At 43.2% G+C, this 144179-nt stretch overlaps 1 protein-coding gene across 1 annotated transcript; it reads left to right on the top strand.

Moving 5' to 3' along the window:
* Positions 1-30942: 30942 nt before the first annotated feature.
* On the top strand, positions 30943-117970 carry SLC15A4 (solute carrier family 15 member 4). Its single transcript, XM_082253616.1, has 8 exons — positions 30943-31544; positions 59818-60113; positions 71693-71858; positions 75605-75676; positions 86639-86807; positions 88565-88723; positions 103812-103970; positions 117392-117970. Exons 1-8 carry the CDS (start codon positions 30978-30980, stop codon positions 117523-117525), a joined length of 1722 nt encoding a protein of 573 aa, XP_082109742.1. The 5' UTR covers positions 30943-30977; the 3' UTR covers positions 117526-117970.
* The last annotated feature ends 26209 nt before the right edge of the window (positions 117971-144179 follow it).

The raw sequence follows: 144179 nt of genomic DNA, 5'->3' as shown, positions 1-144179 counted from the left end.
ATATATATATATATATATATATATATATATATATATATATATATATATATATATATACATACATATATTTACATAAAAAGTACAGTAAAACTGCAGGAAAGGGCACTGGGGGCAATGTAATGTGATTTTTTTTTATTTTGAATGATATCAGTGTGTTTGGTGTGTTTTACATTTGAATTTGCCGCCGGTTCCACCCCCCGGAGGACGTCACGTCGCCGGAGACGGAAGCTGGGGCACGGAGACGATCGGGAGGAAGAACCGCCGCCGCATACCGCCCGCATACTTCGCTGGATCCCGGGGAAAAGGTAAGTAAAACCTCTACCAGGATCCAGCGATCTTCCTAGCGCTACCCCGAGTGTGGCTTGGGGTTACCGCTTTTGGCTCTAAAATCTAACCCCGAGTCACGCTCGGGAATACCGCTAGGAAGGTTAGATTTACCAAAACCAGATAATATGAGGTCAAACCTAAACACTTTCAATTTGTATGCAATCTGGCATGCCCTTGCACTTCATAAAAAAGGTAAATCTGAAGGAAATCTGGATAGTGTGTATCCAGCTTAAAGCTGTATTCATACCTCTGTGTTTTGAATCACAGACAGATTTGGTGCGATTCTGAGCACATTTTAAAATTTCCCAGGTGTGAATGATAAATAACAGAACGTACATTTGAGATGTCATTCATTTGAATGGCACCTAAAATTGCGGTGCGATTCTGGCGTGATTGTCACGCAATAAATTTCACTGCAATCGCAGAAAACCACATCACGTGACGCATGTCACCCAAAGAACCTCCTGAACTTTTTGTTGGGCGACAAGCTTCACGCAATGAAGTTTTCCGTGACTGCACCGCGATTTATCGCCCAACAATCGCGACAGAACCGCACCATGATTTTAAATGCCATTCAAATGAATAACATCTCAAAAGTGAACTCTGCAATTTGTCATTATTCACACCTGGGCACTTTAAAAATGTGGGCAGAATCTCGCCAAATCTGCCTGCGATTCAAAACCCAGAGGTGTGAAAGCAGCCTAAGCAGCGCTGTGTTTCGGCAGCAGTACGAACAGCTTCTGGTCTGCTGCTGGAATTAAAAAGTCAGAAAAAGGAGAATTGTATTTATATTTTATCAATGAATGCAAGGCTTTCTCTGATTGGTTGAGGTGGAAAGGCGGGTTGGATGAGGTCACGACTTTCATCTTGGCCAATCAGTGGAAACCTTGTATTTACTAATAAATATGCAAGGCTTCTCCTGAATTGCTAAGAAGCACTTAGTCCAAAAAAAAATGTAATTCTGGCAGCAGCCAGAAAGCCACCTGCCGAAACACACAAGCTGCCTACTAATGCTACTACAGTCTGTAACGGCACATAGAGGCCATATTATTACGTAATGGAAATAGTGCGTTTGGGACAGCTTGGCCTAAACGAATATTGAAAGTGATAGGAAAGCTTCAATTCTACTTTAACCTAAAAAATAACCTAAGGCAACCTATGTCATGAAAATCTGGTTCTAGGTTGGCTTGATCTGATCATTTATATGACTCATAGCGGGATGAAAATGGTTGAAATGTCTGCAAACCTGACAAATATATGGCTAGCAAAAAAACGCTGACAGTTCTTCCACTTGTTAGTGGTATATTGACGTTAGCAGGTATTAATGTCATTGATTTGCACTTTTAGTTTCCTGAAAAGAGTAGCTTCTCCCCTGCTATAAACCTGTCTGTCACTTGATTATCAATGTCACGGTCAGAGCAGGAGGGTGGCTAATAGCCACAGTACACGATAAAATAAATGATGCTGCTGTAACCATCAGACTTAAGCCTTTGCCACCTGCTGGTTGATACTTAATAGTACAGCTCAAGTCACATTGCAGTGCAAATCTGCCCCAACCTGGAGTGCTTAAAGGGTAACTCCACTTTCGTGGGGAAAAAAATAGCAAATAAAGAAAAAACTATATAGCGTATACAATTGTGACACAAATCATATTTTAATTGAATGTTATTAAAAATTTACTTTCCTTTTCAATCTGCAGCTGTTGTAATTTTCTGCCAATGCAATGCAATATGGCTACCTGTAGCTGTTCTGTACACAGAATGTATACTGACCACACCCCAGAAACATTTCCTACTTGCGTGATTGGCTCACCGATTTTCCCAGAAGTCTGCACTGAGATACAGGTCAGATTTCTGGCATCCCCTGCAACAAAAATGTCATTTTTGGTGAAATACTCCCAATAGGAACACGTCTAAAGGGATGCAGGCCCAGTAGCTTTACTCATTAGATCCCTGCAACTGCCACAGCTGGTTGATAATTATGAAACCACTCCCATTAGACCCTCTCAGCACAGGGGAACAGAGGAACAAACATGGATTTCTTCAGAATAACAGAGGTAGGAATCTGCAAGTTTGTTAAAATCTGTGTAATGTAAATAGATCACGCAGAGGGAAATGTTTTTTCTCAATAAAAGTTGAGAAAAGGCTAAATTCACGTTTTTTCCCCCTGAATTTTAGCACGCTTTAAAGGCTAAATTCATGTTTTTTTTCCCTAAATTTTAGCATGCTTTAAAGGCTAAATTCACGTTTTTTCCCTAAATTTTAGCACCCCTATGTACCAATATACACTTTATGTACTTATTTTGCAGAAAAGAAAAAGCTTCCCATTTATCCTACACAGCCTTTATCTCAGTGTCCATCTTGTTGCATAAAAAACTTCTCCATTACATCCTGGACAGACCTTGGGATGTGAAAACTGTTAGGACACAGGAAGGAGTTTACCAGCTGACCGGATTAGCACACCGTGCCAGAAGACCCCCCTCCCACCCACTTCCTCAGGTGTATGGTTTTCCTGTGCTATCAATCAGTGATCGCTGTTCTCAATATGGTAAATCTAAAGGATTTCGTACAGAGATTGTACAATCAGATTGTATAGTGAACGGCCATCTTAAGACATATGAGGACAGAGTGGACAGAGACACTCAGCTATCAGGCCCGGTTCACATCTCTGTGTAGCTAGTTGCTCTTTCGGTACCATTAATTATGAATGGCACACCAAACACTCATTATGCTACGTGAAAAATGCATCGATAAGCACAGTAAAAAGGTGCAAACTATCTATGGGATACTTTGCACTAAAATATTTTAAGCGTAACTCCACTTTTGTTGAGAAAAAAACATTCCCCTCTGGGTGATCTATGTACATTACAAGAATTTTAACAAACTTTGTTGCAGATTCCTACCTTTTGTTTTTCCCGAAGAAATCATTGTTTTTTTCCTGTGCTGAGTGGGTCTAATGGGAGTGGTTTCATAATTATCTATCAGCTGTGGTAGCTGCAGGGCTCTAATGAGGATATCTGCTGGACCTGCATCCCTTTAGACATGTTCCTATTGGGAGTATCTCACCAAAAATGAAATTTTTGTTGCAGGGGATGCCAAAAATCTGACTTGTATCTTAGTGCAGACTTCTGGGAAAATTGGTGAGCCAATCACACAAGCAGGAAATTATGTTTCTGGGGTGTGGTCAGTACACATTCTGTGTACACAACAGCTCCAGGTCACCATATTACATTGCATTTTCAGAAAATGACAACAGCTGGAGATTGAAAATGAAAGGAAGTTTTTAATAACTTTCAATTACAATATGATTTGTGTCGCAATTGCATACGCTATATTGTTTTTTCTTTTTCTTTTCCACGAAAGTGGAGTTCCCTTTTAAGCTACAATGATGCCATAGTACTGAGCCTTTCATTTAATTTTAAATGCTCATTATTAGTTGTTAATATTTGTTTCATATAGCCTATATTAATGACCCCTGCTGAGGCACCTTTCTGCTGTCTAGGCCTTTTGTCTTGTTTTATTGATGCCTTCTAAATTGTTTTATGTTCTTTTATGGTGTACTAAGATTGTGAACTGTTTGACTCAAGTACAGTGCATGTATCTTTTTACATTTTCTTTATATAACTGAAAAAAACGCAAAAAAAATTATTATAAAAAAAAAAAGTTGCAAACCGCAACATGCCAAAATGTCTCATGAGCTACTTTGCCACATGTAGGACAGCCCATTCAAATCAACGGGCTACCCTATGCATATCACAGGATAAACGAGCCAAAAAACATGCACTCACACAAAGTGAAATTGGTGTGTTTACACAAGAACAAAGAGGCTCCATGCACTTCTGTGCATTTCTGAACATATGGCAAACTGCACAGAAAACAGACGCTTTGCCATGCATTTCAGAAACGCACTGCAAATGCACATTGTGCTTACGTTGTCATTACATGTTAAAGGCATCCCAAGTGCAGGTAGCAGGCATGCATTTGCCATGCAACAAACACACGGCAAATGCACCAAAAAGTGTGGTAAAATCGCAACATGCTCCGCTCCAAAAAAAGTTCTGGAGCTTCTTTGGGGCAATATCGCACCTAGGGCATCCCATTCAAGTGAATGAGCCACCCTATGTGTAATGAGTGAAAATGCTTCAAAGACGCCCCCCAAAAAAAACCTCATGTGAATGGAGTAATCACTCATGAGACCATTCCTCCGCAGTTAAGTGTCGAGCCTGGATACCAAGAGTTAATATTTTTAAAACTGATTTCTTCTCCTCAATTTCCTGTTATCTTAAGAATTCCATGGCTATCAATTCACAATCCCACTATTGACGGGCATGCTAGAAACCTGGCCTCTCTCTTTGAACATTGTGAGTTACATTGTCAAAAAAAGACATCTCACCTACTATTATCGGAGTGACATTGGCTAACCTGGAAAAATTGCCCCCTCAATATCAAGGCTTTAAAGACATTTGTGATAAGAAAAATGCTGACCACTTACCACCCCACCGGGCATACGATTGCCCAATAGACCTTGTATCAGGAGCCCCAGTTCCTTTTGGTTGCCTCTACAATCTTTCTGAACCAGAACTGAATGTGTTAAGGGACTTTCTACAAGAGAATCAGGCAAAGGGGTTTATCCATCCTTCAACCTCTCCTGCTGGAGCCCCGCTATTCTTTGTTGAAAAAAAAAAGATGGAAACCTGCGCCCATGCATTGATTACAGAGAAATAAATAAAATGCCAGTCAATAATCATTACCCACTTCCATTCATTCCAGAACTATTAGAGAAACTAAAAACAGCAAAGATTTTCATCAAGCTTGATCTGCGGGGTGCATATAATCTTGTTCATATTCGACCCATATGCTACAGGAGAGGAACGAGAGAGCAGTGTTCTGTGTGTGAGCTGCCAGCTCACTGTGATCAGGACACGTGCGCCCTCTCCCCTCTGCCTGTGCCGGCTCTGCCTACTGGCGAGCAGTGCTGAGGAACAACCTGGAGGCACCCGGATCTGGGAGGTTGTGGGAGCCTATGCGAGGCAGACCCACAGGTGTATTGTGCTTCAGAAACCTACGATCCCCAGTGCAGAAGCGCCCGGTCCACCCCCTGATCCTGGCCCAGAGCCCGCACTCTGCACATCTGGCAGAGTTTTGAAGAGGGGGCGGTGGAGCTGGAAGCCCTGTGTCTCAGGAGAGAGCGCCACAGCCCATAACAAGCAGTCCAGTCCTGGCAAACGCCTTGTAAGAGATATGCCCCTGTACAAGGGGCTTATATATGAGCAGCTGTGGGGCAGCCTCAGCCACTTATAAATTGGTGTGAAGTTACAGCTTCCTGGCAGGATGGCTGAGGTGGGTTCATACTAGGATCCCTGGTGAGGAGCATGTGAGGCACAATGATTAGATTGATATGTGAGGGAAAAGTCTAGTCTGTGCTGAAAAAGGCTGAGGGTCTTTGCCACGGGTCTCCAAAGTCTGACTTGTGGGCCAAAAAATGTAGGAGGAGACTTTAATAGAGACTCTGTTGTAAGGAAGGTCTAGGGACTGTAAGGCTACTCTGATGTAAGGGGGAAACTTTGGTGGGGACACTGATATAAGCGGACTCTGATGGGGCCCTAATGTAATAGGGGACTCTGTTGGCCGAAGTTTATTTGGAATTTCTTTGCTTTATTATACTGAAGGGATTTTTTTTTCAATAACGATTTTTATTTTATTTTTTGCATTTATAAAAAAAAAAAAAAAAGGTAAGGAGGACACATGCACTGTGCTCGAGTTAAACATTTCACAATCTTAGCACACCAAAAAAAAAAAGAAAAACAAAAAAAAAAAGGAAAATAATCTTAAGGGTATCAACAAGACAAAAGAAAGGGCCTGAACACCAAAAATAAAATGGAGAAAGCCAGAACAGACTAGAAAGAAAGGAAGAAAAAAAAGGGAGGGAGTAAAGAGAGGAATACCACATTGTCCAAATTCTTCAGTAGCAACCCAACAGCCAAGAGGGGAGTAAAGACAGGGGGAGTCCATTGAAGGCAGATCTTCCTTAATGCGGAACTCCACCCAAAAGGGGAAGTTCTGATTTAAAGACTCGTCCCCCGCTCCTCTTGCACAATTAGCACTTTTGAGGAGCGGGCGGAAGCAGGTACCTGATTTTTTGACAGGTACCTGCTTCCCACTTCCGTTCAGAAGTTCCCTTTCCTCTCTCCCCCTGCAGTCTTCTGGGACACTAAGCATTCACAATGCACAGTGCGACTCGCGCATGCGCAGTGGGCACTCGACTGTGAAGCCGCAACCTGTCACAGCTGAGTGCGCATAGTGAAGAAGATGCCGGCTCCGCCGAGGGAGGACAGATGATGAAGACGGCTGGGCTGAGTTTATCGCTGGACTGACCATGGGACAGGTGAGTAGCTGTTTTTTTTTAAAGTCAGCAGATACACCTTTTGTAGCTGCTGACTTATTTTTTTGACAGGTGGCTGGAACCCCTCTTTAAGATGCCATAGTTCTCAGATAAGATTATGGGCCTCCAAATTAACATGAATCCCAGCTGTCAGTTTCTCTCTTAATTCTACATCTTTGATTCTAGCATACAAAATCAGCTGCAGAGGTGGGGGGGGGGGGGGGGGAGTGTTTTTTTTCAAATTAAGTGCTACAAGGCACCTGGCAGCCGTAAGCACACGGCATAGCAACTTTTTGTAGGGTTTAGCAAGATTCCGACAAAACAAGTCCAACAGAAAACAATTTGGGGTTAAATGGAATATGCACCTCAAAAGGGCAGCCTAGAAGACTTTGTACTGATTTCCAAAAAGGGGTGATTGCAGGTAGGGATGGGCAAACACCTGAATTGCAGGGCGTTTGCCGGGTGTTCGCCCTGATGAGCGCTGCAGTGGAGCGGGACCTGGAAGTCAGCTGCGGCATCCTTAACAATTGATGGGTCATCAGCTGCCAATGGGTTTCCCCGCTGACAGCTGAATAAAAAAAACGTGCCAGTAAAAAAAAAAAAAAGAAAAAAAACGGCATGGGATCGCCCGACAATCCATACCAGACCCTTATCCCAGCAGGCAACCCGGCAGGTCAGGAAAGGGGAGTGACGAGTAAGCACCCCTCCCTCCCTGAACCATACCAGGGCACATGCCCTTAACAGGGGGGGGGGGGGTGGGTGCTTTAGAGATGAGGGGCTATTCCCCCATCCCAAAGCATCTTGTCCCCATGCTAATAGGGACAAGGGCCTCTTCCCGACAATCCTGGGCTGTGGTTGTTGGGGTCTATAAGCAGGGGGCTTAGCAGAATCTGGAAGTCCCCTTTAGCAAGGGGGCCCCCAGATCCCGCCCCCCCCATTATGAATGGGTATCGGGTACATCGTAGTTTAACCCATTCACTAAAAAGTGTCACATGACGTCAGAAGGGGGCAGTGCCACCGGGTGACATAGCTGGGTGGCCCCGCCTCGGACAGCAGGGGGAATCTGCACCGCATAGGGTAATAAGGGTGCACACCCCCTGCGCACGCCTATGAATATAGTATAGATTTTTATGATGTTCTAAATCAAAATCCTATTTAAAAAATATGTAAACCCAACATTTCATATTCCTAATATGTGCATTCTGTACCATGTACTTATATGAAAAAGTATTCTGTTCTCTTTGTATTGCTTCCTTTGTGCGAAATATCTGGTGTTCCTGCCAGTCCTTCTGTTTTCCTACTAAAAACTGACCACACTAAGCAGAACACACAGTGGTCAGTTCTCTAGCTATGCTGGGAACTTGGTGTGCTCTCCTCCAATGATCAGACTTGTCCTGACACACCCCCACTGCATAGTCATATACTGGGAAGTTTACTTATGTAGCTAAGAACAGAGGGAGAAAAGTGTTTATAATATATATCGGAATCGGCCCCTGAGGTTACCAATATTGCTGATATTTCGGGAAAGTGCTTGTACTGGAGTAATGCCTGCAGCTAGAGCCATCACCCCAGTACCGGCATCCACAGCCGACGGTCGGCTGTCTTGTAATGAGAAGCTGCTCGGCTGTCATTACAAGGAGCGGGAGTCCCCCCCCCCCCTCCCGCCGCCTTCCACGGCTTGCCCGGGTCTCCCGTCCCACGGAGAGACCCGGGCAACCAGCCTGCATGGTCACCGAAAACTCGATCAAAGCCGCCTTCGGCTCTGATCGGGTTTCCATATAAAAACCTGGAAGTGATGTCATGATACCACTTCAGGGTACTCGGTGCCAAATTAAAAAAAAAAAGGACAGCATTCAAAACAGCCAAACTTGGCGTTTTGAATACTTTTAAGTGTAGAGGAGGGGTTTGGGGCCCCAGATCTCTCCACAACAGTACCTAAGTGCTAAAAATATAAAATATATATTTTTTTAAATGTTTAAAATTTTCCAAAATATCGGTATCAGCTATGCAAACCAAATAGCCAAGACACTAAACATAATTTATATCTGTTGAAACCACCCCTATGAAGGAAGCATCTATGTTAAAGGATAAGTTGCCCTTTCATAACAAGTTACTGTACATGTTACACCCATATTTAGGGTATAACATGTAATATGTTATGAAAGGACCCCCCCCCCCACTCCGACAGCTAGCGGGGGATTTTCTCCCCCTGCTAGCTGTCAAAATAAAAAAAATTAAAAAAAACGCTGCCGCCCAGCCATTTCACTCAGTCATAGTGTTCTCTGCTCTGTAAATAGAAAACTACAAATCCCTGAAGCCTAAAGCCCCGTACACACGTACTGATCGTCGGCCGAACGATCGGCCGTCTTTTGTCCAGGGCTGTCGTGTCGGTTGAAAACTGCAAAAGACTGCACAGGAATTTTGTCGGCCAACAACAGCCGACTGCAGAAGTGATGTCATGTGATGGTTAAAGCGGAGTTCCGGGCACAGAAGTCAATTTTTTTTTTCTTTCTTTTTTTTTTTTTTTTTTTTTTTTTTTTAGTTTAATAAAAAAAAAAAAAATAATAATAAAAGGAGAAATAAAAAAGAGAAAAAAAAAAAAAAGGGGAAAAAGAAAAAAGAAAATATTGATATAATATGTTGATTATAGTGCATTATGACATTATATGTAGCAAGAACAGGAGACAAAGAAGTCCAATACTGTATACACTCAAGACCTAGGAGACTACCTAGGGAGTATATAGGAAATACATAGGAGATACCTAAAAAAAATGCCAAGAAAGATACCAGGGGAAGCACCACCATGCTCTGAGTCACGCCATCCACCGGCCTCAATTTTTCCGTTAGACACTGTGAAAGTAGGGGCTTTGTTGCCAGAGAAGCCAAGCTGTATGGAATTTATTACTGCGAAACACTGAGTAGGCATATGCCTTTTCCAAAGAATAGTGTTGGTTAACTAAACCTATTACCTCTATGTGGGAAGGGGCTATAGGTTGTTTCCAACATCTAGCGATTACCGTTTTGGCTGCTATCAATATGTGTATAAATACTGTTCTGATATCAAATGGTATATTTTCACTACCCAAAAATAGTAGCGCTATTGCGGGTTCAGGTTTGATCAGTATGCCCGAAACTTCAGAAAGTACTTCAAAGATTTTCCTCCAGAAACTAATAAGGCCTTTACAGGACCAGAATATATGAAAAATTGTGCCAGTTTGATCGCACTTACGCCAGCACAATGAATCATATTTAGGGTATATTAAAGACAGACGGTAGGGGGTCAGGTACCATCTAGTAACTATTTTCTGGAATTGTTCCCAGTGTGTTACGCATTGTGTTGCTTTATAAGACATTCGTATCGCCCATCTCCATTGCTCGTTGGAGAAGGACAAACCGAGGTCTCTTTCCCATTTCATCATGTAGGATGATTTAAAAAAGGTGAGATTCTGCTGTAGTTGATTATAAAACACCGATATCCCTTTGAGCTTGGAATTTGGGTCTGTAAGATATTTCCAAAGTGGTTGAGGAATTTCAAGTTTAGGGAGTGGGTGTTTAGATATGAAGCTCACTATACTAATGTAAGCAAAAACAGCCTGGGGGGTAAGTGAAAATTCTCGTTGGAGGGCTGCAAAAGACTTAATAATATTATTTTGGTATAATTGTGTTACTGTGTCAATACCTGCTGCCACCAATTTGTTAATATGGACACTAGGGAGCAGGATGCACATTGTCGATAGGGGTATGGGAACTGATATGTTATTTGGCTATGGTTGTAACTGTAGTTGAGCAATTAGATGACGCCAGGACTGTAAAGAAGCTCTTATTGTTAACGGGAGGGTCTGAATTGTTATAGGTTTCCACATGTCTGCCAAAAGTAATGTATATAAATCCTGTGAATTAGATAGTGCGGCTTCGATCGAAAGCCACGGAAGGGATGTTTTATGGGTTCTATGGGTAAACCAATACTGTAGAGGAGCCAGACGAGATGCATGGTAATAGTCCTCAAGGCTTGGTAGTCCCAATCCACCAACTGATTTGTGTCGTATCGTATGTAAATATGCACACCTTGCATGTTTCCCCTGCCAAACGAAGGTGCGCAAGAGTTTGTTGAGCGAGTTAATATAGTGTTTAGGAATATGGGTCGGAAGGGCGCGAAAGATGTACAATATCTTGGGGAGGCACGTCATTTTAAATGCAGCTATTCTTCCAACCCATGATAGTTCCGTCTTCTTTAATTTATTAATATCATTGGAAATAGAAGTTATTAGTGATCGCAGGTTAAGTGTCTGTAGCCCTGAGGTCGGAAATGTCAAGGTTATACCCAAATATTGCAAAACTTGGGGGGTCCATGTGTAAGGTAGATTTTGCTTAAGATGGCTAAGTGCGTGGCCCTGTATACCCATATTTAGGATGACTGATTTATCAAAATTAACCTTATAGTAGGAAATATTACTAAATGTCTGCAAAATATCATGGACAGCAGGTAAGGACACGATGGGGTTCGTCAGGCTCAAAATTATGTCATCCGCAAAAAGCGTGATGGTATGTTGTAGGTGCTGAATTTTAAAGCCAGAGACCCTAGAATTTTGTCTTAACGTTTCCGCCAAGGGCTCGATCAATAAATTAAATATCAGAGGGGAAAGTGGGCAGCCCTGGCGTGTACCATTTAATATTGGAAAAGTTTTAGATAGGTTGCCCGCAGAGAGCACTTTAGTGGTTGGAGATGTATATAAGCTCATAATAGCCGAAAAGATCGGTCCAACGAAACCAAACTTTTCCAATACTGCCCTCATATACCCCCAATGTACGCGATCAAACGCCTTCTCTGCATCTATAGATAAGAGCAGAGAAGGCGTTTTGGTGCGCTCTGCCTGATGGAGCAGGTTAATAACTCGCCTTGTAGCGTCAGGGGCCTGTCTCCCCTTGACGAACCCCATCTGGTCCTCCTTTATCAAAGTGGGCAGAATTAATGCGATCCTATTAGCTATAAGTTTAGCGTATAACTTAATATCACTGTTCAGAAGAGATATCGGCCTATAGCCAGCAGGATCAGTAGGAGATTTACCAACTTTAGGGATTGTAATTATATTAGCTTGTAACATTTCAGTGGGTAATATACCCAACTTAACCGTACTTGAGAAAAGATTCAACAGGTGGGGTGCTAGTTGATCTTGCATGGACCTGAGATATTCATTTGTGAATCCGTCAGGGCCTGGAGACTTATTTAAGGGCATAGTTGCAAGTGTATCAGTCACTTCTTTAATAGTGAATGGTCTGTTCAGTTGTGTTAATGTGTCGGTCGACAAGGTCGGAAAATGAAGGTTGTGTAAGAAATCGCGGATGGATGCGTCCGTCGGTTGAGGGGTATCTTTGTCTAGCTTAAGACTATATAGAGTGCTGTAGTAATCAGCGAACGCATCCGCTATCTCTTGTGGGTGTAGGTGTTTGTTGCCCATATGTGGATGCACAATGCCTTCAATCCTGGTTTTAACTCTCTTCGTCTTAATCCTAGATGACAGAAATTTGCCTGCTTTATTATGTGCAGAGTAATACTGCATGTGAAGATGTGCTAGCATGTTTTCATGACGTTCCAACAAGAGTCTTCTAAGGTCAGCACGGAGGGAACCCAGTCTGGAAGCATTGGATAAGGAAGGGGTCTTTTTATTCGCAGTGTCCAAAACTTGGATATCGCGAATGAGATCTTCCATTTTGCGATTGAACCTCCTCCTCAGCTTAGCCCCTAGCTGAATGAGGAGTCCACTCGCAAAGGCCTTATGTGTAATCCACAGCATAGCCGGGTTTATATCTGGTGTATTGTTAATAGAAAATAATTCTTCCATCTGGGCTTTCAAAAATTTAAGAGACTCAGGGTCTGATAAAATGTAATTGTTACATCGCCATAGAAATGTAGTAGGGGAGACAGGACGGTGGGACAACGACATGTGAATTGCGGCGTGGTCTGACCATGTTATGGGAGAAATAGATGTGTGAGTGACATACGATAATGTTTGTATGTCAACTAAAAACATGTCAATTCTACTATAGGAGTTATGGCTCACAGAAAAGTAGGAATAATCCCTCTCCTCTGCGTGCTGATAACGCCACACATCATGGAGCCCCTCAGCGTGGATGAATGTAGCCAAAGAAGGAACCGAGGATCTTCTTTTAGATGAAGCATCCATACCGTGGTTTGCCACCATGTTAAAATCTCCGCAAACAATTAGTCTTCCTGATTTAAGTTTATTAATTTTTACCCATAGTTTACGGAAAAACCTCAATTGGTGCGTGTTGGGAGCATACACATTTACTATGGTGTATAAACAATTATCAATAGTGCAGTTAAGTATAATATAGCGACCTTCTGTGTCCAATTCCACCCTATTGGAGGTGAAGGACACTGAATCTCTAATTGCCACCAAGACTCCTCTTTTTTTTTCCCCTGCTGAAGATTGAAAAATGTGCGGGTAATCCTTGTGGGAGCATCTCGGGCTGTGGTCAAGTTGAAAATGTGTCTCTTGAATAGCGAGAATATCTGCCCTATGGGAGCATGCTTCCTTCCACATGGAGTACCTCTTAACAGGGTGGTTCAACCCTCTGACATTCAAAGATAATAATTGTAGAGGCATGATAGTACATTCCGTTTTGGAACATGGGTTGTAGATATATATTGGAAGAATAGTACCTTAGATGTGTATTAGATTTGATAGCATCTGGGCAGTGCCAAGTTGCAATTGAGGTGGTTCGGTCCACATAGGACAAGAGGTAAGGAAAAAAATACTGTTCGTCCGGTCTTGAGTGCCGGTCCGAAGGGTAGACCAGAGCATGATGGTGCTTCATATCGATCGTGGCATATAGCTTCGTATAATCATCGTAAACCTGTTCTGCAAGAGAAAGCAAAAGCAAAAGGGAATAAGAGAAAAAGAAAAAAAGAGAAAGAAAAAAAAAACAACATGTAAACATACAAGCTATCGTACAGACAAACACTACATATATAAAAAAAAACGAGGCCCAAACAGACCAAGTGCGCAGCTGTAGCTGCATCTTCAATGGGAGAAAAAATAAGCACGATGTAGGGTGCTAATCAAAAAGGAAAAAGAAAAAAGCACGATGTAAGGTGCTATTCAAAGACAGGGGGTCTCCCTCCGTCCAGCTCAAAAGAAAAAAAAAAAGAATGGTAGTCCTCATTTATGACGTTGAGTAGATCTGGAAGAACGATTGGCTACTTGCCAATCAGGTTGTAAGTGTTGTGGTTTCTGATCGTTGCTGTCTTCCGGCAAGTCGATCGTATCTGGGAGGATGTTCCATTGGCGAAGGCTTCTTAGCCCTTGTTCCTTAGTAGTAATCTGAAAAGTTGATCCTAAATGGGTCACACATAGCTTAGCCGGGTATTTCCACTTGTACAATATTTTATTATCACGAAGAGCTTTAGTGATTATATTGAGATTGCGCCTCAGTTGGAGGGTGTGCTGGGAGTAATCCGGAAGGATCTGTAGTGACGCAACTTGATCAGGAAGATGATCCTTTTTCCTAAAGGTATCCATGATTTTTTCTTTCACTTGGAAAAAGTGAATTCTCACCAATACATCCCTGGGGGTCTCTTGAGATAAAAAAGAGGGTTTCGGGATGCGATGTACCCTATCTATGGTAAGATCAGAGTTCGTGAGATCAGGCATGACTTTGGAGAAGAGATCGTGTACAAACCCTGATAGTTGAGACGTTTGTATAGATTCAGGGATTCCCCTTATCTTGAGGTTATTTCGCCTCGATCTATCCTCCAAGTCAGCTATTTTAGTTTGCAGGCGCAGTATGTCTTCTTGTTGTGAGAGGTGAGAGTCAATTAAAGCGTTGTGAGACTCGACAAACTCTCCCATTTTGGTCTCAACTACATCCACTCTATCACCCATCTGGTGCAGTTCTTTTTGACAGCACTGAATTGATGTTAAAATGTTATTTTGCATAGATGTGTGAAATATTGATAACATTTACTTCAGTGTCGTATCTGATACTGGTTGGCCCGTAGTTGGGAGATGTATAAAGGGATCTGGTTGTGGTGTAAAAGCCCAATCACCCTGTGGTTTTATGACATTGCTGCGCATCTCCATAGATGAGTTGCTATACTGCTGGGTACCTTTAGTATGAAGCTGGGTATCTTCTTGTTGCGCTTCCTCTTCCCTCCTTGGCTTAGATTTTGCAGGGCTCTGCATTGAGGGTGATGTAGGGGAAGAATCTGTTGAGCGTGCTACTCTCATCGGTGAACTGTCTGCCGGCTGCTGGGCTGTTGTATGTCCTGCCTCTGGTGTCATCTCTAGAGGGCGAGATGGTTGTGAGCCGGGGACGCCCCTACCGCCATTTTGGCGGAGTCCCGCCGCTGTTTGCGGTGCCTGCGGGTAAAACTCCGATAATTTGCGTAGTTTCACGGCGGTTATTTTCCGTCTAGGCATGACAAACAAGCCCAGGAGGCCACCTCCGTTATGTAACCTCTGTTTATGGTAGGCTGTTGGCTACAAAGGGGTAGGTAGGTAGGTAGGTAGGTAGGTCAATTCCCTCAATGTTCAGCCACTCTGTGCAGACCGGTGTGTAGCAAAAACAAATGTGTGACCAAAGCGGATCTCCCACGGCGGGGCAGTGTGTGGAGAAGACCAAGCTCCCCATGTGTCTTCTGATGACCCCCTGATATCCGTGAGTAATTTGCGGCCATCGGCAGTGTAGCCGTGTAATGTTCCGGTACCTTTGGTACCCTAAATTACACTTTCCACAAGTGTATGCGCCCTACCATTTACTTTTGGAAAGGTGCGCATACACCTTTAAGACTGGAGCTGTCATCACTCAGCGCCGGACTAGATGGCTATTTAAGGCGTCGGCTCTCACTCACATGTGTTCGTTCAAACACCCTTATCTGGATGCTAACCTTGCTTGAAGCTTCCATGCTTGCAAGCTTACTTCGCTGACGGAACCTCGCTGCGCTGATCCCTGTATCCCGCTACTGGATCATCCGCCTCTCCTGAACCACCCTTCGGCTGTATCGCTAATAGTGCTAAGTACCCCGCAGGGGAATTCTCTATAAACTTATACTAAGCTTACACTATCTAGCTCTGCATAGTAGAGACTGTTTATCACATCTGCATAAACTAGATTGCTAGCTCTTGAGACTACTGCTACTTTTCTGCACTGGGTTGATCTCTTTTATATGTCCACCTGCTATTCTATCATCTGCTATCATACAACATTGTTAAACCTTCCTGCATCCATCTGCTACTGTCTCACCTTCAAGTGTCTATCACCTACCACCTCCACTCAACCTATCCCTCAAACCTTCATCATTGTGTTACCACATATATAAAGTCACTCTAGGAACCAGCTTGCTAATTGTGTGTATTTACTGGCTGAAATAAGACCTTCCACACATGATGAGTCATTGAGGTTGGGAATGGTATCTCAGCATATCTCTTACATGACAACTGACGTGGAACTATTTCTGCAGCTGAAAATCCACACCATATAAGAAACGCAGGAGCGTTACGGATTGAACAAACCTAAAAAATGGATTCAGCAGAAATAGCCACTCAGGTGACACAATTAAAACAGCAAGTATCTGCGTTAATACACGCACTTGCTGAATTAAAAGAAGACAATCAGGCTCTGTGGCAGCAGGTAATTAGACTGACACAACTTACCTCTGCTCAGTCCCCTGAACCCAAGATAAATCCCCCTTTGGTATTTACAGGCGATCGCAAAAAATTTCGCGAATTTAAAAACGCATGTGAGTTACTTTTTTTGCTAAAACCTCGTACCTACCTTACTGATCACATTAAGGTTTGTACTATTATTTCTTACCTATCAAGCGATCCTCGAGCCTGGGCAGATTCTCTTTTTGAGAAAAACGACCAGCTTCTCAACTCCTATGCCTTGTTCCTGGCAGAGCTCACTAGCCTATATGATGACCCCAATAGGCAGAGTACTGCTGATCTTCAGTTAAGATCCTTGAAACAAGGAAGGAGGCCTGTGGAAGACTTTGTCGCAGAGTTCAAGAGATGGGCCCTTGATTCAGAATGGAATGATGCATCTCTGAAAACCCAATTTAGGCTTGGCCTATCAGAAGCCGTTAAGGACGAGCTCGCCCGAGCGGATCTGCCAAAAACCCTGGATGCATTAATACAACTCAGTATTACCATAGATAGAAGAGTACGAGAAAGAAAGGCTGAAAAAGATGGGAATGCCATTATCCGTTTCCTCTCGGAGTCTGGCCGTTGACCCCGTTCCTATGGAGATAGGAACCATACGCCCACTGCTATCAACTATGGAAAAAGCCAAAAGACAAAATGAAAATCTCTGCTTGTACTGTGCATCCCCGGATCACAAGATAAACGTCTGTCCCCTAGTCAACAAAAAGAAGGGTGAGTGTTCACACGTCTCTCTAGGAGGATTGACAACTTCATTCACTAACCCCTACATTTCTGTTTTTTTGACATTACAGTGGGACCAGAACAGGATTACTACTAAGGCCATGATTGACACAGGATCTTGTGGAAATTATATGGATATATGTTTTGCTGCTTTAAATAAAATTCCTATTATTTCTAAACTCAAACCTGTCTCAGTAAGTCTTATTACCGGTGTTCCGTTATCCTCTGGTCCGATCACCGATCAGACACAAGCACTTCTAGTCACTATTAACGAGTCTCATAGGGAGACTTCTACCTTCGATTTAATACCATCACCCCACTTTCCCATTGTGTTGGGACTTCCCTGGTTGCACACACACCAACCAACCATAGATTGGAAGAAACGGTCCTTGACCTTCCCTTCTTGTTATTGCGAGGAAACGTGTAACCTCCCGTTTTCCGGGAAGATTCTGTCTGTGGTGACAGATGAGATTGCACCACTATGTTATCAGGATCTTTCTGAGGTTTTTCTTGAGAAAAATGCTCAAGCATTACCTCCTCATCGAGACTATGATTGTAGCATTGATCTACTCCCAAATAGCAAATTGCCGTTCGGTCATGTTTATCCTCTTTCACAGGATGAACTTGCCCATCTCAAAACCTATTTGGATGAGAACTTGGAAAAAGGTTTTATTAGACCTTCCACTTCTTCCACAGCAGCAGGACTCTTTTTTGTTTGCAATAAAGATTCATGTCTCAGACCTATCATCGACTACAGGAAATTGAATGCTATCACAATAAAAGATCGCTATCCTCTACCACTTATCCCTGAGCTCATTGAGCAGGTGCGTGGAGCTACCTATTTTTCAAAATTAGACCTGAAAGGAGCATACAATCTCATTCGAATCCGTGATGGACACGAGTGGAAGACTGCGTTCAGAACTAGATACGGATTGTTCGAGTATCTTGTGATGCCATTCGGCCTATGCAATGCCCCTGCAGTTTTCCAACGATTTATAAACGATATTTTTAAAGACTTACTAGATGTCTGTGTTGTGGTATATCTGGACGATATACTTATATATTCACGGACCCTGTCTGAACACATAAGACATGTAAGACTTGTATTATCGAGATTGCTTGCACATAATCTTTATGTGAAGCTGAAGAAATGCTTGTTCCATAAAGACGAGGTACTCTTTCTAGGCTACATCATATCCAAAACAGGAATCGAGATGGACATGAGTAAAATATCCTGCATTCAGGATTGGCCTACACCAACTACACGCAAGGCGCTACAGCGATTCCTGGGATTTTCAAATTTCTACAGGAAGTTCATAAAAAACTTTTCTGCTATTGTGAGACCCCTCACACAGCTCACTAGCATAAAAATACCATTTAAATGGTCAGAAGAAGCAAATAAGGCTTTCCACTTGTTAAAGACAAGGTTTACTTCCGCTCCCATATTACGCCATCCAGACCCATCCCTCCAATACATTCTGGAGGTAGATGCGTCAAACCTGGCAGTAGGAGCAATACTCTCCCAACGACCTACCCCCACTTCACCACTTCATCCAGTCGCCTTTTTTTCTAAATCCCTGAGCAGTCCCGAGATAAATTACCCCGTGGGTGAGAAGGAACTGCTTGCTATAAAATTGGCTCTGGAGAATTGGCGACATTTACTCGAAGGCACCCAATTACCAATAATTATATACACGGACCATAAAAACCTCCAATATCTTCAGACTAGCAAAACTCTCTCGCATCGACAGGTACGATGATCACTATTCTTTCTAAGGTTTAACTTCCTAGTGACCTACACACCTGCAGATAAGAACAAAAAGGCGGATGCACTATCACGACTAACTGAAGAAAATTACTTTGAAATTCCTTCCGTTCCTATAATACCTCACAAACGCATTATTGGAGTTGTCCGTTCCTTGAAGGAAGAGGTTCTGCATGGTATAAGGTTGGATTCACCCCCACCACAACTAAATACCGATGCAGAAGGCTTCCTCTACTACAACGACAAACTTTACATACCACCTACCCTACGCACCAAGATCTTGGAATTATCGCATGATGTGCCTATGGCAGGACATATGGGTATGACAAAGACTTTCAATTTGATTTCTCGGCAATTCTGGTGGCCTGACATGAAAACATCTATACAAAAATTCGTCTCTTCATGCAATGTCTGTGCCAGGTCCAAAATTGACACTACGAGACCATCCGGCCTACTATGCAGTCTACCAATACCCCAAACTCCATGGGAGGTTCTGTCATTGGACTTCATCGTAGAATTGCCTCCTTCCAAAGGATTTAATACCATCTTGGTGTCAGTGGACCATCTGACAAAGATGGCACATTTCATTGCTATTCGCAGACTACCTTCGTCCAAACAAACGGCAGAACTCCTGATGAAACATGTCTTCAGATTACATGGTATCCCAAAAACTCTTTTGTCTGACCGTGGATCCCAATTTATTTCTAAATTCTGGCAAGAACTATGTCACATACTACGGATTGAGCGGAAGCTCACTTCTCCTTACCATCCGCAGACCAACGGACAGACTGAAAGAGTCAACCAATGCATCGAGCAGTATTTACGTTGTTAGACTTCTTACCAACAGGATGATTGGTTGGATCTTCTCCCCCTGGCAGAATTTGCCTACAACAACGCAACTCACAGTACAACCAAGCAGAGTCCGTTCTACTTGAACTATGGGTTCCATCCCTCTATTCTCCCTCCACGCATCCTTCCTTCAAATAACCCAGTAGCCTCAGACTATCTTTCCCAAATAAAGGATTCTCTGGGTTTACTAAATACTACCATTGCACACGCTCACAGTCAACAAAAGAAGTACTATGATCTTCGTAGAAGACCTTCTCCACAGTATACTATCGGGGACCTCGTTTGGCTCTCAACAAAAAACTTGAGACTGAAGATCCCTAGCAAAAAGCTTGGACCTCTGTTCTTGGGACTTTTCCCAATCAAGAAACTTATTGGAAAAGCTGCAGTGCAGCTTACATTGCCAATGGACCTAAAAATCCATCCCATTTTCCATGTGTTGCTACTAAAACCCCATGTTCCGGACCAAGGAATAAGGCCTAATATTCCACCTCCCCCTCCTGTACAAGTTGAAGGTGGAGAAGAATACGAGATAAAAGAGATTCTGGATTCTCGTATCTACAGAAGAAGACTTCAGTACTTGGTTAGATGGAAGAACTATGGGCCCCAAGACGACACCTGGCTAAACACCTCTGACATACATGCCCCTAGATTAATCCGCAATTTTCATGCGAGATACCCAGACAAACCAGCTCCAGAGGCCTTCAGGAGCAGGCCTTAAAGGGGGGGGGTATTGTAATGTTCCGGTACCTTTGGTACCCTAAATTACACTTTCCACAAGTGTATGCGCCCTACCATTTACTTTTGGAAAGGTGCGCATACACCTTTAAGACTGGAGATGTCACCACTCAGCGCCGGACTAGATGGCTATTTAAGGCGTCGGCTCTCACTCACATGTGTTCGTTCAAACACCCTTATCTGGATGCTAACCTTGCTTGAAGCTTCCATGCTTGCAAGCTTACTTCGCTGACGGAACCTCGCTGCGCTGATCCCTGTATCCCGCTACTGGATCATCTGCCTCTCCTGAACCACCCTTCGGCTGTATCGCTAATAGTGCTAAGTACCCCGCAGGAGAATTCTCTATAAACTTATACTAAGCTTACACTATCTAGCTCTGCATAGTAGAGACTGTTTATCACATCTGCATAAACTAGATTGCTAGCTCTTGAGACTACTGCTACTTTTCTGCACTGGGTTGATCTCTTTTGTATGTCCACCTGCTATTCTATCATCTGCTATCATACAACATTGTTAAACCTTCCTGCATCCATCTGCTACTGTCTCACCTTCAAGTGTCTATCACCTACCACCTCCACTCAACCTATCCCTCAAACCTTCATCATTGTGTTACCACATATATAAAGTCACTCTAGGAACCAGCTTGCTAATTGTGTGTATTTACTGGCTGAAATAAGACCTTCCACACATGATGAGTCATTGAGGTTGGGAATGGTATCTCAGCATATCTCTTACATGACAACTGACGTGGAACTATTTCTGCAGCTGAAAATCCACACCATATAAGAAACGCAGGAGCGTTACAAGCCGTAGCCTTAGTGTAACTGTTGCTGTAAAGCAGGCTCGGTATGTGCCCTTTATACGAGGCTGCCGCTGGCTGCGAAGGAGTGAGATAAGTCAAGACTGCCGCTGCGTGTCTGTCTCCGTCTCCGGGATGTCCCCGTGATGTCTCCCAATGGCAGCCGCTCTGCGCTCCGCACTCTGCTCGGTAAGCTCGGCAGACAGGCTGGAGTATAGCTGGGACGAGGCTGGAGCGAGGCTGGAACGAGGCTCCTGTGGCGGGCTCGTACGAGGCGGTAATTAAGGTACCCGATCCACCCGATCCACCCTCCAATGCTCGAGGTGTCCGGGAGCAGCGGGAGTAGCGACGGGGGTGGCGTGCGGCAGTCGGCGGCAATCAGCGGTAAGGCAGTCGGTAATGCGGTCGGCGGCAGACAGCGGTTAGGCAGTCGGCGGTAAGGCAGGTGAGACTAAGCACTTAGGCTGGGCTCTATCTCGCCATGTCGGGCTGTAGCTATGGAAGAGCCGACGGAGTGAAGAGCTCCCTGTTCACGCGGCCATCTTGGACCGCCCCCTCCCTGATCCAATTTTTAACAAACATACCCCCGGGACAGTCAGAGCTAGCACATTCCACAATGGCTAGCCTCTGATCTGTTCCGGTTCGCACTTACCTTTTAGAAGAAATACTTACTTATAAAATTTCTTCCACAGCGTTTCCATCTCTCTTGTGGGCAGCTGAAGCCGGTGCGGTCCTCTTCTGTGTCTTCTTCCGCGTCTTCTTGTCCCAGAATGCGCCTGCACCGGCCCCGCTCGTCACTTCCGGTGCGTCGCCCGGAAATGACGAGCGGGGCCGGTGCCGTCGCATTGATTCCTGGGAGCGATGACGTTCAGCTCCCAGGAATCATAGCGAGACAGGAAGTGACGGGGTGAGCCGCGGCTCCGAGGGAGGAAGTACTCTGAGGTGAGTATTTACGATCTTCAATTAAAAGGTAAGTAAACAAAAAAAAATAACTATCCAATTCCTTTTCAGGTAATGTTGAACTAGCGGAGGGGCACAAAAAAAAAATATCGTTTTTGTGCCCGGAACTCCGCTTTAACTTTCCTTGTCTTTTTTCTTTTCTGAGCATGACCAGTCTTGCTAATCTGCTGTTTGTCGGCCGAATTCTGTACTGACTGGCGAACAATCGGCCGTTCTGGTGACGGCCAACAAATATTTTAAAGTCTGCACGACAGATTCTGTTCGGCCAAAAATGCGCTGTCGGCTGTCGGAAGCATCATACTAACAAGCCTACAATCAGCCGATCGTTCGGCGGCCGAATATTTACGGCCGACAATCAGTACGTGTGTACGGGGCTTTAGCGGCTGTCGGCTTGTAGTTCTGATTGAACTAGCACAGCGATGTGGTAGTTCGTTCTCTCTTCCCATCAGAGTGTATCGGCTTGCCTGTACAAGGATGCAGATACACTCACAAGTCTGCAAGAGTCCTGAATGGCATCAGCAATCTGCTGATCGTGGGTGCAATGCTTTACAGGCTCCTGCAACACAAAATAATAAATGCATTTTTTTTTACCTCCAAAAAAATTTTTATGTATTATTTTTTGCAAAAATGTGAACTTTTCCGTTAATTGGTTTGTTAATAAATAGGAGTGGACAAGAGCCCACTTTTCAGAGTTCACTGAATCAGTCAAAACTCTCCATTTGGAGCTAAATCTAAGTGTCCAAAGCCAACAAATATTATATTGCAAGTAATATTTTAGCTTACGGGGGAGCAGTTTAGGGGACTGCTCAACCATGTGTTTTTATTGCCCGTCCCAACCGCAAGTGTAAACAAGGCCTTAAAGTGTTACTAAGCCCAGGTTCACGCGACTTCCGATCAGACTTTGCTCTGCAACTTCAGTCCAATTTTGATCCCCTGCTTTGATTTTTTTTCCCCTGCTGTAGCAAAGTGGATCTAATTTAATGTGACTTTTTACACTCTTTGGCATTGAAGTCATATCAAATTTAAACCAAAGTAGTGCAGGAACCTTTTTAAAGTCAGAGCGACTTGTGACGGATCAGTTGGGATGGCTCTCACAGGAAAACATCAGATCCCATGTTGCACCAGTGTGAACCGGGCCAAAACCCACAACAGTAAAATCAGCCTGTATATGCCGTAAAGCATGCTTGTTATACTCACTATGGAACCTAAGGGGTTAATCCTGCACATTGTGTAAAAAGGCTGTTTGGTCATATCTTCTCTGATCCTCCCCTTCTTCCACTGTCCCCAAACCATCTCCTGATATAACAGAGCCTTTGGAGTCACTCTATACATCAGGGATGTCAAACTCAACTTCATTGAGGGCCGCATCAGCATTATGATTGCCCTCAAAGGGCTGGTTGCATCTGTAATACTAGATGTCCAGAGTATCACAAGCCCCTTACATCAGATGTTAAGAGTCCACCCCCCCTTACATTAAAGTGCACCCCCTTACCTTGTGTTGCTGCTGGGAAGAAGCTGGTGGCAGAGCTGGGAAGCAGAAAGTGCAGGGTCTGCAGGAAGCCCAAAGGAGGGCTGGAGCTCTACTGCAGCTCCAGGAGAGGTGTGAGGGCAACATGAAATGGACTGGAGGGCAAGATTTGGCCCGCAGGCCTTGTGTTTGACACATGTGCTGTACATGTTCAGTTCAGTGTGTATTGGTAGAGAGTTTTTTTTTGGGTGGGTGCATGTGATCAGCACAAGGCCAATCAGCACTGTCCAAACAGTAGTCTATTAGGACAACCAGAGTAGAATAAAAACTCCTCCTACAAGCTTTACCCAGACACTGATGGAAGTCATAAGACTGCTATATACTGCTAATGAGAAAAGGTATTTAGCAGTTTATATTTACTAAAATGATTGCATTTCCATGTTCTGTGTACTGTGGGAGACCAGATACTAAACCCAGGACCCTGCATTCACTATAATACTTTAGTTGGGTTGCACACTATAAGAAAATTGGCCGGTTTTCCTCAATGATTCACAGCAAGTCGGAAATGAGGATAGAAATTGTAACGGAACCGCGACCCATACTGTGCTTGTGGACTTCTGTCAGTAAACTGCTTCCTCCCAGTCTTGACTCTTGAACACAGATATCAAATATCCTAGCCGCCCGCATACAAAGCTAGCCAACACCTTAGCTTGTACAAGTTCTGGAACCTTCTCCTTTATTGAACAACTCACACAAAATATATACAGCATGGACATCCCCCTCCTGATCAGATTACCTCATCAGGTCAGGGGTTGCCTGATTACATTATCACATGCAGATGAAATTGTATACAGAAATATAATTAACCTGAACTAATTATCTAGCCATCTGGACAGAAACAATATGTGAGTTCATTAAAAATTAACAATGGGAAATACAGGCTTGACAGAATGAACATCACACCTAAATACACAGACAATAGGAAGAGACCACCAGTGACAGACTGTCCGTCTCTGACATTGAAATATAATACACATTATCACAAGTGTAAACACAGAACCCATTGTAGATAACAGGTGAGTATATCAGCATATTCAACGATGTGTGGAAGACAGGTGGTTGAGCTAATATTATTAGCATCTGCTATGAGTCTGACTGTCTTGGGGAGACATAGACTTGAATCCACAGTCACATTACTCCAAAGGCCCCACATACAGTGTCTGTCTTTCATTCCCAGTGACGGTGAGTACAGTCACAGAAATAATATATGAAAATTCTTGTAGGACAAAGGCTTTTCTGTTATTTGTTGTTTCTGATCATGCGCAGTCTTTTGTATCAAATATTACAAAAACGGTACACATTAAACGAAAATTGTTCGTTCTGTTCACGTAAGAGGAAACCTTTATGGCTTGCCCCTTCAGAAATTTTAGTTTGCAAAGTCAAAATCGGATTTCAAAAGTTGTGTACATACTATATGAAAATCTAACGATTGTGCCTCGTACAGAGTTTTTCTTTCGATTTTTCTCATAGTGTGTACGGGGCTTTAGCCCCTGAACTCCTATAGGTCTTTTTTCCAAAAGGTGGGAACCCTGTCCTTAATTCTTGATTCTGCTCCTATTTACTGTTGACTATTGGGTGTCCCCACCGATCTTTATGTATTCCTGCTCCTTTTTATAATTTTTTACATTCTCCCTAGCATAAAAAAAAAAAAAAATACAATGAACCCCTAAAGTCCGTACACACGTTTCGAAAATCGGACGAAAAATACCACTTTCCAATCGATCATACGATAATCAGATCGTTGGTACAGAGCTTTCATGAGTGGATCATGACAGTTTATCCAATGTTATTTGAGCGGAGAAGCGCAAAAATGTTTCTTGTACGATACCAGATCATATGATTTGGTAAATACAATACAAATACATGACATCACTTCTGATTTTTTTCGTAATTTTAGTAAACTTTTCATGTTCGATAGCATTCAAAAAAAGAAACAGACGATCCGTCGTCCGATTTTCAGATCGTTTGTATGGGGCATAAGAGTCGGAACCGCTCATACTGGCTTCAACAGGTGTGTAAACCCTGGCCTTGGTGCAAATCTTTTACCAATAGAGTCATTAAAAATATAACAAACTATCAGGCCGGGATTCCCCTCATCCAATTCGCATTGACAGATGAGTGTGACCGTCTCTTAATAGAGCCCGTTCACACACCTGCAGGGCAGCCGCAGTCTGCGCTGGAAAAGTGCATCTTCTGGTATGTTTCAAGTCCAAATTCAGGCAAAAATTGGGACCTGATTTGCACCTGAAACGGTGAACAGGGACGCACCGGACCCCCTGCTGTGACCCGCGGCCGCAGCTAGTGTGAACCCAGCCGTTTAGGCCCCGTTCACACTGGGGCGACGCTACTTGCCGGGGCGACCTCAGAGTGGCCGGCAAGGACTTCATAACATTGAAGTCTATGCAATCTAAGAAAAGGATTCCCCTAGAGGTGGGACTTTATAGGCACTTTATAGTGCCTATAAAGTCCCACCTCTAGGGGAATCCTTTTCTTAGATTCTATTGTCTTTGGGATGTGGCACACTATTGTGGATTCCACATGAGCATACTATATGTTGAAGTCTATGCAGGTCGCTCCGGGTCGCCCCAAAGAAGCTCCGGACCCTTTTTCTAAGTCGGAGCGACTTGTGTCGCTCCTATTAGAACGGGTCCGCAGCTTCTCTATGGAAGGCGACCTACGGCGACCTGTCAGGCGACCAGGTCGCCTGACAGGTCACCCCAGTGTGAACGGGGACTTAATGTCTGACATAGTATTCATTGTGGGTGGATTTATCTTTTAAATATCAGAACTGGCTAGTCTTGGCTTGAAAAGTAATAATGAAAATAAAAACTTGCTGGTTCCCACATTTCACCTTTAATTGAACCTGTCTGTTGTGGTCTGTTTGCTTCCCTCTTCACATTCTTGTGCTTCTCTTCTGTCGTGCCCTCGAGACGTAAGAGCACTTGCTCACCTTTGTTCTTGGAATGGATTTTCCCATTGAATTTCAGCTTTCTCAAAACAGGTTTCTGTTTACAAAAAATGAAACGTCATCAGCACTAGCAGGTGATTTCTACATGTTCCTGTTCCAATCATTTCCAGTGCCAATATACTGTATGCAAATGACATTTCTAATTTCACAACAGCATGTTACTTTGTGGTTTATATATGTCCTAAGAAAAAGAAATGACTAAGTATTAATAGCGTAAATGAAATCTGAACACTGATGGCACTGATTTCCAGGAAACCTATTGAAAGAAATATGACAATTATTCCACAAAGTACATCAATAAAAAAAAAAAACACAATATCAATAAATTATAGGCCAGTGCACGTAAAGAGAGGTGTCCAAATACTTTTGGTAATAGTGTGTGTACTGTATATATATATATATATACATATATATATACATACATACAGTATCTCACAAAAGTGAGTACACCCCTCACATTTTTGTAAATATTTTATTATATCTTTTCATGTGATAACACTGAAGAAATGACACTTTGCTACAATGTAAAGTAGTGAGTGTACAGCTTGTATAACGGTGTATATTTGCTGTCCCCTCAAAATAACTCAACATACAGCCATTAATGTCTAAGGCTACTTTCACATCTTGGCGTTGCTGTTACAGGCGTTTTTATGGGCGTTTTTGCAGGCGCTTTACAGGCATTTTTAGATTGACTAGAGACCAATGGAAAACACCTGTAATCTGCCCAAAAAGAAGCTCATGTACTTTTTTGAGCGTTGGGCGTTTTGCTCACGGCGTCAAAATGCTAAGATGTGAACAGGGGCCATTGAAATGAATAGGATTTGTCTTGTTGGGCGTTTTGAGAGCTGATCCTAGAGCAGAAAAACGCCCCCAAAATGCCTACATGTGAGCGTAGCCTAAACCTCTGGCAACAAAAGTGAGTACACCCCTAAGTGAAAATGTTCAAATTGGGCCCAATTAGCCATTTTCCCTCCCCGTTGTCATGTGACTCGCTAGTCTTACAAGGTCTCAGGTGTGAATGGGAAGCAGGTGTGTTACATTTGGTGTTATCGCTCTCACTCTCTCATACTGGTCACTAAAAGTTCAACATGGCACCCCGTGGCAAAGAACTCTCTGAGGATCTAAAAAAAAGAATTGTTGCTCTACATAAAGATGGCCTAGGCCAGTGATGGCGAACCTTGGCACCCCAGATGTTTTGAAACTCCATTTCCTATGATGCCCAACTACACTGCAGCGTGCATGAGCATTATGGCAAAATGTAGTTCATTCATTAATAGCAAATGTAGTTCCAAAACATCTGGGGTGCTAAGGCTCATCATCACTGGCCTAGGCTATAAGATTGCCAAGACCCTGAAACTGAGCTGCAGCACGGTGGCCAAGACCATACAGCAGTTTAACAGGACAGTTTCCACTCAGAACAGGCCTCGCCATGGGAAATAGACGTATGAGTGCTGCCAGCATTGCTGCAGTGGGAAAGGGGTGGGGGATCAGCCTGTCAGTGCCCAGACCATACTCTGCACACTGCACCAAATTGGTTTGCATGGCTGTCATCCCAGAAGGAAGCCTCTTCTACAGATGATGCACAAGAAAGTCCGCAAACAGTTTGCTGAAGAGAAGCAGACTAAGGACAGGATTACTGGAACCATGACCTGTGGTCTGATGAGATCATGATAAACGTATTTGGTTCAGATGGTGTCAAGCGTGTGTGGCGGTAATCAGGTGAGGAGTACAAAGGCAAGTGTGTCTTGCCTACAGTCAAGCATTGTGGGGGGAGTGTCATGGTCTGGGGCTGCATGAGTGCTGCCGACACTGGGGAACTACAGTCCATTGGGGGAACCATGAATGCCAACATGTGCTGTGACATACTGAAGCAGAACATGATTCCCTCCCTTCAGAGACTGGGCCGCAGGACAGGATTCCAACATGATAACGACCCCAAACACACCTCCAAGATGACCACTGCCTTGCTAAAGAAGCTGAGGGTGAAGGTGATGGCCTGGCCAAGCATGTCTCCAGACCTAAACCCTATTGAGCATCTGTGGGGCATTCTCAAATGGAAGGTGGAAGAGCGCAAGGTCTCTAACATCCACCAGCTGTGTGATGTCATCATGGAGGAGTGGAAGAGGACTCCAGTGGCAACCTGTGAAGCTCTGGTGAACTCCATGCCCAAAAGGGTTAAGGCAGTGCTGGAAATCCCGGATCTCTCTGTGCCTGTCACAGAGCCCCCCACAGTGAGTAAGCACAGTTAGGCACACATTAACCCCTTTGATCACCCCCAGTGTTAACCCCTTCCCTGCCAGTGTCATTCATACAGTAACAGTGCATATTATTTAGCACTGATTACTTTTTTTTAATGTCACTGGTCCCCAAAAAGTTTAAAAAATATCAGTTATGGGTCCAATCTGTGCGCTGCAAAGTCGCAGTCCCGATAAAAGTCGCAGATTGCTGCCATTACTAATTTTAAAAAAATGTCCAAAAATCTATTCCGTAGTTTGTAAACGCTATAACTATTGCACAAACCAATTAAAATACGCTTTTTGGGATTTTTTTTTACCAAAAATATGTAGCAGAATACAAATTGGCCTAAAATAAAAAAATACATATTTTTTAAATTTATTGGGAAAAATTATAGCAGAAGGTATAAAATATTGTGTTTTTTTTAAAATTGTCGCTCTTGTTTTGTTTATAGCGCAAAATCTAAAAACCACAGAGGTGATCAAATACCACCAAAAGAAAGCTCTTTGTGGGAAAAAAAGGACATCAGTTTTATTTGGGTACAACGCCGCACGACTGCGCAATTATTAAAGTAACGCAGTGGCGAATCGCAAAGAATGGCCTGGTCATTAACCACTTGCCGACTGCCTAACGCCGACCTACGTCGGCAGTCAGCCCCTCACAGGCAAAGTGACGTAGGGCTACGTCACTAGCTTGTGAGGGTCTAGGGAGCGAGCGCGCGCCCCCGGAGGCGCGCTCCCGCTCCCGCGTGGTCACGGACCCCCCCCCGCGCGTGTGACTGGCAGACCCGATGTCCGCCGGTCACTCGGCGATCGGCGGGGGGAGAGGGAGAATGTCAGGCAGCTTGTGTAAACAAGCCACCTGTCATTCTCCTTGCTGTTAGGATACTGATCACTCGGATCTAGTATGTAGATCCGTTGATCAGTGTCCATACAGCTCAAGCCCCAGCCAATCACAGTAGAAAGCACGCCCCTAGGGACACACACAGCCCCTCCCTCCCAAATAAAGTTAACCCCTTCACTACCAGTGTATTTTTACAGTAACAGTGCATATATATAGCACTGATTACTGTAGAAATGTCACTGGTAACCCCAAAAGTGTCAAAAATGTCAGTCAAGGGTCCGATCTGTCCGCCCCAATGTCGCAGTACCGCAAAAAAAATCGCAGATCGCCGCCATTACACGTTAAAAAAAAAAACAACAAAAATGACAGAAATCTTTCCCTTTGTTAGTAAACGCGATAACTTTTGCGCAAACCAATCAAAATACGCTTTTTGCGATTTTTTTTACCAAACATAGGTAGCATAAAACAAATTGGCCGAAAAAGTAAAAAAAATTTTGATTTTTACATTTTTTTTTTGGGGAATTTCATATAAAAAAATGTGAAAAATATTGCTATTTTTGCAAAATTGACGCTCTTTTTTTGTTTATAGCGCGTGATCAAAAAATCGCACAGGTGATCAAATACCACCAAAAGAAAGCTCTGTTTGTGGGAAAAAAAGGACGCCAAATTCGTTTAGGTACAGCGTCGCACGGCCGCGCAATTGTCAGTTAAAGTCACGCAGTGCCGAATCGCAAAATACCCCCTGGTCGGAATGGGGGTAAAATCTTCCGGGGCTTAAGTGGTTAAGGGGGTTACACCTTCCGGAGCTGAAGTGGTTAATGCTTGTTTGTATCACCAGCATGACACAATCCTGACCTCCCCGGAAATCAGGACGCCCCCCCCCTCCCCTACAAGCACGTGAAGCTTGTGTACTTTCAGTCAGCCTGATCCCGGTCACATGACGGCCACCTCAGCAGCCCGACAGAGCTCATAGCCCCGATTGGTGAGTAGCTAACAACCGTGACCAGTGGGCGTGGTGTGAGGGCGGTACCGCAGAGACATGTGGAGGATTGTGGCGCTTGTGATTGGAGCGGGGGAGGTGAGATGGGTGTGGCTGGGCGGTGAGTGCGGACACTTCCTGTGTTGTGGGCGGAGTCCAGCCTGGTTGGAGAAGTGTGTATGGGCCGGGGAGGGTGATCGCAGCCATGGAAGAGTCCGGAGAGCGGAGTCCGCTTCTGGGTGGCCGCTTAGAGTCGTCTCCTCCGTCCGTGTTCTCAGGCCGCCGATTGGCCTGTGCCGCCGTGCTGCTGTCTGAGCTTCTGGAGAGAGTGGCCTTCTATGGCATCACTTCCAACCTGCTGCTCTTCCTCAATGGACCCATCTACAACTGGGAGGGGACCGAGGCCAGCCAGGCGCTGCTGCTCTTCATGGGGATCACCTACCTAGTGTCCCCGTTCGGGGGGTGGCTGGCAGACGCGCTCATTGGCCGCTTCAGGACCATCCTGATTAGTATGGTGCTCTACCTACTGGGCATGCTGATCTTCCCCCTCATCACCTACAACACCACCCGATCCGCCTTCTGCGGGGACTTACCTCTGGTCAGTGTGGAGAACTGCACCACCTCCAACACCTCCGCCATCAATGGAACTTACATACCGTGCCCGACCCAGGGCCTCCGCTACTGTGCCATCCCCGTCTTCCTAGGACTGGTCGTCGTAGCGCTGGGAGTCGGTTCTGTCAAAGCCAACATCACTCCGTTCGGAGCGGATCAGGTACACCCCTCTGGGGGCACAGGGGGAGGCCAGGACCGTGCATTACTGTATATATAGTGATCGTACCCACAGGGGAAGAAAATCACCCCAATCTCCTGCTGGCCCTTTAACCACTTTACCACCGGAGGATTTTCCTGCTAAAAGACCAGGGGTTATTTTGCGATTTTTTACTGCGTGACTTTAACGGACAATCGCGCGGTCGTGCGACGCTGTACCTAAACGAATTTCACGTCCTTTTTTTCCCACAAACAGAGCTTTCTTTTGGTGGTATTTGATCACCTGTGCGATTTTTTGATCACGCGCTATAAACAAAAAAAGAGCGTAATTTTTGCAAAAACAACAATATTTTTCACTTTTTTTTATATGAAATTCCCCCAAAAAAAAATGTAAAAATCAAAATTTTTTAAAATTTTCGGCCAATTTGTTTTACGCTACCTATGTTTGGTAAAAAAAAATCGCAAAAAGCGTATTTTGATTGGTTTGCGCAAAAGTTATCGCGTTTACTAACAAAGGGAAAGATTTTTGTCATTTTTGGTGTTTTTTTTTTTAACGAGTAATGGCGGCGATCTGCGATTTTTTTGCGGTACTGCGACATTGCGGCGGACAGATCGGACCCTTGACTGACATTTTTGACACTTTTGGGGGTACCAGTGACATTACTGCAGTAATCAGTGCTATATATATGCACTGTTACTGCAAAAATGACACTGGCAGGGAAGGGGTTAACAGTATTGGACAGGGAGGGGTTAAGTGTGTCCTAGGGGCGTGATTCTAACTGTGCAGGGACAGGTCTACTAGTGTAAAAACAAAGATCAACAGTTCTACATAGTAGAACTGTTTGATCTTCACTTTTACACAGGGAGAACTGACAGGTGGCTTGTTTACACAAGCCGCTCTGTCTTTCTCCCGCTGTACCGGCGATCGTAGTGTGACCGGCGGACATCGGGTCCACCAGTCACACTCCCGCACTCCTCCGTGAACGAGCCGAGGCGGGCGCGCGCCTCAGCGGGCGCGCGCCCGCCCGCTATTGGCTCTGGAAGGAGTGACAGGCGAGCGACGTAGACCTACGTCACTCTGCCTGGCCGGGGCCGACTGCCGCAGTAAATATACTGTGCGCAGTCGGCAAGCGGTTAAATGTCTTGTGATGATCGGGACTACTAGGCGGGGCTCATTATTATGTGCTCTTTGTGATTGGCATAGAGTGATTACAAGAGCCCCGCCTACAAGTTTCCAGTCATCTGTATATGACTGCTCATTACTTGTCTGGGGCACCAAATCACCCCTCCCACAGGGCAGCATAGGGGTGCACAGCCTATGGCATTATGGTGTGCACCCCAAAGCTCAAACACACATACAAGGGTGTGTATAAATAGAAACAAACTTTTTAAAGTGTATTTAAACATTAAAGGTGTCAATAGGATGGCGTGATTGGTGTGATTAGGGCAGTGGATGGCATGATTGGCGTGATTAGGGCAGTGGATGGCATGATTGGTGTGATTAGGGCAATCTATGGTGTTGACACGTAGAGCAATGGTTCTATATAATTATATGTATGTGTATGTATGTGTATATATATATATATATATATATATATATATATATATATATGTATGTGTGTGTGTGTGTGTGTGTGTGTGTGTATATATATATATATATATATATATATATATATATATATATATATATATATATATATAAAAAAAAAATTATATAATTCTTTAAGGCGTTGGGGGGGGGGGGGGGGGGGCTTTGGTTGAAATATGAAGTGTCTAGACCCCTGGTGCCTCACTTTTTTTTTAGATGAAAAAAAGAGGCTGATGCCATAAGATTCCCCGGTCCCTTTCTTTGCAGCCTGTACAGTGAATGAAGGGGATAGTGCTTTTGTGCTGAGGCTTTTCTGTTCATTTACAAACTGAAGTGTAGTAAACAGTTTAATATGCTTCAGTTATCAATGAACACAGTGAGTGATACAGTGTAGCAGGGGTATCTGTGCCACACAAGGTGATTAGGATGTGCTTGTGTCAGTGCTTCCCCCTTTTTTTTTTTTTTTATCTGCCTCCCCTTAGAAGTGAAGCAAAATCTCTCCTAAACTAGTGTCCCCATTGGAAGATTTCCCTTCTGTTCCGGTTTTGGTGACAACCCAAAATTTTGGGTTTGAATTCACTCAGTGATTCTGGTAATCGGGACAAATAGAGAGGGTGAACGGGGGCACAGACAATAATAAAACCTGACATGGGGTCTAATCCATCTCCCTTATCTAAAACTAAAAAATGATTTGTGCCTTCAGTTATCCTTTAAAGAGGAAGTAAAGTTGCATACTGCTCATACGCTGCACCTGTCACCCCAGTGGAGACAATATGGCTGCATTGTGCACTGTATGAACATTTGGGCTGTGGCATGAAGCCAGTTTACTTGTCCTCACCTTAGTTTAGGAGAGTTCATAGAATTCTGTGTCACCACGGACACAATAGATACTATGTCCTATAAATGCAGCTCTGTGATTGGCAGTATGAATGAGACCTTACTCCACAGTGATGACCACCGGGCCTGCCTTCTTGTCAGTCTCTGACCAGTCATGTCTCTTATGTCATAATGTACAATACAGGACCAGTCATGTCTCTGTCCCTTTCCCTTATGTCATGATGTACAATACAGGACCTGTGGTCACTGCTGCTCCTCTATTGTGGGTGACATTGGAGCACCCACCTATGTTCTGGGCCGGGAGAGAGAAGCATCGGGGTGCTGACCACTGCAGGGCCATGGAGTAATGGGATCAATACTCCCCCTGACAAGGAGCATTCTATTCTGCAGATCTTGGGGGGGGGAGAGAAATAATTAATTTGCAAGGAACTTAGAGTTCTTCTTTAGCTGGCATCTTTGTTTATTTTGCACTAAACATTTCCTAGTTCTTCAGGCGATTGCCCTGATTATATTTAAGCAATAATTTAACGGAACGATCAATGAAAAAAATCCCCAGTGGGTTAAAGTGCTTCTTTAAAGTTGATCTTATTTTTTTTTTAAATTACAGATGTTCTACTTGCCTGCTCTGTGCAATGGTTTTGCACAGAGCAGCCCTGATTTCTCTTCTTTTTGGGTCCCCTGGCAGCAGTCCTGCCCCCCCCCCCCCTGCCAAGTATCCATAATAGCAAACATCTTGCTATGGGGGCACTTGAGCAGGCTCACTCCTGAGCTGCGATCCTGTGAATAGACATTGTCCATTCACACACTTAGCCCAGCTCGGACTCACCCCCTACTCTCCCCTTATTAGCTCACTGGCTGTGATTGACAGCAGCAGGAGCCAATGATTGACTCACACAGCATCAAGGATCAGGAGAGAGACCCAGAAGAGCCGCTGCTCTCATGCACATCGCTAGATTGAGATGGGGCTCAGGTAAGTATTAGGGGGGCTGGGGGTGAGCTGCACCCAGAAGGCTTTTTACCCTAATGCATTAAGGTAAAAAAAAACCTTCTGCCTTTTATAAACCACTTTAGGGTAATCATCCTTGTCTCAGAAGGTTGGGAAAACAAGGAAACCTGTGGAGAACTACAATGCTTGGCATCCTGTTAATGATCGTTGGCTATCAATGACCTGGAAACGTTATGTACATTGGACAGTTGGGGCTCGTTCACACCAGCCCGCATGTATTATGCACAATATATCTCAAGTGTGCCTGTGCACATTGTGGAGGTTCTTCTGAAATGTCAAAATTTCACACTTGTTCAACTCTATGCACTGCAGCACGGTGCAATGCATTGCAGTGACATATGGTGATGCACTGTGGAAAAATGCGGGCATGCAGCATTATGTGAGCAGGGCACATAGAAAAGAATAGTGTTTGATGTACTATTGTGTTGTAGCAGGACTTGCCGTAACTGTATCTGAGCATTACAAACTGAAGATGCAATTTCATTCATTTTTAACATTTACAACAAACTCCCCTTCCATCCATGTCTCCTTGCTTTATTTTGTGAAGACATTTTAATTGAACCCCCCAGCATTTTTTGTTGCAGCCACTTTTGAGTAAGGGAAAATAATTCATGTTGCATTTACTTCCTGGAATCCACCTATCCTTGGCTCAGGCGAGTTCAGCGAGCTGCTGAGTGCCTGAGCTGGCCACTCCCACAGCCCAGCGCTGCAGTAAACAGAGCAGTGAGAACCTAGCGATTTGCCGTGTTCAATTGCCCGGTTCTCAGTGTTAGAGTCAGTTGGGGACAGATGCAGCATCAGACCAATGCTGCATCCAGCTAGGCAAGTAGGATTAAAGAAAAAAAAAAATTAAACTGATTCTCATACTTCTTTTAACGTCCTGTTCTGGATACACAACAGGAAGTGACAGGAAATCTCTATGAAGTGACAGTTGTCACCATTGGAAGACAGGTAGCGTTATAAATTTCCCATCATTCTCATGGCAAAGTTATGGGGCTACCATTCCTGGACTCCTAAAAATGCAAGTTGCCTGGCTGTGTCTGGCTTCAGTACTTTGCATCAGAGACCCACAACAAACGTGCTGTTATAGGATGCCAGAAAAGTGTAAAATTTCTTTACCTTTTTACTTGTTCCTGGTCACACTCAGACCGCATTGAAAGCAAAGCATGTGCATGACAACCAGGAAACTAGCATGACCTCCTTTGTTCATGACAGATTCCCCATAAAGAGGTTGTAAACCTCAGAAAATCCTTTTAAAACACATGAAAGACAAACGCATAATGAGCTAGTATGCATCGCATACTAGCGCATTATGAAATACTTACCTTAGAACGAAGACCCCCGCAGTGCCGCCCGCTCACCTCTCTCACCGGTGACATGTTTGGTCGCCCTTCTTCTGGGTTTGCGGCATCCAGCCATCTGATTGGCTGGAGCTGCGATGACGTCACTGCGCGGAAGCCGACGTTCAATTTCAAAATTACTGTATTTTTTTTTTTCTTAAAATGGTACATTTCTCAGTTTATAAACCTTTTGATATGTCTTCTATTGTGAATAAAAATATGGGTTTATGAGATTTGCAAAGCATTGCATTCTGTTTTTAAGTAGATCTTCTACAGCGTTTCGACTCTTTTGGAATTGGGGTTGTGTATGTACATCTATTAGCATTATATGCCCCAAATAAAATGTCACATGACCATTTATTTGTTGCCTGATGGTGGTGTGCTGTCCATCCATACACACCCCTCTCCTCTCCCTCCTCGCTATGGTATTTATACCACTGCTGTAATGGTGTACATTTTGGAACAATGTTTTACTTTGAACATTGGCGCAAGTGCTAGATTAGGCGCATGCTATCGGAAATAATAGAAACTGTCACTTAACTTTAAAGTGATTTGGTGTGGCTGGTAAAATAACGCATACTGTAAATCTTGTGATATGGCTGCTTTACAGATTATGTATTTTCTCTTTGTTAACCCACCTAAGCTTTTTAAACCTGGATTAATTTTATTACATATTTTTAAGATCTGCATCCACCTTTTCACCCTAGCAGTAGCCTGTTATAATACCCCGGCTTTGTCATACATGCAGTCTCCTCTTTTTTCCATGATCAGATGCTTCATACAGTAGTCATTTACTGCTGCTAACTCATGCTTGATATTAAAAAGGGTCTTTCCCATCCTGCGGGTGGGGGATGTATTGGGCACCTTTCAGTTCCTCTGTAGGAAGCACCATGTCAAATTTCCCCAATCTGCATAATGTATGGACTCTAGATTTGGGGTATTTACAAACCCATTGAACCGGCTCCTGGGAACCACTAATTGAGGTTGCAATGCTTTGTGGGTTCCTATGCAAAATACATAAATAAATACTTTTTTTTTTTTTCTGCAAATATGGGTGTATATATTAGGGATGCACCGAAATTTCGGCCGCCGATATTTTCGGCCGAAAATGCTACTATTTCATTTCGGCCGATAGGGGGTTAAAAAAGCCGAAAATGTATGGCCGCTGATCTGTGAAAGAAGTGAGTCATTGACTTCCCTGTCCGCCGCGATCCGATGCGGTGCCTCCTTCATTGTGATTTACAGCTTGTCGTCCCGGGGGAGAGGAACCCAGAATGCACAGTGACGGTGTAGGAGGATCTCATTCTCCTCCGCGCCGATTGCTGCATCGCTCCACCGCTCCACCCACCTCCTCCCTTCAGTGCCTTCACGTGGTGTTTGTTGTGGAGGAAAGTAATGTTATGTGCTGTGCTGTAAAAAAAAAAAAACTGTTTCTCCCCTGCATGTCAGTAGTAGAATGGATTCACAGCCTAGTGCAGTGCTCACCCCCTTCTGATTGCAGTGCGGGAGTTAATAAAGTTAACCCCTTAGATCAAAAAACTAAGAGAATCTGCGCTTAGGATAACAAATAAAGAAATTAAGAAATATATATGTATAAAGAGATAATAGAGAGATTGGCTGCAGCCCACTTCAAGATATAACCCTGGGAGGGGTTATATAATAGATATATAAAGAGAAGAGGAAGTGATTGGCGCTGCCGGTGAATATGTAGGATTCAATGTGAATATTCTGTATCAGCGTAGTGTGTAAACTGAGAAGGGAAAAAAAATACAGATGTGTGTGTGTGTGTGTATATATATATATATATATATATATATATATATATATATATATATATATATATATATATATATATATATATATATATATATATATATATATAGGGAAATAAATTATCAATATAGAAATATATAAATAACCTCAATAATCTACATAATAAAAGTGTCAAACACGCCTATAATAAATAACCCATAAATTAATATCAGCAATAAATAAGCAATATATTCAATATCCTATAAAAGCTCTCACTAATGTGGATAAAAAAAAGAATGTGTGCCTTATACAGTACATAAATATGAACTTAGCAAATATAGAATAAATATAAATGAGCAATAACAAGTGCAGTAAAACGTATATCCTCGTGCATGAGTATATACGTTTTACTGCACTTGTTATTGCTCATTTATATTTATTTAAATGATTTGCTAAGTTCATATTTATGTACTGTATAAGCCACCCATTCTTTTTTTATCCACATTAGTGAGAGCTTTTATAGGATATTGAATATATTGCTTATTTATTGCTGATATTAATTTATGGGTTATTTATTATAGGTGTGTTTGACACTTTTATTATGTAGATTATTTAGGTTAAAAAAGTCAGTCATTTTCGGTTTCAGTTTCGGTTTTCGGTCAAGGGCATCCTGAATTTTCGGTTTCGGTTTCGGCCCAAAATTTTCATTTCGGTGCATCTCTAGTATATATATATATATATATATATATATATATATATATATATATATATATATATATATATATATTTTATTTTTTTTGGGTCAAAAGGTGGACATTATTTTTAAGGTTTAACCTGGCAAATGAATTGACCAGGAAATGTGCATTCACCTATGTTGGTTAATAAGACCAGTCATCCTCCCTGGTTTAGTATTACTGCTTCTTGGGACAATTTCACTTCGCCTAGGTCCACTCCTTGATAATAGTGCTGAATCTCTGTGAATTGAGGAGATTTGAGAGAAAAAGGTGGAAGAGAGGCAGAATTATTGAATCAGGAAAATGAATTGCTTAACCACTTAAGCCCCGGAAGATTTTACCCCCTTCCTGACCAGGGCCTATTTTGCGATTCGGCACTGCGTGACTTTAACGGACAATTGCGCGGTCGTGCGACGCTGTACCTAAACAAACCAATTTGATGTCCTTTTTTTTTTTTTTTTTTTTTCCCCAAGAATATAGCTTTCTTTTGGTGGTGTTTGATCACCTGTGCTTCTTTTTTTTTTTTTTTTTTTTTTTTTATATATGAAATTCACCCAAAAAAAATGTAAAAATCAAAATTTTTTAACGTTTTCGGCCAATTTGTTTTATGCTACATATGTTTGGTAAAAAAAATTGCAAAAAGCGTATTTTGATTGGTTTGCGCAAAAGTTATCGCATGTACTAACATAGGGAAAGATTTTTGTGTTTTTTTTTTTTTTTAACGAGTAATGGCGGCGATCTGCAATTTTTTTTTTTTGCGGGACTACGACATTGCGGCAGACAGATCAGACCTTTTGACTGACATTTTCGACACTTTCGGGGTTACCGGTGACATTACTGCAGTAATCAGTGCTATACATATGCACTGTTGCTGTAAAAATGACACTGGCAGTGAAGGGGTTAAGTGTGTCCCTAGGGGCGTGTTTCTAACTGTGATTGGCTGTGGCTACTAGTGTAAGAACAGAGATCAACAGTCCTAAATAGTAGAACCGTCTGATCTCCATTCTTACACAGGGAAGAATGACAGGCGGCTTTGTTTACATTAGCCGCCTGCCTTTCTTCCGGTGTAACGGACGATCGCGAGTGATGTCCGCCGGGCACGCGCGCGGGGGGGTCCGTGACCGCGCCTCCGGCGGCGCTCGCTCGCTCCCTAGAGCCTCACAGGCTAGCGACGTAGCCCTATGTCGCTTTGCCTGTGAGGGGCTGACTGCCGCAGTAAATAGTCATGCGGCGGTCGGCAAGCAGTTAATGTAGACATTTCCTTTTGACTTTAATTTGTTTGGGCCAAGCTGGCCCAAATTACCTGTTTCCATTACTATAGTATTGTGTTCTGCAGAAATACGGGCGACTTCCTGTATTGTGCTGGAAGTAAATCCAGGCAGGCAAAATGGTTCTCTGCCATTCAGAAGAAGCCTTCCTCGCATTGGCCGCGGTAGAGCAGCAGGTGGATTACCTCACAATTTTTCATCTAGGCCAATCAGAGGAAGTTTGTATTCATTAATAAAATACAAGGCTTCTACTGAATGACTGAGAAGCTGATTCCATTTATTTTCAGCAGCAGATAGGAAGTCACCCGCAGTGCTGAGGGACACCGCTCCGCAGACTGATGCTTCTAGGGTAGTACAGAACACACAAATTGCATCAGTAAGTAATTGAAATAGTTAATTTTTGGCCAAGCTGGCAAAGTAAACCTGGACTTTTAGGGCCCTTTCACACGGGCGCTCCGTATGTCCGCAAATCATCCTATTTTTTTTTTGCGGACATAATGTAAGTGAATGGCATTGCGGATGTCAGCGGAATACCATCCGCTGACATCCGATTTTCCTCCTGTCAGTTCTGTTCCGTTTTTTGGAACAGAAAAAATCCTATTTTTGTTCCGTTCAAAAAACGGAAAGGAAGGAAAATCGGATGTCAGCAGTGTCATCCGCTGACATCTGCAATCCCCCATAGACTTACATTAGGTCCGCATATCATCCGCAAACGGGATGATATGCGGACCTACGGAGCGGATGACAGAAATGTCATCCGCTCCGTGAAAAAAAATAAATAAATAAGTCCCGCAGCGGACCTTTCACACGGAAAGCCCGTGTGAAAGAGCCCTTACTTTATAAATATAACTAAACCCTCAGTATTATTAGTAGTATACATAGTAGGCATTGGCTGGCACTGTGCCTCTTTTCTGGCTTCAATGAGCGCAATAAAAATTTTTAGGCTTTATGTACCCTAGCCTGCTCTGGCAGCTCTGGAACGTGAGTTTAAGAGCCGGTCCACACTAATCCGACTCAAAGTCGCCCGTGCAGCATGACTTCATCGCGGCTTGCAAACGACTTCTCATAATAGAAGTCAATGCAAGTCGCTCCAACTTCGCCTAAAAATAGTGCAGGAACCTTTTTCGAAGTCAGAGCGACTTGAGTGACTCAGAACGGTTCCATTGCACAGCATTGGGAGCTACTTGTCAGGCGACCAAGTCGCCTGACAAGTCGGAGTAGTGTGAACCGGCTCTTAGGCCCCGTTTACACTGGGGCGATCGGACTTCCCGGGGCGACCTTCGAGGTCGCGGTGCGAGCAGTGCGCCGCGACCTCGGAGCGGCCGGCACGGACTTCATAACATTGAAGTCTATGGCGGTCGCTCCGGGTCGCCCCAAAGAAGCTCCGGACCCTTTTTCTAAGTCGGAGCGACTTGTGTCGCTCCTATTAGAACGGGTCCCAGCTTCCCTATGGAAGGCGACCTGTGAGGCGACCAGGTCGCCTCACAGGTCGCCCCAGTGTGAACGGGGACTTAGTGTGTGTGTGTTTGTTTTTTTTTTTTTTTTTTTTTTTTTTTGCCAAAGCAACTAAACCCAACTCCATAAAAGCCTATTTATCAATGTACACATAAGGTTTTAGCAGAGTTTAGAAGCTGCAGTGTTTAGGCGAGCTTCAACACTTCTGAATGCGGAAAGCTTGTGTTCAGGATAGAAATGTTTTTACCACTAGCCGTGGGAAAACGCAAAACCAAGCAGCATTTTTTTGCCCCGTTTTGCATTTTCCTGTGACCATAGTAAATGTAGGCCAGTGTACGTGAAGCCTTAAAGAGGTTGTAAACCCATTAAGAAATGTTTTTTTTTTTTTCCCAACCTGAAAGAGAAACCCATAATGAGCTAGTATGCATCGCATACTAGCTCATTATGAAATACTTACCTTAGAACGAGCCCCCGCCGTGCCGCCCGCCTAACTTGCATGTTAAGTTGCCCATCTTCCGGGATCGCGGCATCCGGCCATCTGATTGGCCGGAGCCGCGGTGATGTTACTCCCACGCGCGGGAGTCGACGGTCACGGCACGGGGCTCTGAAGGAACGGCACGAGCGGCCGTTCCTTCAGAGCGCATGCGCCAGTGATGTCACTGGCTGCATGTAAGGTAAATATCTCCTAAACGGTACATGTTTAGGAGATATTTACATGACCTATAGGTAAGCCTTAATATAGGCTTACCTATAGGTAAAAGTGTCAGAGGAGGGTTTACTTCCTCTTTAAGATGGCTGTCCCTTCACTTTCACCTTTCGGGTGACAACACTGCACTTTTTTATGGACTCTGGAATTGTAGCCTTGTCGTTCTTATTGGTGTGCTTCTGATTAAAATTGGATGTGTCCATCAGACCACAGCTGATTACACCTGGCCATACCAACCACAGAAATATGCTTATCTGGGTGGTATGTGTGAATGAGGCCTAAGGCTCCTTTCACACTATCCGTCCGTCGGACGGATTCCGTTTTTCTCAGCGGGGGGGATCGAGCTGCCGATCCCCCGCTGAGCAGGAGGATGACAGCTGTGTCTCCGCGCTGTGTGCGGAGACACAGCTGTCAGTTCCCCATGCATCTCTATGGGGGAAATCGGATGGGAACGGTCCGTTCTCATCCGATCCGATCCACTGGACGGATGGAAAATAGGGTTTCCATCCGTCCAGATTTGACGGATCGGATGTCAGTGGACATGTCTCCGCTGACATCCGCTCCCCATAGGAATGCATGGGGGGACCGTTCAGATCCGCCAAAAAAAACGACAGGTGGATCTGAACAGTCCGCCTGTGTGAAAGGGGCCTAAAGCTGCGCTCTAGGGGGGTTAGAAAAAAAAAACCCACCATTTTCCTTAACCACTTGCGGAGCAACAGCCGTAATTCGCCACGTGACAAGCTGATCAGTGGGTTTGGCGGCCAAGATTGCTGCTGGGCACCCACGATTGCTCCCTGTGGAGACAGAACGTCGGTCTTCCGTTGTAAACACGGCAGACAGCTGTTCTGTCAGTTATGAACACAGGGATTCTGTGTTCCTCCTATGTAGGAACACAGGTCTCTGTGTTCATGCAGCCCCCCTCCCCAGTTAGAAAGCATCCCCTAGGGACACATGTAACCCTTTGATCGCACCTGGTGTTAACCCCTTCCCTGCCAGTGTCATTAGTACAATAACAGTGCATATTTTTTGCCCCCCCCCCCCCCAAAGTGTCAATGTCAGGTGTCCGATCTGACCGCTGCAATGTCAAAATCCTGCGAAAAATTGCTGTTCGCCACCATTACTAGTAAAAAAAAAAAAATAATAATTAAAATGACAAATCTTTCCTCTAGTGTGTAGACGCGATAACTTTTGCGCAAACCAATCAATATACACCTATTAGGGTTTTTTTACCAAAAATAATTAGCAGAATACAAATTGGCCTAAGGCCTCTTTCACACGGCCATTCAGTTTTTTTGTTCTGCTCCGGTGCTTTTTTTTTTTTTTTTTGCACGGACACGGATGACACTTGTGTCATCCGGTCTGTATGTCTGCATATCATCCCATCCGTTTGCGGATGATATACGGACATAATGTATGTCTATGGGGATTGCGGCTGACACCGGTGATATCCGATTTTGCATCCGTTCCATTTTTTAAATGGAACAAAATAAGGGCTCTGTTCCGTTCCAAAAAACGGAACAGAACTGAAAGGAAGAAAATCGGATGTCAACATCCGCAATGCCATTGACATACTAATTGACAGTGTCAGTCTAACACTGCAAGCTTACTGGCAGGACAGTTGATGACCTATAATGGTTATATTTTTTGGCCACCAGAGTGAGAAAAAGATCTTCCCTTTAGGATTCCTATGGTTGGAGGTGCACACCTCCTGGTTTCAGGCACAGGTGGCCATACCCTCCACAGAAACATGCTGATCTGGGTAGTATGTGCTCCTGGACAGCTGTGTAAATGAGGTCTAAAGCTGAATTCCAGGTAGATGAGGTTAGAGAAAATAAAAACCTGAACTCCTTCAGTCTGAGGGAATTAACTGCAGTAAGAGGCACTGTTTCACTTCACTAGTCCTATTTCCTCTTGAAGTGTAACAGTGCTTCACATGCAGGAAGCGTGCTCAGGTTTTGTCAGACAATATGATTGTGGGAAGCAAGGTCATACATGCAGAGGCGTAACTACAACCTTAAGGGCCCCAGTGCAGGAAACCATCCCGGGGTCCTTTCTCATGTTTTGCAGCGGGCCCCCTCCTGCTGTCTTGAGGCCCCCACATGGTGGTGGAATGTCAGGGCCCAGTCACATGTGCGACCTTTAAGACCCTGGTAGTTCTGCCACTGACCTTACTGTTACTAGCGGCATTTTGGAGGATGTAAGGGAGCACTCAGGAAGATATAGGGGCACTCTGAAGGTACTAGAACAGTACCTGCAGAGTACCCCCTTGGGATCAGTGGCAGTAGTGGTTGTGGGTGATGGTGGGAGGGATGGGATCAGTGGCAGGAGAAGGGAATTAGTGGCAGAGGGATGGTGGTGGAGGAATGGGATCAGGGGCAGAGGGGTGGAATGGTGGTATAGGATGGGATCAAGGGCAGAGGGATGGGGGGGGGGTTGGTGGGATGGAGGGATGTGATCGGTGGGGAGGATGGGATGGGATCAGGGGCAGAGGGATGGAGGGATATGATCAGTGGCAGAAGGATAGTGGGGAAAATGGGTTGGGCTCAGGGGCAGACGGATGGTGGTGGATGGAGGGATGGGATCAGGGGCAGAAGGATGGTGGTGATTGGAGGGATGGGATCAGTGGCAGAGGGATGGTGGGGGGGGTGGGATCAAAGGATGGGATCAGTGGCAGAGGGATGGTGAGGGGTGGTATAGTGACACTGGCACTCACCTGTTCTCACTGTGAGTCGATTCTCCCCTCCTTGCTCAGCCCTCCCAGCCTGGATTCACAGTGCCTCCAGTAGCAGCTCTCCCGACATGAGAACTCTGTCTTCACATTGGCTCACGCAGGGGAGATCTCCTCCCCCTTCACTCTACTGCCCCTTAGCTGACTTTCTCCTCCACCCCATATTGATCTGCTTGGAGAAATGAGCAGAGTGCTGTGCCAGTAGCAGTGAATGCTCACTCAGGCACAGTGAGTGTATAATGTCCCGACTGACATAATGCCTGCAATTAGCGGCAACGGCGGGTGGTGCCTACAGTGTAGAACTGTGTGGGAGCCATAAAGTCATCTTTCATATGCCGATCATTGCCTAGAAGCGGCGGGCCCCTACACAGTTGCGGCATTCCAGGGCCCAGTCGCAAGTACGACTGCTGCAACCCTGGTAGTTCCGCCACTGCATACATGCTTGGAAATTACCTCACCTGTCCATTTAAAAGGGGCAATTAATCACATTGGTCATGTTTCATAATCATTGTAGAAATGTAAACCTGTCATGTACTTGGGCAGTTCAAACTGATCATAATACATGCACAAAGAAAGATAATGTACAAAACCTACATGTTAAAAACACACTAAGAGGTGTTGAGTTGGCCTTCATATTTTCAAGACCTCAATTCATTTGAGCATCTGTGGGGTGTGCTGGAAAAAGAAGTCCAATCCATGGAGGCCCCACCTCGCAACCTACAGGGTTAAGGCTCCGTTCACATTTGGAATTTTAAGATCTAGGGCAGAATCACTGCAATCCCAACACATATTCAGGTGCCATTCCTTTTCATTGCCACCTAAAAGGCGCTGCAGTTTTTCTGCAACGTGCAAAGCTTGTTGCCCAAAAAGAAGCGCCTGCTCCTTTTTGGGGCGAAAAGCTTCGAGTTGTGGTTTGCTGCACGATAATCGTGGCAAAACCACACCACATGCTAGGGGCCTCTGAAAATGAATGGCACCCGAGCTTGCGTTTTGTGACTGCAGTGCAATTGCACAGGCAAAATAAATTGTGTGTGTGTGTGTGTGTGTGTGTGTATGTATATATTTATATATATATATATATATATATATATATATATATATATATATATATATATATATATGTGTGTATATTCAACCTCAGGTGAGGCAAACAGCACAGCAGTTTTTGTTCTAATTCAGTGCATTCAGGCTGTCCCACTGGCCATATATAGAACAAGTCCACAGGGATTATTGCCCATAAGATTTATTGGAAAAATCCATAAAATCCATATTGGTAAGAAGTATTTCACATGACGCTTTCAGGCTAACACGATAACACCCTTCTTCAAACAAAAATACATTTCTATTTAAAGAAGGGCGTTATGTTAGCCCTAGTCATGTGAAATACTTCTGATCAATATGTATTTTATGGATTTTTTCCATTCAATCTTATGCGCAGCAATCCCTGTGGAATATATAATATATATTATCTCACAAAAGTGAGTACACCCCCCACATTTTTGTAAATATTTTATTCTATCTTTCCATGTGACAACGCTGAAGAAATGACACTTTGCTACAATGTAAAGTAGTGAGTGTACAGCTTGTATAACAGTGTACATTTGCTGTCGCCTCCAAAATAACTCAACACAGCCATTAATGTCTAAACCGCTGGCAACAAAAGTGAGTACACCCCTAAGTGAAGATGTCCAAATTGGGCCCAAAGTGTCAATATTTTGTGTGGCCACCATTATTTTCCAGCACTGCCTTAACCCTCTTGGGCATGGAGTTCACCAGAGCTTCACAGGTTGCCACTGGAGTCCTCTTCCACTCCTCCATGACGACATCACTGAGCTGGTGGATGTTAGAAACCTTGCGCTCCTCCACCTTCCATTTCAGGATGCCCCACAGATGCTAATTAGGGTTTAGGTCTGGAGACATGCTTGGCCAGTCCATCACCTTTACCCTCAGCTTCTTTAACAAGGCAGTGGTCGTCTTGGAGGTGGGTTTGGGGTCGTTCTGTTGTAAAACTTGGCCAGTCACATGGAAAGCTACAATAAAATATTTACAAGGGGGTATTAACTTTTGTAAGAGACTATGTATGTATGTCTGTTGTCAAAAGTGTTGGGATGCCTGCCTTTACACACATGAATTTTAATGGCATCCCAGTGTTGGTCCATGAGGTTCAATATTCAGTCGGCCCACCCTTTGCACTTATAGCAGCTTCAACTCTCCTGAGAGAGCTGTCCACAAGGTTTAAAAGTGTGTCTGTGGGAATGTTTGTCCATTCTTCCAGAAGTGCATTTGTGAGATCAGACACTGATGTTGGACGAGAAGGCCTGATTTACAGTCTCCACTCTAATTCATCCCAATGATTAGGGATGCACCGAAATGAAATTCTTGGCGAAGCCGAATAATAATGAAATGCTTGGCCGAAGGCCGAATACCGAACGCGGTGTTTCGCATTTTTTAACATAAAATATGCCCATTAGCGTGCCCCTTAACATAAAATATGCCCATCAGAGTGCCCCTTAACATAAAATATGCTCATCAGCATGTCCCTTAGCATAAAATAAGGGGCACGCTGATGGGCACATTTTATGTTAGGGGGCACTCTGATGGGCAAAACAAAACATTTAAATCAGCATTGCTCTTAACATAAAATATGCCCATTAGCGTGCCCCTTAAAATGAAATATGCCCATCAGAGTGCCCCTTAACATAAAATATGCTCATCAGCATGTCCCTTAGCATAAAATAAGGGGCACGCTGATGGGCACATTTTATGTCAAGGGGCACTTTATAGGGCACTCTAATATAATTAGCATGGCAAGTGGCAACAACATATGGCAGTCTGCACACTAATGCTTGTGCAGCTGCCAGCTACCGTATTCTTCTCCCCCAAATGTGCTCAGCTCCACATCACATACCTCAACTGCAGCCAGAGCCAAAAGCCGCGAACAGGGGGGCGGGGCGTGGACCTAGTGTGAAGGAGCCGCCAATCAGGAGCAGGGGGCGGGACGCGCGCGTGACGTCACACCCCCTACTCGCGGCCGGACAGGACACCGGCGGCGTGTAAGAAGGGAGCCACGAGCCGCAATGAGGAAGGTGAGCGGTCAGGGCGGAATCTACAGAGGATCATTGCATACATTATCAGAGGGTTACTTACTGCAGAGGACATTTTTTACATAGATCATAATAGAGGACTGCGAGCCGCAATGAGGAAGGTGAGACATTGTTCGGCTCAAAATTATTCGGCCTTTTGATTTATTCGGCCGAACACCGAAAGTGCCATTTTCTCTATTTTCGGCCGAATAATGTTTGGCCGCCGAATATTCGGTGCATCCCTACCAATGATGTTCCATCGGGTTGAGGTTTAGGACTCTGTGCAGGCCAGTCACGTTCCTCCACCCCAAACTCGCTCATCCATGTCTTTATGGACCTTGCTTTGTGCACTGGTGAGCAGTCATATTGGAACAGGAAGGGGCCATCCCCAAACTGTTCCCACAAAGTTGGGAGCATGAAATTGTCCAAAAATGTCTTTGTATGATGACATCTTAAATGTTCCTTTCACTGGAACGAAGTGGCCAAGCCCAACCCCTGAAAAACAACCCCACAACATAATCCCCCTCCACCAAATGATTTGGACCAGTGCACAAAGCAAGGTCCATAAAGACAAGGATGAGTGAGTTTGGGGCGGAGGAACTTGACTGGCCTGCACAGAGTTCTGACCTAAACCCGATAGAACACCTTTGAGATGAATTAGAGCAGAGACTGTGAGCCAGACCTTCTTGTCCAACATTAATGCCTGACCAAACAAATGGGCTTCTGGAAGAATGGTCAAACCTTCCCATAGATATACAGTTGTGCTCATAAGTTTACACACCCTGGCAAAATTTATGATTTCTTGGCCATTTGTTCCGAGAATATGAATAACACAAAAACTTTTCTTTCACTCATGGTTAGTGTTTAGCTGAAGCCATTTATTATCAATCAACTGTTTACTTTTTTTAAATCCTGACAACAGAAACTACCCTAATAAAAAAAGTTTACATACCCCAATTCTTAATACCGTGCATTGCCTCCTTTAACATCAATGACAGCTTGAAGTATTTTGTGTATGAGACTTTTTATCTTCTCAGATGGTAAAGCTGCCCATTCTTTCTGTCAAAAATCCTCCAGTTCCTTTATACTGGGGGTGATCAGGGGGTGTGCTCCTAAATTGTGCTTTCTAACTGTGGGGGCGGGGGGGTCTGTGACAGGCACACAGAGATCGGTGATTCAGCTTAGCTGAGACACACAATCTCACTGTGCCTGTCTGACAGGAGAGCCGCCTGCTTTGTTTACATAGGCAGGCGGCTCTCCTTTCAGCTTTCCATGAAGATCGCGGGAGGAGGGTGTCTAAACACAGCGGGAGCGTGGCTCCAGCAACATGCACAAGACTAACGCTCCATTCACACCTAAGCGTATCATTTTCAGGCTTTTTCATGTGTTTTTTGCAGGTGTTTGGAGGCAGGCATTGACCTCTAACAAAAACGCTTGTAATCTGCCAAAAAAGAAGCTTGTGTACTTTTTTTGAGCTTCGGGGGTTTTGCTTCAGGTGACAAAACGCTCATATGTGAACAGGGGCCATTGAAATGAATGGGGTTTTGTTTGTTGGGCGTTTTGAGACTTCAGAGATGAGCGCTTTACGAGCTGAAAACCGGTCAGGTGTGAACAGGGCCTAACGGCCAGTGTACATCTGGCCTTACCTGAAAGTACAGTTGAGCGCTATACATGTAACGTTGTATAGAATAACCAATACCAGTGCAGCAGTTACTGTAAAGTCAGCCCTGTCTGTCTTCCCTTGGAGGCACTATTATTATTATTTATTATTATTATTATTATTATTATTATTACACAGCTCTTTACAATATAACAGGGAGACAATACAGTTACAATTCAATAAAATACAAGAGGATTAAGAGGGCCCTGCTCAGAAGAGCTTACAATCTAATGGGGTAGGGCAGGTGTTACAAGAGGTTGTAACAGCAGTGAATGAGCTGATGGAAGATTAGTGATAGGCTTTCCCGAAGAGATGAGTTTTCAGGGATCGCCTGAAAGCGGTTAGAGTAGAAGATAGCCGTACAGGGTGAGGTAGAGCGTTCCGGAGTATGGGAGAGGCCCTGGAGAAATCCTGGAGACGAGCATGAGGAGGAGACAAGGGAGCTTGAGAGTAGGAGGTCTTGAGAGGAGCGGACGGTTTGCGTGATATTTGGAGACAAGTTTGGTAATGTAGCTCGGGGCAGAGTTGTGAATGGCTTTGTATGTTGTGGTTAGTATTTTGAATTTAACCAATCCGGACTGCTCACTGCAGCAAGGTGGCAGCCCTGGGTCTGGCGACGTAGGTCTACGTCACCAGATTCCTCCCTCTCTCGGCAGCACACACACACCGCCAGAGGCTCGCTCTTGCTGTGTCAGGCCAGGGGAGGAGATGCGGTGATCGCCGCTCTTCCCCGATCGTCGGGGAAAGACTGAGAAAATCCACCCGCTTGTGTAAACATAGCTGAACCTGCGATCTGTGTCTGTGTCACACAACCCCCTCTCCCCACACACGTCAGTAAGTATGAGGCACGCATTTAACTCCTTGATCACCAACAGTGTTAACCCCTTCCCTGCCAGTGTCATTATTACAGTAACAGTACATATTTTTTAGCACTGATTACTGTAGTAATGTCACTGGTCCCCCCAAGAGTGTAAAAAATGTCAGGGGTCCGATCTGTCCGCCGCAATGTCTCAGTCCTGCAAAAATATCGCAGATGGCCATTAATAGTAAAAAAAAATAAACAATAAAAATGACAAATCTTTCCCATAGTTAATAAATGGGATAACTTTGCGCAAACCAATCAAAATATGCTTATTGTGATTTTTTTTTTTTTTTTTTTCCAAAAATATGTAGCAGAAAACAAATTGGCCTAAAATGTTAACTTTTGATTTGTAAATTTTTTTGGGGGGGAATGTCATATATCAGAATGTGAAAAATACTTTTTTTTTCAAAATTGTCGATCTTTTTTAAAAAAAAAAATAAAAATCGCACAGGTGATCAAATACCACCAAAAGAAAGCTCTATTTGTGGGGAAAAAAAGGACATAAATTTTAATTTGGGTACAGCGTCGCACAATGGCGCAATTGTCCATTAAAGTAACGCAGTGCCGAATCGCAAAATATGGCCTGGTCATGAATGGGGTAAAATCTTCCGGTCTTAACCACTTTACCACCGGAGGATTTTGCTGTCTTACGTCCAGGCCACTTTTTGCGATTCGGCGCTGTGCGACTTTAACTGAAAATTGCGCGGTCGTGCGACGCCGTACCCAAACGAAATGTACGTCCTTTTTTCCTTTCTTTTGGTGGTATTTGATCACCTGTGCGATTTTTTTACTTTTTGCACTATAAACAAAAAAAGAGCGTTTATTTTGAAAAAATAACAATATTTTTAACTTTTTTTTTTTATATGAAATTCCCCCCCAAAAAATGTAAAAATCTATTTTTTTTTAATTTTTGGCCAATTTGTTTTCTGCTACCTATGTTTGGTAAAAAAAATCACGATAAGCATATTTTGATTGGTTTGCGCAAAAGTTATTGCGTTTACTAACTACGGGAAAGATTTCTGTCATTTTTGGTGTTTTTTTTTTAACGCGTAACGGCGGCGATCTGCGATTTTTTTTTTTTGGCGGGACTGCGACATTGCTGCGGACAGATCGGACCCTTGACTGACATTTTTGACACTTTTGGGGGTACCAGTGACATTACTGCAGTAATCCGTGCTAGGGCTGGGCGATAAAACGATACCGATAGGTATCGTGATAGTCTCGTGCTCGATAGCAATAAAGGACTTTCAACGATAAAACGAAAAGTCCGCTCCGACGGGTTTAAGATTTAAAAATGGCGCCGCCCGGCACCAACACGTCATTGCGCACGCGCCGCCGCCGCTCGGGAGAGGCCGGGAACAGCCAAAATTATACGAGCGGCGGCGGCGAGTGCGCAATGACGTGTGGGCGCCGGGCGGCGCCATTTTTAAAATGAAGGCGTCTCTGGAACAGGTAAGTGAAACAGCTTCACTACCTGCCATTATGCAGGGCTGCGGTCATACTACAAGGGATGCAGTGCTGCGGGCATGGTCTACCTGTACCATGCCCACAGCACTGCATCTCCTGTAGTATGCCCACAACCCCGGATCCTCTTGCACCATGCCAGTACCCTGCATTCTCCTGCACCATGCCAGTGCCCTGCATTCTCCTGCACCATGCCTTGCCAGTACCCTGCATTCTCCTGCATCATGCCTTGCCAGTACCCTGCATTCTTCTGTACCATGCCCGCCGCCCTGCATTCTCACCCTAGGGTCCTTATTTTAAATGGGTGATAAAAAATATCAATAATTATCGATATCGACCGATATGAAACACTGATATCGTGATACAGTTTTCAGCCATATCGCCCAGCCCTAGGCTGAAAGGACAGGTCAGAGTCTAGGATTACACCTAGTACCCTGGCACGAGGGGAGGGATTGATGGTTGCAGAACTAATTTTGATGGAAAAGTCAGCGAGGGGGGAATATTACCAGCTGTATTTTAGAAAGATTTAGTTTGAGGAAGTGGTGCGACATCCATGTTGATATGTCAGTAATGGCACTTTTCCACTGCAAGTACCGGCTCGGCTCTACTCGGCCCTGCTTGGCCTGGCTTGCTTCCCACTGCTGGTACCGCATGGGACGGTGTTGGAACGGTTCGGTACGGTACGGTATGGTTTGCTTTTCCACTAAAGTAGTACTAAAGTTAAGTGGGTGGGATAACAACGATTCTCTGACCAATCAGTGGCTAGTAGTGACTGCATGCAAAGGATTGTGGGATATGGTACCGGGTATGGTACCTCTTGGAACCACAATTGAGGTGGTACTGTTTTTGAGAGCCGTACCATTCGGTTCCATGCAGTGGAAAAGCGCCACCGTACCAAACCGTTCCTACACCGTACCATGCAGTACCAGCAGTGGAAAAGCACAAAAGCGAGCCGAACCGTTCGGTTCCATGCAGTGGAAAAGCGCCATAAGTAAGTTAGCAATGCGAGAGGAGACTGAAGGAGTGAGGTGAGGAGTAGACAGATAGATTTGAGTGTCATCAGCGTATAGATGGTATTGGAAGCCGTGGGCGGATATCAAGTGAATTTAGAGTCTTTTCGGTTGAGCAAAAAAAAAAAGAAAAATGTAAATTTATGAGTTGTGCAATAGGATTGTAGCAAGGGATGAATGATCAGTCTCAGAATAGTTCTAAGCACATGATGCTGACTCAGGCATAATAAAAGGAAGCATCACAATCATGAGATGTCTTTCCCACTTGTCGGTTTAGCAAAGCTTCCTATTCTAGGTAGTTATGGAGTGACAGAACCATTGCAAAGCAAATGCAGATCTTGAAAAAAATGACGGCCCTCTGCAGTTCTGCGTCTGAATTTGCTATATCTTCGGTCCTCCATTCCCTATTATTTAGAACAAACCATGATTCCTTGAGGCTGTTTTCAACAGTGAGCTATCGGTGCAGAAAGGTCGGCTTTTATTGGCAATTCTGTTGGCGTTCCAGACAGATCTAAATTCTAATCTGGATTAAACTTCCATATATTGGAAGAAAATGTGGTGTCTATTAGACTCTAAATCTCTCCTCTGCCCTTAAAGTATCTGACCACACCAAGATCTGTGTGATAGAATTCTTTCCCAATGGCACGGTTTAAATCAGGCGAAACAGAAGTTATGGAATGCTCTTAGTTTCTGGTTTCTTAGGCCATAGACATGATTGGAGCGGTTCTGGTCTCTGGTCATTATTGGCACGACAGCATGACATGTCGTAAAAAAAAAATGTAATTTTATTCAAAAAAATATTTTAAAAGCTCATCTTAGAAACAAATATACAAAAAGCATTGTTATAAAAATGTAATGCAACAAAAGTGATTCAGATAGTCATGGGTGAATCCCGCCATACCACACATTACAAGATACTGAATAGAACAAGATTCAATGTGATGAAATGGGTTTGATGGTATGTTTCCAATGGTATGTTTTGAATAAAATTACAATTTTTTTTTTACGACAATGTGTCATGCTGTTGTGCCAATAAAGTCCATTTTGAAAAATGCAGTTTTAAACCTCCTATATGTGTTAGGACGAGGCACGGATTTATTCTAGTGTTCATAGCGTCATTCTATGGTGACACAAAAAATTCTCAATTCCAGGTCAGCTGGCAGAACCACCAGCTGTGTTCTCAGGTTCCCTGGTGGCCTGCATCCACCCACTTCTAATAATGGACATGCATGCACTGGGCTGAAAGAAAACAAAAGAACCTAACCGATTCCTCCATTCACATCGATTCGATCAATTTGGATGAAGAAATCCCTGCCAAGAAAAGTGAATAAAAAAAAAAAAAAGTGTATGTGTGTGTATATATATAGAACCCTGTAAAAAAAAAAAAACTAATCAGTGCTACAGCTGAATGCTGTACATACAAAGCAAACTATGGTGAACAATAAAACACAGTATCAATAAAACAACTTCTTCTTTTTTTTTTTTTTAATTGCAATCTGTGCCAAAAAGAGCGAAAAATATATGGCGACGCACAGGGGCGATCCGCCCCTATGTCCACCCCAGCCCCATATGCTTCACCATGCATGCTCTCCTTCCTTTTTTTTTTCTTTGGTGAAGAAATCCCCTCCTACAGCGCTGGAGTTGCTGATTTTATGTATTGTGAGAGCAAACCCTGTTGCTGTCAAAATCCGTGCTGAATGGCATACCTGCAAAATAAAACACCGTAACAGTACAGTATAACAGTAGAGTGACATACCTGCAAAGCAGACAATGGTTAAAAATAAAACACCTTAACCAGGGCTCGACAATCCCCGGGCGCCAGGTCGCATTTGCGACTAGAATTAGCGACCTGGCGCCTGGGGGTGCCCTGCAGAAGGTGTCCTGTCATTTTTGCCCGGACTTCCGCGCACGGAGTGCACGGACTTCCGGGCCGTCCGAAAATTGAGGCCCCGGCTTTTCGGCCTACTTGAGATGACAGGCTTCCAATGGGAACTGGCGCCCTCTTGTGGAGGCCGGGAGTAATGACTGTTGTAATGACTGTTTCCACTGCCTTTTTGTTCTCTATTCATTACCATCTCCCTGTCCAGTTAGTTACCTTTGACAGGGAGTGTGGTTATTATTATTTATTTAATTTTTTAAATGTAAAAAAATAAATATTTTTTTCTTTTTTTTTTTTTAATTATTAAAAAAAATTATTTTTTTTCCAATTATTAAAAAAAAAAAAAAAAAAAAAAAAAAAAATATATATATATATATATATATATATATATATATATATATATATATATATATATATATATATATATATATTATAATATAATTATACACATTTTTTTTTTTTTTTTTTCCTCATCGCCATGCCACAGCCAAAGGCCCCTTTCACACGGGCTGTCTGATCAGGTCCGCCTGTCAGTTTTTCAGTTTTTCAGGCAGACCTGATCGGACCCTTGATTCTCCTCTATGAAGTAGTAATCTGCCGCCATCTGATCCTGTCCGCCAAAAGCAGACGGATGGTGGTTCTATTTTCTATCCATCCCGTGGATCGGATCAGGTGGCATCGGATGGAAAGAGAAAGACAGTCTGTTTTCATCCAATTGTGCTATAGAGGAGAGTGGGGTTCTAGTCGTATTTATGTGTAAATTTAGTATCCGTTTTATTAAATAAAGCTTGGTTGTTAGTTTAAAAAAAAAAAAAAAAAAACTGGCTAATGGGGTGGGGCAGGTGTTACAAGAGGTTGTAACAGCAGGGAATGAGCTGGCTCCTAGATTTCAGGAAAATTTGTCAAGCCCTGACCTTAACAATAAAACATTACAGTATAGGATAAAATACAGTTAAACAGTACGAACAATAAAACTACAACTATTTTTGGCTTTTTTTTATTTATTTATTTATTTTTCACTTTTATTGTAACTACAAACGTTCCAGGTTGGGGTCTCTCAAAATGTGATAGCCATCTAACCTCTTTCGAGACCCTGTGTGAAAGTGTGCCCTAGACTGTGCTGTACTCTACTAATACTTCACTAGTGTGTGGTAGCGATGGCAACAGTCACTGATGCAGAGACCAGGTTCACCAGGACAGGAGGGGCAAAAATAGCGGTTATAACGCCTATATCCGCACTTGCTACAGACATGGCATCTTTTTAGGGTACCCTTTGGGTAGGGGTAAAAGGGAGGAAAATGCCTTTCATGCAGCCGGCTCACTGCATCTTGATTGGGAAATTAGGCCACAGCACCTCCTGGATACAGAAGGGTCGTGGCTATCTCTTTCTGGAATTTTTGGAAGGATCCACTTCTTCCTGATGCTTTGTATAGTACATAAGCGTTGAAACGAGCCAAGTAAAATAAGTATACAGACCTTTTTTTTTTTTTTTTTTTTTTTTTTTTGTACCAGCATCTGGCCTTACAGGCAACTAAGTATGGCCCCATCATTTGGTCGTTGGAAGTCCACCCCTCCCATTTTATGGCTCTAGTCGTGAGGGGCTTCTCGACAATAACAGTCACCGTATCTGCATGAATGGAAGACAGAACTAAAACAATTTGGTTTATCCTTCCACCTCACTGCAAGCAATTCATTGCACCTCAAGCTGGCTCTCTCACCCTGACTAAGTGGGGCATTTACAAGTCGCTGGTGGAAGCCCTGGCAATTAGATCGCATGGTGCCACATGCGCCAATTCCTAATTGAAAGAGGTGTCTAAAAAGTGGCACGCTTGTGTAGAAATAGTCCACTTATAAATGGTACCCCTTTCCGAATAAGGGTGACTCCAAGTCCCAAACAATCTTGCCGCTGCTCCTTTATGTAGTCTGGGCAGTTGGGGGGGCTCCACGCTGCTATCTTTTCTGTCTTAACCACTTGCCGACTGCCTAACGTCGGCAGTCAGCCCCTCACAGGCCTGTGAGGGTCTAGGGAGCGAGCGCGCGCCGCCGCACCCCCCCCCCCCCGCGTGTGACCGGCGGACCCGATGTCTGCCGGTCACTCTGCGATCATCGGGGGAGAGGTAGTAAACGCGATAACTTTTGCGCAAACCAATCAAAATACGCTTTTTTGCAATTTTTACCAAACATAGGTAGCATAAAACAAATTGGCCCGAAAATGTTAAAAAAATTTTGATTTTTAAATTTTTTGGGGGGGGAATTTCATATAAAAAAAAATGTGAAAAATATTGCTATTTTTGCAAAATTTACGCTCTTTTTTTTTTTTTTTTTTTTTTGTTTATAGCGCATGATCAAAAAATCGCACAGGTGATCAAATACCACCAAAAGAAAGCTCTGTTTGTGGGAAAAAAAGGACGCCAAATTCGTTTAGATACAGCGTCTCAGAGCTTGTACATCTTGACCCCATATCTGGCAGGCTTGCTGGGGAGAAACTGTTCAAAAGCAAAAGGTGGCCAGAAAATGTAATTGGGGACTCCTCAATGCACACCCCTTGTTGGGGAATAAACAAGGCTGCAAATTTTGGTTGAAGTGGTTTATACAAGGGGTTGAGTTTTGTGGAGCTGGTCATATCCAGGGTCACCCCCGAGGACGACAGAGTTCCTTGTCGTTGAAGTGCTTGAACTGCAATATGTAGCCCTGGCCATGGCATATGATGAATTTGGGTCAGTGGACCAATATGACCGCAACTCACTCTTTTTAGTAATGCACATGTTGAGGGATGGTCCCTCAATTTTAGGTCTTAAATTCAGGAAATTTTATAGCTTTCCAGCCAAATTGGCAAAAGTCAAATATGGGTTTGCTGCGATAAATTGATTAGCATACAAATTTTCTTTGGTCCAAAATAGATCTGTACAGATCTTCCGCGAAAAACAGCTAAAAAATAAATAAATCAAGGGGAGCAAAATCGGCTGTTTCCACTTGAGTTTCATGTTGGTCAGTGAATGGGGGGGGTACGGGCACTGCAGCATTTGTGGCCTGCCTATCAGGATTTGCAAGCGAATCGGGAGGGGCTCGATGGACCTGCATTGGAATTATTGGTGGCTGCGGGCCACTACTTGTGTTAGCCACCGCACCAGCTTGAACTGCACTTATGGGACTCGCCACGTCACCAAGTGATACTGCAGTGCTGGTTTGTCTATGAACACGGTGTACTAGGCCGCTGGTGCTCGACAGTTCACCAGAAGGTTGAGTGGCACTAGTATGGTTGTTGCACCTCAGCAACAGAAGAACGGGGTCAGGTATGCCTGACTTTAGCAGGGACCTCTACTCCGTCATCAGAGGTATCTGTCAGGGTGCCACTGCTTTCTACAGGTTTGTATACTGAGCCTGATTCTGACACTAACTGGTGTCATGAGTGACACCAATACAGTGATTAGTAATTTGTCTTTATACTGTATATAGTGACACACTGACAGAGTGAAAGGGTTAACTGGGGGGTGATCAGGGATTATAAATGTGCTTTTGTACTCCACTGGAACCGAAAAGGGCTCCAGGAAGCGAGATTGCAGGATTTCTTGTGCCTATGTGTTTACATAACACAGGCACAGGAAGTTCTTCCATTGGTCAGAACCGATCAGCTGGTCCAGACCATAAATCGTTGGCCTGGACCTGATGACCCCCTATCAATGGGTGCGAAACACATGTGCGTGATTTTCCGCAGCTGGCCCACCCACCCTACTGAAGTAAATGTACGTGGGGTGGTCTAGAACTGTTTTTTTTTTGTTTTATCCTGTCCCTTTCAGCACTGAGCAATGTTGTTGATAAACATTGCTGGCTGCCTTTTTTTTTTTTTTACCGTTGTGAGCCGGGGAATTGCTCTGCACTTTTTACATGAATTGTGTAAATGCTGGATTAAGATCCTGTGGGGGGATGGGGACGGGGGGGTCGAATCGAGATCACGATCTTTTTAAAGAGGTGGTAAGCCTTACCTATAGGTACAACTTGCAGAGGAGGGTTTACTTCCTCTTTAAGGATTATTCGTGCAGCTCTACATTGTTCTTGAGCTTTTCTTCTGCTAAATGTGCTCATAATGCCATTTAAATCCATAATAGTAATGAAAAAGTCAAATATATGTGTGTGTATGTATTAGTAATTTTTGGTTTCTGCCAAGTGCAGCACCAAAATTTTTATTCGGTGCACCTCTAGTGATTTACTGAAACTGTTAAGCCCTGTACACACACAACGATTATTGGCCGACCGATCGTCCGTCTTTTGTCCAGAGTGGTGTTTTGTTGGTTGGAATGTGCCTAGACTGCACACAAATTTTCTCGCCCAACAAAAATCTACTTCAGAAGTGATGTCATGTGTTGGTTTGCTTTCTTTGTGTTCTTTCTTCACTGAGCATGCCCAGACTTGCTCATAAGATTTTTTCCTGTTGAAATCTGTACTGACTGCATGAAAATTGGCCGTGTTTTGCCAACAAAAATTTTATAGTGCACACCAGATTTTTTTCGGCCGAAAAGTCGGAGTCGGTTGTCGGAAGCATCATACTAACAAGCCGCAGATCGGACGTTGGACGAAAATTCCCTGCCAATTTTCGATGCGTGTGTACGGGGCTTTAAACACAGAATCTGGTGCAACTGTGCATATTAACCAATCAGGTTTTATTGTTGAAGCCCAATGGAACAAGCTATAGTTAGACGTTGATAAGACTACTATGCACAGTTGCACCAGATTCTTTGTGTAACAGTTTTAGTAAATCTCTCCTGTGTCTTTTTGTAAAGGTGCTCTCCACCCTCTGATGCTCGCCTGTCCTACGTTTCCCTGCTGTACTGAAATCTGCTTTTAAAATAGGAATGAACTGAATACCCTTTTACTAATGAATTCTTGTTTTTTTTCTATTTTGTTTAGGTCAAAGACCGTGGTCCAGAGGCAACACGTAGATTTTTTAACTGGTTCTACTGGAGCATTAACTTGGGTGCAATCTTGTCTCTGTGTGGGATAGCTTATGTTCAACAGAATGTGAGCTTTCTCATAGGATATATTATCCCTGCAGTTTGTATCGGTGTTTCTTTTCTTGTGTTTTTGTGTGGACATGCCGTCTTTGTTACAAAACCAGCTGATGGAAGTGCCTTTACGGACATGTTCAGAATATTGGGATACTCCTGCTGTAGGCGGAAACAGTCCACGGAAAGCCCAAGGCAAATGTATGTATAGTGTGATGACTGTATAGAAATATATGTACATTAAAAATGTATACAGTATCTCACAAAAGTGTGTACACCCCTCACATTTTTGTAAATATTTTATTATCTTTCATGTGACAACACTGAAGAAATGACACTTTGCTACAATGTAAAGTAGTGAGTGTACAGCTTGTATAACAGTGTAGATTTGCTCTCAAAATAACTCAACACACAGCCATTAATGTCTAAACCGCTGGCAATAAAAGTGAGTACACCCCTAAGTGAAAATGTCCAAATTGGGCCCAATTAGCAATTTTCCCTCTCCGGTGTCATGTGACTCGTTAGTGTTACAAAGTCTCAGGTGTGAATAGGGAGCAGGTGTGTTAAATTTGATGTTATTGCTCACTCGCTCTCATACTGGTCACTGGAAGTTGAACATGGCACCTCATGGCAAAGGACTCTCTGAGGGTCTGAAAAATAGAATTGTTGCTCTACATAAAGATGGCCTAGGCTATAAGCAGATTGCCAAGACCCTGAAACTGAGCTGCAGCACGGTGGCCAAGACCATACAGCAGTTTAACAGGACAGGTTCCACTCAGAACAGACCCCCCCCCCCCCCCCCCCCCCATGGTAGACCAAAGCAGTTGAGTGAAAATAGCAGAGAAAGATATGGCCACACTCTACAGCTGAGAAAAGATTATGAAAATCTTTTATTCATCGACAGTCCAGACAGGTAGACAGGTTAACGTTTTACACAACACACCGTGCTTGTTCACAACATCGATATAGCAAAAACAAATGTATTTTACGGCATGGGCTCGAGGAAAAATCACACCTCAAACCACATGGGTTTTCAACTGCCAACTAATTGCGTGACCATTCCATGCTCCCATTAAAAACATTTGTATAAAGAATATTTACACAATATCCAAAAATAGTATACAAAGTAAGTATCATACATGAACAAGAGACAAGAAAATTATCGACACATACAAATAAAATATGCAAATAAAAGGCATATAAGAAAAAAACACAGAAAATAAATATATATGTAGACTATCTGCAACTTAGTAGCACAAATTAAAGATTTTATGATACACAAAATTCATGTTAAAGCCACAATACCTTTTACATTAATGATGCATGATGTATATACATCACATGGACCACCTTATGTACACAAGGAGGGGTATGAGAACAAATATTCAAACAAAAGGAACAACGGGCGACCATAACCATTCCGCTGTCCAGATATCATAATCGTCAAAAGCCACAAATCCCAATGTGTACAGAAGGAGGGGCTACACCGTAATAGGGCATTAATCGATCCATTATATGTAAATGAAAACCATAATAAATATAGATATGTATGTATGTTTGTTGGACTTAGCCCGGCTAAGGTGTATGTATGTATGTATGTATGTATGTATATATATATATATATATATATATATATATATATATATATATATTCTAGCACACTGTCTGAATATGTAACTCTGTAGAGGTTTCCCAGAGGTTTACGTATAAAGATATTCCTCACCTTTGAATTATATGATGATGCTTTAAAGAAAAAATGGACTGATACATTGTCTGCATGTTCCATCACTCTTATGAACATCATCATCATGTCCAAAGCGAAGGAGACTGAAAAGCTTCAAAATTAGATCTCCACTACAAAATACGGCTGATTTTTCTTACTTTTGAATGAAAGATTAAATCGATTGGAGAGAGACATTCTAGAAACCAAGAAGGAGAAAATGCTAAGAGAAGATTGGACTATGATACATGATGTGTGGAGACGCAGGCGCATGTGGGGCCATTCATCTGGTAAACATGTCAGTTTCTCTGATACTGAGGCAGAGTATGTGGAAGAGTCTATGGTTACATCTGATTCGGATCACTCGTCTGCTTTGCCCTCAGGATCTAGATGTCATTATAATGGTGCTGGCACATAAACGGGGGAGGAGGGGTGGCAATCGTTATCCACTCTACGCGCAGGATGTAGTAGGTAACAATGTTTTGAACCTTTCCAATAGAGTTTTGACCCCTGCAGAGACTTCTTACTTTCTAGGGGACTCAAATTTTGTCCATTAGTAATTAAACTTCCCAGTTATCTCAGGGATACCAACAATCTTTTAAACATCGCGGATGATACCACGTGGGATGATCATTCCATGTGGATCACCTGTTATGTTTCCAGCCTTTACTCCTCCATTCCGTACCTTTTAGTCATTGAAGCTGTCAATTTCTATTTGGAACACCATAAGAGTTTCAAAATTGAGATTTGTTTATTTTGGATGCTCTACAATATATGTTCAATGGAGAATGGTTTCTTCAAACGTGTGGGGTAGCGATGGGCACAAAATTTTCGCCTTCCCTCACTAATCTCTACATGGGATGGTGGGAGCGCCAGCACATTTATGGAGCTGACAATTTTGTTTAGATAACATATTAGGATGTACCATTGCTACATTGATGACTTGATCTTCATTGTAGACGCACAGGTGGGCACCCTGGATGGTTTTCTTGAATATCTCAATAACAATAAAAATCTGAGGCTCACAGAACAATGTAATGGTAAGGAGACTTGCTTTTTGGATGTGAACCTGCATAGTGAGGGTTCTCACATCCACACTGGGTTATATCGGAAATCATTTTCGGGTAATACTCTCTTGATGGCTGGGTCGGGGCATCCGCAGCATACCATCAAGTGGAATTCCTGTACGACAATTTGTAACGGTTTGTAGGATATGTAGGGATCAGCAGGTTTATGAAACTGAGATTAAAGCGCTATATTTCCTCCAGAGAGGATATCCCAGGTGGATGCTCTCTATTGCCATTTCTAGAAGCGGAGATCTACTAAGGGGAAAATAAATCCAGGGAGAGTGGTAACAATAGAAGGAGGTTTAGGAAGGATGGACTCACGCTTAGTACACCTTTTCAGTGAGGAGTTTGAAGACATTTAAAAAGATTGTGTACAGATGCCCCTCTATTCTCTTTGAGGATCAGACTTGTGCTGACCTTCTCAGAGATGGTATTCAGTTTGTCCCGAGAAGGTCACCCACACTAGGTAATTCTGTCACCCAGTTTTTTTAATCTGGGTGCATTTAAATCTGTTACATGGTTACATTATGGGTGTGGTTTTAGAGGTTGTCCCTGTTGCAAGCATATTATCAAAGGTGACGTGGTGTGTTCCTATTCTACTGACAGAAAACATAGGATTAATTTTGTTTTTTAGCTGCACTACCCAATACGTAGGGGATGTTATTACATGCAGACAATATAATGTACAGTATGTAGGACGCACCACGAGATGACTTGGGGATAGATTTTTTTGAGCATTTAAATAGTATTGCTAGAAATTGATCCACCAATGTTACCCGCCACTTTAATCACCACCACAATGGCGATACTTCATTGGTGGGAGTACACATCATTGAGAAGATTAGTGTACCCAAGAGAGGAGGCAATGTATTTAGACTTCTCTGCAAAATGAGTATTTTGGATTTTTTAGTTTAAGACACGCATACCGTATGGGTTAAACTTTAAATAGAACAGAACACGTTTTTCATGACTAAAACCCTTTATTATGGTACAGATCCCCTTGCTGGTATGAATAGAAACATATCTCATGTGTCCCTTTTTCTATTGTTTAACTCTATGTATGCAGTTATTTTGGGCATGCACTTCCACTGGTTATGTTGCGGTTATCGTGTATATGTGTGTATAGAATATATCATTTTTTTTTTTTCTTACCGATTTGGGATACATCACACTTGTATATACGGCTCTGTAAAAGTTCTCATCTAGTATTCTCCGGCATAAAAAAAAAAGTAGTAGTTACCCCTCTAGTGACTTTTGATTCCCATATGAGTGTTTGTTACTAGCACTGGTTCCATTTAGGGCAGGGGTGGGGAACCTTTTTTCTGCCAAGGGCCATTTGGGTATTTATAAAATCATTCGGGGGCCGTACAAAATTATCAACTTAAAATGTGCCTGTTATATTTGGTCAAACATTTAACTCACCCCTAATGTGATGGCTGCAACTGCTTCTCTTTGGTGAGGTGTGTGATGTTAGCTGGTATTGATGTTGCTACTCGCAACTGGTTTTCCAGGTTTGCTTCGGTCAGTCTGGAGCGCAGTTGACTTTGTGGTGGTAAGTTTTGAAAAGAACTGCTGGCGAGTAATGCTGGTGGGCATAGCTGGCTGGTACTGCTGGCGGGTACTGCTGTGGGTACTGCTGGCTCAGGCTGGTACTGCTGTGGGTATTGCTGATTCAGGCTGGTACTGTGCTGTAGGTACTGCTGGCTGGTACTGCCTTGGGTACTGCTGGCTCAGGCTGGTACTGTGCTGTGGGTACTGCTGGCTCAGGCTGTTACTACTGGCTAGTACTGCTGGATCAGGCTGGTACTGTGCTGTGGGTACTGCTGACTCCTGCTGGTACTGCTGTGGGTACTACTGGCTCTGGCTGGTACTGCTGTTGGTACTGTTGCTTCTGCTGTGGGTACTGCGGACTCTGGCTGGTACTGCTGGTTCTGAGTGGTACTGCTGGTTCTGAGTGGTACTGCTGGCTCTGGCTTGTACTGCTGGCTCTGGCTGGTACTGCTGTGAGTACTGCTGGCTCTGGCAGGTACTGCTGGCTCTGGCTGGTGCTGCTGGCAGGAAATGCTAGCTAGCAGCGGCGCCGTGCTGGAGCAAGAGGCGATGTTTCCTGTATTGGTCACAGGCGGAGTGCATTTGATATCACTCCTCCTGTGACTCACTCAGACTGTCACAATGGAGCCGGAACTATACAGGAAGTATTGGCTCCGTTCTGACAGATCAGCTGAGAGACACAGACTCAGCTGCACGGGGGGCCGGACCAAATGACTTTGAGGGCCGCATACGGCCCCCGGGACGTAGGTTCCCCACCCCTGATTTAGGGAGTATGCGGCCATTATAGGGCTATTGTGATAGTCTTTTGGACATGTAATGGATTTTTTAGGGTAAATATATAATTTTTTATGTTTTTTATATCTATTTATATTATTTTTTCATTTTTGCATTTATTTTCATTTTACATATAATGGATCCATTAATGCGCTACTGCGGTGTAGCTCCTCCTTTTGTACACATTGGGATTTGTGACTTTAAGAGCCCGTTTACATACAGGCGACCCGACTTCCCGGGGCGACCTGTGAAGTCACATTGTGCAGCTCGCAGCGCGACCTCGGAGCGGCATGCACGGACTTCATATCATTGAAGTCAATGCAGGTCGCTCCAGGTCGCCCCAAAGAAGCTCAGGACCCTTTTTCTAAGTCGCAGCGACTTGTGTCACTCCTATTAGAATGGGTCCTGTGCTAATCTATGGCAGGCGACTTGTCAGGCGCTGGTCGCCTGACAAGTCGCCCCAGTGTGAACCGGCTCTTAAAGATTCTATCTGGACAGCAGAATTGTTATGGTCTTCCGGTTTTCCTTTTGTTTGAATATTTATTCTCATATCCCTTGTGTACATAAAGTGGTCTATGTGATTTTATATACATCATGAATGTGAAAAGTATTCTGGCTTTAACATGTATTTTTGTGTATCATAAAATCTAAGTCTCAGACTACATATATATTTGTTTTCTGTGCTTTTTTTTTTTTTTTCTCTTTTTTTTTTTGTCTTGGTGTATTTTTCTTATATGCCCTTTTTTTATTTGCATATTTTTATTTGTATTTTGTCGATCATTTTCTTGTCTTTTGTTCATGTATGATACTTACTTTTTATACTGATTTTGGATATTGTGAGATTGTTCTTTGTTTTTATTGGGAGCCTGAAATGGTCATGCTAATTAGTTGGCAATTGAAAACATGTGATTTGAGGTGTGGTTGATGTATTGAACCTACCTGTCTCTGTCTGGACTGACGATGAATTAAGGAACTTCATAATCTTATCTCAGCTGTGGAGTGCGGCCGTATCTTTCTCCGGTATTTTCATGGTCATGTTGTACTTTTTGCCTTTTGGCCAGAGAGGTGTATGTTTGTTGAAAAGCTGAGTGCACATGCTCAGTGTCATATCCAGAGGTAGTCTTTTGGGAAATAGATGTAGAAGTGCTGCCAGCATTGCTGCAGAGAGGTTAAAGGGGTGGGGGGGTCAGCCTGTCAGTGCTCAGACCATACGCAACACACACCATGAAATTGGTCTGCATGGCTGTGGTCCCAGAAGGAAGCCTTTTCTAAAGATAATGCACAAAGCCCACAAACAGTTTGCTGAAGACAAGCAGACTAAGTACATGGATTACTGGAACCATGTCCTGCGGTCTGAGACCAAGATAAACTTAATTGGTTCAGATGGTGTCAAGCGTGTGTGGCGGCAACCAGGTGAGGAGTACAAAGACAAGTGTGCCTTGCCTACAGTCAAGCATGGTAGTGGGAGTGTCATGGTCTGGTACTACATGAGTGCTGCCGGCACTGGGGAGCTACAGTTCATTGAGAAAACCATGAATGCCAACATGTACTGTGATATACTAAAGCCCCGTACACACGTACCGATGGTCGGCTTACAAATGTTCCTCTTTTCTCCCCGGGATGTCGGTGTCTGCTGAAAAGTGCAAAGACAGCACAAGGACAGCACAAGAATTTTGTCCGCCGACTGCAGAAGTGATGTCATGTAATGGTTAACTTTCCCTGTGTTTTCTATTTTCTGAGCATGCCCAGTCTTGCAAATCTGCGGTCTGTCGGCCGAATTGTGTACTGACAGGCGAACAATCGTCCGTTCTGGTGTCGGCATACAAATATTTTCATGTTTGCACGAAAGACTTTTGTCCGCGGATTGTGCGCAGACATCTGTCGGAGGCACCATACTAACACGCGTACAATCGGCAGATCCTTCGTCCACCGACGTTTGTATGCCGACGATCGGTACGTGTGTACGGGCCTTAAAGCACAGCATGATCCCCTCCCTTCGGGGACTGGGCTGCAGGGCAGTCTTCCAACATAATGACCTCAAACACACCTCCAAGAAGACCACTGCCTTGCTAAAGAAGCTGAGGGTAAAGGTGATGGACTGGCCAAGCATGTCTCCAGACCTAAAGCCTATTGAGCATCTGTGGGGCATCCTCAAACGGAAGGTGGAGCATCTCTAGAAGGTCTCTAACATCCACCATCTCCGTGATGTCATGAAGGAGTGGAAGAGGACAATTGCAACCTGGGAAGCTCTGGGGAACTTCATGCCATAAAGCAGGGCTCGACAAACCCTGGGCGCCAGGTCGCATTTGCGACTAGAATTAGTGGCCTGGGGTGCCCTGCAGGAGGTATCCTGTCCCTTTTGCGCCCCCACCTCCTTCCCGAGTGCACGGACTAACGCGCCGTCCGAAAATTGAGGCCCCGGCTTTTCGGCCTTCTGTGAGAAAAGAGAGGCTTCCAATAGGGAACTGGCGCCCTCTTGTGGTGGCCGGGAGTAATGCTGTTTCCAATGCCTGTTCTCAGTGCATTCCCATCTCCTTCCTAAGAGGAGATGAGAGGGAAGTTTTTGCAGGCTTCATCTCCCTGTCCAGTTACCTTTGCTTAAAGGTAAGTGGACAGGGAGTGTGGTTATTATTATTAATTTTATTTTTTAAATTAAAAAAAAAAAAAATTTTTTTTTTCTAAATTAATAAAAAAATATATATTTTTTTTCCAATTATTATTAATCTCAAAGATTGCAGGAGCAATCCTCATGTGGCTGCACCTTCAGATCCTCTAAACGGCATTTTGATTAAATCTTTTAATCCCCAGTTGGGAATTTTTCCCTGAGGTCTAGCCCCATGGTTCCTATCCATTAGGAATGCCCAGGGGACCCTATATTGGTCCATACACCACATCTGTGCTACACCTCTTGAATGGACGCATAAAAAGTGCCTTTTGAAATCCAGTATACGGCAATAGAGCCATATATGACTCTTGCCAATCCTGGCAATGGGCTCTGTCTACAACGCTAGGAATACTCAGGATAACTGTTGTTACAGCACAAATTGGTATACACCCCTGAAGAAGCAGTTGGATAAAACTGCGAAACATGTCGGGTTTTTCCGGTATTTATATCGGACATACTAAACACTGAGAACTCCTCAATGTACTCCTGTATTTTATAATGTTTGGTTTGTGCATATTTTGTATACTATATTTAAAATTCTTGGATTAATAAAATCTACTTTTTAATCAATGTTTATACCCATGTGTCATTCTACCTGATAGAACAAGGTACCATTGAAAAATCCCAACAGCCCTCCTATTTTCTCTTTTCTTCCTTTACTCGTCTATGTGTTTCTTGGAGGGTCCCCTCCTATCTCTTAGGCAGACAGGCTCCATCACCTGGGCCTGCCTTCCTTTTTTCTTTTTTGGGTCTCTTTCCCATAAATTTACCATATGATTACAAGGGATGTCGGTACCATTTATAAATAAATTAGTATTACAAACACACTTCTACTACAGCTTGATTATATATAATCTATCTTTTTTTTTTTTTTTTTCCTCATCGCCATGCCACAGCCGAAGGCTCCTTTCACACGGGCTGTCTGATCAGGTCCGCCTGTCAGTTTTTCAGGCAGACCTGATCGGACCCTTCATTCTCCTCTATGGAGCAGTAATCTGCCGCCATCTGATCCTGTTCCGCCAAAAACAGACGGATGGTGGTTCTATATTCTATCCATCCCGTGGATCGGATCAGATGGCATCGGATGGAAAGAGACAGACAGTCTGTTTCCATCAAATTGCGCTATAGAGGAGAGTGGGGTTCTAGTCGTATTTGTGTAAATTTAGTATCCGTTTTATTAAAGCTTGGTTGTTCGTTTAAAAAAAAAAAAAAAAAAAAAACTGGCTCCTAGATTTCAGGCAAATTTGTCAAGCCCTGCCATAAAGGGTTAGGGCAGTGCTGGAAATAAATGGTGGCCACGCAAAATATTGACACTTTGGGCCCAATTTGGACATTTTCACTTAGGGGTGTACTCACTTTTGTTGCCAGCGGTTTAGACATTAATGGCTGTGTGTTGAGTTATTGAGGGAACAGTAAATTTACACTGTTATAAAAGCTGTACACTCACTACTCTACATTGTAGCAAAGTGTAATTTCTTCAGTGTTGTCACATGAAAAGATATATAATAAAATATTTATTATATGGGGTGTACTCACTTTTGTAACATACTGTATGTAAAGGGATTTTTTTTTTTCAATGATTGGAGTTTATTCTGTTAGCGAAGGCAATACTCTGGAATAAAAACGATAGACAAACGCAAGGGCGCACCGGCCTAGTGCATTATCCTTTTAAGCAGGTTTATTAAAAGTAATAGAATAAAAATACTCACAAACGAGTTCTTGATAAAAGCACATCAAACAAAGTTTAAAATCCTCAGCATCGAGATCGTGATTGGCTCGTCCCCCGAAGCTGTATAGAATTACACGTTTCGAGGCAGTGCCTCTTCTTCAGAGCCTAGAGAGCATGTCTAAGCCCATGCTTTAAATAGTGGACAATGACTCAGAGAACCAGATAAAATTGGATAGGGACCCTACCTCTCCAGGGCGCACTATTGCAATTGCGGGAAACTGCGCAATTCCTGTGCGGGTTCCCAAGTAGCATGTCTCTTGAAGGCAGGTCACGCTGCCCTATGCAAAGTTAATGACACCTCCAGATCGGTTCGCAGATCCCATTGCCAACTGTCAAATGGTGCAGGAATCGGATCGCTTTGTTGTAAATACCCATATGATCCGATTCCAGTGTGGTCCAAAAAAAATGGTCATACTCCATTTTTGGCCGATCTACAATCTGTATGGGTAAATTTTGCAATGTGGTGCGACCATCACATGCATTGTCTGACATCGCAATAGTGTGAACTTAGCCTAAGACATTGTTACATATTTTAATATGACGGCTGCCACTGCTGACGCCCATCTGAAAATGCTCATCGTCTAGCCGCCTCTCAATAGCCATTGACCCCAAACAAACATGAAACTAGTTAAATGAAAGGCAAGTCAACTCCCAATGAACAAATGTATTTTTGATCATTCCCTAAAAGATTGGTGTTACAGCCAGTCACCAGCATTTACCTGACAACTAAAACTACAAAAGGAATGTAAATGGTTAACTCATAACAGTTTGCTTTCAGATTCTCTTACTTTAAAATCTAGCCCATGCAACAGTCTTTTTGCACATAGGACACAAACCCACCACTTTTTCTGGCTATTTAAAAATGTTCTGCTTTCTGCGAGTGAGGGTGAGGCAGGGCTGAGCCATACTGTCTGTGTCTTTGGGCACAGGCAGCGTGGCTCAGAAGTGAGCCTGCAAGTGGGCTCCTCTAGGAGGTGCCTTCTTGTGGGGCCACCAAGAAAAGTAGGAGCGGAGAGCTCTGCCAGTGGGAGCAAGAAGTAGTTCGGGGCCATTCTGGGCAATACCATTGCACAGAGCAGGTAAGCATAACCTGTTTAACCACTTGCTGACCACAATACGTTGCAATTTACCATGGTTGTGGTTGAAGCTATATGCAATAATCTTTGTATATTTATACATTTTTTTTTTTTTTTTTTGGTTGGCGACTGGCTTTTTCATGAAAGTGGTCAGAGCGGCTAATTAGCCGCTGGATTGCTTTCAGAAGCAGCGGGAGTTGATGTCCGCCCCAACCAGAAACAATCTGACTTGTTGCGATCCTGGCCATAGAGGCTACCGGAGACCAGATCATTTTGAAGGACCAGAGCAACCACTTCCAGTCTAAGGCGAAAGTAAACCCTTCTTTTTATTTTTTTTAATCTTTTGCTTTTCAGTGTAGAGGAGAGATTTGGGGTCTTATTGATCCCAGATCTCTCCTTTTAAAGAGGACCTGTCGTCTTTTTTTTTTTTTTTTCTTTTACAAGGGATGTTTACATTCTTTGTAATTGGAATAAAAGTGATCGAAAAATTAAATTGACAGTATGGAGAAAAAAAAAAAAATGTAGGGCACCCCTCCATGCTTGTGTGCAGAATGGAGCTGGGTACAATCATGCATGGTTCGAATCTTGGCTGCTCCCTGCTGAACTGTCTCTATAAGGGCTTAAGGCTGCCTATCACTTTAAGCAACTATAACTGCAATGACACTGCAATGACAGGCTAATCTCCCATTATTTATTTTTAAGTGTGTACCTAAATTGGTACCTAAATTGGTTGAGGGTACCTATGGCTCTGGGGCTCTAATGCACTGCAAATGCATTTTATTTTCAGTGTGTTTCCAATATCGAGTTTCTGAAAAATAGACTTTTTTTAAAGCTGAACTCCAGGAAAACTGACCCATTCATAAAAGCTATACTATGGCTTCCATCAGTGAAAAGCAATCTCTGAATTGCAGACCCCTCTAAATCTGCAGACTTGTTCATTGACTTTAAAAATGCTGAAGTCAGAGGATCAGCTTAACAGCCAGGCAGCTAGCATTCTCAGGTAGACAATGGTAGCTTACTTCTAGATAATGGAGGCCTGGTTCCTGATCCATCAGTGTTTAAGGGAGCTGTACACTGCACATTATTCTATTGTACTTGTAGCTTAGATTTTGAAGTCTCCAATAATTGCCTTAGCGGTGACCTACTATATTGTGTTTCTATATTAACAGTTTCTTTTTTTTTTTTGTTTTTTTTAAAGTAGTCAAACCAACGGTTCTCATCGGCCTAATCAAAGTATTTTGGATTCGACCAAGGCTTCTCATGGTGGACCGTTTCGAGATGATAAGGTAGAAGATGTAAAAGCCCTTGTGAAGATAATACCAGTCTTTTTGGCCCTAATTCCTTACTGGACTGTGTATTTCCAGGTTAGTATTTTCTTGATTAGGCCATATATTGTAATACTCCATGTTTCTGGGGCCCCTTCCTATCCGCCAACCACACTTACTACTATTATTATTACCAAAGCAGAGACGAAGGCACTTCTAAATGCAGTAATAAAACATTTTGACCACTTGCTTACTGGGCACATATACCCTCCTCCTGCCCAAGCCAATTTTCATCTTTTAGCGCTGTCCCTCTTTGAATGAGCATTGTGTGGTCATGCAACACTGTATCCATATGAAATATTTTTATAATTTATTTTTATTTTTTTAATACATATAGAGCTTTTTTTTTTTTTTTTTTTTGTGGTATTTAATTACTGCTGGGTTTTTAATTTCTTTCTAAATTAACAAAAAAAGACTGAAAAGTTTGAAAAAAAAAAAACCCCTGTTTTCTTCATTTGTTATATAATTTTGTAAACCGGTAATTTCTCCTTCACTGATGTGCGCTGATAAAGGCGGCACTGATGGGCACTAGCTAGCAGCACTGGCGGTCTGTGTGGGATTGATGTCTCTTTTTTCTCCTCATCAAGAAGTGGGTGATCAGAGCTGGGGCTCGCGGGCAGCGGGAGGACATCTATGTACGCCCTCCTGGCAATTTAGTAGTTAATGACAAGGAAGGGTTAAAAACACTTATAAGATAGAAGTGAAAAACAGGCATATTGAATCCATAATATCCAGCAGGATGCCTGCTGGGAGTAAAGACAGCTGGAGGTGGAAATTGCAGCCGACCAGCGGTGGAAAACACTGAGTCTCTTATCTAGGAAGGAGAGCCGTGCTGTCAGGGCCAGCATGGAATATAGACAACTGGAAGTGAGGTCCGAGCGGGCAGGACATGTTTCAGAGCATGCCCAGTCACTCCTTCTTCAAACCAATAGAGTAATGCAAGAGGAAGCGGTTTATGTGTCAGTAGCGGGACAAATGGGCAGGGAGTGGGCAAGACTGATAATGTCTGCCAGATCATTATATGGCAGTATGCAATGGAATAAAATACAGTAAAATAAAGTAGAAAAAGTAAAAAAAAAAAAACTTGCTGCAGTGAAGGTAGAGATACACAAGACAAGCACTGACTGGGACAGAACTGCAACAAGTAGAACATAGATAAATTCCGATATTTAGACACTCAAGGTGTGCAGCATGGAACTACAAGTGTCAGCAACACCATAAATGGGGGAAATATGACAACTAGTATAATAACGGTAACTGTACAGATGTAAATACTGTGCAGCAGGGGACAGCAAGTTTCTGTAACATCACAGGTAAGGAAAACCATATATAAAAAATGCAATACAATATGGTCTTTGCTGTGAGCGTATGATACGCCAGGGACAATATAAGTGCGGTGGATGGGTTGATATATCCAGAGGGCACTCCTATAGAGCGTGCTTCCCTCTTCTGAAATACTGCTGTGGTGCATTAATCACATTTTAAGAGGCAGTCATGTACTGTTTAAGTCTCCTTGTTATCCAGAGCGCCCTTTTCTCCATACTACTATTAGTAGTAGTTTAACTCTAATCCAATAAAAATGGCCAGCTTGCCTTAACCTACCACATCCAAGGCTTGGCATTATTACCATTGCTGATTGGGATTGAATCTGTGCCAGAACTTGCCTAATAGTGCTGCAAATGAGGAACCAGCATGGATTATAGTGATGGCAGGTTAATACTACCCTAAATAACTCATGTCATTCTTCCTGCTACCCCATGTACTAGCAGAAAAAAAAAACGTCTTCGCCATTAAGCAAAAGAGAAATGAGGTCATTTTTGTCTAGGCAAACTTTCTGTACATGACCTTTCTGCTTCAGACTTGTGTATTTCCCCTTTTTTTCTTTTTGTTCTAAATTCACAGAGTTTACAGTTCCGTTTTTGTTTTGGGATTGCTAATGAGCTATGGCATGAAGGAGAGAGCAATAATGAGCTTACAGCAGCATCTATGGGCACGTTATATTAACCACTTCCAGCCCACGGCTGTCATACGACGTCCCGGACTTTGAGTGGAGATATCTAGATAATGGATGCAGCCACAGGCATCCTTCAGATATAATTTTCTGCCGGTGAATCCCTACACCGTAAGAAACGTTTTTACAGGTGGCGGGAGGGGACGTTTCATAAAGGGGACCTGTTAGGCCCTATTCATATTACAAGGGATGTTTACATTCCTTGTAATAGGACTAAAATTGCTCAAAGAAATAAATAAAAAGGGAAAGTGTAAAAATAAAATAAACCATTAAAAAAAAAAAGAAAAACAATTTAAAGCACCCCCCATCACCGCATGCTCGGACGCAGAAGCGAATGTATGTGTGTTGCGCCCACATATGTAAATGGCGCTTAACCGCTTCCCAACCACCCGCCGCCTTTTTACTGCGGCAGGGTGGCTCTCCTGCGCAAACCGACATAGTCGGTCGTGCACGGGAAGCTAGGGGGCGAGCGCGCGCTGGCAGCGGCGCACTTCCGCCCCCCCCCCCCCCCCCGGCAGCGGGGAAGCCGATGCATGGGTCGGACGGCTCCAATTGCCGCCTGACACCCGCGATCGCTCCCCGCTGAGAGAGAACGGTCAGCTGTTGTAAACACAGCCGACCGTTCTTCTCCCTGCAATGATCGGAGTTAATGTAATCCTTCTATATAGGATCACATGTCTCTGTCTTCATTTCAGAAGCCACGCCCCCCACAGTTAGAAGCACTCCCCTAGGCTCCCATTCAACCCCTTGATCCACCCACAGGGTTAACCCCTTCCCTACCAATGACATTATTACAGTAACAGTGCATATTTTTAGCACTGATTACTGTAGTAATGTCACTGGTACCCCCAAAAGTGTCAAATGTTAGTTAGGGGTCCGATCTGTCTGCTGCAATGTCGCAGTCCCACAAAAAATTGCAGATCACTGCCATTACTAGTTAAAAAAAAAAAAAAAAAAAACCCAATAAAAATGACCTAAATCTTTCCCGTAGTTAGTAGACGCAATAACTTTTGCGCAAACCAATCAAAATACGCTTATTGCGAGGAGTACCAGAATAGGCCCAGTATAGAAGAGGTTAAATGGCATGGGTCACTTCTATACCCCTGTTTTTATACGTGTGACCTATTTTAATGTGCTTTTTACAGCCTGTGCTTTACATCAAGTAAGTAAATGGATTTCATGTACAGCATAAGGTGTGTGCCATTATCTATTCCAAATTTTCAACATAAGCATCCTCCTGAGATTGGGACCCTTTTTATCATATTGTAAGTGTGCATGCACTAAATTAACACCTGCATACACCCTTGATTATCTGTAGAACAGCATGAGAGCATTCTGCTGCTGACCGCTACAGGTCAGTTGTTCGAATCTTGGCTGGTCCCAGAGATTCGAACTGTCTATGCTTAAGGTTGCCTATCCCATTAAGCAACCACAACTTTAATGGCATTGACTTCTAGCTGAATAAAAGGGTACCCTACATTTTCAGGAAACTCAAGATGATTTGGGCCGTATGCAGAAAAACTGTATATGCCTGGATTTTTGCTCTGTGCCATAAGGTGTTTATTGATCAAAAATCCATTTAGTTCAGCTGAGTTAATTTATTAAAACTACTGGCAAACCATTCAGTTGCATGTATATGACCATCATAAGGGGATTGTGAATTGTAAACTGAACTTTGTTTAGCAAATATGCAATGTAGTGTTGTCTGACATAAAGCCTTCACTATATTTACTAAAGTATGGTTGGAAGTATAAAAAAATGTTTTCTATTGTAGATGCAAACCACATACGTCCTTCAGAGCCTCCATTTGTTAATCCCACGGATATTTGAAAGTGAAGATCATACGGTAAGCTTTTATTTATATAATGCAGAGTGGCATACTATAATCAATATGTGGTTTTCATTCAACCCTGTTTTTGTTGATTTCTTTACATTTCTCGCTTCCATTGTGCCCCTTATTTCCGTCTTTTCAACGAAATTTTCCCCCCTTGGTGATGAATACAGCACCGCTTTTGTTCACCTTCAGCTGTTGTTTCTAATAGGAAGCTTTTATATACAAAAGTGCCAATTCCACCAAACATTGAATATTGTGTTTGTTATTATTGCTCTTCGCTAGTACTTTCAATGAAAGGATCAACTGTCTCCAAAAAATGTTGCTATCCTCCCTTTCTGATGTAACTACCATGGTGTTCTTCTTCCTTCTTTTTTTTTTTTTTTTTCTTCATGTGATACTGCTTAAAGTGGAAGTAAACCCTCCTATTGTTTTCAGCCAAGGAAGCTTCCATCTTGGGCTCTGTTTAATCTTCATCTGCCATGATGCTGAACATGTCATCAGTTATGACTCCAGCCATTGGATGGTTTGACAGTTTGGTTGAGAGCACAACCAATGTGACAGCATTTTCTGCAGGCCGGAAATGTAACAGTTTTTTCAAGCCAATAAAGTGATCGGTTTACTTCCTCTTTAACCACTTGCCGACCGCCGCACGACTATTTACTGCGGCGGTCAGCCACTCCTGGGCAAACCGACGTAGGGCTACGTCAGTCGGCCAGGAGCCTGTATGGGGCGAGCGTACACCGCCGGAGGCGCGCTACCGCCCCGCTCGTTCACAGTGATCCCCGCGTGTGTGACCGGCGGCTCCGATGTCCGCCGGTCATTCGCGATCTCCCGCAGGAGAGGGAGAAAGGCAGACGGCTGATGTAAACACAGCCGTCTGTCATTCTCCCTGGTGTAACAGCAGAGACTATACGATCCTGCTACGTAGGATCGTATGTCTCTGTGGTTACATCACAAGCCACACCCCCCCCCCCCCCCCCCACAGTTAGAATCACGCCTAGGGATACATTTAACCCACTGATCACCAATAAATTTAACCCCTTCCCTGCCAGTGTAATTTTTACAGTAACAGTGCATATTTATAGCACTGATTACTGTAGTAATGTCACTGGTACTCCCAAAAGTGTCATAAATGTCAGTCAGGCGTCCGATCTGTCCGCCGCAATGTCGCAGTCCCGCAAAAAAAAATCGCAGATCGCCGCCATTACTAGTTAAAAAAACAAAACAATAAAAATTACATAAATCTTTCCCGTAGTTAGTAAACGCAATAACTTTTGCGCAAACCAATCCAAAAATGCTTATTGCGTGTTTTTTTTTTTTTTTACCAAAAATATGTAGCAAAAAACAAATTGGCCTAAAATGTTAAATTTTTTGATTTTTTTATTTATTTTTTTTTTTTTTTGAGAATTTAATTTTAAAAAATTTGAAAAATATTATTTTTTCAAAATTGTCGCTCTTTTCTTGTTTATAGCGCAGAAAATAAAAATTACACAGGTGATCAAATACCACCAAAAGAAAGCTCTGTTTGTGGGGAAACAAAAGGACGTCCATTTCATTTGGGTACAGCGTCGCACGACAGCGCAATTGTCCGTTAAAGTCACGCCTTGCCGAATCGCAAAATAGGGCCTGGTCTTTGAGCAGCCAAATCCTCCGGGGCTTAAGTAGTTAAGTGCCTGTGTGCATTTCAAATGCTGCTTGCATTTCTATACAAGTTTACAGGAAAGCAAAACCCACTTGAAGCATATCAAATACCAGTCAGGAGTTTCACTGCAGGTCAGATGCACCTGTTGATGAGTTCTGAATGATCTCAGAAGTGTCTCAGAGGAATACCACTGACACAGGTATTCAAGTGGAAGTTCACCAAAAACTAAATCTGCAGGCAGCCACATTCTAAGACTAATCTATCTAACCCTGTGAAGCAAGAATCTCTATACATACCTTTTCTGAAGCCGATCCGGTCTGGTCTCCAGTGGTGGATGCTGTGTAGAAGAGACAGCCGACAATGGCTGGGAAGTGACATCACCCATAGTTACTATCGGACTTCGGTTGTCGGCTGCCTCTCCTGCACATGCCTACACAGAGAAGGCTGACGGCTCACCGTGGGACTGGACTGGATCGGCTGCACAAAATGTATGTATACTGATTTTTGCTTTACAGGGTTAGATTAGTCTTAGAATGTGGCTGCCAGTAGATTTAGAATTCGTTTTTTGGCTAAACTTCTACTTTAAGGAAAATTAACAATGTAAATTGTATTTTGGCCCCTCCAGCAGCATGGACCTACCTTCACATCACTTATATTCTGCTCTGTTTTGGCTTCTGGGCACAAAGAAATTACACACTTCTTCTAGGTAAAGGGGTAGGTGTGCGACATATGACAGTGCTGGTGCTTGGTCGCTCAAGTACTTAGTGCTATTACATGGGACTGGGAGATACATCATTAGCCCTGTGTAAGTTCTGTGTTCTGAATTGTGGTTTACATAGGGCTACCTCTCTTTGCCACTGGGGGAGCAAAAAAAAAGTTATGTACATTCTATGTGCAACCTGGTCTGCTTTCAAGTAAGCATGTTTGGTTTGTTCTGCATGGGAAAAGCACAGGTTCACTTTAATGCTGTGCTGTAGCTGATATTCGGCTACAGTGCAGCTCTCCAGTTCTGGGTGGGAGTCCTTTCCGAGAAAGTGCCTCGGGCGGACATCGGGAAGTGTCTGTGATCACTTTATTTTACTTAATACTTTTAATGTGTTCCTTTACCACAGGGGTTCACAGATCGGGGTAATGGGCCAATCACAGCAGCCCTTTACCATATGATTAGCTGTGTCCAATCATCATAGCTGGTCACATTTATACAGACTCTTGAGTTAAGTCAATCTATCAGGGCATGGTGAGTACAGCAAATGATAATCAGTGCAAATGATAATCCGTGCGAAATCAGTGCAAATGATAATCAGTGCTGCCTTGTCAGTGCCTCCTCATCATTGCCCATTAATGCAGCTCATCTGTGCTGCCTCAGTGCCCATAAGTGAAGAAGAAGAATTGCTTATTTGCAAAATGTTATAACCAATTAAGAAAAACTTGTTTTTTCTTTCGTTCATTGATGCACAGCTCCTGATTCTTCTTAAACCATTGGGTTATACTGCCCTCTACAGGAGTAGGACACTAGGTAAGAAAAAGCTTGACTATACCTATGGGCAGTCCCAGGGGGTACACACCCACTCTCAGCTATAGGCACTCAGTTTTTATTTTTCTTTATGCCTAATCAGGAGTAAGGACATAGTTCCTTTCTGGGATCTCTGGTCCTCGCATTTTTTTTTTTCATTTTAAATGGAATTTTTTTCCTCTCTTCTTATTTTTGTTCCTGGGAGAACTACAATCAAGTGCCGGACTGGGCGACAAACTGTATAGTATTGATCCTTAGGGCCCCCCTAGTCTAGCCAGTGAGCGTGTGCAGACCGCAGCTCCGCACTAGGCCAGCTGTGACATAACCCCACTGGACTGGGGCTGGCCTGTGAGTTAAATATCTTACAAGGACACAAACTGTTTTTGGCCTGAGTCGCAGAATTTCCTTCTGGCCGACAGCACCCACATTACGATGGAGCGGTGTCCCGTCCGGAGCGGGGCCCACCCTGTTCCTGGTGTGGTAAGTAGCTGCCCTTCTAAAAATTTTGTCACTGTGGGTCTTTTGGCCAGGGTGAGGTGATTTGCTGGCTTTGCCACATGCTCTTAAGGGGAGCTGGTTGGAGTTGCTGCTGACCGGGTTTTCCTGCTGTGCACTGGGGGGGTTGAGCAGGGTTCCCTGCCATTCTGGGAGGGTTAGTGACTAGGGCAGGGATGTCCTCTGGGCTCCCCGCAGCGGTTGTTGGACTGGGGGAGCAGATGTTTTTTTACCATCCGCGGGTACGCACCTCACGCGGCCGGATCCAGCCAAAAATTTAGGCCGTGGCTTTACCTTCTCTTTGGGCATCCGCCTTCCCCTCTGCTGCCCATTGGTGGTCGGCTCAGCCTGGGCTTGCATCCTGGTGGCCGGGCGCCCTCAAAACTTTAGGCTGCGGCCTTCTAGGCCATGTGGCCAAGTTGGGCTCCGCCTTTAGCGGCGGCCCCAGTGCGTGTAGCTTAAGCCCCACTCTTCCTTTGGGCATCTGGCAGGCTGAGAATCCGTGCAATTGCGCCTGGGCTCCCACAAAAATTTAGGTCGCGGCTTGCTGCCTGTTGAGCCACATGGTCAACTTGGAACAGGTGGCGCTGTGGGGGCGCTTCATTTTTTAATGACAGTCTTGCCGCCATTTTTTGTGTGGGGCACCTGCCTTGTTTTAGCAAGGGTACCCTGCCCGCGCGTCCACGTTACGGCGGGCAGCCCCCTTTTTAAGGGGCTATGTCCTATTATGCCCTCTATGGAGGCACCCCCCCCCTTTGCTTTTTTGGGGAATCCGATAGGTGGTCCATTCGTGGACCCTTGGCCGACGTCCCCTTTGTGGGACCGAAGTCGGAAGCCTCCCCTGATGGTTTTGTTTTCGGGGTGAGCTCAGTATATAGCGACACTACTGGGTCTGCGTCCATGCACCCTGAGTGCTCAGATAGTGAAGATGATTCCTCCACTCCTCTAGCCATGCTTAAATAGGCGCTGGTGGATGCACTGTTTGTGTCAGTGCGGGAAACTTTAAAAATGGAGATTACCCACAGGCCCTCTAAAGCAGCGAGGGTGTTCCTCTTTCGGATTACCTTGACAACATTGTCACAAACAGTGGGGTTGTCCAAAACGCAGTGGTTGCTAGGCGTTTTTTGCTTGTGGTATCATGAGGATTTACTGTGTAAAAGGTGGACGATCCCACCTGTAGTGGACTCGCTGGTTTACAGGTCAAATTTGAGTTACCTTCATCCGGTTGAGAAGTTCCCAACCTTTTTACAGGTCCAGCTAATAAGAGGGCGGATGCTCTGGCTCACCATATGTGCGCTGTGGCTGGTTTGGCAATTAGGCCGGTAATTACTATTGCCCTGGTCTCATGAACTCTAAGTGGGCTAAGCTTTAATGCTGGGACCTGGAGGGAGAATTGTTTCCCCCTGTCTTTGTGGATCTGGTGGACCGGTTGGTCCAGGGGCTACAGCTTGTCTGTGATGCCTCTTTTGGATGTGGCTCCTATTGATTCAAGGCAGTGGTCCTTCGGCGTATTGTCTGGCTGAAATTCTGGTCTGCGGACTAGACTTCTAGGAAGGCCTTATCTGATTTCCCTCTTGTAGGGGGTCGCCTGTTTGGAGCTTCCTTGAATGACTTTGTAAAGGGCTCACAGGGGAAAAGAGTACTTTTCTTCCGCAGGCTACCAAGGGCAAGAAGCCTCGTTGTAGACGTGGGCCATTCCCCTCTGCTTCTAAGCGGCCTCTTCATTTCTCAGGATCGCAAGATTAGGTATCAAAAGTCAGGGCCTCCACCAGAGGTTCCAAGAGGACCTGGTCTGGCAAGCCACTAGTGTGCTCTTCCAAACCCGTGGACAAGGCTGCCTCTGCATGAAGGGGCACTCTTAACCCGTATCTGGGGTAGGGGGGATGTCTTCGCTTGTTTCTGGATCAATGGACCTCCCTGGTATAGGTCAAGTGGGTCCACAAAGTTATTTGGTCAGGCTACGAGATAGAGTTCGGTCTTGTCCTCCGGAAAGCTTTTTCCCTTCCAACCTGCACTTGTTCCCAGATCACTTACAGGGTCTCTTTGGGGAAGTGCAAGACATTGTTATGTCAAGGGGTAATTGTTCCGACTTCGGGAAATTTTCTAGGGTTTTTTTTTTTTTTTTTACTTAAATCTCTTTACAGTCCCAAAGAAGGAAGGCAAGAAACATCCAATTCTGGACCTCAGGGTGCTAAGCTGCTTTGTGCGAGTACAGAAGTTCCGCATGGAGTCCATTCACATGGTAGTGGCGTCCCTACATCAGGGGGATTTCTTCTCGCTTCTTTCGACATCAAGGACGCCTACCTGCACATTCTAATATGTGCTGGTCGCCAGTGCTTCCTCCATTTGTGCCATGGAAGAGGAGCATTATCAGTTTGTGGTGCTGACCTTTGGTCCCACCCCTGCACCATAGGTCAGGAGTGTTGGCTCCTGTGCTGACTTTTTTTTTTTTTTTTTTTGAGTCAGCGGGAGATGGTGGTACTGGGGTACCTGGACGATCTTCTTCTGGTGCTTAGTGTCTCCAGGGCTTCCTGTCTTCAAGCATCAGTAACGCAGGTTTTGCAAGGTGGCCACCTGGTTGTCGGTGCACACTTTTTTACAAAGTTTTTTGTAAAGTGGTTGTGTTGACATCTGCGGATGCTTCTTTTGGCCGCAAGGTTTTGCTGGCTGCTTTTTCCTGGTCGTCTTTGAGGGTGTATTGTTTTTCAGATGAGCTCCAGTTGTTTATGGTTGAACTGTTACCTGGTTGGCTGTGGTTAGGCTTGTGACTTTTTTTTTTTTTTTTCTGTTTTCCCCCCTCATGTTTAACACTGCTTTGGAATGTCCCAATGGTTAAAAAGAATCGGGAGCAGTGTCCGTCAATGAACGAAAGGAAAAATTGGATTTTTGACTTACCGTAAAATCCATTTCTCTGTTCATGGAAGGACACAGCACCCACCCCTCTGTGGAGTTGGCTTTCTTCTGACACTTCTTGTAACAAAACTGAGTGCCTATAGCTGAGAGTGGGTGTATACCACCTTGGGATTGCCCATAGGCGTAGTCAAGCTTTTTCCTGCCTAGTGTCCTACGTCTACATTTTTTTAAAACCTGCGGTGATTAAATACCACCAAAAGAAAACTTCATCTGTTAAAAAAATTATTTTTTTTTTTATTTATTTGGGTAGTGTTGCATGACCTTGAACTGTCATTCAAAGTGAGACCGCACTAAAATCTGAAAACAGAAAGAGGGTGAAAGTGCCCTGTATTGAGGTCAATTATCGGAAAGGACATTAGCTTGGACCCAAAGCATCATGGTCGTGAATCTTCTACGAATACTTGAGTCAACGCCGCGTCATTCACAAAAAATAACAATCAGGTATTCGAGGCATTTATAGTGAGTCAAGTGCTCGACTACAACCCCCCCTTCCTGCCCCAACAACCTCCAGCACTACCACCTCCTCCTGAAGTGTTACAAAATGTTGCTATAGTTTGCCCTGATGCGGCCCTTTCCAACACTTTGCATTTATTTTATAGCAATGAATTTTGTGTTGGCTGGCTTTCCCTTAGTACGTTAACTAATTTTCCTAAATGACCCAAGTCAAAGGAAAATCTAAGACATTTCTTAGACTAGTTATTGCAAGTATATTCAAGTGGCATTCCTATAAATAATCAACATGGCAATTGTTGCACCTTGCCATTCATAAATCTAAACATGTCAATTTTATTCTGGCAAATTAGGATTTTGCTGCAGTTTGTCTTTTCCAAAATCTATAGTCCAACATTTGAGCCATGTCAGCTTCTCTGTCAGAATATTGGTACACCTTGATAAGAGTCTGGGCATCAAGTGTCATTTAAATTAGGATAATTATTTTTTTCAGCGTCTAGACAAAATACTGTTTGTTTGAAAAATTACCCTGTACAAAAAGTTTTTTTTTTTTTTTTAATTTTAATCATTCCAACAATCTAACTTTCATTGATTTTAAGTTTTCAACACGGTGGGTTTCATCTAAGGCTGATACAATAGCTTTTAGCATAAGGGATCTTTTTTTTTTTTTTTTTTCCCCAGAAAGGGGGAGAATTACCTGAACATCAAATACCAGGATGCAGTGTGTGTGTGTGTGTGTGTGTGTGTGTGTGTGTGTGTGTGTGTGTATATATATAATGGTGCACAGTTTTCTTCCAATCAAATATTTTATTATAATGCAGTGAATATAGAGTGCATCTGGAAAGTATTCACAGCGCTTCACTTTTTCCACATTTTATGGTACAACCTTATTCCAAAATGGATTAAACTCATTATTTTCCTCAAAATTCTACAAACTATACCCCATAATGATAACATAAAAGAAGTTTGTTTGTACATTTACTAAAAATAAAAAAACAAAAAATGTCAGATGTACATAATTATTTAAAGCCTTTGCCATGACACACAAAATTAATTGTAGTCTACCTGTGGTAAATTCAGTTAAAGTGGAGTTCCACCCTAAATTTATACTTGCCTCCATCTTCTCGCTCCGGGTCACCTGAAAAACAAATGGATAATCGCAATCTTTTTTTTTTTTAACTTACCTCGTTTAGAAGAAAATATACTTACCTTATTTCCTTCTTCCTCCCCTCGGCGGCCACAGCCCGTCGTCACTTTCTGTCTTTGCAATGATTCCTGGGAGCTGAACGTCATCGCTCCCAGGAATCAATGCGCCTGCACCTGCCCCGACGTCAGTTCCGGTGCACGCGTCATTCCCTTCTAAACAGCTTCTGGGCATGCCCAGAAGCTGTGGAGGGATGCCGCGCGCGCACCGGAAGTGACGCCGGGGCCGGTGCAGTGAATCGTGGGACCGAAGAGGACGCAGAAGAGGATCGCGCTGGCTTCAAGCTGCCCACACCTGAGATGGCAGCGCTGGACAATAATTTTTCAAGGTAAGTATTTGTCCTAAAAGGTAAGTGCAACCCGGGACAGATCAGAGGCTAGCCATTGTGAAATGTACTAGCCCTGACTGTCCCGGGGGTATTTTTATTAAAAAAAAAAGTGTTCCCAGGATGGAACTCCGCTTTAGTTGGACATTATTTGGAAAGGCAAACACCTGTCTATATAAGGTCCCACAGTTAACAGCGCATGTCCGAGCACAAACCAAGCCATGAAGTCCAAGGAATTGTCTGTAGACCTCAGACAGGATCAAGGCATAGATTTTGGGAAGGGTACAGAAAAAAATTCTGCAGCATTGAAGGTCCCAATGAACACAGTGGCCTCCATCATCTGTAAATATAAAAAGTTTTTTGGAACCACCAGGACTCTTTCTAGAGCGGGCCGCCCAGCCAAACCAAGCGATCGGGGGAGAAGGGCTTTAGTCAGGAGTGTGACCAAGAACCGATGATCACTGACAGAGCTCCAGCGTTTCTCTGTGGAGAGAGGAGAACCTTCCAGAAGAACAGCCATCTCTGCAGCACTCCACCAGTCAGGCCTGTATGGTAGAGTGGAAAGACGGCAGCCACTCCTCAGTAAAAGGCACATGACAGCCCACCTGGAGTTTGCCAAAAGTCTCCAGAAGGCCTCTCAGACCATGAGAAACAAAATGGTCATCTCTGGTCTGATGAAACAAACTTTGAGGAAAATAATGAAATTATTCCATTTTGGAATAAGGTTGTAACAACATGTGGAAAAATTGAAGCACTGTGAAAACTTTTCCAGGTGCCCTGTAACATGAAGTTTAAAAACATTAAGTAATCCAGAAAAGGGAGGTATAGTGCAGTACCAGTGGTACATCTCAAGAGGCGGTAGTAGGTAATATGTCCAAACAGTAGAGGGATAGAACAGTGTTGGACTATTGTGGTCTACTCTGATTGCACTACTATGCACCATAGTCACATTATTGAGGACTGGGGAGGTAAGCAGCCCAGAAAATGCAGTCATGCGACCAGGGTTGTTGGGACTAGGAGGCCCTGGAAGTTTGAAGTGGGGGTGGTTAGGAGGTAAGGAAACTCTTCATTAGCGCTGTCCTCAGGTGTGCCTAAACCTATTAAGCAACCAGCTCTGTCTGTGATAGTATCGAGGTCTGCGAGGTACTGGGGGTTGGGGGAGCCTCTAAGATGAGGAGAGGACAAATACAGATGAAAGAGGGGTGAAATGATGCTGATCGCAGGTGCAATACTTTACAGCAGGGGTGTCAAACTCAATTTCATCACGGGCCGAATCAGGATTATGGTTGCCCTCAAAGTCCCTCACCCTCCCTTACATGACAGTGCGCCCCTGATTCTAGAGGAGGACCAGATAAGGGCTGGAGACCACTGAATGCTAAGACCAGGGGAAGTGGAGAGGAGAGGGTGCTATGGCTGCAAAGAGAGGCGCAGGATCTTTAGGAGGAGATCTGTCTTCCTCTCTGTTGTGGACTGCTGAGACGGTGAGAGGGGGGGGGGGGTAGATTCAAGCCTCTTTGGCTGCATGGAGTAGTATAGGATCTGGTGGATTTGTTTTGTCCTTTTCTCTGCTGCTGACAAGGTGGGGGCAACAATGAAGGGGTTGCCGCAGCTGCAGGAGAGGTGTGAGGGCCACATGAAATGGCTTGGAGGGTCGGATTTGGCCCTGGGGCCTTGTGTTTGACATGTGTGCTTTTACAGGCTCCTAGGAACCCCCCCCCCTATTTTTACTTTAAAAAAAAATGCATTTATTTATTTAAAGGTGAACTTCTCCTTTAATCTACACTCTTAACTTCACTAACTTAAAGTGGTTCTACCTCCAAAATGTTTGTTAATGCATTCCTTGCATTAAGGTAAAAAAAACGTTTTTTTGTTTTTCTGTCCTCCCTCTTCCCTCTGTGACGAGATCCAGCACTGTGCACACAGGCACTTGGGTGACAGCAGGACACATTAACTCCTGCATCTTTCAATCCGATGCATTGAAGAGGTAGCAGGGGTGGGTCATGTCCCTCTGTGTGTCTTTTGGAGTGCAGCTCTTTAGACACACACTGTGTGCCCCCATAGCAAGTGGCTTGGCTCGAATCAGCTTTCGGGTGCTGCCGCCACCATTCATAGTAAGGGAAACCGGCAGTGAAGCCTTTTTAGCTTCACAGCAAGTTCCTACTGCGTATGCGCAAAGTGCACTTTCTAACTGGGGCCAAACTTCCGAAGGACTTTGCTGCGGCAGAGTCTCATGGAGGCAGGGACGGGTATCTGTCAAAAACGGGTACCTGCCCCCCCCTCCCCCTGAAAGGTGCTAAATGTGGCACCAAAGTGGGGGAGAAAGCAGATAAGGGGAGCTTCCACTTTTGGGTGGAACTTGCTTTAATGTAATACTGAATTAGCTAGTCATTTAGACAACCTGTTTATCTTTGTAACCTGTTTTTGTGTTGCAGTTTCCGGCAGCATGGCTCACCATGTTTGATGCGGTTCTCATTCTGATCCTGATCCCGCTTAAAGATAAGGTAGTGGACCCAGTTTTGAAAAGAAAAGGCTTGTTACCATCGTCACTCAAGAGGATTGCTGTGGGAATGTTTTTTGTAACCTGTTCAGTCCTGGCTGCAGGTAAGAATGGAGTGCCTAGGTGTGTACAGGTCGCTTCCGTCCAGCATTATTACCTCTTGACTGCTGTAGGGCATTTTTCATATGACTAAAATGGTTGCTCTTTCACAAAATGCAAGTTTTTTTTTTTTTTTCTGTGATGGATTTAATGGCTGTAAATTTCTCACATCCAGTAGCAAAGATAATTTATATCCGCAAAAAAATTGTTACATTTTTACAGCACTGTACCAACTAAGGTTCTTTTCTAAAGTGTTTGTAAAGCCACAACTTTGTTCTTCTGAAAAGAGTGGAGGGGGGATTAGAACTTTTGTCTGTATGTGTGTCTTTGCTTTGTAGATTTGTCTCCTATTTATCAGAGAGAAAATGCTAATTTTACTGTTGTCACCAGAAAAAAGGGGAAATCTTCCAATGGGGAGGGGAGTTCCCCTGACTTGTAGAGCTTTCCCTCTCACTTCCTGTAGTGTGTCCAGGACAGGAAGTAAAAGAAAACTGCAGTAGCCAACAGACCACAAAAGAGAAATTTAATGGCTTTTAACCCTTTTCCTGCGTTATCCAATTTTTTATTTTTAGCGTTTGCTATACATACACTTTGAGGTGAAACTGACATGTCTATCAAACGGTGATCAGCTTATGTAGTTTCTGGCTCTGCTGTGCCTCTACCATTTCTTTCACTTCCCTATTAAAGCTCTTTCATACTTGTGGTGTCCTCTGAAGAGCGATTGCATTTGGTTTACTTTTCAGAAAGCATTTGACAGGGGGTGAGGAGTCTTATATTGCCCCTGTAATTGCCACACTACTGCACAGCAGTTGAGAGCATTGCACACAGTTGTGACACATTCCTATAGAACTCAATGTGTTTGAAAGGTGGTGGTGCCTCTCAAACTTGGCAGCTAGAGTTAAAAATGTAGAGGCCACTAAGCATTGCATCTCTGGCATGTGAACAGCCCTGTCTGACTGCATTGCTTGGATTCTGGTTGGGGAGGGCTGTCTTAAAATGCAGCTTTTAACTGGCCACCTGTGTGAAAGAGCACTAAGTGTATGAGTATAGTATGATTGGTCAAAGCCAAACACAGAAACCCATCACGGTGTCCATAACCGAGGAAATGATTTCTGAGTCCGAAGATGCGACATGGCATACCAGGCTCCTAGATGTATTTTATTTTTGACAGTGCATGTCACTGTTCTTCATTTTGGAGGCTTGTAGATTCAATTCACTTTAAAATAAACCGGTCATAAAAGAAATGTAAAATCACTGTCAGCCTCTGAAAATGCTGCACACCCGGCTGCCCTTACCCTCCTGTTTCAGTACTTTGAGCATTGATTTAGAGCAATACTGCTTATCTGGCTGTTGTCCCTATCCAATTGCTTCAACACTGAGTATTGACCTGGAACAGGTATGCCGTTATGGACTTGACTTCTCTCTCTGACTTTCTTGATCTACATACCTGTCCCAGGTCATTGATAATAAACCAGTGAGTCATTCAAGGCCAGATAACTAGTATTTTCAAAAAGGAAGTTGACAGTGGTAGTCTCCCATGTTATCTAACAGGACAGAGTTACCAGTCACCTGACCCTGACTCTTGATTCATGAAGAGTGGCGCAGGTTTGTGAATACCAACGTCCTAAACCACTCAAGCTTCAGATGTAGATTTCCTTAGAATGGTGAGCTTTGTGCAGATAAAAATGTGTACTGATTTCTTGACCATTATCTCCCCAAATAAAAGTGCATTGTGCTTACTTTGTTCTTGTGCTTGGTGCAGGTATTCTGGAAAGTAAAAGATTGGAGATTGTAAAACAAGGGGATATACAGACCCAAAAGATTGGACATGTCACATATTATGCTGCTAAACTCGCCATATGGTGGCAGCTACCTCAGTACCTTCTCATTGGAGTCAGTGAAATATTTGCAAGTATTGCAGGTAAGTAATTGGCAGTGTGTGTGTTCAATGTGAACTGAAACATGAAAAACTGGATGTGGCCTGGTCATGGGTGTGGAAGGGGAAAACCCTTTCCACTGGTAGCAAGTATCTGTGCTTTTATATTAATGCTTTAGCACGCCATGACTTTTTTTTTCCCCTTTTACTCTGCTTGCGTTAAAGCATGCATGAAACGGTTAAATAGAAGGTGAAGAGTTGGTGCTTCGCCTACTTGTTTGTACTTTGTCTTTGCTTGCAGACTGCTTTTGTGCTGTATTGTATTGCTGTCTGCAGGCTATGACTGGTACTGCAGTAGGGTCACCTAGTATTCAGTGCTGCATCATTGCCAGGATTCAAACTTGCTGCTAACAATAGATCTCCTGATTGTTACATTTTATGGGATTAAGTAGTAAATGACAGTATTAGTAATGACAATAAAATATGAAAAACTGGTATTTTTTAGAAAATTCCCCAGTGTAATAGTAATTGGTGTATTATTGGTGGAAAGCTAGTTCACATCAACAGTGGACAATGGCATATTACATAAACTAGAAAAGAAAATGCTAATTTTAGAAATGCATTAGTACTTTGTATATTGTAACTTGTGGTTTATTTTTATATTATACTCCTTAAGCTTACAAAAACGTTTTTGTTTGGGGAAAAAAAACAAATAAACTTTTCTATTGGTGTAGAATTGTTTTCTCAAATGTTAAATGAGCCCTTATAGGACCGTCTAACATGTTCAGTGTCAAAAGGGAGTGGTCTTTAACGCCAGCACACCGCAGGCATGCATCGCTGGGCAGCCAATGTTTTTGTGCTGAGAGCGTGAATACTGACCGCTTTCAGCACGTAGACTGCACTGTGAAAGACATAATTAATGATTAATGAGTGGCAGCCAGTGGGACTGGCTGTTAATCATGTGACAGCCAATCGCAGTTGTCACATGATCTTGGTGGATACAATTCACAACCTTGTTGCCCGTATCTGAAAAACGTGTTTTGTGTCTTTTTTTTTTTTTGCTTCCTATAGACTTTTTAATGGGAGAACCTTTTTAATAGGAAAAAAATTCTTACCTCTCCTTCTCCATTGGCTAAAACAAAATACTCAAGCCTGAAAACTACATGTACAAAATACACTCCAAAAACACCAGGTTGGCCTAAACAGATTATTTCCATGGCTGCTTTGTGTGCTATAATGGACTGTAATAGCATTATCTATATGTGGGGGGGGGGGGGGGGGGGGTCTTCAGGCAGCAGAAGGGAAGTCTCCTGTACTGCTGTGAGAATACAGCACCAACTACTGTATGTAGCTAATGCTATTACAGTCCATTATAGCACTTGTCCTTTATAGATGCCATCTGCCCAACTATCCACCTTGGCCAATCAGAGGCAAGTCTTTCTGAATGGTGAAGGACTAAGGCCGACTTTCCTTAATTTCGACAGCGGAAGGCAAGTCGCCCGTACTGGAACACAGGGTTGCTTTATTTGTATAGTATTCTACAGAACATATAGCAGCAATATAATTTAGGCTAGACTGCCCTATACAAAATATTTTATAGGTAATTGAAACCATAAATTCTACCTGTGTCAGGGCATTTGACTTTGGCGACGTGGTCGTTTTGCTGTAGCGTAAGCTGTGAGTGACCTCCTGTTTTTGTATCGGTGCCCCTCAGTGGCGGAGCTAGACTTTTTTAAAACAGGGGTGGCAAGGTATTATTTTGGGGGGTCAATATATTGCGATATTTTTTTGCTGCGGATCCTCTTCATCGCGCATTTTTTGTAGTGCAGAGTTACTACAGCGTGCTCCCATTCAATGTAGAGATACTACAGTGTGCCCCCATTAAATGCAGAGTTACTACAGTGTGCCCCCATTAAATGCAGAGTTACTACAGCGTGCCCCCATTAAATGCAGAGTTACTACAGCGTGCCCCCTATCAATGCAGTGACCAGCGTGCCCCCCATCAGTGACCAGCGTACCCCCCCCCCCCCATCAATGTAGTGACCAGGCCAGCATCCATCAATGTAGTGACCAGCGTACCCCCCCCATCAATGTAATGATCAGCATGCCGTGTCCCCTTCAATGCAGAGACCAGAGAGACTTACCTAAGGAGAAGAAGAACACAGCCTGATACATCCATCCCACATGTTCAGTCTGCCCAGCCCGCAGCTAGTTCTCTTGACCGAGCGGTGAGCGCGGCACAGCAAACCAATCATGTCGTGAGTAGCGGCACAGCGAACCAATCAGGTGTGCAGGCACGCGTGATTGGTTAGCTGTGCAGCTGCTCACGGCGCCACTGCTGCTCACCGCTCAGTCAGGAGAACTAGCTGCAGGCGCCCACACTCTATCGTTCAGCTAATGAGTGTAATGTTTTCAGTGAGCCGGGTGGCAACAGGGGTGGCAAGGACTTTGTCTGGGGTGGCAATTGCCACCCCAGCTAGCCCTCTGGCTCCGCCACTGGTACCCCTCTATAACATTACCTGCTGACCGGAAGCGGCTATGCAGTTAGAGACTCTTCAGGAATTGTATATCCATAAAAACATCCTCCTGCCTGTCACACGACAGTGCCAAGGCCCAATGATAGAGTTCACTGGTCCTTGCATCATTGTGGAGTTGAGGAATTTTCCTACAAAAGTAGGAGATCACAGCTCATGCTGTCAGCTAACATCTGCAGCTCTTGGCTTATATTATATCCATTGACCTACCCACAAGCTTCTTGTGCCATCCCCACCGCTTGCATTCCTATAATACACATGAAGCACAGGATGGATATCTCCAAATGGTTAATGGGGAGGGGAAAAAAAAAAAAAAAAAAATATATATAATTTCTAAATAGTGCAGTTATAGCCATTGGGACACTATACAGGAAATATATTGTTTTTATTTTTTCCCCTAGAAAAGCATAATGTGGTTAGCTGCATTCTTTTGGAATCTTAAAGTGGTAATAAACCCAAAAGCAAGCATTCACTATATTGCAGCTTACCAACTCCTAGATGTGGTGGCTGTATGAGTTTTTCTTTTTGTAGGCTTTCTTTCCTTTTCTCTTCATTCCTGGTCAGTAAAGTGGGGTACACACTAGTAGAAAATCTGCCGAAAATTCCCGTGCGAGGTAAAATCGTACGATTTTCGGATAGTGTGTACACAACTTATAGCAGCCGATGCCAACATTTTCAACGTAAAAAAAACGGAGGGACAAACATCAAAATTTTTATCGTCCGTCCCCAGATGACCAATTTTCGTTTAATGTGTATGCAGTACGTCTGAAAAATCGGATACGAAAGACCGCGCATGATCTGAAGTTGCTGACAACCCTGAAGTCTAGGAACAAATGTCCAAAAAAAAAAATTGGACGAGAAATTTCCTGAACATTATGCTCTGTCAACTAAAAATGGTTATGACCGCTGAGCATGAGAGAGAAAAATCGGAGGATATGTCCGATTTCCGTCAAGTGTGTACGGGCCTTAAGTCTGTCGCCTTTTCAATTGAGCATGCAGTCCTGCAAATGTATCAGTTAAAAGTTTTGAGACAAGCCATTTACCTCTGACGGACCTCTTTAGGTACACCTTTCTAGTACCAGGTTGTAGTTCAGAACTACCTTTTATTCTTTCTGTCCTCAATTCAACAATGTGTTGGAAACATTCCTCAGATATTTTGCTCCATAGTGACATGATCGCATCATGCAGTTATTGCAGATTTGTCGGCTGCACATCCATGATGTGAATATCCCGTTCCACCACATCGCAAAGATGCTCTATTGGATGAAATCTGGTGACTGTGGAGGCCATTGGAGTACAGTGACCTCATTGCCATGTTCAAGAAACCAGTTTGAGATGATTTGAGCTTTGTGACATGGTGCATTATCCTGCTGGAAGTTTCTATCAGAAGATGGGTACTCTGTAGTCATAAAGGGATGGACATGGTCAGCAACAATACTCGGGTAGGGCGTGGCATTTAAATGATGCTCAATTGGTACTAGGGGGCCCAAAGTGTGCCAAGAAAATATCCCCCACACCATTACACCCCTCCCCCCCCCCCCCCCCCCCAGTCTGAACCATTGATACAAGGCAGGATGGATCCATGCTTTCATGTTTACATCAAATTCTGACCCAACCATCTCAATGTCGCAGCTGAAATCGAAACTCTTCAGACCAGACAAAGTTTTTCCAGTGTTCTATTGTCCAATTTTGGGGAGCCTGTGTGAATTTAGCCCCCGTTTTCTGTTCTTAGCTGGTGTGGTCTTCTGCTGCTGTAGCCCATCTGCTTCTAGATTCGATGTGCATTCGGAGATGGTATTCTGCATACCTTGGTTGTAACGAGTGGTTATTGGAGTTACTGTTGCCTTTCTATCTTCTCGAACAGTCTGCCCATTCTCCTCTGACATCAACCAGGCTTTTTTTTTTTTTCGTCCACACAACTGCCACTCACTGGATATTTTCTCTTTTTCGGACCGTTCTCTGTAAACCCTAGAGATGGTTGTGCGTGAAATCCCAGTAGATCAGCAGTTTTTTAAAGACTCAGACCAGTCTGTTTGACACCAACAATCATGCCACGTTCAAAGTCCCTTAAATTCCCTTTCTTCCCCATTCTGATGCTCGATTTCAACTTCAGCAAGTTGTCTTCACCACGTCTAGATGCCTAAATGAATGGAGTTGCTGCTATGTGATTTGACTGAATAGCAATTTGTGTTACCAAGCAATTAAATAGCTGTACCTAGTCAAGTGGCTGGTGAGTGTATATACACTGAATGTAATACATTTAAAAAAAAAAAAAAAATACATGCATACAGTGTTCAGCATAAATGAGTACACCCCAGCAGATGTCAGAAAACCTTTACTTTCCTTTCAGAGTCAACAGACTATACTACAAAATACTCCCACAAATGTGGGCCATTGATTGCAAGCAGGATGTGTTAATTTGCACACACAAAAAATTATTTTTCCTAATAAATGCGTTCAAGACCATATTGCAAAAATGAAACACCCCAATGAAATTCTTAGGCGCAAAGTTAAATTTTTAGACCACAAAATCCTAATTAACAAGAATTCAATTACAGGGGATTCGAATTATTCATGAAACGGGTGTCCAAAAAGCTGCTGATTTGTAATGAACACACACTCGCCTGTCCCACAATCCAGCGATGCAGCCACCCGGAAACCTGGCTCCTCTCCCCCTCTTCTCTGCGGTGCCGGCATCACTAGTGTGGGCACCCGGCTGTGACCGCTTGCGGCTACACAACCGGGTGCACAATGCCCATGCACGAGTCGCACAGCGTAATGGCTGGGCAATCTTCTGGGACCTGTCTCGTGTCCCAGAACATTGCAGGGAGGGAGGGGGAGAGGAGAACTTTTGCTTGAGCCGCCTAGGCAGCCCGAGCGGAAGTGGGAGTGGGTAACTGTCAAATCTAGGCACCCCCCCCCCCCCCCCCAAAAAAAAAAAAAAATGACATGCCAAATGGTGCATGTCAGGGGGTCAGGAGCACTTAAATTGGAAGTTCCACTTTTGGGTGGAACTCCGCTTTAACAAAGAAAACCTATTCCCATTTCATGCTGTCTGCAACGGTGCCACATGGTAGGGAAATGTCACAGGCCTGAGAGAGAAATTTTTTCCTTTGCACAACAAAGGTGAAGGCTACAAGAAGATCAGCAAAGCTTTACTTATCAGTCAGAATAGTGTAGCAAAAGTGATACATAAAATTAAAGATAGAACTGTAACCATCTCACAGAGACGTCCACGGAAGTTCACACCTCGACAGGAGCATCCTCTGATTAGAAGGGTTGAAGAAAATCGCCATGCAAGTTCACTGCAGTTGGCTAAAGAAGTAGAAAGCCAAACAAGGGTGATTGTTTTCCACGACACAATACCACGTACACTGCAGAGGAATGGCATGCATGGGTGTTGTCCACAAAGGAAGCCTCTCTTATAGCCCATGCACAAAAAGCCCACCTAGAATTTGCCAGGGCCCATGCTGAAAAAGATGACTACTGGGATAAAGATAAATGTTTTTGGAACTGATGGCTTCAAAACTGTATGGCGTTGCAATGGTGAGGAGTACAAAGAAAAATGCATGGTGCCTACAGTGAAACGTGGTGGTAGTGTCCTGTGGGGCTGCATGAGTGCTGCTGATGTCGGGGAGAGGTAATTATTGATGGTATCATAAATTTATTGATGAACTGCTCTATATTGAAAGAGAAGATGCTACCATGCCCCTGGTTTGTCGTGTACTTTTCCAACATGACAATGATCCAAAACACACATCTAATGCCACTGTTGCATTTCTGAAGAAGAATAGTGTGAAAGTGATTCAGTGGCCAAGTACGTCTAAGGATCTGAACCCAATCGAACACCTATGGGGAATTCTGAAGAGACAAGTTGAACATCACTCTTCATCCAGCATCCAAATTCAAAAAGAGGTAGTTCTTGAAGAATAGAAAATAATGTTGCAATAAGTCGCCAACGTGTTCATTCCATGCCCAGAAGACTTTTTTTTCTGTCCTTATAAATCATGGAGGTCATACTAAGAGTCGGTTCACACTGGGGCGACACTACTACTTCGGGAACAACTTGTGCATTACAATGCACCACGACTTCGGAGCGACTGGCAGGGACTTCACATAATGGAAGTCTATGCAAGTCGCCCCGAAGTAGTACAGGACCCTTTTTCTAAGTCGGAGCGACTTGTGTTGCTCCTATTAGAACGGGTCCTGTAGCGGTCAATGGACCGCGAGGGAGCGCGACTTGTCAGGCTGACAAGTCGCCTGACAAGTCGCTCTAGTGTGAACCGGCTCTAAATGCTAGATGTAGTAGTTTTTGTTGTGGGGTGTATTCATTTTTGCATCAACGAATTGAGTAAAACTGAATAATTTGTAATCTAAGTTATATTAACCTTACTTTTCTATATTCAGCTAAACAAATGTTCTATAAGATGCAGTTTTGTCAAAATGTTGTAAATGTTTCAATTTTCTTTTGTGTTTATTGAGATGTTGATTAAAATCTTAGTTTTTATAAAGGGGTGTACCTATTTATGCTGAGCTGGGTGTGTATGTATGTGTGTATGTGTGTGTGTGTGTATTATATATATATATATATATATATATATATATATATATATATATATATATAAATAAATATATATAAATTTTATACACACACACACACTGGTCAAAATAATTAAAGGGAACACTTTGAAAACACTTTAGATCTCAACGGTGAAAAATCTCTTGCTGGATGTCTATAATGATATGGACTGGGCAATGTGTTAGGAATAAAAGGATGCCACATCGTTAGATGGAAATTAAAATTATCAACCTACCGACACCCCGAAAATCAAAGTGAAAAAATGATGCTGCAGGCTAGTCCATTTTGCTGAAATTTCATTGCAGCATCTCCTAATGGTATTCAGTAGTTTGTATTGCCCCCACGTGCTTGTATGCATGCCTGACAACATTGGGGCATGCTCCTAATGAGACGACAGATGGTGCCCTGTGGTATTTCCTCCCAGATCTGGACCAGGGCACCACTGAGCTCCTGAACAGACTAAGGTGCAACTTGGCGACGTCGGATGGACCGAAACATAATGTCCCAGAGGTGTTGTATTGATTTAGGTCAATCGAGCGTGGGGGCCATTCAATGGTATCCAGTCCTTCATCCTCCAGTAACTGGCTGCATACTCTCCACACATGAGGCCAGGCGTTGCTGTGCACCAGGAGGAACCCAGGACCCACGGCACCAGTGTAGGGTCAGACAATGGGTCCAGTCAGGGTGCCATTGTCTGACCTGTAGAGGTCTGTGTGTCCCTCCATGAATATGCCTGCCCAAACCATCACTGACCCACCACCAAACCGGTCAAGCTGAACAATGTTACAGGCAGCATAAGGTTCTCCACGGATTCTCCATTCCCTTTCACGTCTGTCACTCGGGGTGAACCTGCTCTCATATGTAAAAAGCACAGGTGGCGTACCTGGCAATTCTAGTGTTCAATGGCAAATGCCAATCGAGCTCCACAGTGTTGGGCAGTGAGCACAGGGCCCACTGGAGGATGTCGGGCCCACAGGCCACCATCTTGAAGCCTGATTCTGATTGTTTGGTCAGAGACATTCACACCAGTATCCTGCTGGAGGTCATTTTGTAGGGCTCTGGCAATGCTCATCCTTTTCCTCCTTGCACAAAGGAGCAGAATACCGGTCCTGCTGATGGGTAAAGGACCTTCTATGGCGCTGTCCAGCTTTCCTAGAGTAACTGTGCTGGGAGACACAGCAAACCTTCTGGCAATGGCACGTATTGATGTGCCATTCTGGAGGAGTTGAACTGCCTGTGCAACCTCTATAGCAGTGATGGTGAACCTTGGCACCCCAGATGTTTTGGAACTACGTTTTCCATGATGCTCATGTCCTCTGCAGTGTAGTTGAACATCATGGAAAATGTAGTTCCAAAACATCTGGTGTTCCAAGGTTCTTCATCTTCGCTCTATAGGGTCCAGATATCGCCTCATGCTACCAGTAGTGACACTGAACCTAGCCAAATGCAAAAGTAGTGAAAAACTGTCAGAAAAGATGAGTAGAAACAAATGTTAGTAGCCTTCGCCTGTAAAACCTTTCCTGTTTTGGAGATCGTCTCATTGTTGCCGATCTAGTGCACCTGTTAATTTAATTGACACTAAAGCAGCTGAAATTGGTTAACAACCCCCTCTGCTACCTAACTGACCAGATCAATATCCCAGGAGTTTAATTGACTTGATGCTATACTCTTTTGTTAAAATGATCCATATATATGTGTGTGTGTGTGTGTGTGTGTGTGTATATATGTGTATATATATATATATATATATATATATATATATATATATATATATACGAAAAGCAAACAATCATAAAGTTCATGTAGGAAATGTAAACATTGTGTAATTGCTTAGACGTCTTTAGTGACGTATTCTTGCCCTTGCTCAGGATCACATGCTAACAAATTGAAAGCCTAAGTTCACTTTGTTCAAAATTGTGGCCAAAATCTACTGAAAGTATGTAATGGCTAAGGAAGTGAAACTCGTGTACATAGTAGTTCTGCATATTTTATTATGTTCACTTTGTATTTCCTTTTGAAACCTGATGGGTTTTGCATAGGCCAGTTAGTAGCAGCTATCACTTAAACTGTAGGCATGAAATCTCTCACATGTGTAGCCGGTGAATTAACATTTGCCTAAAAATTATACAGTGTATTTATTTATTTTTTTTTACTGATTTCCAGCTCAGCACAAATATACAGATATAAATGTACCTCAAAGATCACAAAAGTTTCTCCCCACATCACCCAACCCGTGCACCCCCACCCTTCCACTCCCCCACTGCGCATCTACTCCTACCTCTCTGGCCAATCGCTCCCCTAATATACCCATACTTCTGTATATTTGTTGGTCTTTTTGAAGGAAAGCTCTCTGCCTGTTCCTCATCTCTGCTGCCTAAGTACTCCATGTTGTATATGTATTTGGCTCTTTTGAACTAGTGGGGCTTTATGCATCTAATTTTTTATACAGTGTATTATTAATGGCTCTTGTGTGAATCTTAGTGAGCCTAAAATGTACAGGTAGGAGTGCTGAAGGACAGGCAATTTGTGGTGCCTTCAAGTACTTGTGAAAATCTTCTTCAAATTGATCCCTGTGCAGTCTAAATTGATCCTAGATCCAGGGAAGTGGAAGCCTGAATCTTGACTTGAGCAGAAGTCGAATCTTCATGTACAATTTGAGCCTAGGACCCAGTGGCGCTCAATTCAGATTTGAAGACTACCATAGGTACTGTCGGCCAATACAATGAGGGGATTGTTTGCCACACACAGTTGCTCCAGATTATACTGCAGTTTTGATAAATTCCCCCAATGTGTAGTATACTGAAGACATTTAATTGATACACAGTTGTCTGTCAGTGGGCACCTACAGGGTTGTTGGAAACAGATTTCTTAAACAGGAGTCCTTTTAAAATCTTAAGCTGAACTGACGATTCCAGGAACATGCCTCTTCACCAAACAAAACCAAATAAAATTCCCAGCTCAACTTACCGACCAGTCTGCAGCCAACCACATTATCCTGTTTAACAGTATGCATTATAAACAGGGGTTTCATGTCATACTTTTGCAAATACATGTGTTGGCTGCAGAGCCACTTTCACAGCACCCCAGTATTGGCTGCAGTCCTAACTCTAAATTTTTGAGAGCCTCTACAGTGGAAGCACATGCATTATAATGGCTAGGCAAATGGCAAGAGAGCCTGGAGGGAGCCAACTCCTCCTTAACCACTTGCCGACTGCCTAACGCCGATCTACGTCGGCAGTCAGCCCCTCACAGGCAAAGTGACGTAGGGCTACGTCACTAGCTTGTGAGGGTCTAGGGAGCGAGCGCGCACCCCCGGAGGCGCGCTCCCGCGTGGTCACGGACCCCCCCCGCGCGTGTGACCAGCGGACCCGATGTCCGCCGGTCACTCGGCGATCGGCGGGGGAGAGGGAGAATGTCAGGCAGCTTGTGTAAACAAGCTGCCTGTCATTCTCCTCGCTGTAAAGACACTGATAAAACGGATCTAGTATGTAGATCCGTTGATCAGTGTCCTTACAGCTCAAGCCACAGCCAATCACAGTAGAAGGCACGCCCCTAGGGATACACACAGCCCCTCCCTTCCAAATAAAGTTAACCCCTTCACAACCAGTGTATTTTTACAGTAACAGTGCATATGTATAGCACTGATTACTGTAGAAATGTCACTGGTAACCCCAAAAGTGTCACAAATGTCAGTCAAGGGTCCGATCTGTCCGCCCCAATGTCGCAGTACCGCAAAAAAAAATCGCAGATCGCCACCATTACGCGTTAAAAAAAAAAACAAAAAAATGAAAAAAATCTTTCCCTTTGTTAGTAAACGCGATAACTTTTGCGCAAACCAATCAAAATACGCTTTTTGCGATTTTTTTTTTTTTTTTTTTTTTTTTTTTTTTTTACCAAACATATGTAGCATAAAACAAATTGGCCGAAAATTTAAAAAAATTTTGATTTTTACTTTTTTTTTTGGGGGGAATTTCATATAAAAAAATGTGAAAAATATTGTTATTTTTGCAAAATTGACGCTCTTTTTTTTTTGTTTATAGCGCGTGATCAAAAAATCGCACAGGTGATCAAATACCACCAAAAGAAAGCTCTGTTTGTGGGGAAAAAAAGGACGTCAAATTCGTTTAGGTACAGCGTCGCACGACCGCGCAATTGTCCGTTAAAGTCACGCAGTGCCGAATCGCAAAATACCCCCTGGTCAGGAAGGGGGTAAAATCTTCCGGGGCTTAAGTGGTTAAAGGCACAGGGGCGCACTGGACACATAGCACAATGACAGCGAAGGTGTCCAGTACATCCCCCTCATCAGTATTTCAACAATGCATACAAATAGCCACTGCCCCCATCTATAACTATTATAACTGTCCTTTGTAGGAAGGAGCACATGGAAGGGTGCTCCTTGCTGCAAAGGCCGTCTATTTGTACATGTCTCCACCACCCTTCAAAGACAAACCAAACTGCTTACCAGTGCCTTTTTGCCAAGGAAGTCTAAGGTCCCATTTACATTTAAGCGTAGCGAAACCTGCATTTCCACATGCATTTTTGTGCATTGGGCAGCCCTATGCATGACAGACATGCCAAAGATGCTCCAGAATCCATTTGGGTGTGGAGCATCGCACAGTTTTTCAACCTGTGTTTTGCCATGTTTGTAGCACGACAATGCACATCAAAACATGGGCCTGCTAACCGCACATGGGGTACCATAATTGATTGATTAATGGTTCTCCAAGTGCGACGTGTTTGTAGCGCAATATGTTTCCAGTAGTAAATGTGGCCAAACGGAGCAGAGGGACACAACTCAGCTTTCCACCCATTTCTGAGCTCCCCAGCACCGTGGTTTAGGATTCAATGAAACATGCTCTCGTCAAAGCAAAGAAAGGAAAAAGTGTTCTGGATTGTGCAGTTCACTCTGTGTTCACTCTGAATAAAAAATAGTCAGCAGCTGCAAATCCTGTAACTGCTGACTTTTAATAGACACTTACCTGTCCTGGGATCCAGGGCCATCCTCACCTGGGCTAGTTCTTCACTAGCCTTTGGGTTCCCGGTCCCAGCATCCTAACTGTGGGCAGCTAGCTATGCAGCTTTCGGCTTCACAGCTGCACATGTGGGAGTCACGCCGCGCTTTGGTCCCGCAGTTTTCTGACCTGTCACTTGTCCCAGAAGACTGTGGGAGAGGAAGTGGGAACAGGTAACTGTCACAATGAAGTACCCGCTCTTGAATTTTTATATGCCGCCCTCTTTTGAACTAGAGTGCTCCTGTAATAGGTGGAAACATGAGGCATGTGGGTGCTAAAAAAAGAAAAAAATGAATTTCTTCTTTCTTTCCTTTTTGACCGTGTTCACATTTACTGCAGTGACCTGCCTTTTACTGCACTGGAAAAATGCAGGTTACCATAAGGACACCTAGAAAATGCGACCTGAATGTGTTTCTCAAACTTAATTTTGAAAATTAGGTAACTTTAAGATTAGCCCACTAGGGATGTAACGATATCAAAATCTCACGGTATGATACAATTTCGATATTGACCTCACGGTACGATATTTATTGCGATATTGTGGAAAAGCTCACGGTATTGTTAAATAGCTCATGATCGTGTTTGTGATGATAATGGCGAAAAAATACCGACATTGAGCCTCGGTTCACATTTATGCAATGCGGGAAGGCTGCGAATCCGCAGCCTGTTCCCGCATCGCACACGCACCCCCGGCAGTTCACACTGCCATATGCGATACGCTGGGGGTGTCAATGTAATCTTAATGACACCCCCAGTTTGATCGCATATCGCAGTGCGATCTTGCAGTTCGCACAGGATCGGATCGCACAAAAAGGGTCCTGTGCGCGTTTGCTGCGGTGCGAATTTAGCCATACAAAGTGTATGGCTAAACTCGCACCGCACAGCCGATCGCATGTAATGAAGCAGCAGTGCGCTCCGACATTACTTGCGAACCCCGCACAAGTGTGAACCGGGGCTTATTCTGCTTTTGCCAGTCAACAGGCAATTTATTGTTGTATTTATGGATCCATGACAACATAAAACACTGATCACATAGTGTTTTTAAAGTGCAAGTTGTAGTCAGGAACATCAATATTCTGTATAGTAATATTTGGTTGCATAACTGATTCTTCTGTGCAATGTTCAAGTTAAGAAGCAGCTAGAACAATTGTAAACAAACAATAGGCAATTCCCTTTAAAGCGGTTGTAAACCCTATAAAAAAAAAAAAAAAAAAAAAACCTGCAAGACAAAGGCATAATGAGCTAGTATGCATCGCATACTAGCCCATTACGTTTAACTTACCTTAAAACGAAGCCCCGACACGGACCCCCGGACATCGATGCGGGCGCTGCCATGATCCCTCGTCGTCTCTTCCGGGTTCGGCGGCTCTGGCGCGCTGATTGGCCGGAAGAGACGGCTAAAGCGCGCTGATTGGCCGGAGCCGCGATGACGTCACTCCCGCGCATGCGCGCGGGAGTGATTTTTCCGGCAAGCTCCCGGCAAGTTAATTGAAGGTCCCCCCGGACCTTCGGAGCGCATGAGCTGCTCGCGCGAGCGGCTGCATGCACTGTAAATATCTCCTAAACCGTGCCGGTTTAGGAGATATTATTTGTACCTACAGGTAAACCTTATTATAGGCTTACCTGTAGGTAAAAGTGTCAAAAAGCGGGATACAACCGCTTTAAGTGCAAACAAAGATCAAGTTAAGTCAGGTTTAAATGTGCAAGGCAAATAAAGGCAGCCTTTTAAAACTGGTATTTAGGAACATAACTTAAACTTAAATAAAATAGTCAGTCAAAAAGCCTTTAAAAAAAACACTGACCTATCATTTAGCTTATGTTCACGTTTTTCATCAGAAAGATCAAAATATCTACATTGCAAGAAAAAAAAAAAAAAAAAAAACAGTAAAAAAAATCCTTAAACTCTGGTCTATGTAGTTAACAATGATTTGTTCCGCGGGACTGTGTTTATTCCTCTTGCTTTTTGACGGACACCTGTCCTTTTAATATTGTAACCCAACCACGACGATATCGGGACACGACCACGATGATATCGAGACACGTTTCCCACCGCAATATCGCAATATCGTCAATATCGTTACATCCCTATAGCCCACATATAGCCTCTCCGGGTTCCTTGACTTCCTATGTAAAAGTGAAGGTATACACAGTAGGGAGCACTGTTCTCAAATTTCTGGATTGAGAATATTTATGATCTACACTGGTGTGTAGAATAAGGACTGAGAATTATTAACCTTTTATATAGCATGTAACTGTTCATGTGGATAATGCTGGTTTATGAATAATATTTCTACCTGCTCATGTTTGTGTTATCTCATCTCATATCTGAATGTTTTTGCTTGTTTGCGTTTTTTCTTCTCCCCTGAAAAGAGGTTTATCCAATCTCTGTATAAAAAAAAAAAAGACATAAATTTGACATGTTTCTGCACATTTTAAAACCGAAAATGTAATGCTGTGAAGGTACTTGCAATTAATGTCAAAATGTCCATTAATTTTTCTGCAGTGTATATGCATGCAGCTCTTTATAATTAGTATTTCGCTGATACACTCCCTATAAACATGCCATTAGCTTGTTTCGGACACAAACAGCAGTTAATGGTGTGAAAACACTTAACGGAGTGACATTTTAGTGACAAATGGTAGCTGATTATCCTTTTTTTTTTTTTTTTCTTTATCCTGTAGCAGTGGCTTTATGCTTTGCAGTAATTTATGAACTATATTTGTTGGCAAGAACTGCGCTTCTCTTTATGGTGTATGAATATAGCTTACTTGACTTTGGTGATTTCTGATGATAACATGTCTTGTTGAATAAAATAGAAAAAGGAAACCAATGCAATGCAAATAACAAGCCAACAGCTTGGTCATGTGCTGGTCTACCTTCAATAAAAGGAATTCTCGTTGGTTGCTACTTGTTAATGAACTTTTATACTGTGTCTTACCTAAGCCAAAAGAACATATTAGTGATGTTCTATAGAAAAGATTCATATGTTTCTTTTGTTTTTCTACAGGGCTGGAATTTGCCTACTCTGCGGCACCTAAATCTATGCAGAGTGCTATTATGGGCCTTTTCTTTTTCTTTTCTGGTATTGGATCGTTTGTGGGCTCTGGCCTGCTAGCCTTAGTGTCGATACCCTCCATTGGATGGATGAGCAGTCATGTAGATCAAGGTAAGCCTTTGTTAAAGGTAACCCTAGAACAATACTAGTAAATTTTAGTTAACCTAGCACACCTCTCAGCCCCGCACTCGGTACGTAGCGCCCCTCTCAACCCCCTCACTCAGTACGTAGCGCCCCTCTCAACCCCACACTCAGTACGTAGCACCCCTCTCAACCCCGCACTCAGTACGTAGCACCCCTCTCAACCCCGCACTCAGTACGTAGCGCCCCTCTCAACCCCGCACTCAGTACGTAGCGCCCCTCTCAACCCCGCACTCAGTACGTAGCGCCCCTCTCAACCCCGCACTCAGTACGTAGCGCCCCTCTCAACCCCGCACTCAGTACGTAGCGCCCCTCTCAACCCCGCACTCAGTACGTAGCGCCCCTCTCAACCCCGCACTCAGTACGTAGCGCCCCTCTCAACCCCGCACTCAGTACGTAGCGCCCCTCTCAACCCCGCACTCAGTACGTAGCGCCCCTCTCAACCCCGCACTCAGTACGTAGCGCCCCTCTCAACCCCGCACTCAGTACGTAACGCCCCTCTCAATCCAGCGCTTGGTACGTAGCGTGCTCCTCAACCACTCACTCGGTACTTTTGCATAAAACATTTAACAGTGTCATTCCATGAGTTAATTTACAAGGGCCTATTTAGGGGCAGGCTAGGGATTGGGTGGGGCAACTTGTGGCGAGTAATTGTTAAGGCCTGGTTAGTAGTTCAGAACTTGACATTTTGAGGTGTGTGTGTAAATATATATAATTTCTCACAAAAGTGAGTACACCCCTCACATTTTTGTAAAATAATTATTTTCTCTTTCGTTCACTGACAGACACAGCTCTATATCTTCTTAGACCCTTGGACTTATGCTGCTCTCTTTTCAGGAGTAGAACTAGGCGGAAACAAATTTGGCTACGCCCCTTAGGCAGACCCAGGGGGTATACCCTCACTTCCTGTTATGAGTTTTTTCTGCCTAGTCAGGAGTAAGGACCTGGCTCCCTGCTAGGATCTGCAATCCTGACATTTTCCTTTTTTTTTTTTTTTTTATTGAATGTTTTTTTCTTCCTTTTTATTTTCTGTTCCTGTGGGAGCTACAATCAGCAGCCGGACTAGGTAATGCTTGGATATCGTAGATCCTTAAGCCCCGTACACACGTACTGATCGTCGGCCGAACGATCGGCCGTCTTTTGTTCAGGGCTGTCCTGTCTGTTGAAAACTGCAAAAGACTGCACACGAATTTTGTCGGCCAACAACAGCCGACTGCAGAAGTGATGTCATGTGATGGTTAACTTTCCTTGTCTTTTTTCTTCTCTGAGCATGCCCAGTCTTGCTAATCTGCTGTCTGTCGGCCGAAATCTGTACTGACTGGCGAACAATCGGCCGTTCTGGTGTTGGCCAACAAAAATTTTAATGCTTGCACGACAGATTCTGTTGCCGAAAATGCGCTGTCGGAAGCATCATACTAACAAGCCTACAATCGGCCGATCGGTCGTCGGCCGAATATTTACGGCCGACAATCGGTACGTGTGTACGGGGCTTTATGGTCTTCCCAGTCTGGCCCTGCAAGCGCAACCCAACTATAAGCTCCATGCTAGGTTGGCCATAACATAGCCCCCCTGGACACGGGGGCTGGCCGGCCAGTGAAACCCCACACGAGGATGCATAGCCCTGGTCACAACAATGGTCACGACCAGAATCGCAACGTACCTCTGGCCACAGCATCCCTCATTCCAAGATGGCGCAGAGGACTGCAAGGAGTGGTGCCCGCTTGGTTCCCAGGTGTGGTGAGTAGTGTCCCCCTCTCTTCTCTGGGGAATTCTGGGGTTGACGCGGGCTCTTCCTCGGGTTGGTAGGTCCCTTCTGTGCCCTTCCTTCCTTCATGATCCCCCCCCCCCCCCACATGGGTGGGGTTCGCCTGTAATGGTCACCCTTACCTACCCCCCCTCTCTCCCCCTTAGTCCCCCCTTGGGGGTACAAGGGCCTTTCTGGGTGAGGGGTGTCCCTGTTTTTTTGATGGGCTGGAGGGTGGTGGGAGCGCGCCAGTGGCGGCTCCTTTCTGATGTGCCTGCAGCAATGGCTGTGCGGGGGGTCCCTGTGGGGGCTTCCCCCCTGGTGGACTTAAAGTACCTCGGGGTCCTGGTTGCCGCGTGGCGCCGCCATTTTGTTGTGGATGGCTCGATCAGCCTCGGCAGCCATGTTTGTGTAGTCAGGCGGCCATGTTTTTGTAGTTTCCCATTATAGTCAATGCTGCGGCCAATTTCTTGAAACCTGGAGCGGTGACTTGCGGCGGGGGCCTCTAGTGACCGTGTCCAGCTATTCCTCTTCCTTTCTGATTGCAGCGTGGCAGGCAGTTTGGTGCTCTGTATCCAGTTCTGAATGTATGGTGGTGAGTCCCTGCGGGTATAAAGCCCCTTCTCTGCTATAGCAGCACCGCTGGTGCGCTGATACTTGTAGTACCGCAGTGGTAGCGGTATGAAGGGGGTTTTTTGCAGCAAAAAAAGCCAAAAAAAATGTTTTCTTTGTACGCAGTGCGACCTCGGATTTAAACATGGAGCATCTGGAACGAGTACCACCTTACCCACTCTCCGCAGCTCCGGGACCCTTTGGGACTCAGTCTGCTCTGGCGGCCCTGCAGTCACTTGTATCAAAGGTTGATATGGCCCTGCAAAAGTGGCATGGCCAGAAGGACCCCTCGCCTTCATGTGCATCCCCCGCCTCCTCAGTCTGAGGTGGATTTGGCTGCTGGGACACCAGTCAACCCACTGGGTCTGCATCCACGCACCCTTAGTGCTCTGAGAGTGAGGATGAATCCTCTTCCACTGCAGCCACGCATAAAAAGGAACCCAAGGTGACTAAGGTGTTTCCCTTTCCTGCCTATTTTGACCAGATTGTCACTAGCCAGTGGCGATCCCCGAAACGCATGGTTTTGGAATACCTAAGCGTTTCGCTAGGAGATATCCCTTTTGAGGAGTCTGTCTTGAAGAAGCTGACGGTTCCACTGACGGTAGACTCTAGGTTTCCAGGTTGAATAAGGCCACGCTTTTTTACAAGTAGAGGATTCCACGTCCTTTATGGACCCTTTGGACAAGAGAGCTGAGGCTCTGGTCCAAAACCTTTTTCATTGTGACAGGTTAAATTTTGAGGCCGGTGTTCACTATAACCTTGGTATCCCAGACTTTAACGGAATGGGCAAAAATCTTACGCCAGGATCTGGAAGGGAGTCACCATCTTCCTGAGCTGGCAGATCAGTTGAGTCAGGGGCTACAGAACATCTGTGACCTATCCTTGGATGTGGCCCCTTTGACTGACAGAGCATCTGTGATGGCGGTGATCCTTCGCCGCATGATATGATTGAAGTACTGGTTCGGCCGACCAGGCTTCTAAAAGGTATTGACTGATCTCCCTTTTGTAGGAGATCGTTTGTTTGGTGCCTCTATGGAGATCATTAAAGGTCTTACGGGAGGTAAGAGCACTTTGCTTTTGCAGGACGCTCCTTGGAAACTTCCTCTCAGAGAGAGGACCAATCTTCCATCCTGCTTTATGGTCGCTGGCTTTAACAGCATGGCTATTGAAAGCCAGGTGCTGATGGACAGAGGGCTGGGGGGGGGTTCTCCCTGTTTCTTTTGTGTCTCGCCTGCTGTAGTTTCTACAACTAGGTGTAGATCAACGTTTGGCTCTAGGCACCATCAAGGGCCATGTTTTTTTAAAGGCCGTTGGCTGCGAATTCCCTGATGCACACTTTGGTGCAGGGGGTTCGCAATTTCTTTCCTCAGGTGAGATCCCTAGTAACTCTGTGGGATCTCAATTTGTTACTTTCGGTACTTCAAAAGCCTACTTTTGAAGTACCGCTCAGCAGTATAGCCGCATAGTCCGAGCGCTCTGCTCCACACCCAGGGAGAAGTGCTCACACAGCTGTTAGCCGACCGACAGTGCAACATAATGACTCCCCGGCAATCGAAAAAACCCGTTCCACACTACGGTATGCGGACGAGTCGGCATGAACAGCGGATCGTCCAAAACCTGTCTGACTTCTTCCCCACGATGCAGAAGAAGCTACACCAAGATAGTGGCGGGAGCGACGCTCGCTCTCACACCTCTAAAGCCTGCCATTCTCCTACATGCTGCTGAGAACAGCAACAAAAGGATTCACAGAACAACCTGACTCCTCATCTGGCTCAAGCATGCCATCCACCAAGAGCCCCATGAAGTCCAGACCCCGCAGGAACACAGCAGAAAGGCAGGACATCATGGAACATAGAGATGGGCAACCCACAAGTGAGTACTCTCAATACACCACCCCACTCAGAACCCATAGCCCAATTTCCAACTACTGGACAACCAATCTCAGATGTCACTTAAAGATATGTTGTTGTCCCTGAGAGCCTAATTGCAAGCGGACATGGTCTCATCCATACAACAATGTGGAGCCGAAGCCCACGAGCTAGGGGACAGAGTACATCAGGTGGAAAATGAAATGTGAGAGATCACCTCTTCTTTCAATACCCTAGTCGATTTGCATACCTCACACCAAGATGAACTATCACGCATCAAATCCAAACTAGCTGATCTTGAGGATTGCTCCCTAAGAAATCTCAAGATGAGGGGCATTCGAGAATCTATTCTACTGCAATAAGTACCACATTATGTCCGCAGTCTATTCAAAGATCTGATCCCGTCCCTGACATCCGCAGACCTGACCATTGACAGGGTGCTCAGGATCCTTAAGCCTCCCTATCTACCTTCTGACATTCAGAGAGATGTTTTACTCAGGGTACATTTTTTTCAGGTCCAAGAACAAATTTTGGAAACATTCTGCAAAGCAGAGAACATCCCACCTCGTGTGACAAAACTGCAACTCTTCCCTGACTTTTCCAAATACACTCTCCAACAGCGCAAGAACCTCACGGCCATAACAAAGGCACTTCGGAACCACAACATTTAGCATAAATTGAAATATCCAGCCAAACTCATTATTACCCACAACGGTTTGACTTATCTCATAACAGCAGTAGAATCCTTCTGAAAGGATGAGGGCATCCTTGCGGCTGATCACATGCCCATCTCTGCCTCTCCAAGCACAGAACCACAATGTATCACTCCGGATTGGCAAGTGATATACCACAAGAAATCCACCATCAAGAAAAAAATGACTACTTATCCTGACGCTCCTATATTACAATACCCCTACGTTACCTTTGATTCCCTGGGTGTATAGAGGGGGTACACAACATCATACCCTAGTTCCCTCGCTACATGAGCAAAAATACACTGCACAGGTCCTGATCGGACCTTCCGTTTTACAATTGTTACTACTTGTTCTTTTTTTTTTTTCCCTTTCCTGGCAACAATACAAGGTTTCCATAAGTTTTTTTTTTTTTTTTTTTTTTTTATGGACAATCCCATCCCATACCTGGTTCTCTTATACCCTGCAATTTTACACAGTAAACAGTTCAACATCTTAAAAAAACACTACTGGACTAGATCCTCTGCTTCGATCCATCACGATATATCCACACGGATCCGCCCATTCTTGCAAACCCACATCTCTGATCTACCTACAAATAAAGCTGACCATATTTCATCCCATACTACAGGAACGTTCTCTCCCAGGACTACGAATCAACTTTTAACTCCTACCTACATCTTTCACAACCGAAATGCCATGGATCTTAAAATGTTTTCTTTAAATGCAAGAGGCCTGGTCAGATTCTGGCCTCTATTCTAGCCCTATACTCCCAACCCTCTGCACAAGTATACACCTCAGGATTCTTATCCAAAACCTTTAAAATCTCAAATGGTACACGGCAAGGATGCCCCCTATCACTGGCAATTTTCAACCTAATGATAGAACCACTCGCCGAGGCCATACGATCTCATCCACACATCAAAGGATTTCAAATTCTCCGCAGACCCCATGTGATTAATTTATTTGCAAATGATGTAATTCTATTACTGACTAATCCCGTTGTCTCCCTCCCCTTTGCTCGCGAGATCCTCAATCATTTCAGCAAACTGCCACACTATAAGGTTAACTTCAACAAATCACTTATCCTCGATTTTAGGAATAAATGAACACACTAAAAACTACCTATCCCACCATTTTCGGTACACATGGCTGACCACAGCATCCCATACCTAGGGGTCACGCTATCAGCCAAAATCTCTGAAATCATAGACCTCAAACCTCTTATCACCGAACTCCGCCAAGACCTTTCCCGCATAGGGAAACATGAACTGTCTTGGATAGGCAATTGAAAGAGATAAAGTGCGAGGACCATTATTGTGGTAACACACCGGGAGTGACCAATGGAGGAAGCCTTCAGCATTACTGAATAGGAGCCGCAGTAGGATTGCTTAAACGGAGACTACCTGGAATTAAAGCCATCGGAGGCCATACCTGTTCTATGACATTCTTACATCTGGTAAGAGTCCCATTAACACTTTTCCACGAGGTGAAAGATCAGGTTGTGGGAAGATTGCTTGCTGTATTACATCTATCCGTGCTATCTTTAAAGTGTACGCTATTTAATAGCTGGTAAGGGTACCATCGCCTCATTCACGTCACGTGGTGCTGTGGGGGATACAAGCTTGCGAACCAATATTGCACCTTTTCCATTTGCACTCTATTAACAAGAAGATTTAATTTGCACATTTGTGGACTTTTTTGGGACTTGATCATTTATATATCATTCACCACTTTGTTCATATTTTCATCTATTTTTTAACTACGTTATTTATTCTCTGCGTATGTTTTACATAGTGCACTTTTGTGTACCATTCACATGTATTTATCATTTTTAATGGTTTAAACACATTTTCTATCCAGTGTATTTCTTTTTGGAATTACATGTTTTTTTTTTTTGTTTTTTTTTTTTAAATCAAGAAAAAGCTTTATTGAGAAAAAAATTCACACCATTACATTCAATAAAAGAAACACTGTCGGATGGCAGCATCAAACCATAAACATTGCATAGTCCACACCATGCCACAGTCCCCCCAAGTTTATCACACATAGGTACAGTTCGATCCACAGAAAAGAGAACATAGTATATGGAAATGCAAGGAACTCCCCCACCCCAGACATTCGAACCAGAAATCAACAGAAGTACCACCCAAGGACTTACAATAACAAACGGTCCAGAACGAGATCATCAGGGGCCATGCCCGGACTGTTCAACCATATTCCCCATACCTTTGAGAATTTCTGAGGTACCCCCCCCCCCCCCCCCCCCGATGCTGGTTAATAACCTTCTCCATACGTAAAGTAGAACCCATCTGTTCCAGCCACATCCTATACGTAGGTGCTTCCTGTGCTATCCATTGTCTCAGTATGATTAAACGGGCCTGAAAGAGCGCCTGAGTGGCGGCCTCTCTCAGAAACCTATCCTCCACTATCGACTCCAGTATCCCAAGAATACAGTGTCTGGGATCCCTAGGGATATCCACCCCCACCAGAGCCCCATTAATGGCAGATATCACCGTGGACCAGTATCTGTGCAACTTTGGACATTTGGAATTACATGTTTGATTTTTTTCTATCACATATATCCAGCACACCCATAACACCATTTCCTGTCTTGGATAGGCAGACTTGCCTCTTTCAAAATGATATCCCTACCAAAAATTCTTTACGTGTTTAGAACACTACCACTCCCCATTAAAGCGGCATATATTACAGAATAAATACAATTATCAAAAATGTTATATGGCAGGGGAAGAAAGCGAGGTGTTCTATCAAACCTCTCACCAAACACAAATCAGTAGGAGCAGTAGGTTGGCCAGATATTGATGACTACTATATAGCCACTCAGCTAACACATATCAAACAGTGGTTCATGGATCCACTGGAAGCACTGTGGGTAGACATAGTCAACGACTGCACAGACCTCTAAACTATATCACCTCCTATTAGCCAATACTTGGAAACAGAACAACGTAACGACACTACCACCCACAACCAAAACATCGATTTCAGCATGGAGAAATCTTCTCCTTCAATCCAAACATAACCCTCACACAAACAATCTCATACCTTCCGAAAACTCTAGCACTACTTAATACAAAAATGGGTCCATAATGGTATACTTTGAAAAAATAAAATAGTCTGGTGCACTAAATTCAAATGATTACTGATAGGTGATAGACCACAAATGTAACAACCTGTGATAGAAATAATGCAATTTTCCAATTGGTGTAACATTGGTGTAACATTGGTGCTGCCCACAAACGATAAAAGATGGGTGTACTAACAACCAATAAATCAATAACACAATGTGCACAAATATTGTGCACACGGAGTGTGAAGAATCGCACAATCCCTCCTACTGCACAGGGAGTCATTACTCTTGGGGGGGGGGGGGTGGTTTTTTGCCCTTATATTTTCACTTGCTGGTAAAGGGTAAATCCTGAAGGTGGTGAGATACACGATATATGAATCAGTCACGTTTTTTGCTTTTGAATACTCGCCATAGAATTTCGTTTCATCACTTGAAGACATTAGTGTTTATCGTTTATCCAGAACCTTACGGTGTTGGACATTTAATTTGGGACACCACTCACTAGACTTTGATCACACCCCTCTTTTGGGGTATCTCATGCTTACATTTTGTTAGCGGGAATCACTTTAGTCAATATTTTGTTATATTGTGATATCCGTGCTAACATTGTGTTGATTTATTGATTGTTAGTACACCCTTTTTTGGGGGGTACTTCAGTCACTAGCTTTTATCGTTTGTGGGCAGCACCACTGTTACACCAATTGTTAAATTGCATTATTTCTATCACAGGTTGTTACATTTGTGGTCTATCACCTATCAGTAATCATTTGAATTTAGTGCACCAGACTATTTTTTTTATTTTTTCGTTCACATTTTCCAAATCCGGTATAATTTAATGGGAACGATACTCACAAATCAGTCACTGCTCTAATCGCAGAATATAATCTACCCTCTAACATTCTATACATATACCCGAAATAGGACTTTTCTACTCTGTTACCCCCCACCCACCCACTATAAATCTAAACACACAGGCTTGGGAATTCTTCACTGCAACACCAGAGGCAAAAAAAAAAAGGCATATCTCGCTCTAATAACCTACTCCAAACAAATATTGGGAAAAAACTCCACCAATGCTGCATTGGGAAATGGACCTTGGTAGAAATTTCACCCCCCAACAATGGTCAAATGCACTCTGATCCACCCATAAGGCATCCCATTGCACCAACCATTGGGACCTAACACAAAAAACTGTGGCAAGATGATATAGAACACCACAACAAATAGCAAATATTTTCCCTCCTACTCTCCTCTTTGCTAGAGGAGCTGCAGGCATCCAGCTAATATTTACCATAGACTATGGACCTGTAAGAGTCTCACAAGTTAAAGGAGGAAGATCTTTCAGATCCTTTCAGAAATTACGGGTATATTGGCACCACCATACCCAGCACTAGCAATTCTACACATCGGCATTGAAAAGTACCCCAACATCTTTAGGGCAATCATAACTCATATGCTGCTAGCAGCCAAACTAGTCATAACCAGGCATTGGAAAGATAACTCCCCAGATCCATCCGAAGTGTTGGCCCAGGTTGACCTTCATTACCAATACAAAAAATTATTGGCCTCCAGGAAAGCTTCTCGACACTCCACTCTTTTTGACAGATTGGAAGGCATGGATAGACAGGTACACTTTCGTGAACTTCCTCTGCTCATTCTTTCATAGAAGGTGGCCTTTTTGGTGGCTATTACTTCTGCGAGTAGGGTGTCTGAGTTGGCTGCGTTGTCCTGTCGGTCACCTTACCTGGTGGTTCACAGTGGTGTTATGACCCTGTCAGGCATTCCTGCCTAAGGTCGTCTCAGGGTTTCATTTAAATGAGGATACTGTGTTACCGTCTGTGTTCCAAGTTGTGTACCTGTCGGCGACTGAGTTGGTTCGTAAATCTGATTCTTTGTGTGTCCTTACGGATGGATCTCTTAAGGAGCCGGCTGCATCTGCTGCAACCATTTCCAGATGGATCAGACAGATGGTGTTGCAGGCCTTTTCTATTCAGGGTCAAGTTCCTCCTTTCCCTGTCAAGGCGCATTCTAAGAGGGCGCTTATTGCCTCCTGGGCCTTTTGTCTTCAGGCGTCAGTGGTTCAGGTGTGTAAAGCGGCTACGTGGTCGTCTGTGCACACATTCACGATGTTTTATAAAGTGGATGTCCTCGCATCTTAGGATGCTGCATTCGGCCTGCCTCTTGAGGGTGTATTGTTTCTTGGTTGTGAGCACCAGTTGTTCCTGGTTGAGCTACTGGTTTACCTGATTGGCTAGGTTTTAGCCCTTGTTGGGAATTATATCGTTTTTTTTCCCCACCCCTCATATTGACACTGCTTTGGGATGTCCCAAGGTTCTAAGAAGATATGGAGCTGTGTCCGTCAGTAAATGAAAGAGAAAACTGGATTTTTTTTTTCTTGCCGTAAAATCCTTTTCTCTGAGGTTCATTGATGGACACAGAACCCACCCCTCTGTTGGGTTGTTATGTATTCTGACACTGCTTGTTACAAACTGAAAGTCCTATAGCAGGAAGTGAGGGTATACCCCCCTGGAGACTGCCTCAGGAGTGTAGCCAAATTTGTTTCTTCCTAGTCCTACTCTTGAAGAGAGAGCAGCATAAGCCCAAGGGTCTAAGAAGATATGGAGCTGTGTCTGTCAGTAAACCTCCAAAAAAAAAGGATTTGATGGGTAGACAAAAACTCAGTTATCTTTTAATGTAAGAACACAGAAGAAATTATACTTTGCTACAATGTAAATTAGTGTGTGTACAGCTTGTATAACAGTGTAAATTTGCTGTCCCCTCAAAATAACTCAACACACAGCCATTCGTTTCGAAACCGCTGGCAACAAAAGTGAGTACACCCCTAAGAGTAAATATCCAAATTGGGCCCAAAGTGTCAATATTTTGTGTGGCCACCATTTCTTTTTCCAGCACAGCCTTAACCCTCTTGGGCATGGAATTCACCAGAGCTTCACAGGTTGCCACTGGAGTCCCCTTTCACTCTCCATGAGGGCATCAGGGAGCTGGTTGTACCGGGATGATGCCTGCAGCCTGAGGCATCAATCTGGTGCCGTTTTTTAGAGCTGAGGGTCGGTTTTCAGGAGAGAACAGCCGATGCGGCTTGGCAGCTGCTATCCCAGCGAGCAGTAGGGGACGTCCCGTCCCCCTCCTGCCGCGGCTTTGCCCGGGTCTCCTGTCCCACCGGGAGACCTGAGCAACCAGCCAGCACGTCCACCAGCTGGTTGAAGTCCTGAACAAAGTCGCATTTGGGTTTTATTGGGTCTCCGATGTAGTAACCCGGAAGCAACATCACTTCCAGTTTTTACTCGGCTGCTAATGGCTAAAAAAAAAAAAATGTCAGTATTCAAAAATGCAGATTTCGGCATTCTGAATACTTTGAAGTAAACTGGAGGGGTCTGGGGTCTCTTAGACCCTCGATCCCTCCATAAAGAGTACTTGTCACTGCCTATTACTGTTACAAGGGTTTACATTCCTTGTGACAGCAATAAAAGGGATCAGATTTATATATTTTTAAACCGTGCTAAAAATAAAAAGTTAAATAAAATAAATAGGAATATTTTTTTTAAAGCCCCCCCCCATCACCGCGAACTTGCGCACAAAAGAAAACGCATACTTAAGTCGCGCCCGCAAATGAAAACGGTGTTCCAACCACACCTGTGAGATAGTGAGATTTTAAACTGTAACATGTTTGGTATCTATTTACTCGCCATGATCTCTTTTTTACCATATACAAAAAAAATTGGCCTAACTTTACTGTTTAGTTTTTTTAAATGCAGTGAAATTTTATTTTTTCCCAAAAATTCCATTCTTCCAGAAGCGCATTTGTGAGGGCAGGCAATGATGTGAATGAGAAGGCCTAGCTCGCAGTCTCTGCTTAAATTCATTCCCAAGGTGTGAGGTTTGGGGTTGAGGTCAGGACTCTGTGCAGGTCAGTCAAATTCCTTCACCCCAAACACGTTCGTCTATATCTTTATGGACCTTGCTTTGTGCACTGATGCACAGTCATGTTGGAACAGGAAGGGGCCATTCCCAAACTGTTCCCACAAAGTTGGGAACATGAAATTGTTCAAAATGTCTTCGGTATGCTGATGCCTTAAAGCTGGATACACATTATACAACGTTTGTTGTTAGATTTCCTTTAGATTTACCTTCAACATTGTAGTGCAAGGGGGCCTGCCTGGTTACATACAAATTTAAAGTATTTAGATTTGACCTCCTATTATGTAGTTTTGGTAAATCTAAAGGAAAAAATCAAGACAATTGTATAGTGTGTATGCCCATTAGAGTTCCCTTCACTGGAACTAAGGGGCCAAGCCCAACCCCTGAAAAACAAACCCACACCATAATCCCCCCCCCCCCCCCACCAAATGATTTAGGCCAGTGCACAAAGCAAGGTCCATAAAGACATGGATGAGAGCATTTTGGGTGGAGGAACACCATCCCATTGAGAACTTGTGGGCTTTAATGGTATCCCAGTCTTAAGCTGGATACACACTATCAACTTTTGTGGTTAGATTTCCTTCAGTTTTACCTTTTCTATGTAGTGCAAGGACCTGCCAGATTGCATACAAATTGAAAGTGTTTAGGTTTGACCTCCATATTATATGGTTTTGGTAAGTCTCTAAAGGAAAAAGTCTTCAGAAAATCTTATAGTGTGTATGGCCCTTTAGTCTGTAGGTTTCAATATTGAGTTGGCCCACCCTTTGCAGCTATACCAGCTTCAACTCTTCTGGGAAGGCTGTCCACAGGGTTTAGGAGTGTGTCTATGGGAATGTTTGACCATTCTTCCAGAAGCACATTTGTCAAGGCAGGCACTGATGTGCACAAGAAGGCCTGGCTCATGCAGTCTCCGCTCTAATTCATCCCAAAGGTGTTCTCTCTGGTTGAGGTCAGGACACTATGCAGGCCAGTCAAGTTACTCCACCTCAGGGCACTGTTGATCACTCTAGGTAGTTCTTGAGCGTCCTGTCTGAGTATAACTCCCTCCCTGTATCGGAGGTACACGCAGACAGTTGCAGGACTGTGGCATTACATCCACAATCTACTGACCGTGGGTGAAAAAGCTTTATAGGGTCCTAAGAAAATTTAAAATCTATGCATAATTTTTTTTTTTTTTTTTTCCCTGCAAAAAAAAATAAAAAATTGTGCTATTATAATTATTATTATTAATAATATTTTTTTATTTTTTGGGGATGGGGGGGAAGTGATCCTTTTTAGGTTTAGTTATAATCAAACCTTAAAACATGCAGTTGGCCAGAGGAAATTAGGACGTGTAAACATCTGGTTTCATGTTAAATCAATAAACCTGATCTTTAAGTTCCATTTTATACTAAATGGGTTTGTATAAATGTTGCTAACTTTTTCTATTCTTTTAATTCCAGGTAACATCAATGACTGTCATCTGAACTATTATTTCTTCCTGCTGGCTGCTGTGCAGGCAGTGACACTCCTACTCTTTCTCATCATTTCTGTGAAATATGAGCGCCAACAGAGCAAAGCAAATGGAAAGCTGTGAGCTTGTTTGTGAGAAGCTAAACCATATGGAGCACGTGTTAGTGGGCAGCTTTACCTTAAAAAGTGCCTGCAGTTTTCTTCCTAGTATGTGTGATGTCCATGTTTAGTGTACATAGTTCCAAGTGCCCTTTTTGAAAGTGGAGACTATTTTCAAGGTCACTTACTTTGCACTACTTGGATACTGCAGGACTGTTCCAAGCCTCCAGAAAGCACTGAAAATGTTTGCAGCCCTGCAAGTATCTACAAAGCTGTCTTTTGGAATGATCTGTGTTGACATTACAATATCTTGTGTGTTTATTGTATCCTATTCTACTACTGGGCCGTTGGATTACTGAATTAGAATTGGTGAAGTCTGAGATGAGATTAATGCATAACTGGTGAAGTCTGAAATAATGCAGTGGTTGGGAATTTGCACAGCTGGTTTGTAGCCATGTTCATGGTTTTTGACACTTTGTTTTGTTAATAATAAAATCCTTGTCTTTTTTTAATCTTTTATCCTAATCCAAATCCTTGGATGTAGAAGCTCTTCTCTACACCATCCTTACTCTGCTACCTCTGACCCATGATATAGTGGTATGTCAATTTTAGAAGTGCTTTGGATGAACCAAGATCATATAATTCATCCATGGCAATATCCCACTCCCATATCCATATCATATTATTCATCCATGGCAATATCCCACTCCCATATCCATATCATATTATTCATCCATGGCAATATCGCACTCCCATATCATATTATTCATCCATGGCAATATCGCACTCCCATATCATATTATTCATCCATGGCAATATCGCACTCCCATATCCATATCCTATTATTCATCCATGGCAATATCCCACTCCCATATCCATATCCTATTATTCATCCATGGCAATATCGCACTCCCATATCATATTATTCATCCATGGCAATATCGCACTCCCATATCCATATCCTATTATTCATCCATGGCAATATCGCACTCCCATATCCATATCATATTATTCATCCATGGCAATATCGCACTCCCATATCCATATCATATTATTCATCCATGGCAATATCGCACTCCCATATCATATTATTCATCCATGGCAATATCGCACTCCCATACCATATTATTCATCCATGGCAATATCGCACTCCCATATCCTATTATTCATCCATGGCAATATCGCACTCCCATATCATATTATTCATCCATGGCAATATCGCACTCCCATACCATATTATTCATCCATGGCAATATCACACTCCCACAATTATGTTGGAAGGCACAGCTTTGGACCTCCAATAATTGCAATTCATCACTCTTCATAACATTCTGGAGTATATGCAAATTTCCATCATAAAAACTGAGGCAGCTGACTGAAAATTAATATTTGTGTCATTCTCAAAACTTTTGGCCACGGCTGTACTATTAATCTGAAATCTAAACCACAGCCCATTTCAGGTTGCCTTTTGAATAGAAGTATTCTCAGATTAGCATAAATGACTTTGTGCTTCTTGCAGCTGTCTAGTAACATTAGTTTTGTCTGTCACCTATATAGTCGCACTCAGCGCCAATATATCTTCTATTATTGTTGCTAGCAGAGCGCAGTTTCACTGTGCTATTTGGAAAAACATATACCTTTTTTAAAGGTCCATTTCTATCCTTTTAGGATTAAATATCTAAATATTTGCAGCAGTTAATCTATAAGTTGAGTTTGAGAAAAAATGTCCCATTCATTGTGTTTTGTTCCATTCACATAGTATGCAACCCACCCATGTACATATCAGTTCAAAGTTTTGGGGAAAACTGTTCTCTATTAAAACCTTATATTCAGCATAGGGAGATAATCTTTCCATTTGATGTTTAACCATTCTTCACCCTAATCTTCTACCTTTTTTATGATGTAGTTTTTTTCTGTACTGCATAAACGTTGCAAAATGAATTTATTCATGGGGATTTGGGGATAATGGTTGTACCTAAACTCTTGTAAGTCCGCATTCTCTACATGTGGGTTCCGTCTACAATTGCTGTATGACTTGTATTCTTATAATGGCTGTACTTTGCAAGGTGTTCTATATACTGACTTGAAGCAGTTACTCCATCTTTATTTAGCAGACTTTTTTGTGGTTAAATGCTGATCTTGTCTCAATCATGTATTGGTTTATTTTGATCATCCTTAATAACCTGGTTTATGCTTATCGTAGATTATTCATGGTACTGTTTAGTATTCTGGCAATGTAAATATATGTCTAGTGTTGCTCGTGCATAACCTGGTTATTCAAAAAGGAAAAAAGAACCATGTACAAAGTACAAATTCAGATTTCTATTGATCAGTTTTGGTGATCTGATATCGAAACGGTTGTCATCAATTCGATATAGTTTGAACATTCTCTTTGTGCTTGCGTTGAATTTGTGAATTAACCAGTTGGTGTGCACTAATGCTGCTATGATGACACTTGCGCTTTGTACGTTTAGCTATACCAAGTTGGGTTTCATGGAACCCTGCAGAGAAATTGCAAGGCAATTCACACAGCATCCAAAGTGAGAGCTGAATGGTACAGTGCACCCCAACCAATGGAACATGGGTATGTGCACCACCAATGCTCCCCTAAAATACACTTCTCGTTTTATCCACCTGTTACTTCATGGGGTTGGTGTCTGGTTCAGCATCACTCTACTCCTCAGGAGCGAGTCCTTGGACTAAGCATGAACAACAATTAACGTTTTGTCATATTATTTATTCTTTGGTCACGGTTCATTTCTCTATTACAGAGTGATGTTCCTCCATACTGCAAGTAGCTTATTAATGTAAAAATGAATAGTTCTCGTAATGTTTCAGTTTCTTTGTAGCAATGGTATGCAATTTTTTTTTATTCACTAAATGTATTTTAAAATTAACCATAATCAGGAAATGAAATGTGACCCGCGCTAGACAAATTATAGTAGGCACACATAATTTTGAAAGGGCTTTTCTTGGCTTTTAATGAGGCTGGCCAGAAATGAGCTACCATCCTCCCCAGATTGCCACCTTGTAATTGGGTTTTGTTGGTGCTTTTTAAACTAAATTTGTGCCAGGAAAAAGCTGGTGATTCTTCAAAAAAAAAAAAAAACTATGGCTAAATGTCTGCTTTTTTCACCTAATTAATAAATACAGTTGAATGCACCAAACAAATTGGGATGTATTGTCTCAGTGATGGTCTGAGAACGGTGCATTTCTGCTGCACACTGATGGTAGAAACGTCTAAAAGGCAGACTATCACGAAAAAACAGAAATTCTATATTGTGGATCAATATATTTCTACAATTGGCATAGGAAAAAGGTGTCCGAACCAGGGCTAAGATCCTTTTTTGTATTCTTGAAATATGAATCTGTAATGTTTTTTTTTTTTTTTCTTCCTAATGCATATTAAAATGTAAAATATTGCTGGCTCCATCATGTGATCTTTTTGCAGTTATGAATATGAACTTGTTGAACACTTATTAACAATAAACAGTAATCATTTGTAAGTTTGATTCAATTAATGCTGAATGTCAGGGTTTTAACGTAATAGATTTGCTTAAGTCTCTTTTGCACAAAATATAAACTGAGAAATGTTTTTTTTTATTGCTTGGATATTTATATAGAAATATATATACTGGTATTTTGTTTTACATTGTTTCTTGCCTTTTTTGAGTAGTGACCTTCTTTTTTTTAATGTATTGTCAAAAAATAAAATTATTTTCATTTGTAAGCATTTTGTCTTATTACAATATTTTTAAAAGAACATGTGAGGGAACAAGATTTGAAGTGTGTGTGTGTGTGTGTGTGTTTATATTTTTTCCGGTAGCAGGGATGGTACTTACAATGACTTTGCGTGCTGGTGGCTGCCTCTTCATTGAAACCTTTCCTTCATATGCCCTCTATTCCTAGAGCTCCTTTCATTACAGGAAACAATATTTTACAATTTTTATGAATGGAGAAGTTGGGCAGACATAGGTGGCACTTTTGAGGCGTGCCTGTGACCCGTCCATTCGCTTGTAATAACCTCGCAGCACCAAAATATCACAGCAGCGGGGGTTTCTCAGGTGGGGGGGGGGGGGGCAGAGGCATGAAGATTTAAATGGAACATAGCAGGCACCAGCGCAAGGTACACTTCTCATTCATTGTAAATACCTGGCAAATTAAAAACAAAAAAAAAAGGGCCTTAATTAAAACAAGTTTTACATTTTATTTTTTCCCCCTTAACTCATTTTAGACTCTTTTTCTATGAGCTTTTAGGGAGGGGGATTTGAGGATTTTGGAAGTAGCAAGTTTTCTCATAATATGTCAAAATGCTAGAAGGTCTATTTGTAGGCATTTTCACACAATGATCGCCCGGATTCCCACATTTTTTCCAGCTAAATCAAAATAGAAAAAACATGTATGAATCCTTGGTAAAAGTTATGTAAAAAGTATAAAAATGGACTCCTTGGTGCTCTTCACATGCAAAGACTAAGAACTTTAGGACTATCACAACAAGAACAGCTTTAGGCCTCATGTACACTGCTGCGCCTAAACTCAGGTTAAGGAGCTTTTTGGCATTTTTTTTTGCCAAAGCCCCTGAATGCAGCTCAATAAAACTTTGTTTCCATGTACAAATAGGCTTTTACCAGCATTTAGGAGTAGCAGGGTTTAAAAGCAGTCAAAGCTCCTCTCCTGAACGCAAAAGAATTGCGTTCAGAAGGTGGAACTTTTGGGCTTAAAAAAACTGAGCATGCCTAAACGCTAGGCGTGTTTAACACTTTAGAGTTTTTTTAGTTAAATGGCCAGAATTTGAATTAAAATGCTGGCCAATTAAATAACCTTCCAAACACCAAATGCTGTTAAACTCTGCTAACCTGGTTTGAAAAAAATGCACCTTCGGTGAGCTTTTTAACGTGGATTTTCTCTTGTCAGGTGACAGAGCATTTACAATAAACCAGTGTGCATGAAGCCTTCTATGTCTTATTCAGAACATCTTGGTTTTATTGTGATCATCCCAATTATTTTTTTTTTTTTTTTAAATGGATGCTGATGGTTGGGTGAGGTTTGTATGCAGCTGTTTTAAAAAGTCTGAGGTTTAGAGAGACACGGGCTCTCATCCCAGTTCTAGCTGCTCTGCTAGCTACAGAAAATAAAATTTTCAAAAGACCTCTAAACTTCTCATTTTTTGTTATAACACCTCCGTCTCCTCTGTCTCCTCTTCTGAATGAGGCTATGTAGATAACTGAGAATGACTGATAACGCACAGGCAGAGAATGTAGAAAATTGTAAACTGGCAGGATTTAGGGCTTGTTTACATTTATGTTAGGGAGTGGTAAAAACTCCTTGATTGAGTAGCATTTTACCACACCTGTCATGATGCTTTGCTTCACTGCTGCAGCAGGAATTTTACTGTCTGCTGAGCACGACCCATTCACGTCCCCTGGCACGGGATGCATTGCAAATATGCCCAGCGCTCATGGCTTTCTGGTGGGAGGGTAAAGCAGGCCGTGAGAAAGCAATTACTCCGCTGAGAGCAAAGTAGGTGTAAATGAGACCTAAAAGGTTAAAAAAAAAAAAAATAATGGTTTATATAAAACACCAAATAATGGACCATACACACTATACTATTGTCTTTAGATTTTTTTTCCTTTTTAGATTTACCAAAACCATATAATATGAGGTCAAACCTAAACACTTTCAATTTGTATGCAATCTGGCAGGGCCTTGCACTACATAGTTGAAGGTAAATCTAAAGGAAATCTAACAACAAAAGTTGTATAGTGTGTATCCAGCTTAAGAGACAGACCACATAACGTGGTGTGGATCTGTCATCCCACATATCCCAAATGAAACAAAGAAAGCCTCTTCAGGTGAGTGAGTCTCTAGTTAATCCCAGCATACACTAGTTGGATGTTGTGCATCATAAAGCAAATGATTCTGGATGGCTGCACTTCCAATAAGCCTTTTTATTGAAACTTTATATGACAGATGGAGCAAGGGACAAGGAGGTAGATCGGTTCTGCGCAATTGTTAGTGCTTAGTTATTACCACGATGGTAATGACTAAGCGCTAACGGTTGAGCGAAACGTGTCTACCTCCTTATTCCTTGCTCTATCTGTTAAGCACCTGTTATTTGAAGCTTCAATAAAAGGGATTAGTGGAAGTGCAGCCATGTGGAATCACTTGCTTTAGGATTCCCACATATCCCCCTTAACGTTGATTTCCAGACAAAGGACCTACAACTCAATCAACTTCTATACATTTGACACCTGTTCCAGGCCTAATCCAGCAGCAACTCTTCAGGTTCTGGATGATGATAGCACTAATGTGCCACCCTGCCATGGTAAGCGCATATACACTCACCAGCCACTTTATTAGGTACACCTTGCTAGTACTGGGTTGGACCCCCTTTTGCCTTCAGAACTGCCTTAATTCTTCATGGCATAGATTCAACAAGGTGTTGGAAACATTCCTCAGAGATTTTTGTCCATATCGACATGATGGCATCACGCAGTTACTGAAGATTTATTGGCTGCACATCCATGATGCAAATCTCCCGTTTCACCACATCCCAAAGGTGCTCTATTGGATTGAGGTCTGGTGACTGTGGAGGCCATTGGAGTACAGTGAACTCCTTGTTCAATTCAAGAAACCAGTTTAAGCTGATTTGAGCTTTGTGACATGGTGCACTATCCTGCTGGAAGTAGCCATCAGAAGATGGGTACACAGTAGGCATTAAGGGATGGACATGGTCAGCAACAATACTCAGGCAGGCTCTGGCGTTTAAACGATGCTCAATTGGTACAAAGTGTGCCATGAAAATATCCCCTACACCACCTCTTGCCTGAACCATTGACACAAGGCAGGATGCTTTCATATTGTTTACGTCAAATTCTGACCCTACCATCTGAATGTCGCAGCTGAAATCGAGGCTCATCAGACCAGGCACCATTTTCCCAATCTTCTGTTTTCCAATGTTGGTAAGCTTTTTGTGAGTTGTAGCCTCAGTTTCCTGTTCTTGGCTGATAAGAATGGCACCTGGTGGGGTTTTTACCTGCTGTCGCTCATCTGCTTCAAAGTTTGATGTGTTGTGTGTTTTTCCTCATACCCTGGTAGTAACGAGTGGTTATTTGTTTACTGCTGCGTTTCTATCATCTCAAATCAGTCTGCCCATTCTCCTCTGACATCAAGTCCTTTTTGACCACACAAGTTCTGCTCATTGAATATTTTTTTTTCGGACCATTTATGTAATCCCTAGAGATGGTTATGCGTGAAAATCCCAGTAGATCAGCAGTTTTTTTTTTTTAAATACTCAGACCAGCCTGTCTGTCACAAACAACCATTCTGATGCTCGGTTTGAACTTCAGCAACTTGTCTTCACCATGTTTAGAAGCTGAAATACATTGAGTTGCTGCCATGTGATTGGCTGATTAGCCATTTGTTTCCAAGCAATTGAACAGGTGTACCTAATAAAGTGGCCGGTGGGTTTATATATCTGAAGTCAAGTCCCAGGCTAAAGCAGTTAGGTTAGTAAGTAGTACAGCTGATTTAATTGCAGGTTCTGTGTGATCAGTGGGGCAATTTTAAATTTATGTGACTGATTATAATGTTGAAACTATTAGCACTTTTAATCTTTACAGGCAACAGATGCCTATAAACTCCAGATTCCAGCCTTTAAAACCCTGTAATGCACAGGTTGTTATACGCAAGCATCCTAGTCAATGTTGCATGGGTTAAAATATTAAACATTACTGTAAACATACAGATAAAATTGGCATCTTTATGCTTAAATAGAAATGTGCAGTGCTCATAAATAATTAACATATGGTAATCAGTGAAAATTCATAACGTGAAAAATACATATACAAGCAAATATATAATAAAAAAAAAGAGTGAATAAGGGCAAAAAGTCCTTTTGAATGAAGTGAAAAATCTTCAAACGTGTATTCCAGAAGTGAATAACTGAAAATTTGCTGTGACCCCATCCACCACATATATATATATATATATATATATATATATATATATATATACACACACACACACACACATAAATAAGGAGGCTTACCGGAGTGAGTGGACTCAGTTTGGCGTATACCTAGTGAGTCAACTCATGCATTGGGTGTATATATACCCAATAGGCTAGTCACCTTTGTATTTTCTTTGGAAAAAAATCACATAAACCATCAGTAATCCAAATGAATGTAGACCTCAAGATGAATACTCTCCCATGACAGATGAATCATCAAAGAAAGGAAGCAAAAGGCTCCATATAGTGTAAAACCATAAGCAAAGGGTAGTTATTAAAAGGTCAGAACACTTACAGTGAGGTAGAAAAAAGGCGCTTAAATCAGGATCTGTAAATCGCATCAACAAGTGGTAGCATGGACAGAAGTCAACCCATCCTTTCTTTGATTATTCATCCATTATGGGAGAGTGTTCATCTTGACCTCTACATTCTCTGCATTCATCTGGATTACTGATGATTTATGCGATTTTTCCAAAGAAAATACAAAGGCGACTGGTGTCCTTCCTGGCCTATTGCTTGTATATACACCAATGCAGGAGTTGATTGACGCCAAACTGAGTTCACTCATTCCGGTAAGCCTCCATATATATATATATATATATATATATATATAAGAAAAAGTATGTGAACCCTTTGGAATGATATGGATTTCTGCACAAATTGCCATGTTTTTATTGAACACCATGTAAACATTCACAGTGCAGGTGGAAAAAGTATGTGAACCCCTAGACTGACATCTCCAAGAGCTAATTGGAGTGAGATGTCAGCCAATTGGAGTCCAATCAATGAGATGAGATTGGAGGTGTTGGTTACAGCTGCCCTGCCCTATAAAAAAAACACACCAGTTCTGGGTTTGCTTTTCACAAGAAGCATTGCCTGATGTGAATGATGCCTTGCACAAAAGAGCTCTCAGAAGTCCTACGATTGATGCCCCGTACACAAGTGCAGATTATCTGAAGACTTTTGTCTTCAGATTTACCTTTTCTATGTAGTGCAAGGGCCTGCCGGATTGCATACAAATTGAAAGTGTTTAGGTTTGACCTCATATTATATGGTTTTGGTAAGTCTGCAGACAAAAGTCTTCAGATAATCTGCACGTGTGTACGGGGCATAAGAGTTGTTGACTTGCATAAAGCTGGAAAGGGTTATAAAAGTATCTCCAAAAGCCTTGCTGTTCATCAGTCCATGGTAAGACAAATTGTCTATAAATGGAGAAAGTTTAGCACTGCTGCTACTCTCCCTAGGAGTGGCCGTCCTGTAAAGTTGACTGTAAGAGCACAGCGCAGACTGCTCAATGAGGTGAAGAAGAATCCTACAGTGTCAGCTAAAGACTTACAAAAGTCACTGGCAAATGCTAACATCCCTGTTAGCGAATCTACAATACGTAAAACACTAAACAAGAATGGATTTCATGGGAGGATACCACAGAGGAAGCCACTGCTGTCCAAACAAAACATTGCTGCACGTTTACAGTTTGCACAAGAGCACCTGGATGTTCCACAGCAGTACTGGCAAAATATTCTCAACAGGTGAAACCAAAGTTGAGTTGTTTGGAAGAAACACACAACACTATGTGTGGAGAAAAAGAGGCACAGCACACCAACATCAAAACCTCATCCCAACCGTGAAGTATGGTGGTGGGGCATCATGGTTTGGGGCTGCTTTGCTGCGTCAGGGCCTGGACCGATTGCTATCATTGAAGGAAAAATGAATTCCCAAGTTTATCAAGACATTTTACAGGAGAACTTAAGGCCATCTGTCTACCAGCTGAAGCTCAACAGAAGATGGGTGTTGCAACAGGACAATGACCCAAAGCATAGAAGTAAATCAAAACAGAATGGCTTAAACAGAAGAAAATACACTTCTGAAGTGGCCCAGTCGTAGTCCTGACTTCAACCCGATTGAGATGCTGTGGCATGACCTCAAGAAAGCAATTCACACCAGAGATCCCAAGAATATTGCTGAACTGAAACAGTTCTGAAAAGAGGAGTGGTCAAGGATTACTCCTGACCGTTGTGCACGTCTGATCTGCAACTACAGGAAATGTTTGGTTGAAGTTATTGCTGCCAAAGGAGGTTCAACCAGTTATATCCAAGGGTTCCCATACTTTTTCCACCTGCACTGTGAATGTTTAATAAAAACATGGCAACATTTCATTCTTTGTGTGTTATTAGTTTAAGCAGACTGTGATTGTCTATTGTTGTGACTTAGATGATGATCAGATCACATTTTATGACCAATTTGTGCAGAAATCCATACCATTCCAAAGGGTTCACATACTTTTTCTTGCAGCTGTATATTGTTGGTAGAAGGTGTCACAGCAAATTTTTAGTTATTCGCTTCTGGAATACACGTTTGAAGATTTATCACTTGATTCAAAAGGACTTTTTGCCCTTATTCACTTTTTCTTTTTTTTTTTTATTATTATTGTATATTTGTAAATTTATTTTTCACAATGTTATGAATTATCACTGATTATCATATGTTAATTATCTATGAGCGCTGCACATTTCTATATCTATACATTGTTTATACTGGTTCAAGTGTTGTGCTGGCTGCTGTCCTTTCCCTTTGCACGCAAGCGCAGTAATTTTTTTTGTATCTTTATGCTTCAAGCTAAACTCCAGGATTTTATTGGTCCAGCTTAGACCAATACAAGTATACATATTCCATACCTGTAGGGCTGCTATGAAAGTGGATAATCAATACAGTAATTGGTGCTACTCCAACAATTGCCATGGTCTCCTTGATCCTGTGTTTCGAGACTGTGGCATTACCACCCCACCTCATAAGTTTTGCTGCATAAAAACAGACAAAACCAATAAAAACAGTGTAAATCTACATCTAGTATACCTAAAAATTCTGCCTGCATTGCAAGTATTAACGGATTGGTCCATTGTCAGAACTTACATTAACCTATGCTCTGACAGTGGACTGTGCCTTAAAATCCTCACATGCAATGCAGGGCTATCAACCCTGCATAGGTCTGTAAAGTCAGAGGAACCTTGATCAGCAAAACATAGGGGAAAAGAGGCTACAGGCGCAGAGGATGGGGAAAGTCTGCTTTTCCAAATCCCCTAGACAGGAACAAGCAGTTAACCCTAAAGCACCGTACACACGATAAGAAATTCGGCCGGGAAATTTCATCCGACGACCGATCTGACGATTTTCGGCTTGTTAGTATGGTGCTTTCGACAGCCGACTCCTATTGAACCTGAAACCAGACAATGTTTCTAAATTTCGACATAAGTTATTCCTGCAGGTCACCACAGAGGCCAAACAAACCATAGCGAAAGCTTGGAAGACGTCCCATTTGCCTTTACCAGAACTCAAGCATAGAGTCACCAACGCGATGATCCATGCAAAAATAGAAGCGATCTTAACTGACAAGGTTGAGAAGTTTGATAAACTTTGGCACCCCTGGGTGACCCATTATCTGCCCCCCAACTTTGACGAAGCCTTGTTGCTTCCTTAATCGGCTTCCAAGCTATGCATGAGCTCACACCGCTTATTTCTGGTTTCCCCCCCCGGCGACCTGCCTTTCACCCCTCCCTCTCTCTCTCTCCCACCCCTCTCCCACCCTCCTCTTTCCTTCCCAGCCCTGTTCCCCCCTCCCCCCCCCTCTCTTTTTCATTACTGCTATCAGTTGACCCCTTATCTTTTCCCTTTTTTTTTTTCTCTCTCATTTTCTTTTTTGACAACGTATTTGTCTGGATCAACTACTATTGTTCAACCACTGGTCATGTAGTAACGGAGAGCTATGTTTCCCCCTGTTTACTAATCGTAACCTCATGTTCCAGCTGTCTTGGGTCCCTGCCCGGGACGGCCCTATTTGTCCCATGCTTCCCTCCTCCGGGATCTGATTACCCTCTTGCAGTTGCCTCATCACTCGGTGAGTGCTTGTTGGCCGCGCCTCTCCTCCTGGGCACAGCTTGTTCCCTTTATGGGGTGCCTGGGGGACGGGTTCCTTCTACCTTTCTCCATCCCCAGATCCCCCATTGGTTCATTGCCTTTGTTGTCACCTACTGAGGTTTTCCTGAGGTTACGACTGTTAGTTACTTTATTGTTTGCTCTCTATACTCTATAGGTTATTAGTTGTATCTCTGTAATTCTCCAGTGCAAGTTAAACGTTGTACTACATTTGTTAACTCCAATAAAAACTTTGAAACAGAAAGCAATCCAACACATGACATCACTTCTGAAGTAGAATTCTGTCGTACGGGAAAATTTGTGTGTAGTCTAGAGAACATTCCAACCAACAGACACGCACTCTGGACAAAAGACGGACGACCGGTTGGTGGAAATTCGTTGCGTGTGTACGAGGCTTTAAATTTAGGGTACCACTGCACTGTACTGGAGAATTTTTAGGTTTCCTGGAGTTTATCTTTAAAGTCTTGGGAAATAAGATTGCTAATAATTTGGGACTCTAAGGGAACATACCGGGAACATACCAGTTCTTATGTCTGTGGTTGAACTCTACACACAGAAAGACAATTTAGATTGTTGCCAAGCATAATAATGGATTTATTATTTGTTTTGTCTTTCCCCCAAAAAATCTTTTTCTGAGTTTATTGAGTGACACAGCCTTTGATTTAGAACCAGTGAGTTATAATGTCATCTACAGGAGTAGGATGCTAGGTGCACAAAAACTAAGTTTTATAATCACTTCTAATAGTGTTTTATCCTGAATGGTACTGGGAGGGACATTAATTTACTTCACCTTTACTAGGTCTGCTTCCTTTTCATGGCTTATGACATTTTCTTTTCAGCTGCAAGACCCATTCTACCGGTGAGGAGACAAAGATAAAGCCTTAATCCAGCCAAAAATAAGGATTTGCTTTGGATGGGAAATGGAAGAGTTGGGGCCTCTGTCAAGTAATTATAGTGGTATGTGTCTTTATTGTAACAATTCCCCCCCACTTCCTTTTCTATCAGGACAAAGTAATAAGAAATATCTCCAAAGGGGAAAGAACAAGAAAGAAAAACACTTCTAGTAGGTTGGGTAAGGGTTTGGATACCTGACAATTTTTTCATTGCTGTCCGTTCTTTCCTCTCCCTGAGATGACTGCACTCATTTCTTGTACAGACATCATGGAGAAAGGAGGTGTGGAAAATCCCCCACCCAAAAAAAAATTAATAAATGACCGAAATCAAAAGTCTTTTCGTCTCTATCCAAAACATTTAAAAAATATATTTTTTTGGACTGGAGTCAGGTTTACTTTGCCCAAAAACAGATGATGTATTCAGGATACCACACTGTGGCATGGTTGTCGATGTAAGTTTGGACAGTTCTGAGGGTCAAATGGGGATATCCTGTTTTTGGTAGCTATCCTTACATCCTCCCTCTGCATGTATGCAATGTTTGTGGTTAAAGAATATTTTTTCTGACCTTTTCCTCAGAGCAAATTCTCAATTTGTGATTTATCATGATTCATTTCCTATGTCTTGGCCTGCTTCCATGTGCAAGCCGATATGAAAGTTTTATGAAGATTAATTCTGCACTTCAATTTCAAGCAAAAAGACACATTTTGTTGTGCTAAGCTTTTGCTTAATCTCTTTCCAGTTCCTAAACTGCACACCAGTGATTCAAGAAAATTGGGAACAATCAAATCCCTTCCTGTGTAAGCAGTTAAAGTAATTGCTAGAGCACCTGAACTTAGTGCTCTAGAAGACAACATATGCTTCTTCATTACTGTAGGTTGAACTCTTAACTTTTTTAATAGTTAAACCAATGTATTGAGCAAGATAATGAAGAAAGTAAAGGTGGAACTATCCCAAAAATGACTACATTAAAAAAACAAAAAAGAAAAAACAGAAAAGTGACGACAGAAAAAAGACTGAGTGGTCCATTGAGTATGCCTGCCTTGTTTTTTTCTTACTTTTTTGAGTATTGATCTATGTTTGTCCCAATCATGTTTGGAGCCATTTACTGGCTTACTACCTCTGCTGAAAGTTTATTCCATGCATCAACTACCTTTTCAGTAAAATACTTTCTAAGATTAGTTTTGCACTTTCCTCCAGTTAGTTTGAGATCATGTCCCAGTGTTCTTGATTTGGTTTCATATTGAAAATACAGCCCTCTTGAACCTTATTTACACCCTTGATGTATTTAAAGGTTTTAATCATGTCTCACATTTCCCTTCTTTCCTCCAGACTGTACATATTAAGTTCCTGAAGTCGTTCTTGATATATTTTATGCTGAAAACCCCTTCACCATTTTTGTTACCCATCCCCAGACTTGTTCTATCTTATCAATATCTTTTTGTAAGTGAGGTCTACAGAACTGGACACAGTATTCTAAATGTGGTCTCACTAAAGATCTATATAGGCAAATCAGGACCTCTTATTGCAGGCTTTCTCAACCTTTTCAACACAGAGGGATCCTGGAAATAACTGCTCCTTACACATATGGTCATTGGGAAGAATTTCCCCCTTACAAATATTTAAAAAGATCAAAGGTGTCAGTGGGATCTTATCTAGAAGGCATAAATTGGTTATTTCTCAAAAAAACCCTAGCAACCTTTGGAAGAACCCTAGTTGAGAAACCCTGTCCTATATAGATCTTTAGTAAGACCCCATTTAGAATACTTGGGGTGGGGGAGGGGGTTACTAAGAATGGAGAATGCAAAATCTGGTGCAGCTCTGCATCGAAAACAATCAGCTTCCTTGTTTTATCGTCAAAGCTTAATTGAACAAACTGAAGTTAGTATCTGATTGGCTACCAGACACAGCTGAACCTGATTTTGAGTGCTCCAGTTTTAGTAAATCTCCCCCACTTTGTGCTGTTCTGGAGACCTCACTTACAAAAAGATATTAATCAGATAGAACAAGTTGTAGGGGACACATTTATGGACTGTTATGAGATGGAAATGATGTGGCTTTAAGATGATGTCATGGAGTGGTCTCCAAATCGGGCATCTTGTAGACCTTAGAACTAGTTATATTTATTGGAGGTCCTACAGTGGTATGTGGCTTTAGGGTGTCCAGAAAAACAGTCTTAAGTGGACATACTGTCTAAAGCCTGTTATTATTTCAAAGGAAAACAAAGGAATTCACCATCTCTGACCTTGCTTGGAAAAAACACAATGCCTCGATGCCACATTTGGCATTGGCAGCTTTGGCAATAATCAGAAGTCATGACAATGTATCATTCAGTCTCCTGCTATTATGTTGTCTGAAAATGCTTCTATATTAGGAACTATCTCTATATTTCTAAGGCTTCATGTACACTAGCAGCTCCTAAATTTGAGTTTAGGAGCTTTTGATGTTTTTTTGCCAAAGCACCTAAACTTAACTCAATAAAAGCCTATTTGTCAATGTACACATAGGCTTTTAGGAGAGTTTAGGAGCTGCTGCAGTTAGGTGGGGATAGGAAGGTTTTGACCGCCGGCCGCAGGAAATTGCGGGAAAATTGCACCGTGATTTTGCCACATTTTGTGTTTTCCCGCAGCCATGGTAATGATGGCCAAGTGTACATGAAGCCTGAGCAAAGATGCATAATTGATTTATCTTTAACTTAACCCTTCAAGCAGCATATACTTACCTTTCCTTTTCTCCCACCACTGCTGCTCCATTCAGCTGTAGGAACAAAGGAAAACTCTGTAAAAGCTACAAGTCACTGGAGTCTGGCTATGGATTCCCTATTTGACAGCACTGCTTGATAACATTCTTATCTATACCTGTATGTACTGGGTATCTTCTTCTTTATCTCCTGAGGCTGGACAAAGAAGCAGGAGAGCAAAGGTAAGTATGTGCTGAGGAGGAGTGGGGGATTAAAGCAAATATGATGCTTTGCCTTGAATAGTCAAATCATAGATTTGTGTTAAAGGACAATATGTAGTCAGACCCTCATCCCCTGAGTGTAGCCTGCCTGGTAATATGCTTATCCTCCTCCCCATTTGAACAAGCTGCACTGTGCGGTTAAGCACAGCCTTTCCAAAGAAAACATCCTGTCCAAGTCCTCTTCTTATTCCACCCATCCCTGTGCAATCCTATTGATGAGCCATAACTCCATGTATGGCTGGAGGCTGCCATGGGTATGGTTTACTCACAGGAATGAATCAGATAGTTGTGCATAGTAGAAAGATGATTTTCTTTTTTCTTTTCTTTTTTTTTTTTGTGCCAAGGCTGCATGTTGCACAGAAAAAATGACAGGACTAGCAAGTAAGGTACGTATTTTACCAGACAGGCTGCTTCCAAGCGTTTGGACATTTTATTTAAAGAACAACTGTACCCAGTGCTTTTGCTCTGGGTAGAATTCATGCTCTAATCCTAGTTAATACTTCAAATTTAATGAAAAAAAAAATAAAAAAAAAAAAAATATATATATATATATATATATATATACCGTATTTATCGACGTATAACACGCGCCGGCGTATAACACGCACCTCAGTATTTAGAGAGAAATTTCAGGAAAAAAGCTTAAAATAAACAGCTTTGAACTCAGAACATTTTTTTTTTTTTTTAAATCAAATGACATCTCACCAGTGCCCATGAATGCAGCCTCATCAGTAGTATCAAGCAATGCAGCCTCATCAGCAGTGTCCATACTGTATATGCAGCCTCATCAACAGTGTCCATACTGTATATGCAGCCTCCTCAGCAGTGTCCATACTGTATATGCAGACTCATCAGCAGTGTCCATACTGTATATGCAGCCTCGCAAGCGCAGTGTCAATATATGCAGCCTCACAAGCGCCATTGGAACTATCCAAATCTGTTTTTAAAAAAGGCCGGAAGCAGCGCCGAGAGCAGAAGGGGCGGGCCGGCCGAGGAGAAGGAAGGACGAGCTGTCATAAGAGCAGAAGGGGGCGGGCCGGGCCGAGGAGAAGGGCGAACGAGCGAGCGCAGTCATCCGAAGTCCCGCCTCCTCTGCCAAGACATGTGACGTCTGTCATAGGCGGGACTTCCGATGACTGCGCTCACTCGTTCTCCCTTCTCCTCGGCCCGGCCCGCCCCCCTTCTGCTCTGATGATAGCTCGTCCTTCCTTCTCCTTGGCCCGGCCCGCCCCTTCTGCTCTTGGCGCTGCTTCCCGGCCTTTTTTTTTTTTTTTTTTAATATCGGCGTATAACACGCACTGCTGCTTTTTACTCAATTTTTAGGAGGAAAAAGTGCGTGTTATACGCCTATAAATACGGTATATACACGACAGGTAAAATAAGTATTGAACGTGTCACTATTTTTCTAGGTAAATAAGGTGCTATTGACATGAGATTTTAACCACATGTCGGTAATAACTCATGCAAACCATACCTACAAAGAAACCAAAAGAAATAAGTTCAGAAATTAAGTTATGTGTAAAAAAAAATGGAATGACACAGGCATTCACTTTTTTTCAATTTTGTTATGTTGCAGCCTGATACAGTTGTTTAAATTCATTTTTTTTATCATTAATCTACACTCCTTACCACATAATGACAAAGTGATAACAGAATTTTAGAAATGTCTGTGAATTTATTAAAAAACTGAAAAATCACGTGCTTAAGTGTTTAGAATCTCTAATCAGTACTTTGTTGAAGCACAGACATTACAGTCTCGAGTCCTTTTGGGTATGATGCATCAAGCTTTGCACAAATGGATTTGGGGATTTTATGCCATTCTTCTTTGCAAATCCTCTCAAGCTCAGTCAGGTTGAATGGGGACCCTCGGTGGACAGCCATTTTCAGATCTCTCCAGAGATGTTTAATATGGTTCAAGTCAGGGCTCTGGCTGGACCACTCTAAGACATTCACAGAATTGTCCCTAAACCACTCCTGCATATTCTTGGCTGTGTCCTTAGGAATATTGCAATGTTGGAAGGTGAACCTTTGGCCCAGTCTAGGGTCCTGAGATGAGGATATTGCTGTACTTTGCTATATTCAGCTTTCCCTTAACCCTGAGCAGTGAGCATGATGCTGCCACCACTATGCTTCACTGTTGGGATGGTATTGGGAGGTGATGAGCAATGCCTGGTTCCTTCCAGACATTAAGTCCAAACAATTCAATCTTGATTTGATCAGACCAGAGAATCTTGTTCCTCATAGTCTGAGAGTCCTTCAGGTGCTTTTTTTTTGCAAACTCCAAACATGCTTGCATATGTTTTGCACTGAGGATAGGCTTCCGTCTAGCCATTCTGCTGTAAAGCCCAGACCGGTGGAGGGCTGCAGTGAGGGTTGTCCTTCTTGACCTCGGTCCCATCTCCACACAGGATCTCTGGTCACCTCTCTCTTTACTGAGGCCCTTCTCCCTAGAGTCCTCAGTTTGGCCAGGCGATCAGCTCTTGGAAGAGCCATGGTTGTGCCATTGGAGAATTATGGAGTCCACTGTGCTCTTGGGAGCCTTCAGTCCAGCATAATTTTTTTGTAGCCTACCCCAGATCTGTGGCTTGCAAATATCCTGTCTCTGAGCTCTGCAGGCAGTTCTTTTGACCTCATGGCTTTTGCCCTGATACAGTATGCATTTCAGCTGTGCGGCCTTTTGTAGAGGGGTGTGTGCCTTTCTAAATCATGTCCAGACAGTTCACATAATTTACCACAGGTGGACTCAAATCAAGGTGTACAAACATCTCTGCAATGAGCAAGAGAAATGGAAGGCACCTGAGCTACATTTCAAGTGTTGTTGCAAAGGGTCTAAATACTTATGCCAATGTGATATTTCAGTTTTTTTTTTTTTTAAAATCCAGACATTTCTAAATTTCTGTTTTCACTTTGGCATTATGGGGTACTGAGTGTAGATTAATGAGGAAAAAATGCATTTAAACAACTGTAATATCAGGCTGCAACATAACAAAATTATAGCATAACCCCACTTTTGTTGAAAAAAAAAATATTCCCCTCTGGGTGATTTATGTACATTACAAGGGTTTTAACAAACTTTGTTGCAGATTCCTACCTTTCATTATTCTGAAGAAATCCCTCTATGTTCCTCTGTGCTGATTGGGCCTAATGGGAGTGGTTTCATAATTATCAGTCAGCTGTGGTAGCTGCAGAGCTCTAATGAGTAAATCTGCTGGGTCTGCATCCCTTTTAGACGTGTCCCTATTGGAAGTATCTCACCAAAAATGACATTTTTGTTGCAGGGGATGCCAGAAATCTGACTTTTATCTTAGTGCAGACTTCTGGGAAAATTGGTGAGCCAATCACATAAGCAGGAAATTATGTTTCTGGGGTGTGGTCAGTATACATTCTGTGTACAGAACAGCTCCAGGTAGCCATATTGCATTGCATTTTCAGAACATTACAACAGCTGCAGATTGAAAAGGAAAGGTAATTTTTAATAACATTCAATTACAATATGTTTTGTGTCGCAAGTGTATACGCTATATTGTTTTTTTCTTTATTTGCTATTTTTATTCCCCCACAAAAGTGCAGTTACCCTTTAACCACTTAAGCCCCGGAAGATTTTACCCCCTTCCTGACCAGGGGGTATTTTAAGACTCGGCACTTCGTGACTTTAACTGACAATTGTGCGGTCATGCAATGTGGTACCCAAACAAAATTTACGTCCTTTTTTTCCCACAAACAGAGCTTTCTTTTGGTGGTATTTGATCACCTCTGCGCTTTTTATTTTTTGCGATATTAATAAAAAAAGAGCGAAAATTTTGCAAAAAAATGACATTTTCAACTTTGTCTTTTAAAAAATATCCAATATACTCAATTTATGTATTTTTTTTTTGGCCAAAATATATTTAGCTACATGTCTTTGACAAAAAAATTCAATGAGCGTATTTTTATTGGTTTGCGCAAAAGTTATAGCGTCTACAAACTATGGTGTAAATACTGAAATTTACGCAGCTTTAATTTCTGACTGCCTATCTCATTTCATGAAGTGCTAAAATGGCAGGGCAGTACAAAACCCCCCCAAACTACCACTTTTTGGAAAGTAGACATCCTAAGGAATGTTCTGAGAGGCATGTTGAGCTCATTGAATATTTCATTTTTTTGTTTTTGTTTTTTTACACAAAGTTGTCATTGAAATGATATATTGCTCACACATGCCATGGGTATATGTGTAATTACACCCCAAAATATATTCTGCTGCTTCTCCTGAGTACAGGGATACCACATATGTGGGACTTTTTGGGAGTCTAGCTGTGTACGGGTCCCCAAAAACAAATCACCGCCATCAGAATTTCAAAGGGAGTACATTTTTCATTGCGGTTTAGGAGGCCCTGAAATGTCAAGATACCATAAAACCCCCCCAAATGACCCCATTTTGGAAAGTAGACACCCCAAGCTGTTTGCTGAGAGGCATGGTGAGTCCATGGAATATTTTATATTTTACCACAAGTTTTGGGAAAATTACTATTTTTTTTTTTATTTTTTTATTTTTACACAACGTTGTCACTAAAAGATAAATTTCTCACACATGACATGGGTATATGTGGAATGACACCCCAAAATACATTCTGCCACTTCTCCTGAGTATGGGGATGCCCCATGTGTGAGACTTTTTGGGAGCCTAGCTGTGTACAGGACCGCGAAAACCAATCAACACTCTCAGGTTTTCTAATGGCGTAAATTGTGCATGTCACCTCTGCACTACCTGTCACAGTTTCGGAGGCCCTAAAATTCCAAGACAGCACAAACCCCCCCCCCCCAAATGACCCCATTTTGGAAAGTAGACACCCCAAGCTATTTGCTGAGAGGCATGGTGAGTCCATGGAATATTTTATATTTTGCCACAAGTTCCGGGAAATATATATATATATATATTTTTTTTTTTTTCACAAAGTTGTCAGAAAATGAAATATTCCTCACACATGCCATGGGTATATGTGAAATGACACCCCAAAATACATTCTGCTGCTTCTCCTGAGTACAGGGATACCCCATGTGTGAGACTTTTTTGCAGTCTAGCCGAGTACAGGTCCCCGAAAACCAGTCCCCGCTTTCAGGCTTTCCAAGGGCGTAAATTGTTGATTTCACTCCTGACTACCTATCACAGTTTCGGAGGCCCTAAAATTCCAAGATAGCACAAAACCCCCCCAAATGACCCCATTTTGGAAAGTAGACACCCCAAGCTATTTGCTGAGAGGCATGGTGAGTCCATGGAATATTTTATATTTTGCCACAAGTTCCGGGAAATATATTATTATTTTTTTTTTTTTTGTTTTTTTTACACAAAGTTGTCAGTAAATGATATATTGCTCACACATGCCATGGGTATATGTGAACTGACACCCCAAAATACATTCTGCTGCTTCTCCTGAGTACAGGGATACCCCATGTGTGAGACTTTTTTGCAGTCTAGCCGAGTACAGGACCCCGAAAACCAATCATCGCCTTCAGGCTTTCCAAGGGCGTAAATTGTTGATTTCACTCCTGACTACCTATCACAGTTTTGGAGGCCATGAAATGCCAAGACAGCACAACCCCCCCCCCCCCCCCCCAAATGACCCCTTTTCGGAAAGTAGACACCCTGAGCTATTTGCAGAGAGGCCTGTTGAGTGTTTTGCAGATCTCACTTTTTGTCACAAAGTTTTGGAAATTGAAAAAAGAGGAAAAAAAATGCATTTTCCTGTTTTTACTTCATTTTCCAAAAAAAATGAGAGCTGCAAAATACTCACCATGCCTCTCAGCAAATAGATTGGAGTGTCTACTTTGCAAAATGGGGTCATTTGGGGGGGTTTGTGTCATCTTGGCTTTTTATGGACTTCAAAAGTGTGATAGGTAGTAAGGAGTGAGATCAACAATTTACGCCCTTAGAAAGCCAAAAGGTGCGCATTGGTTTTCCGGGTCCTGTACGCGGCTAGACTGGCAAAAAGTCTCACACATGGGGTATCGATGTACTCAGGAGAAGCAGCAGAATGTATTTTGGGGTGTCATTTCACATATACCCATGGCCTGTGTGAGCAATATATCATTTACTGAAAACTTTGTGTAAAAAAAATAAAAAAAAATAAAAAAATTTTTTTTTCCCGAAACTTGTGGCAAAATATAAACTATTCCATGGACTCACCATGCTTCTCAGCCAGTAGCTTGGAGTGTCTACTTTGCAAAATGGGGTCATTTGGGGGGGTTTTGTGCTATCTTGATATTTCAGGGCCTCTGAAACTGTGACAGGTAGTCAGGGGTAAAATCAGCAATTTACGCCATTAAAAAACCTGAAGATGTGGACTGGTTGTCGGGGTCGCGTACACAGCTAGGCTCCCAAAAAGTCTCACACATGTGGTATCCCTGTACTCAGGAGAAGCAAAAGAATGTATTTTGGGGTGTCATTTCACATATTCCCATGGCATGCATGAGCAATATATCATTTAGTGACAACTTTCTGTAAAAAAACAAAAAAAAAAAAAAAATAATAATTTTCCCAAAACTTGTGGCAAAATATAAAATACTCCATGGACTCACCATGCCTCTCAGAAAAAAGCTTTGGGTGTCTACTTTTCAAAAAGGGGTCATTTGGGGGGTGTTTGAACTGTCCCGGCATTTTATGCTCAATCTTAGCCACACATCACCCACTCTTCTAACCACTTGAAAACCAAGCCTTTTCTGTGCCTTTTTGTTTACATGAAAAAATATTTTTTTTTTTACTAGAAAATTACTTTGAACCCCCAAACATTATATATTTCTTTAAAGCAGAGGCTGTTGCAAATTTTTTTGTGTCACGGTATTTGCGCACAGATTTTCCAAACGCAATTTTTGCGAAAAAAATACATTTTTTTTAATTTATTGCACAAATACACTATATAATTCCAATTGTTTTGGTAAAATTTAAAAGATGATCTTATGCCGAGTTCATAGACACCTAACATGACATGCTTTAAAAATTGCGCATGCCTGCGCAGCGGCAAAAACATACGTATATTTTTAAAAACCTTTAAAAGTCTCTACAGGTTACCACTTTAGACTTACAGAGGAGGTCTACTGCAAGAATTACTGCACTCGATCTAACGATCGCGTCGATACCTCACATGTATGCTGCAATTGCGGTTTACATATGACACTAGACCAACGCTTGCGTGCGCCATTGCGCGCAAGCACGGGGGGAAAGGGGGGGGGCTCAATTTTTTTTTTCTTTTTTCTTTTGCTTTTTTATGTTATTTTGACACCTTTCCTTTCATTTTTTTTTTTTTAAATCATTTTTATTGTTATCACAGTGAATTTAAATATCCCCTATAATAGCAATCTGTAGTGACAGGTACTCTTTTTAAAAAAAATTGGGGTCTTTTATACTCTAGATCTTTCCTCTGACCTTAACGCATCTGACCACGCCAAAATTGGTGTGATAAAATACTTTCCCAATTTCCCAATGGCCCTGTTTATTTCTGGCGAAACAGAAGTCATAAAATGCTCGTAGCCTCCGGCATCTTAGGCCATAGAGATTATTGGAGCCATTCTCATCTCCAATTAGCTCTATGGTTAGATAATTGAACCACCGGCTGCACTCTCGGGTTAACCGGTGGGACAGGAGAGCCCGAGAAAAACCACGGAAGGCTGCGGAAGGCGGCGGTGGGGGGGGGGAGGCCCCTCCCACTGCATGTAAAAGCAGTCTAGCGGCCAATTACCTGCTAGGATTGCTTTTACATGTAAGCCGACCGCTGGCTGTAAAAAACGATACCAAGATGATGCCTAAATCTGCAGGCATCATCCTGGTATAACCACTCAAAGTCCAGCAACGTACCAGTACATTGCTGGTCCTTGTTTGGCATATAGGTTTTTTTTTTTTTCATGCAGCCTGTGGGCTGAATGGAAAAAAAGAGAACCTATCAGAAATCAGCACAGGAATAATGCGTAGTATTACTCATCATTAACCGCCCAAACAACCACCCACTGAATTTAATGATGGGTATACACGGCACTATCCACGTATACCAAAATAGGATTTTAACTGCAGTGCTGAAATCAGAAAATCACCACAGCTGCTATCAGCAAAGGTATCCATATATGCTGAGCGCAAACACCGTTTGTGTCAGAATATATAAAATCAATGCGTGGTAGCCGACGAGTACCTGCAAGAGAAACAGGTCACAAAAGAATGAAAAAACAAACAAAGTACATTAAAGAAAGCACATTAGGAAGAGTAGAAGGACATATAAAATGACTGACAACAGTTTTTGGATTCTCATCATTAACCGCCCAAACAACCACCCACTGAATTTAATGATGGGTATACACGGCACTATCCACGTATACCAAAATAGGATTTTAACTGCAGTGCTGAAATCAGAAAATCACCACAGCTGCTATCAGCAAAGGTATCCATATATGCTGAGCGCAAACACTGTTTGTGTCAGAATATATAAAATAAATGCGTGGTAGCCGACGAGTACCTGCAAGAGAAACAGGTCACAAAAGAATGAAAAAACAAACAAAGGACATTGAAAAAAGTACAGTAGGAAGGAGTAGAAGGACATATAAAATTACTGACACAACAACAGTTTTTGGATCCTTTTATTTTTCTTTCTAACTGTTGTTCCTTGATTTGGGACTGCGATCTTCTGCGATCTTCTCTTCCAGCTTGGGTCTCTCAAAATGTCGATGGACATCCAACATCCTTCGAGACCCTGTGTTTGTGTGCCCTACACTATGTCGTGCTGTACCCTACACTAATACTCCACTAGTGTATGGTAGCGCTCAAAACATTCCCCGATGCAGAGACCAGGTTGGTCAGGACATTTGGCACAATAATAGCGGGTGTCATGCCTAAATCCGCGCCTGCTACAGACATGACATCGTCTTTGGGGTCGTATTTGGGTAGGGGTACGCGGGATGGCATAAGGAAAATGCCTCTCATGCAGCCGGCTCACTGCATCTGGAAGGGGAAGTTGGGCAGGCATGCCTCCTGGGTACAGGTAGGCAAGGATGACCGCTTCCTGGAATTCCTGGAAGGGTCCAGTTTGTCCTGACGCCCTGTATAGGACAAAGGCGTTCAGCATAGCCAATTGGAAAAGGTAAACAGACACTTTTTTGTACCAGCGTCTGGCTTCACGGGCAACTAAATACGGCTCCAAAAGCTGGTCGTTAAGGTCCACCCCTCCCATATTAAGGTTATATTCGTGGACACAGAGGGGTTTCTCTATAACGCCAGTTGCCGTAGGGATTTGGACTGTCGTGTCTGCGTGAAGGGAGGACAGAACATAAACATTCCGTGTATCCTTCCACTTCACCGCAAGCAATTTGTCCGTTTTCAAGCAGGCTCTCGCCCCCCGACTAAGACGGGAATTTACAAGCCGTTGGGGGAAGCCCCGGCGATTAGGTCGCACGGTGCCACATGCGCCAATTTGTAATTCAAACAGGTGACTAAATAGTGGCACGCTTGTATAAAAGTTTCCACGTACAAATGGTACCCTTTTCCGGATAAGGGTGACACCAGGTCCCAAACGATCTTACCGCTGCTCCCTATGTAGTCCCTATGTAGTCTGGGTTCGGGGGCTCCACACAGCTATCTTTTCCCTCATAGACCCGGAAACTAACTGTATAGCCTGTGGCCCTGTCACAGAGCTTGTACAGCTTGACCCCGTACTTGGCACGCTTGCTGGGGAGGTACTGTTTCATAGCAAGACGGCCAGTAAATTTAATCAGGGACTCGTCAACGCAGACAACTTGTTCAGGGGTAAACAAGGCTGCAAACCGCTGATTGAAGTGGTCTATGAGGGGCCGAATTTTGTGGAGCCGATCATATGCAGGGTCTCCCCGAGGACGACAGATTTCATTGTCATTGAAATGCATAAATCGCAGAATTTGCTCGTATCTCCCCCTGGACATGGAGGCAGAGTACATGCGCATATGGTGAGCTGGGCTAGTGGACCAATATAGCCGCAATTCACTTTGTTTAGTTATGCCCATGTGGAGGGAAAGGCCCAGAAAGATTTTAAAATCGGAAACCGTTATAGGATTCCAGCCGAATGGTCTGGCAAGGGGCGAATTTGGGTTGGCGGCGATAAATTGTTGTGCATATAAATTTGATTGATCCACAATAGATCTGAAAAGATCTTCCGTGAAGAACAGCTCAAAAAAGTTCAGGGGCGTAAAACCAGCTGTCTCCACGTGGATTCCAGGTTGGGCGGTGAATGGGGGAAGTACTGGCGCTGTAGAATCAGTGGGTTGCCAATTAGGAAATGCCAGCGCATCAGGGAGGGCACTATGGGCTCTACGGGCCTGTCTACGAATACGCGGTGGCTGCGGGCCACTACTTGTGCTAGCCACCGCATCAGCTTCAACTGCACTTAGGGGACTCGCCACGTCACCAGGTGTTACTGCAGTGCTGGTTGTACTAGGTCCAGGGTGTACTAGGCCGCTGGCGCTTGCCAGGTCGCCAGAAAAATGAGCGGCACTAGTAACCACACTCTGCTCCATACGAGCACCCTGCGATTCCTGCATCTCAACAACTCCAGAATGGGGTCAGGTACGCCTGGGTCTAACAGGGACCCATCTGTCGTCGGAGCTATCTGTCAGGGAGCCGCTGCCGTCATCTGGTTCGTATACTGACCCTGATTCTGCTGGCGAGGCTTCCCCATCGCTCTCACCTGACATGGTCATTATACTATAAATAGCTTCATCACTGTACGAACGTTTAGACATTTTGGTAACTAAATTTACCTGTACAGTGATGCGACTCACAGGTAATAAAAGCACCTGGTTGTCGAAGACTATTTTAAGCGCTACCAAAAAAACTGCTAATGCTAGCAGGGATCAGGCCTGACTCTGCTAACACAGCGGTTTTGTGTCTTGTGTTTTTTTGT

This window comes from Pelophylax lessonae, assembly GCF_965119305.1.
Source record: "Pelophylax lessonae genome assembly, chromosome: 1".
Classification (NCBI taxonomy): Eukaryota; Metazoa; Chordata; class Amphibia; order Anura; family Ranidae; genus Pelophylax; species Pelophylax lessonae.
This window is presented reverse-complemented; position numbering and strand designations above follow the sequence as displayed.

Bases quoted from the DNA above. Each gene is read 5' to 3' on its own strand.
- SLC15A4 (XM_082253616.1), top strand. From the start codon at position 30,978: ATGGAAGAGTCCGGAGAGCGGAGTCCGCTTCTGGGTGGCCGCTTAGAG. The intron at 31,545-59,817 runs GTACACCCCTCT...TATTTTGTTTAG, and splicing joins CTCCGTTCGGAGCGGATCAG to GTCAAAGACCGTGGTCCAGA. The intron at 71,859-75,604 runs GTTAGTATTTTC...TTTCTATTGTAG, and splicing joins ACTGGACTGTGTATTTCCAG to ATGCAAACCACATACGTCCT.